General features: G+C 42.5%; 1 protein-coding gene and 1 non-coding gene across 2 annotated transcripts; both read right to left on the reverse strand.

Moving 5' to 3' along the window:
* Window positions 1-22,162: 22,162 nt before the first annotated feature.
* Window positions 22,163-96,763, reverse strand: LOC126473521 (purine nucleoside phosphorylase-like). Its single transcript, XM_050100623.1, has 6 exons — window positions 96,571-96,763; window positions 49,543-49,637; window positions 37,960-38,138; window positions 35,719-35,894; window positions 32,883-33,073; window positions 22,163-24,075 (listed from the first exon to the last, which is right to left on the reverse strand). Exons 1-6 carry the CDS (start codon window positions 96,711-96,713, stop codon window positions 23,858-23,860), a joined length of 1,002 nt encoding a protein of 333 aa, XP_049956580.1. The 5' UTR covers window positions 96,714-96,763; the 3' UTR covers window positions 22,163-23,857.
* Window positions 96,764-131,471: 34,708 nt separating this feature from the next.
* Window positions 131,472-131,553, reverse strand: Trnas-gcu (transfer RNA serine (anticodon GCU)). Its single transcript has one exon. It is a non-coding gene; the product is annotated as a tRNA-Ser (tRNA).
* Between the last annotated feature and the right edge of the window lie 12,626 nt (window positions 131,554-144,179).

The raw sequence follows: 144,179 nt of genomic DNA on the forward strand, positions 1-144,179 counted from the left end.
CGTTCATAATCATCTAAAACTACAAACGAAGTAAAAATACACCGGAAGCTTATTCGAATTGAATATAACGCTTTGCACCTCGATGTCGAATTTGTCCACTTGTAATCTTTTGCAGCATACAAATAGAATGTCATGATTACCACGAGAATGAAGAAATATGTTGGTAAGGATGGAAGAAAGAAGAGACGCAGTCAACAAATATTCTATTCCTCATGGCATTCATTTCATTTGACACGTAAGAAGAGGTAAAGCGGGAATTTACTTTCGTTAACACGAAAGATATGCCGCACATATTGATAACGAGGAAGTCTGCGTCTTCATACGTTTCCTCCTTGAAATCTGTATGCTCTATTATATACTAAGTAGCCCGATCATTGTTTCAGTAATGTTACCCTCTTGTTTGACCCCGTAACGATGAACAGATTCCAAATGCATGTCTCCCTTCCTGGGTTGTTTTTTGTGTTTTATTGCTTGGAATTCCTGAAGCAGACCACTGTGCCTTCCCCCCTCGTGGGTTAGGTCTCAAAACTAAACCGCTTTGTATCCAATGGCATAATTTATTCAGACAGCATCAGCATAAGACTATCAAACAAAGCCTTCCATTTACAGTTGCAGCACTCTAACCAGCACTGACCAAAGTGTAATCCACGGTCATGGTCCTAAATTACCAGCTGTCTGCTACTGTGGCAAAGTCCGTACTACACTTTCGATTCCACAGCACCATTTTATCTGGTAACACTGTGTAGTTGCACAGTTGTGCTATCAGGTCTGTCCTCACACTGTCAACTTTATGTATCTCACTTCTCCTGTAGCGTAGATCACGAGGAGCCGAAGTAAATGAGTGTATTCTGCATGACGTAACATTCAGTATTCCCTTCTTTCATAGCCACTCTTCATGTGCATCGATACCAAATAGGAATGCGAAAACTCTTGCGAGTGAGAGAATGACAATAACAATCGTAACAAGAACAAGCAAATAATGAATGATGTTTATTCCAACGCAGAACGAGAATGGCTTTAAATACAAAAATCTGTATCTATATCTATATCCATATCTATTGATCTTTGAGTTGGCACAATGCAAATATATTCTTAGCATTTAGTTACTGAATTTAGTTCTGGATGTTTGCAGAGAAAAGGAAAAGTCGGTACTTCTCGCTAGTGTAATATAATGTGAACCAGCAACTACCCTTTCCTTAGAACACGACTCAAGCAGGTCCTCAAGTAGGTAGCAAGGCACTGCTGCATTCTGTTCCCTGACATTGCTCTGATGACGGTTAATGCAGATAGTTCCGATTATGAAATACAAAACGTATTGCAGGTTAGTTCCTAGGATAGTAACATTAAATTTGCGTTGTAGACGGCACATGAACGTGACGACTATCCATATTACTCATCAATATAAAAAGACAATATTTTGGGAATTTAGCAGGATTACTCAAAATGAATTCTGAAATTGGGTGACTGACTGCACAGGTGCTAAACGTCGTCAAGAGTATACGATGTCCTAATCGCATTAGGAATATGAAGATCGTCTTCGACAGCTCGCAACTTTCACATTGCTATCGCCATCCTACTCCAGACAGCCCTCGGTGGAGTTGCACTACGTTGCCGATGTTATGGAAGGCCTTCAAACCGACAACAGACCACATATTGAAAAATACAAGCGAATTCTCTTGCAGCGTAAGCTTATTGTAACTAATCTAAAAATTATTGGAGAGGAACATTGTCCTATTCAAAAAAAGTAAAATGTTACACACTGTTGACGTCAAACGGACATTATCTATGTCCTGTCTTGTGTCCTACTCATCTACATGTCGCCAGTCCAGACTTTACTGTGGTTCAACCTACCGTCTACGTGGTAAAGAAGGAATATCATCTTTAATGTGAATTTTCAGACCACGCAGCCATTATATCTCCTTCACTTGGTGTAGCCAGGAGAGAATGGAATCTGTCTCTCCCTATCTAAAATCATTGACGGAAGTGGGAATCGAACCCAGACCATAGGTATAACAACCTACCATCCGTCCAACAGACCACGAAATCCTCTTCTCTGCGAGTCATTTTTCTATCGTAACGCAGTTGCGCCACACTGGATGAGCATTCTGACACACAGGCTCCCTGTAGTAATCTGCAGCATGTTCAGTAAATTCATTTACTTGGTTGACCGAATCACCATGAACTAGCTGCCTCGGCTACCCAGTGCATACATTCGACTATTTTGTAATCACAGAAACTGCCACCTACACACAACTGCCAACAGTGTAGGATGCAGAAGTTTAAATAGGAAGTGTTCCTTTCCACTTGAGCTATTCTATTGCGCTATCTGTTACTAGAAAACGTCGTTCAGTCCAAAAGAAAAGCTGTAACTGTTTGTCTCTCAGAAGTCAAGACCTGGCCATATGCATAATCTCACAGTGCTGTGGAATCCAAAAGTTCTGGAGGAATAGTTGCCGAGCTCTGGAGCTTATGTAGCTACGTGTCAGCTGGTAGCATAGATAAGATGTCGCGAGTTCGAATACATTCAGTGCTACATTTTTTAAAACGCAATTCTGCTCTCTGCTGAAGGTATCAATCTAATGGAACTTTGAACATAATTCCCTTCACTTCTCAACCCACAGTAGTCGCATGTGGAAAAAGGGCTAACTACTGTGACATTTTGTTCTATTCAGGTTTAATAGACAGCAGGCAGCAGATGCATCTCGAAGATGTGCAGGGAGAGCGCATCGTGCCATAATATGTCAGAAAAGTATTTTCTACATTAGCCGTCGTGTGGTAGTGATATTTTATTCTTCTTCAAACTTTGTTTGACAGCTTTAACTCAGAACAAGTTTTCTACATGCATGTAATCAATAAACTGCATGTGCATTGTCAGACTGTCATAGGTAACATCAGAGAATTCGCATATATCGGTGATGATTAATTTCTCTCTCATGTTTACTATTGTTTTAACAACACTAAAGGAAACCTTACGAAAATTGTCCACTGTATTATAAGAAATGAAATAAAACTAACCATGATAACCTTACGACGAAAGTATCTGTACACAAGCATGCCTCTATCGACACGAATTAGTCAAATACTACTCACTTAGATTTTGATTGGGTCTGTGTTTAATTGGTATGCTGTGTCATACTCAAGAGGTATGCAAATGTGGCAATTCATAAATATAGTTACGTATTCCTAGAAACCCAAAATTCGCTTGGCAGCAGCGGAAAGAGGCCTTACCTGTTGTGCAGCAATGTAAGTTTTTCAACATTGCACTATGAGCTGAAAGCATTTTCTTGCGATTTCCTTATTGATGTTTGATCTGACTGCTTGTAGCTCTTTCACAGAAGGGATAAAAAGGATACAGTCGGTGAGACTGGAACTGCGAACCGTAACAGACGCTTTTTCACAGGTCAGCACGTTACCACAGAGCTGGCGAGGTGTTATGGGTCTGAGCTTCCTATTACGACGGCAATAGGAGCTCGAACTCGTAAACCGCTATTTGAAGGTCGAGATTAGTTGCGGTTTCTACCTGCAACGACTTTCCTGGGCTGAAAACCGTAAATTTTCAATCTTTTGTTACCCTTCAAGCGATAATAACTCAGATTATTCAATGGAAATGACAGGTAAAATCAAGTGAACTTTGAGGCTTAATTCCGTGCACACCAGGAAGTAACTCGTCGATCACAGAGTTGCCAAACATACGTTGCCTTGTTGCCAAATCTCAGTTACAGTACCAGCAGGAAGAAGACGAACCGATGTGATCCTACAGCGGTCTGGGAAGTGACCATAGCTGGTGTCTCCATGTCGCGGCTGCTACGGCCTGGAATACGTAATGCGTCTGATTCGCTTTCTGTAACTAGGTTTAGGGACTGGAGCGTAGTTACTAATAATACTCAGAACTGACTGCAAACTGAGCATCATAAATCAGTAACTCTCATTGTTGTTTTTATATTTCTTTCGTAAGTGTACTCAAAACTAAGAAAGTCATTCACACGCGTTTTCGTGCCTCGCCGATAGTCGAGCACAACATACAAATAAAAATAAAAAAGAATGTGTGTGTGTGTGTGTGTGTGTGTGTGTGTGTGTGTGTGTGAGAGAGAGAGAGAGAGAGAGAGAGATAAATAAAAAGCAATGAGAGAGAGTGTAAAAAATTGTTGTAAAGAAATTGAATCATGGTATTTAAAGAAATCTTTCATTAAAATGACACGTTCCACATCATTACGAAATGTCGTATTCATGATCTATGGAACAAGAGTTAATCTAATGTAATCTAATCTAATCTAATCACATCATATTGATGATTAGCCATGAAGAGTCATGAATTACCGAAATTTTGGCCCATACCAGTAACCAAATCTAAACTTGAAAATAAAAGACGACAATTTTTGTAATAAACCGTGACTCCTATTAAGACCCTTTCGTCCCTGTTATCTAACCACGAAAGATGTCTGATATACCTCCATTCTGAAGTAACAAAGTGTGCATGCATTTAAAGATGAAGTGCATGATGTGAAGTTCTGTGACGGAGATACGAACCCAACACGTAATCCGATTGTTAACTAAGAAAAATCAAATGTTACGTATCGGTTTTTCTTACGAGCCGCTAGGTGTCCGAATCTAAAATAAGGATACAAACTTTTGTGCCTAAGCGACAATCGAACTGCACACCTACCGTGCATCCACGAATATAGCTTAAGTATCAGTTGCTTACTCATGAACAGTAAGATGTGTGCGTGTTTGACCAGAAATAACGACACCTGTTGCGATTGTTGGATACACATGAACAGACATTGAAATTGCGCGTTAATTTTCACTAGCAGGTGGGTGTGCACTTGATAAAGCTAGAAATGAAATTATGAATATTTTTGTACTGGATCATGTTTCAGACCCACATACTTACCTTTGGAGGAGACCTAGAGAAGATTGCAGTCTTGGGAAAAGGAACGAAATGACTGAACTATACTGTTCCGAGAGATTCAGATCCTCGAAAGAGGAGATACGAATTCGAATCACAGTCCAGCACCAAATTTTTAAACGTCTCTAGTTCAATCAAGTACAAGTAAAATAAGAGCCCTGTCCCTTTAAATGGCTATCGGTTCATCAAATAAAATAAAATTTTCTAATGTAAGTAAGCTTACTGGCGACTGTATTTCTGTTTACCATGACTTCCGCTGTGTCATTTCCCAACGTAAACCATCTCTGCCCAGTTGGTAATGTAGGAACATGATGTTTAATGCGGATTCTGGATTATAACGTCTTTCTCTTGAGGTTACCACAGGTAAAATAAATCTGTTTGTGCCTCTTAAAAGGAAATGCCTGAACCCACGCATTGCACCTGTGATAGCTCGTTCCACCATACCATTGTGGCCACATTACCCAGCCCCAAGAGTGTGCTGTAACGGATGATGTGCTTAGCTTACAAAATTAGTCACGGTGGAAAAAATGCGAGTCTATTAAATGGTCAAGTAGAAGCAAGCTTCTGACGCAGAGATTATGCTATTCTCATGTCAGCAGGATGTAAAGACTCTTCTAGGCATCATAGGCTGGATGTGAAGCCATTTTGATTTTTCACAAATTCAGTAAATTTCTTAGTTCGAGAAAATCCACTGTGAAGTGTGAAGTTGCCGGATAATTCGATTATTACTGTTATTATTACTATCATTTTATTCATACCGCTGCTGTAACACAAGTGCTTGAACATCATTTAATGCCTTTTGGTCACTATAGATGTAGTTTCCCAAGAACAGGTTCTTTCCCTGTCTACGGTAAAACGCGAGACCAGCTAATATGATATTGTAGATTCGCTTGAATTACACTCATAGCTTCAGCACCGAGAGGAAAGGGGCGATAAATATTTTGTCGATATGTGCTTTCGGTCGCCAGACGTCATATTAGCTGGTCTCGCGTTTTACCTGAAGACTACGGTCGTGTTCCAGCAGCGGTATGAATAAAATGATAGTAATAATAACAGTAATAATCGAATTATCCGGCAACTTCACACTTCACAGTGGATTTTCTCGAACTAAGAAATTTGCTGAATTTGTGAAAAATCAAAATGGCTTCACATCCAGCCTATGATACCTAGAAGAGTCTTTACATCCTGCTGACATGAGAATAGCATAATCTCTGCGTCAGAAGCTTGCTTCTACTTGACCATTTAATAGACTCGCATTTTTTCCACCGTGACTAATTTTGTAAGCTAAGCACATCATCCGTTACAGCACACTCTTGGGGCTGGGTAATGTGGCCACAATGGTATGGTGGAACGAGCTATCACAGGTGCAATGCGTGGGTTCAGGCATTTACTTTTAAGAGGCACAAACAGATTTATTTTACCTGTGGTAACCTCAAGAGAAAGACGTTATAATCCAGAATCCGCATTAAACATCATGTTCCTTCATTACCAACTGGGCAGAGATGGTTTACGTTGGGAAATGACACAGCGGAAGTCATGGTAAACAGAAATACAGTCGCCAGTAAGCTTACTTACATTAGAAAATTTTATTTTATTTGATGAACCGATAGCCATTTAAAGGGACAGGGCTCTTATTTTACTTGTACTTGATTGAACTAGAGACGTTTAAAAATTTGGTGCTGGACTGTGATTCGAATTCGTATCTCCTCTTTCGAGGATCTGAATCTCTCGGAACAGTATAGTTCAGTCATTTCGTTCCTTTTCCCAAGACTGCAATCTTCTCTAGGTCTCCTCCAAAGGTAAGTATGTGGGTCTGAAACATGATCCAGTGCAAAAATATTCATAATTTCATTTCTAGCTTTATCAAGTGCACACCCACCTGCTAGTGAAAATTAACGCGCAATTTCAATGTCTGTTCATGTGTTTCCAACAATCGCAACAGGTGTCGTTATTTCTGGTCAAACACGCACACATCTTACTGTTCATGAGTAAGCAACTGATACTTAAGCTATATTCGTGGATGCACGGTAGGTGTGCAGTTCGATTGTCGCTTAGGCACAAAAGTTTGTATCCTTATTTTAGATTCGGACACCTAGCGGCTCGTAAGAAAAACCGATACGTAACATTTGATTTTTCTTAGTTAACAATCGGATTACGTGTTGGGTTCGTATCTCCGTCACAGAACTTCACATCATGCACTTCATCTTTAAATGCATGCACACTTTGTTACTTCAGAATGGAGGTATATCAGACATCTTTCGTGGTTAGATAACAGGGACGAAAGGGTCTTAATAGGAGTCACGGTTTATTACAAAAATTGTCGTCTTTTATTTTCAAGTTTAGATTTGGTTACTGGTATGGGCCAAAATTTCGGTAATTCATGACTCTTCATGGCTAATCATCAATATGATGTGATTAGATTAGATTAGATTACATTAGATTAACTCTTGTTCCATAGATCATGAATACGACATTTCGTAATGATGTGGAACGTGTCATTTTAATGAAAGATTTCTTTAAATACCATGATTCAATTTCTTTACAACAATTTTTTACACTCTCTCTCATTGCTTTTTATTTATCTCTCTCTCTCTCTCTCTCTCACACACACACACACACACACACACACACACACACACACATTCTTTTTTATTTTTATTTGTATGTTGTGCTCGACTATCGGCGAGGCACGAAAACGCGTGTGAATGACTTTCTTAGTTTTGAGTACACTTACGAAAGAAATATAAAAACAACAATGAGAGTTACTGATTTATGATGCTCAGTTTGCAGTCAGTTCTGAGTATTATTAGTAACTACGCTCCAGTCCCTAAACCTAGTTACAGAAAGCGAATCAGACGCATTACGTATTCCAGGCCGTAGCAGCCGCGACATGGAGACACCAGCTATGGTCACTTCCCAGACCGCTGTAGGATCACATCGGTTCGTCTTCTTCCTGCTGGTACTGTAACTGAGATTTGGCAACAAGGCAACGTATGTTTGGCAACTCTGTGATCGACGAGTTACTTCCTGGTGTGCACGGAATTAAGCCTCAAAGTTCACTTGATTTTACCTGTCATTTCCATTGAATAATCTGAGTTATTATCGCTTGAAGGGTAACAAAAGATTGAAAATTTACGGTTTTCAGCCCAGGAAAGTCGTTGCAGGTAGAAACCGCAACTAATCTCGACCTTCAAATAGCGGTTTACGAGTTCGAGCTCCTATTGCCGTCGTAATAGGAAGCTCAGACCCATAACACCTCGCCAGCTCTGTGGTAACGTGCTGACCTGTGAAAAAGCGTCTGTTACGGTTCGCAGTTCCAGTCTCACCGACTGTATCCTTTTTATCCCTTCTGTGAAAGAGCTACAAGCAGTCAGATCAAACATCAATAAGGAAATCGCAAGAAAATGCTTTCAGCTCATAGTGCAATGTTGAAAAACTTACATTGCTGCACAACAGGTAAGGCCTCTTTCCGCTGCTGCCAAGCGAATTTTGGGTTTCTAGGAATACGTAACTATATTTATGAATTGCCACATTTGCATACCTCTTGAGTATGACACAGCATACCAATTAAACACAGACCCAATCAAAATCTAAGTGAGTAGTATTTGACTAATTCGTGTCGATAGAGGCATGCTTGTGTACAGATACTTTCGTCGTAAGGTTATCATGGTTAGTTTTATTTCATTTCTTATAATACAGTGGACAATTTTCGTAAGGTTTCCTTTAGTGTTGTTAAAACAATAGTAAACATGAGAGAGAAATTAATCATCACCGATATATGCGAATTCTCTGATGTTACCTATGACAGTCTGACAATGCACATGCAGTTTATTGATTACATGCATGTAGAAAACTTGTTCTGAGTTAAAGCTGTCAAACAAAGTTTGAAGAAGAATAAAATATCACTACCACACGACGGCTAATGTAGAAAATACTTTTCTGACATATTATGGCACGATGCGCTCTCCCTGCACATCTTCGAGATGCATCTGCTGCCTGCTGTCTATTAAACCTGAATAGAACAAAATGTCACAGTAGTTAGCCCTTTTTCCACATGCGACTACTGTGGGTTGAGAAGTGAAGGGAATTATGTTCAAAGTTCCATTAGATTGATACCTTCAGCAGAGAGCAGAATTGCGTTTTAAAAAATGTAGCACTGAATGTATTCGAACTCGCGACATCTTATCTATGCTACCAGCTGACACGTAGCTACATAAGCTCCAGAGCTCGGCAACTATTCCTCCAGAACTTTTGGATTCCACAGCACTGTGAGATTATGCATATGGCCAGGTCTTGACTTCTGAGAGACAAACAGTTACAGCTTTTCTTTTGGACTGAACGACGTTTTCTAGTAACAGATAGCGCAATAGAATAGCTCAAGTGGAAAGGAACACTTCCTATTTAAACTTCTGCATCCTACACTGTTGGCAGTTGTGTGTAGGTGGCAGTTTCTGTGATTACAAAATAGTCGAATGTATGCACTGGGTAGCCGAGGCAGCTAGTTCATGGTGATTCGGTCAACCAAGTAAATGAATTTACTGAACATGCTGCAGATTACTACAGGGAGCCTGTGTGTCAGAATGCTCATCCAGTGTGGCGCAACTGCGTTACGATAGAAAAATGACTCGCAGAGAAGAGGATTTCGTGGTCTGTTGGACGGATGGTAGGTTGTTATACCTATGGTCTGGGTTCGATTCCCACTTCCGTCAATGATTTTAGATAGGGAGAGACAGATTCCATTCTCTCCTGGCTACACCAAGTGAAGGAGATATAATGGCTGCGTGGTCTGAAAATTCACATTAAAGATGATATTCCTTCTTTACCACGTAGACGGTAGGTTGAACCACAGTAAAGTCTGGACTGGCGACATGTAGATGAGTAGGACACAAGACAGGACATAGATAATGTCCGTTTGACGTCAACAGTGTGTAACATTTTACTTTTTTTGAATAGGACAATGTTCCTCTCCAATAATTTTTAGATTAGTTACAATAAGCTTACGCTGCAAGAGAATTCGCTTGTATTTTTCAATATGTGGTCTGTTGTCGGTTTGAAGGCCTTCCATAACATCGGCAACGTAGTGCAACTCCACCGAGGGCTGTCTGGAGTAGGATGGCGATAGCAATGTGAAAGTTGCGAGCTGTCGAAGACGATCTTCATATTCCTAATGCGATTAGGACATCGTATACTCTTGACGACGTTTAGCACCTGTGCAGTCAGTCACCCAATTTCAGAATTCATTTTGAGTAATCCTGCTAAATTCCCAAAATATTGTCTTTTTATATTGATGAGTAATATGGATAGTCGTCACGTTCATGTGCCGTCTACAACGCAAATTTAATGTTACTATCCTAGGAACTAACCTGCAATACGTTTTGTATTTCATAATCGGAACTATCTGCATTAACCGTCATCAGAGCAATGTCAGGGAACAGAATGCAGCAGTGCCTTGCTACCTACTTGAGGACCTGCTTGAGTCGTGTTCTAAGGAAAGGGTAGTTGCTGGTTCACATTATATTACACTAGCGAGAAGTACCGACTTTTCCTTTTCTCTGCAAACATCCAGAACTAAATTCAGTAACTAAATGCTAAGAATATATTTGCATTGTGCCAACTCAAAGATCAATAGATATGGATATAGATATAGATACAGATTTTTATATTTAAAGCCATTCTCGTTCTGCGTTGGAATAAACATCATTCATTATTTGCTTGTTCTTGTTACGATTGTTATTGTCATTCTCTCACTCGCAAGAGTTTTCGCATTCCTATTTGGTATCGATGCACATGAAGAGTGGCTATGAAAGAAGGGAATACTGAATGTTACGTCATGCAGAATACACTCATTTACTTCGGCTCCTCGTGATCTACGCTACAGGAGAAGTGAGATACATAAAGTTGACAGTGTGAGGACAGACCTGATAGCACAACTGTGCAACTACACAGTGTTACCAGATAAAATGGTGCTGCGGAATCGAAAGTGTAGTACGGACTTTGCCACAGTAGCAGACAGCTGGTAATTTAGGACCATGACCGTGGATTACACTTTGGTCAGTGCTGGTTAGAGTGCTGCAACTGTAAATGGAAGGCTTTGTTTGATAGTCTTATGCTGATGCTGTCTGAATAAATTATGCCATTGGATACAAAGCGGTTTAGTTTTGAGACCTAACCCACGAGGGGGGAAGGCACAGTGGTCTGCTTCAGGAATTCCAAGCAATAAAACACAAAAAACAACCCAGGAAGGGAGACATGCATTTGGAATCTGTTCATCGTTACGGGGTCAAACAAGAGGGTAACATTACTGAAACAATGATCGGGCTACTTAGTATATAATAGAGCATACAGATTTCAAGGAGGAAACGTATGAAGACGCAGACTTCCTCGTTATCAATATGTGCGGCATATCTTTCGTGTTAACGAAAGTAAATTCCCGCTTTACCTCTTCTTACGTGTCAAATGAAATGAATGCCATGAGGAACAGAATATTTGTTGACTGCGTCTCTTCTTTCTTCCATCCTTACCAACATATTTCTTCATTCTCGTGGTAATCATGACATTCTATGTGTATGCTGCAAAAGATTACAAGTGGACAAATTCGACATCGAGGTGCAAAGCGTTATATTCAATTCGAATAAGCTTCCGGTGTATTTTTACTTCGTTTGTAGTTTTAGATGATTATGAACGTTACGGAAAATTATCTCACATGCTTTATGTTGAATGAGAAACATTGAATGATCCGTTTTGCTTTCCCTACGTTGAAATGATATAATGTCGGCGTCAACAGCCTTCTTCCACGCCGGAAGCTGAAACCTGTATGATTCTGGATTAACGATAATTGAATGTCTCATATGTATACATAGCCCACAAGGCGACGTCAGAAACCATCAGGGGAGAACGCCGCATAAAAACCAAACGTCCGCGCGCGTCTCCACTCTGAAGAACCGTATCGGAGAATCACGGCAAGCATTTCGCTGAAGAGCTGCCTCGTCAGAGAGCCTAGAAATGGCAGCGTCGTAGCAAGTATTTGTCAACACTCCGATAGTGCATTTACTTCCGGGTGTAGGTCGGCGTTACCTCGCTAAATTCACTTGACATTCGTTTTTCACATCGAAGACTCGTACGATATAATCCACTGCAAGATGACACAATTAGAAAGTATATTTAATTTCTGGACTCCAAGAACGGCGTTCTTCACATAAGTAACACCTGTGTGTGTGCATTCGGGAGGAGGACGGTGCAATCCCGCGCCCGGCCATCCTGATTCAGGTTTTCAATGATTTCCCTAAATCGCTTCAGGCAAATGCCGGGATGGTTCCTTAGGAAGGGCACGGCCGATTTCCTTCCCCATCCTTCCCTAATCCGAGCTTGTGCTCCGTCTCTAATGACATCGTTGTCGACGGGACGTTAAAACAGTAATCTCCACCTCCTCTGTTCGTGTGTTTAAGGTTGCGTTTTGAGGCTCAGGCAACATTGCAGTGACTATATTCCGCCTCTGGCAGCCAGTGTGTCGTTAGCTCAGAGGTTCCCTTGTGCGTTGCAGTGCTTGAACTATAAGACATAGCAGTTCGAATCACGGTAGAAGCCGCTGACTACAACCTTTTATTTTCCATTTTAATTAATGGAGTTGCAAACTGCTAGTAAAAATTTCTTATGCGAAATCTGAAGAATGCCTTTAAACATCAATCTTCGTCCGATTTCGACTTAGTAAATTAAGTTAATATCATGGATTTCTGCTTTGCAAATTCCAAGGTGCTTCACTGCAAAATAGACCCTGAAAAGATTCAAACCGGCTGTCAACGATATAAATTTGAGCTTTGTTAGTCATATAGGTCTAACATGTCAGAAGGTTGTTTATGAAGTGCACATGTTCATTAATATAGTTCCCTTCTTCTAAATTTTTGCAATAGCATTTAACTGTAGACGTTTTCTAACACCGGCGTTAGCAGTTCCTTTCCGTTCTCTGAAACCTTCAAAACGACAAATTTTTCTGGTTTAAATCTGATGATCTTAACTATCACTTCCAATCAACAATAAATACTTCATGAACTCCAAATGTGCAGTGTTCCTGCACTGCTACAGAGCATGCATTGCAAGGTATTCACAGTTTATCGCATAGACTTACCATAAGGAATGATACAAGAACTGTAATACACTTTACACCACAGACGCTCACTCTGGCTTGACGAAAACATCCAAACATTGACCAAAAGTTGCACAAATAATTGAGTTTGAAAGGAAAAGAAACGAGGTATGAAGCAGTTATAAATTCATCGAATGTAGTGAGGTGGTTTCATTTCGTCCCAGTCTATAAAATTAATTTCGGGCCATACTCAGCTCTTGCCGATTAATGTAATATAATACCCGCCTACTAATCAGGGCGTCTGTCTCCGTTGCTTTTGAGCGTGAATGGAAATTGTAGAAATTTTCTGTGGAGCAACATTTAATAATAAAGCGTTTTAAATCATCAAAAGCGATGAGCGGTAGCAGGCGCTTTCGATAAAGAACGGGGGAGTGCAGCGCCGCTGCTGTCGCCACGGCCGCTGCCAGTAGCCAGCAAATGGATCCCGGAGCTTTGCCGCATACGGCGTCCAGAGGAGGACAGTCTGCAGGAAATCTGCCGCAAAATCGTTACTGGATAAAATTTTGATATCGGTGTGTCACAAAGCGAAATAGATTGAATCTGCGCTACCATTACATTCACGTCTTCAGCATTCAGACAGAAGAGGCTATAAAAATATTTTATACCAGCTGCTCTCGATCCACTGACATTATGAACAGAAACAACGCACGCTACCGCTAGACCACAGGCGTAGTCAGCCTACAGTTTCTCTATCATGGGACAAGTTTTCCTCCAGGAAGTGCCGCAGTCTACAGTGTTGCCAGATTGTGCAGATAACCGGACTTAGAGAATTAGCGAGTTGGCCAGTTTTTTTGTCCCATGTCGCGATCGGCGCGGACTTAGCCTCTGAAGCGGCCGGCCGCCGGTCAAGTTTTATGTCAAAGAGTGTACCTCAGACGAACCGGTCTCTAGTAGGAGCCTGTGGATGGCAGTAAATGTGTGTGGTTCTGGCACTCAACAATTCGGAAATCACCGAACGTACAAACGTTGGGCAGAAAGAGCATTTATATCCGCCTCCCCGTAAGTCCTTTCCTCCCAAGAATAACACTCCATTTCCTGTCCGACCCGCATAGTAACAAACACAAGAGTTTCCCCGTTTGATGACAAACTGACGCAGGGCGAGCAAGACTCCGCAGCGTGAACAGGTGCTGCCCTTTGTGCAACACGTATGGAACAGGCATCTGCGCAGCCAAAATCAACACGTCCACGTCCCAGCAAAAGGTGGAAAATACGAAGTGTTGTCCCACCTGGTCTCATTTACCTTGATGTCACAAATACACTGAAATCGTTGCCCTGCAGGCCTGCCAACATGACGGCTCGGATGGCACATTGTGTGTCTACCGTCTTGGCGGTGCGCGACGCTGTCCAACAACGTCTAACGCTAAGGGATGCGGACATGGGTTGCTGTGTGAAATATGTTTCTCATCACCCACTCAACCAGCCCTCTTATTTTCTACAGAAATTTCAGATAGATCGTGTATATACACCACTGGCCATTAAAATTGTTACACCAAGAAGAAATGCAGATGATAAACAGGTATTCGTTAAACAAATATATTATACTAGAACTGACATACGATTACATTTTCACGCAATTTGGGTGCATAGATCGTGAGAAATCAGTACCCAGAACAACCACCTCTGGCCGTAATAACGGCCTTGATGCGCCTGGGCTTTGAGTCAAACAGAGCTTGGATGCCGTGTACAGGTACAGCTGCCCATGCAGCTTCAACACGATACCACAGTTCATCAAGAAGAGTGACTGGCGTATTGTGACGAGCCAGTTGCTCAGCCACTATTGACCAGACGTTTTCAATTGGTGAAACGGCAGCAGTCGAATATTTTCTGTATCCAGAAAGCCCCTTACAGGACCTGCAACATGCGGTCGTGCATTATCCTGCTGAAATGTAGGGTTTCGCAGGGATTGAATGAAGGGTAGAGCCACAGGTCGTAGCACATCTGAAATGTAACGTCCACTGTTTGAAGTGCGGTCAATGTGAACAAGAGGTGACCGAGGCGTGTAACTAATGGCACCCCATACCACGCCGGGTGATACGCCAGTATGGCGATGACGAATACACACTTCCAATGTGCGTTCACCGCGATGTCGCCAAACACGGATGCGACCATCATGATCCTGTAAACAGAACCTGGATTCATCCGAAAAAATGACGTTTTGCCATTCGTGCACCCAGGTTCGTCGTTGAGTACACCATCGCAGGTGCCCCTGTCTGTGATGCAACGTCGAGGGTAACCGGAGCCGTAGTCTACGAGCTGATAGTCCGTGCTGTTGCAAACGTCGTCGAACTGTTCGTACAAATGGTTGTTGTCTTGCAAACGTCCCCATCTGTTGACTCAGGGATCGAGACGTGGCTGCACGATCCGTTACAACCATGCGGATCAGACGCCTGTCATCTCGACTGCTAGTGATACGAGGCCGTTGGGATCCAGCACGGCGTCCTGTATTACCCTCCTGAACCCACCGATTCCATATTCTGCTAACAGTCATTGGATCTCGACCAATGCGAGCAGCAATGTCGCGATACGATAAACCGCAATCGCGATAGGCTACAATCCGACCTTTATCAAAGTCGGTAACGTGATGGTACGCATTTCTCCTCCTTACACGAGGCATCACAACAACGTTTCACCAGGCAACGCCGCTCAACTGCTGTTTGTGTATGAGAAATCGGTTGGAAACTTTCCTCATGTCAGCACGTTGCAGGTGTCGCCACCGGCGCCAACCTTGTGTCGATGCTCTGAAAAGCTAATCATTTGCATATCACAGCATCTTCTTTCTGTCCGTTAAATTTCCCGTCTGTAGCACGTCATCTTCGTGGTGTAGCAATTTGAATGGCCAGTAGTGTATAATCAGATGCACATGGCAGATGTTAACGACCATGTGGTTGAAATTCACCCATAGTGACAAATAAAATATTTTATTCAAATAAGACCGCCCATGGAGTCAAGTATAAAGAAGACAATTTCCTCTCTTAACTATATAACTGTATGTATGGGATATCATCACCGAGCTCCTGTAGACACGACATGATGATTCTACGTTTTTGCTTAAAAATCTGTAATGGGAGTAGGCACAAATGATGAAAAATTAGCAAGTGGTCGGCAATATTTGGCGCCTCTAAGATTGATTTTATCCCTTACATAAGTCACGTTTTCTTTATTAATTAGATATGAATTGTCTATACTGCTGATTATTAAAACTGGACCTCTATGAAGATCCTATACAACAAACCTGAAATTTGTGTGAAGTGTACCACAAGCTTGCATATGGTTAGCGTTTCGGCTCACCCACTGGTGTAACTAAAATTGGCGCCTCTTGCAAATTATTCCATTTCTACATTAATCTGTCTCTTTAATAATTAAAGAGACAAATTAATATAGAAATGAGACAGTCTTTGATCATTAAAAAGACAAATTAATGAAGAAATGAAACATTTACAACAGGCGTTTTGTACTTTCATGTGACTTAAGGTTGGCATAATTGAGATGAGGTGTGAAGGCTGACGAATAAAACTTGTTTTGTTGACACTGGTATCCACAATTAAAGCAACAAACGGATATTTTGCAAAGTACCGTTTGTTTTGCCACAAAATACGCACATCAAAAAAAGTCTTGCTTCACCTCGGTTCCGAGAGTTCCGGAAGCGGTACAGAAAATTGGAATAGAGAACATCATTTCCGCCCCTTTTATTGCTCACATTACATGTTGTACCACCGTACAGCGAGACCGTCAAAGGAGGTGGTCCAGATTTCTGTACACACCGGTATCTCTAATTCCAAGTAGCACGTCCTCTTGTATTGATGCATGTCTGTATTCGTCGTGGCATACTATCCACAAGTTTGTCCCACTCCTCAACGGCGATTTGGGGGTTCACGCGTCCATAAACAGCCCTTTTCAATCTATCCCAGGTATGTTCGATAGGGTTCATGTCTGGAGAACATGCTGGCCACTCTAGTCGAGCGATGTTGTTATCCTGAAGGAAGTCATTCACAAGATCTGCACGATGGGGGCGCGAATTGTTGTCTATGGAGACGAATGCCTCACCAATATGCTGCCGATATTGTTGCACTATCGGTCAGAGAATGGCATTAACGTATCGTACAGCCGTTACGGCGCCTTCCATGATCACCAGCAGCGAACGCCGGCCCCACTTAATGCCACCCCGAAACAGCAGGGAACCTCCACCTTGCTGCACTCGCTGGACAGTGTGTCTAAGGCGTTCAGCCTGACCGGATTGCCTCCAAACACGTCTCCGTGGTTGAAGGCATATGCGACACTCATCGGTGAAGAGAACGTGACGCTAATCCTTAGCGGTCCATTCGGCATGTTGTTGGGTCCATCTGTACCGGGCTGCATGGTGTCGTGATTGCAAAGATGGACCTCATCATGGACGTCGGGAGTGAAGATGCGCATCATGCAGCCTATTGCATGTAACTTGAGTCGTAAACGACGTCCTGTGGCCGCACGAAAAGCATTATTCAACATGGTGCCATTTCTTCCAGGGCCGGCCGAAGTGGCCGTGCGGTTAAAGGCGCTGCAGTCTGGAACCGCAGGACCGCTACGGTCGCAGGTTCGAATCCTGCCTCGGGCATGGATGTTTGTGATGTCCTTAGGTTAGTTAGGTTTAACTAGTTCTAAGTTCTAGGGGACTAATGACCTCAGCAGTTGAGTCCCATAGTGCTCAGAGCCGTTTTTTTTTTTCTTTCAGGGTTCCTCCGAGCCGTAATCCGTAGGTAGCGGTCATCCGTTGCAATAATGCCCCTTGGGCGGCCTGAGTGAGGCATGTCATTGACAGTTCCTGTCTCTCTGTATCTCCTCCATGTCCGAACACTATCGCTTTGGTTGACTCCGAGACGCCTGGACACTTCCCTTGTTGAGAGCCCTTCCTGCCACAAAGTAACAATGCGGACGCTTTCGAACCGCGGTATTGGCCCGTCTAGGCATGGTTGAACTACAGACAACTCTAGGCATGTACCTCCTTCCTGGTGGAATGACTGGAACTGATCGGCTGTCGGACCCGCACCGTCTAATAGGCACTCCTCATGCATGGTTGTTTACATCTTTGGGAGGGTTAGTGACATCTCTGAACAGTCAAAGGGACTGTGTCTGTGATACAATATCCAGAGACAACGTCTGTCCTGAGGAATTCTGGGAACTGGGATGATGCAAAACTTTTTTTGTTGTATGTGGTATAGATAGGTGATTGTAAAGTAGAAACCATGTAAATGAAATAGAACGTAAACAACTGCAACATGCGTAACCGTAGACAAATATGTTCTTTGTTTTTTCCAACTGAAGCGGATCTCAACACATTTTGACAACTGGTTAATGTGCTCAGTATGGGTGTGACCAGCTCCGCCATCAGTACCGGCCTGACAACGATGGGGCATTCTTTAAATGATGTCATCAATCTCATGTTGAGCCAATAACGCCCATTCTACTTGCAGAGCTGCTCGTAATTCTTGGAGAGTGGTTGGTGCATGCTAACGTGATGCAACCCGTATCCCTAGTGTATATCAGACATGCTCTATGGGATTCAAAGTGGGAGAGCGAGCAGGCAAAGCCATGCATGCAAATTCTACCGTTTCCAAGAAAATATCAACCACCTGTGCTCTATGAGGTCGAGCATTATCGTCCATCAGTGGGAAATCTGGGCCCACAGCACCTCGCAAAAACCCCACGTGAGGTCTCAAGATCCGGTCTCGATACTTGAAAACTGTTAAACCTTGCTGATTCAACCTTATAAGTTCATGAAGAAGTGTTCGAGTGATCAATATAATCCCTGTCCACATCATTAGGGACCCTCCTCGCTGTCGGTCTGTTTCCTCAGTGTTTAGGTCCTGAAATCGGGTTTCACGTTCCCTCCAGATGCGAAGCCGCCAATAATCACTCTCCAGACCAAATCGGGACTCATCTGTGGAAAGAACATTGGCCCACCATTCGACCGTCCAGATGGCATGTTGACAACTCCGCTCCAGACGTTACCTTCTGTGAAGACGTATCAGAAGTACACATACAGCAAGTCTTCGGCAATAAAGGCCAATCTGCAGAAGCCTTCTGTACACCGTTTGCCTCAAGAAAAATGGTCCGGTGGATGCTGCGAGGTCATGTGCCAGTTGCCAAGCAGTACTAAGGCGGTAGCATCGTTCCTTTACAGCCAAATAACGGTCCTCTCTTTCTGGTGTCACACGTGGTCGGCCCCGTCCTGGTCTTCAGGCTACAGTTCCGGTCTCTATAAACTGTCGCCACATCTGAGAAGCAACAGAAATATTCACATTAACCCATGGGGCCACATGTTTGCGACCGTCCTGCTTCCATTCTTGCTATGGCCCTCCTCCACAGAGAGTCTGTAGGCATTTTCTCTATGCCGCACTGCACCGACTGTGACAGTGTACATAGCGACTGTGGATTTGCATTACCCGGCAAATACCACCCCGTTTGATAGGTGCCCTGACGTCATCATTGGCGTGGTCGTTCGTTGACCGTAATGATATACTCCGTGCAGAACGCGATCGTACGGACGGTTTGAATGATTATATCGTGCATTAGAGACAGGGCGGGGAAACAGTGGCTTGTTGCTTTAATTTTGGACACCAGTGTATATCCTCAGCATTGCATTTAACAATGACATGACATAATTACATACATTAATCTTTGTTCCATAGATCATGAATATGACATTTCATAATGATTTGGAATGTGTCACTTTAACTTAAGTTTTCTTTATACAAAATAACTAATTAATTAATTTTTTTTTACAGTTACTACTTCATATCTAAGAATTCATCTATTGAGTAGGAGTAGTTGTCATTCAGAAATTCTTTTAATTTGCTTTTAAATGTTGGTTGGCTCTCTGTCAGACTTTTAATACTATTTGGTAAATGACCAAAGACTTTTGTGGCAGCATAATTCACCCCTTTCTGTGCCAAAGTGAGATTTAATCCAGAATAGCGGATATCATCCTTTCTTCTAGTGTTGTAGTTATGCACCTCACTGTTATTCTTGAATTGGGATGGGTTATTAATGACAAAATTAAGTGCATGTATGTATTGCAAAGCTACTGTGAATATCCCGAGTTCCTTAAATAAATGTCTGCAAGGTGATCTTGGGTGGGCTCCAGCTATTATTCTGACCACCTGAAGTTTCCAGATTAGTTGAACAACTTGTAGTGATGCATGTTTTTCTTTCTGAAGGCGAAAGACCAGCTAAAATGTTTTGATTTTACAGCATGGTGAAACTTGTATGAACCACGGAAGTTTTTATAAATGGGTAGAACAGTTCAGAAAGGTCGAACCTCTGTGACTGACAAGCAGTGTCTGGACTGGCCAGTTGAAGTGTCAACACCTGATGTTATTCATGAAGATCTGATGTGTTTCAGTTGACCATTTAGCAAAAACAGTCGTAGCAAGAGTTCGACAAGTTCATAACATAATCAGTAACGAAAGTACAGCAAAATGTGCAATGTAGGCCCCAAATGAGATGATGCAACAACACAAGGAATCAAGGTGTGTGTGTGTGTGTGTGTGTGTGTGTGTGTGTTGTTTCTAGTCAAGAAGAGTTTTTATAGCACATCACAAAATTTTTGCACTTTATGATTTTGAGACCATCTAATGGAATGTTTCCTTGATCTTGATTTCCCTAACGGTGGTATTAGGAGTACACCACTGAAACAGTCCAGTTGTCGATCCATAAATTCTGTCTGTTGCTAGGCTTTGTTTTTTTCTTGCTTTTTTTTTCATTGTAGCCATACAGTACCAATGCTACAAGGTTCATGCTATTCAGTACCCTTGAACCTAGACAGCTTATCCCTCCATGGTCTTTGATCCATTGTGTCGAAGATGCTGAAAGAGAAATTTGTTCCAGTGGAGTAACACACAGAGAAGCTGAACTCAATGTATTTCCTACAATGTACAACTCCTGAACTTCTCTTAGTGAATCAACTACACACGCATTACATTCCAGCCAGATGTTTTCATGCATCGACCTCACATGAGATTCGGAACAGTAGTAGAATAAAAACAGTATATCAATGCTGCGATGATTTCTTTATCATCATGAAGGTCATGTGCACTCCACATCTTTCCCTCACAACGCCATGGAGCAAACAACCCAGCAGGTAGAAGCAACAGGCCATGACCCGCATCACCGATAGCATGGGATTGGTACAGTTTTCTCAACAAAGATCCGTACATCCCATTTGTCTGTCAATAATAAACAAATTGTGAACAGACAGCAACCAAATCCTTATGGTTGTGAAGCAATTTAAAATTGAGTATTTGTACTACTACCTCTTTGCTCACTAAAATTCTTCTGCAGTGAGAAAACAGTAAGTAGTGTCTGTCATGCCTATTTTTGTTCTCATCTTAAATATGGGGTCACATTTTCAAAAACTCCAAAGCAGCCATCATCACATTCGAACTACGAAAAATGTCATTATAATCATGACTGGATGCAAACCTAGAGACTCATGTAAAACACTGTTTAAGATCTGTGATACTCCACCTCTATCACATATTTACATGTTGAGCATGATGAAAACTTATAATCATTTAAAAATGTAATAGTTAAAGACAGTACAGCGAAGGGGAAAGAACCTCCTTATATTCATGACCCCTATACCAGACAAAATGAAAACTTAATTTTTACACAGATCATTACTTCTGTGTCAGGAATGTACTTTTCAGTTAATCTTTATAACAATAGCAGATACTAATGTCAAAACTTTTGAACAATAATATTTGGAGCAACACTGCTTTCACTCTATGGAATAATATTTAAATGTATGAAATCTGTCACACAAATGGGAAGGATTTGTGATTGGTAGCAATAAAAATGTGACAACAACAAAGCTTAAGAAAACAGCATAGCAAATATATCCTACGTATAAAGCTGTTTTGTTCATTATTTTCACAGGAACATCATGAAATTGTTTAAAAACAACCTGCTTCTGTTATTTGATTGCTTGTATTTTAGTTAACAATGTGTTGTCGTAGGCTACTACACAAAATGTAACCACACTTTTCAACATGTCAGGGAAAATGTAAAATCTGTTTTAAATTACTCGTGATAATATTCTTAAACAGAGATGAACACATAAAATACATTAAATTAATCCATTACAGTTTAAGAACATTTTATTTCTGGAAATTTGCGATGTTATAAAAATTGGGCAAAGATGATAACACTTTTCTGTATTTGAAATACTGAATAATTTTAATGCACATTGTAATTTTTAGCATAATTTGTACTCTATCACTAATGTTTCAGCATTTCAAACATAGTACATTATCTTCATATAATGAAATAACAGTATAGTCTTCTACCTAGTCTTAAACAACACATTGTATAAAAGAAACATTTAAAATGTTGCCTTAGATACACAGCATAAATATCTTAACCTATCGAAAAACATACAGTTCGGAATTTTTAAAACAAACTGTCTCTGTTTCTAGTATTTTTAGCAATGCTTACAATAGCCTTTCAATTCTTGAAAACAGTAACACTGTCCATGATAAAACAGCAACCATTGATTGTGGCACACACAAGATTGTTGGTGGTCTTGTTCATTTTCTGGAGATTAAACAGCCAGTGATATCAGTCCACTTTATCACCTATGAACACAAGTCAAATTGCAGTTGTATGGTCTGCTTTTTGCTCACCAAATTATCTGAAAGGCCACTGTGTCCATGCAGTTTCAAGAATGGCTGCAAATTCTGTAGGAAGACCGATATTGCTGCCATTGCCACAATCAACAATTTTCCTATAACGTAGTACTGTACAATATTATAAAATAAATACAAGTTACTTTTCCTTCTTTCTCCATATTTATAGCTGCAAACCAGATCATTCAGTCTTATGCAAATTTGTGAAGGAAATACAAAACAAAGATAAGATTACTTTAATACATGTACAAATTATTGATACTGCTAAGAAGAAAAGAACAAAGGAATGATGTAAAAAGTCATACTGACTCAGGTACATATTAATTTTATCCCCAAAAATGTGTAGTAAGATTTTCTCATGCCACAGAGGTAATCTAAATTTCAGAGTATTACAGAACATGTTAAGAAACTTTACTACAATGTAAAATATAGCAGACAAAATAAAACAAGCCATGTTTTGTCTTCTGTAGCGTAAGTGTGGATACAAGTTTGAAGTGTATAAAAAGAGGAATATCAGTTACTGAAACAGTTACAAGCATTTATCTCTTTTTCTGCTGAGCAGTTGTCTAAGAAAGAGCACTGAATCCAATTAAATGAACCATTACATATCTTTACAATATTGGTCTCATGCATAAAACTCTTATAATTTTTCACATGCTTTAAAGCAGAAGTGATAACATTGTAAAAACACTATTAGAAATTTAGTACGAAATTCAAAATAAGGGGAAGACATATTTACATTAAAGCTGGAAAACCATATCAATGGTGCACAACAGGAACTGAATCCTGATCTAGCGGGCACTAACAACTCACAGTTTATTCATAACAAACAAATATATAAAACATGTCTTGCACCCTGAGCTTCCATATGTTCACAAACCGAAAGCAATACTCTGTTCCATACAAAATTTCAAATTTTGTGTAGCTCACATGCTATGTTTATTCCTTCTCATGAACAGCCTCATTTCATACGCTTTATCACTATATATTCTCTGTGGATTGGTCAGAATATAATATGTATTGGATGAAACTCCCAGACACTGAAAAACTAGTCCTCCTTTCCTATCAGGAAGTGCCATACTACAAGGCACCATTTACAACAGTAGCACTCTGCAGAGTAAAGCATTTTCTCAGTTTAGATTCACAACTTCATTTTGAGGCTGTCGCTGCAATCATGAGTGGGACCAGGTTAGAGACAAGCTGCTGTAGGACCTTGGCCCTCACCCTGCCGACCTCGATGACCTCCTCGTGGCACACCTCCTGGTCACCGTCGTAGTTGAGGGCACACTTGTTGGTGATCAGGCTGAGGGCAAACACCTCCATCCCGCAGTGGCGTGCCACAATAACTTCGTGGACTGTGCTCATTCCTAACAAAACAAGAGTATTTTGTTAAATTCATATTATTACACAATGAAGCTACAGAATATTAATAACAGGTTGTATTAAAATGAATATGAAGTTTTCACAACGCAAAAGCAAGTAAATGGTGACAGTCATTAAAATCAATCTTGGAGGTGATCAGCATTTGTTTATTTCATTTTGTTTTCTTTATTTTATTTTGTTTTGTTTTGTTTTTATTAGTCTGTAGACAGCTCTCATGGTGCACAAAACATCATGCATGTTGATAATTAACAGCAAAAACTGTGGATGAAAGTATACAATAAAAGGAAGGAAAAATCCTCCAGTGATCAAGAGTTTGTGGATGAGCTGTTTGTGACATAACCGTGAATGTGTGGTTATGAGTTGCCACACACTTCAGTTAGTACAAATGTATTTGAAACCTAGACTTTTTCCATCACTGGGTTGGTGGTCAAAGATTTTTACAGTTCATTACTTCACTCCTTTATGTACAACACAAAGGCTGAGTCATTAATTACGCAAATAATTTCTGCTTCTAGTATTAAATTCATTAATGTTGCCAATCAGTCGCAGTTTGAAAGCAACATCAACAAACTTCACAACAGAATAATTTTATTGTGAGGCTGTTCTCAGTATGCCCAACTGCTTAAAGATTTTGTAGGAAATTTCTGGTAGAATATAAATATTTCACGAGTAAAGGAGACCAATCACTGGAAAGCAGAAGCATATAGGTGTCAACTGGCGGAAAGTGGCACACTCTAAAGGTGATGTGGGGACACGAATTGGGAGGGAGTGACAGGATCACCCCCTCCCAATTAACATCCCCATGTCAATTCAGCATGTGCTGCTCCCCACTGGCTCTGATACTCATGGGTCACATATCTAGTCTGTGCACCTGCCTCACCTCCCCCTCACATTCCTAGCCAGCAAACCTGCTGCCTCCCTCTGAGCTGCCACCCCCTCCACTCTTCTTCCTGCCTCCCACCTCACACACACACACCCTCTACCCACACAATGACACCTGACAACTCCCACACTGGCTTAGTCCACCTCCCAAAATGCAGAACTGACATACTGTTTCCAGCTGTCTTCGTATACAGGCATAGGTGTGCTTTTCAGTGAGAGGTTTACAAGAAGTTGTAAGAGTGGAGAGCTTGTATTACCCTGCTTCCATGCGAGAAACATATTTCCCAGAACATGATGCCACAAGAAGATGAATTAAAACAAATAAAGCAAGTCTACATTTGACATTTTCAGCTTCAAAGTCTGATACTGTCTCTAACACAAAATCTGCAGTGCTTAGACATTTAAGAAGGTCTGTAACATTATGACTTCCAGTTCCGTAAACACCTAACAATTGAGAGTATTCTGGTTCATTAATTTATTTATCCCCCTGCATTACTTCTAATGGTGTGGCGAGAACTTGCACTGTAGGCCTGCTGAATTTTATGTATTGTGTTTTATCTCAATTCAGTGACTGTCCATTTTCAGAGAACCAGTTATTAATTTTCAAGACAAATTTACATTTTCACATGTTGATGTTACTCCATTAGGCTTGCTTATAAGGCTTGTACCATAAGCAAACAGCACTATTTCTGACTCTTGGATATATGAAGGCATATTATTTATATACAAATGCAGACCCAATATTGATCTGTGACATCCACTTAGTGATTGTTTCCCATGGTGAAGGTGTGTTTCATTGTGTACACTCCCTGGCTTCCTTAATGCAATACCCTACGGCCTTTTAGACAGGCAAGATGAAAACCAGTTCTATTAATATCTCTGATACCACAATATTAGTGTTTCTCTAAGAGAATACTGTGAACTACAAAACGAAGCGATTTTGACAAGTCATAGAGAAAAACAGTTACCAATATTTCATTTAAGTTCTGTATAATTTGATTCGTAGATTGAAAAATGGCATGTTCTGAGGAGAAACCTTTTCGAAATTTAAAGAGATGCTGATATTGATTAAATATCTTATTTTGAGAGGTGAGTTATTGTGCACACATACACAATTTTATGTGGTTACTTGGAGATAGCCATGTGAAGGGAACATTTATTTTGCATTGCCAGGTTTCTAGAAAGGGCTCACAGTACCAGTACTTGTCAAGCTTGCTCAGTGTCCATTATGTGAAAGCCAGAGCCAGTATCACATGCTGCAAGTCATGCTGGAAAACCAGGACCACGTGGTCACATTATCGAGTTAGATATGAATGCATTTTACAGTTAACCAGAGGAAATGCTAAGAGGTCTATCTGACAACACCAAAAAACTATGTTGTCTTTAGCACTAAAACACTCATGAGTACCAAGCCAAGTCGGCTAGCACCTGAGGTACAGAAGTTGCCTTGCAGTGCCCAAGATGTACCCTCACCTGTCACGATACGGCCAGCTCACTACTCTTTTAGAAACATGGGTGGTGATTGCCTCTGCTGATTCTCGTCTTTAATGTAAGATTCTCAGTTTACATCTGTAAGTGGCAATTCTTCAATTATGATGGTTTTATTAGTAATTCTACACCTCATTGGACAGACAGGGTTTTGAGCCACTGTCTAGGCGAATCAAGTCCGGCATCTCGTCACTTTCCCCCATATTCTGCAGAAGAGTTTAAATAAGGAAGCAGAGCACCAAATACGGAAACCTGTGAACCCTCTTTGTGATAAAGACATGAGGTGTATGTTTTGGGATCATGACATGCTGCAAATGTTAGCAAATATATCTCTTCAGTGCTTCATGGTGCTACCCATTGGGTAAAGCACACCAACATCAGTAGTACTAGGGAGACGATCTTTCATGATGTTATGAAAGAACACATCTACCTGTAACAGTAAAAATCTTGTAATTTCTACAGTGAGTGCCTTTTATCTGACCTACAACTGTTCCCTAATACCACCTGAAGTGAGACAAACAATTAAGAGGGCCTCTATTGAATTCTGACAACAGCTTTCGCATCCCGCAACTACCCTCCCGACCTGGTACAGAAGCAAATAACCAGAGCCACTTCCTCATCCCCTCAAACCCAGAATCCCCCACAGAAGAACCACAAAAGTGCCCCACTTGTGACAGGATACTTTCCGGGACTGGACCAGACTCTGAATGTGGCTCTCCAGCGGGGATACGACTGCCTCAAATCCTGCCCTGAAATGAGATCCATCCTTCATGAAATCCTCCCCACTCCACCAAGAGTGTCTTTCCGCCGTCCACCTAACCTTCATAACCTGTTAGTTCATCCCTATGAAATCCCCAAACCACCTTCCCTACCCTCTGGCCCCTATCCTTGTAACCGCCCCCTGGTGTAAAACCTGTCCCATGCACCCTCCCACCACCACCTACTCCAGTCCTGTAACCCTGAAGGTGTACACGATCAAAGGCAGAGCCACATGTGAAAGCACCCACGTGATTTACCAACTGACCTGCCTACACTGTGATGCATTCTATGTGGGAATGACCAGCAACAAACTGTCCATTCGCATGAATGGACACAGGCAGACAGTGTTTGTTGGTAATGAGGATCACCCTGTGGCCAAACATGCCTTGGTGCACGGCCAGCACATCTTGGCACAGTGTTACACCGTCCGGGTTATCTGGATACTTCCCACCAACACCAACCTATCCGAACTCCAGAGATGGGACCTTGCTCTTCAATATACCCTCTCTTCCCGTTACCCACCAGGCCTCAATCTCCGCTAATTTCAAGTTGCCGCCACTCATACCTCACCTGTCATTCAACATCATCTTTGCCTCTGCACTTCCGCCTCGACTGACATCTCTGCCCAAACTCTTTGTCTTTAAATGTGTGTGCTTGTGTCTGTATATGTGTGGATGGACATATGTGTGTGTCTGCACGAGTGTATACCCGTCCTTTTTTCCCCCTAAGGTAAGTCTTTCCACTCCCGGGATTGGAATGACTCCTTGCCCTCTCCCTTGAGGCCCGCTTCCTTTCGTCTTTCCCTCTCGTTCCCTCTTTCCTGATGGGGCGGCGGTTTGTTGCGAGAGCTTGAATTTTGTGTGTGTGTGTGTGTGTGTGTGTGTGTGTGTGTGTGTGTGTGTGTGTTTGTGTTTCTATCGGCCTGCCTCGGCCTGCCAGCGCTTTCGTGTGGTGAGTCACATCATCTTTGTTTTTGGATGTATTTTTCCCGCCTGGAATGTTTCCCTCTATATATATATATATATATATATATATATATATATATATATATATATATATATATATATATATAAACAAAGATGTTTTTAGATATATTTCTCCCACGTGGAATGTTCCCTCTATATATATATGTATATCTATATATCTATATTGGGAAAACATTCCACGCGGGAAAAATGTATTTGGGAGCAAGGATAATGTGACTTGCTGTGCGGGGGTGCTGGCGGGTCGATGGGGGCACGGACGGACACATGCATGCACACGGGGTTCGGGCTTTCGCAGCCAACGGTTGCTTCGTCAGGGGGGGGGGGGGGGGGATGTGGGTTTTGGGGGAGAGGGTGGGGAGTCATTCCAATCCCTAAGGTAAGTCTTTCCGCTCCCGGGATTGGAATGACTCCTTACCCTCTCCTTTAAAACCCACATCCTTTCGTCTTTCCCTCTTCTTCCCTCTTTCCTGACGAAGCAACCTTGGGTTGTGAAAGCTTGAAATTTGTGTGTGTGTGCGTGTGTGTGTGTGTGTGTGTGTGTGTGTGTGTGTGTGTGTGTGTGTTTTTTTTATTGTCTTCTATCAACAGACCAACGCTTTCGTTTGGTAAGTAACAGCATCTTTATTTTTAGATATATGCTTTATTTTTAGATATATTTTCCCATGTGGAATGTTTCCCTCTTTTTATATGGAATAAAGCACAAGTCACATCCTAATGTCCATCTGTTGTAGAATCCCAGGACATATTCTGAGGTCAGACATAATGAGATATCTCTAACAAAATAACCACCCAGCAAGGATTCTGAAAACTTTGGTTGTGGGAACCCCAACTTCCGCTGTTCTCACATGGCGTTCTGAAACCCATGGATCAAGACAAATGATTAAAAACTAAACTTAACTCCATCCGAACAGGACTTGGAAGGCCCAATGGTACTGACTGGCCACTGTGTGATCCTCAGCACACAGGCTTCACTGGACGCAGATATGGAGGGGCATGTGGTCAGTACACGACTCTCCCGGCCATATGTCAGTTTACAAGACTGGAGTCACTACTTCTCAATCAAGTAGCTCATCAGTTTGCCTCACAAATGCTGAGTGCACCCCGCTTGCCAACAGCACTTGGCAGACCGGATGGTCATCCATCCATACCAGCCCAACAGCACTTAACTTGGGCTATGTACGGGAACCTGTGTTACCACTGCGGCAAGACCGTTGGCAAGGTAAATGATTAGATTCAGTATTTCTTGACTCCCAGAATGCATTTGACTCAGTACCATACTAACACTAATTAATGAAAATATGATCATAAGGAGTTTGAAACAAAATTTTTGACTGGTTTAAGGATTTGATGGTATGATGGACATGGCATATACAGATACATGTCATCACTGTTGAAATACAAGTTATATTCTCCAGTATGCAGTTATGTAATTATATCCAGAATGAGATTTTCACTCTGCAGCAGAGTGTGTGCTTCCCATTCAACTCTTCCACCAGGAGGAGCAGCCACTGACTCCGGAACCTTGTGAAAGTTCAATCCTTTTGCATGTGTGTTCCCTTGCTGCCGCTTGGTGGGTAGATTTTTTTATCCGTCCATTTACATTATATTATCAATTATTGATTATTTTCATTGTGATGATACAGTTTGCATTAAAATTGCTGGAATAGGGTGAAAAATCCAGCTCCTTTTGTTACAAGCTCATGGGAATTTTCCTTAAAGAAAATTAGCCTCCTCCTGACCAATGAATCCTTGCACCACCTTGCAGGAACCAAGCTGGTTTGACTGTTACACCTAAGGTATTGAGATAACCTCTGAAACTGGTGCAGACTACCATACAGCAGTGTGAATTCACTTCATCCTGTAGAAAAATGAACTCTGTGATACTCCTAGCAACAAACTACCCATATGCTAGTTTCTAATGCACACAGACCACAAAATGTGCTATGTCCCCTATGTGCTGGAAGACACTGCAGTGTTTCTGATCTTCATGTTATGGACATCAAACAAAACGTGTACCTATCTCATGAGGGCTGTGCACAGTGCCACCTTATGCAGTGTCGGTGGTGCCTTGTGCAGTGTGCCCAGTTCAGCACTCGGGTCCAACACTGTTCTGACTATAGCTGCAGCACTCTAGTGTTAGTCAGGTAGCCTTACAGCCACTGCTGTGGAATGAGAGAGCAACTTCTTTACACTGACAGGCCCAGAAGCAGCACCAGGGTTTACTGCAGCCTGTGTAAAGTTTGTTCTCTTTCTGCATGCTTATAAGTACTCGGTAAACCACTGTTAAGTGGCATAACTGTGTGTTCTTAGCATTGCACCACATGTTATGGTTTTTCTCGTTCTAATTGTGCATGGAGTGGATGAAGTATAGCTGCTTAAATGCCTCAGTGCTCACTGTAATTAGTCCAACATTGTCATCATGGACCCTGAAGCAGTGATTTATAGCAGGTGCAGTATATTCCTAAGTTCTTCATTTGATACTGGTTCTTGATACTTCAAGTAGACTTTTGCAGGATAATTTGTATCTATCCTTGTGTGTCTGCCAGTACTAATTTTTCAAAATTCTTATGGCACTCCTGTTAGTTAAACTTGTGATCATTCGTGGTGACCTTCATCCAATATTTTCAAAATCCCCTGTTAGCCCTACTTGGTATGGTTCTCACACATTTCATCAATATTCTAAGATCAAATACACAAGTCATTTGTGTGCAGTGTACTTTGTAGACTGCATTCTCCCAGTATTCTACCAAGGAACTGACATCTAACCCTAGCCTTCCCCACGACATAACCTGTGCAATAGTGCCATTTTCTCCACAAACTGTTACACCCAGGTATTTGTATGAGTTGCCTGTTTCTAACTGTTACTCATTGTTACTGTAGTTCACAGTACACTAAATTTTCGCATTTTGTTAAGTGAACTGCACAGGTTTACATTTCTGAACATTTTAAGCAAGTCGCCACTCTTCACACCACTTTCAAATCTACTCAGGATCTGACTGATATCTGTAGAGGTGTTTTTTATTTATTTTATTTTATTTCATTCAGATAATAAATCATTATAGATAACTGCATCTGTAAAAAAATATTTGAAGTACAATTACATATGAAACTTCCTGGCAGATTAAAACTGTGTGCCGGACCGGGACCTTTGCCTTTCGCAGGCCAAGTGCTCTACCAACTGAGCTACCAAAGCACAACACACAACCTCTCCTCACAGCTTCAGTTTTGCCAGTACCTCGTCTCCTACCATCCAGACTTCACAGAAGCTCTTCTGCGAACCTTACAGACCTAGCACCACTCCACTGCAGAGTGAAAATCTCATTTTGGAAACATCCCCCCAGGCTGTGGCCTGAGCCATGTCTCCACAATGTCCTTTCGTCCAGGAGTGCTAGTTCTGCAAGGTTCACAGAGGAGCTTCTTCGAAGTTTGGAAGGTAGGAGATGAGGTACTGGCAGAACTGAGGCTGTGAGGACGGGTCATGAGTCATGCTTGGATAGCTCAGTCAGCAGAGCACTTGCCCATGAAAGGCAAAGGTTCCAAGTTCGTCTCATTCTGTCACACAGTTTTAATCTGCCAGGAAGACTAACTGGATGGTATGAGAAAGAAAGACCTTCTCATCCCATCCGCCTCCTCTGACCCAGGGTTCTGGGTGACTTTTCTAAACTGCACCCTTTCCCTAAACCTCTCCAGTCCTTTTCCTTTAACCCTCTTCCTTCCCCTCAACTCTTCCACCAGAAGAAGAGCCACTGGCTACAGAACCTTGTGAAAGTTCAATCCTTTTGCATGCATGTTGCCCTGCTGCCACTTAGTGAGTAGATTTTTTTATCTGTCTATTTAAAATGTAGTATTAGTTTGATGAAATGACTGATGCTTACAGATGCAGAAAATGGTGAACATTTTAAGAACATATAAATTATTGTTTTCATGGCCTATCAATGTAACAAAATATTCTCAGTTTTTCATCTTCTGGCCAGAAGATGGAAGGCATGTATGCCACACAACAAGAAACCCACAAAAATTTTCTGAACATCTTAATGTTATGTCACAATATGTTCCAGTGATCAGTGTCAAATCAGTGTGCAATCCGTTGCTGACATAAGCAGAAGCATATCATGTCATAAGGAAGCCCTGACTTTACAAACTGATCATTAGCAAGAATGACCTGACATTTGCTGTTCATAGCAGCTTTAGATAACAACAAATCCTGAAACTTCCTGGCAGATTGAAACTGTGTGCCGCACCAATACTCTAACTCAGGACCTTTGCCTTTTGCAGGCAAGTCCTCTACCATGTGAGCTACCCAAGCATGACTCGTGGCCTATCCTCACAGCTTCACTTCCGCCAGTACCTGAAGCTGTGAAGACAGGGTGCAAGTCATGCTTGGGTAGCTCAGATGGTAGAGCACTTGCCCACAAAAGGCAAAGGTCCCGAGTTCGAGTCTCGGTCTGGCACGCAGTTTTAATCTGCCAGGAACTTTCATATCAGCGCACACTCGCTGCAGAGTGAAAATCTTATTCTGGAAACAACAAATCCTTTTCAAGCATCTCTTTATGATGTAGTTTCACATTCTATGATTTCTACTATTTACATTTCATCACTCACTGTCATACAGTCCAGAAATTCGCAGAATAAAACTGAGAAAGTCAAGTTTCTGTAAGCTGAATAATATTTCTTACCAATAGCATCCACTCCCATCAATTTGAGGCATCTGTTTTCTGCAACAGTTTCATAGTTTGGCCCACCTATGCAGCAGTAAATCCCTTCCTTCACAACATCTGAAATACCCATCTGTTTGGCCACTTCATGGGCTTTCTTGCGGAGATTTACATTATATGCTTTGTTCATTGACACAAAGCGTGGTCCAAACCTGTGAACATTAAATGGATATTGCTTTATTAAGGATTCATAACTTTTTGTTTTCTGGATTTGTCATCCCATTTGCCCTCCCTACAAAAACAGAAACAAGATCTATGCAGTTCACAAAAAAATTGAGCACAGCTTTCTTAGGAAGATGAACATTATAGCCTGTTCGCAAATATGTATATCCAATGATTTTCAAAGTACTACACTATCCATTAACATTAATGTAACCACCTGTCAGAAGCCTGAATAACCACCTGCAGCACTGCTCCGAGATGTGCAGGGAGACAGTCATGTTCTGAAGGTACTGACAGGGATGTGGAGCCCTGCCGATTCCAGTGCCATGCCCAGCAATGCTAAGTTTCTCTACTGTGGATCCATGGCACAGACTGAGATGTACCCACAGATTCTCGAGTGGGATTAAATCTGGGGAGTTTGATGGCCCGGGGAGCATGATTAACTTATCCGGTGCTCTTCAAACCATACATGTACACTGCGCCTTGTGTGACACATTGCATGCCATCCTGCTCAGGAAAATAAACTACATGCAGGGTTTGACATGGTCCGCAAGGATAAGCACATACTTGTATTGATCCACTGTGCCTTCCAGAATGACAAGATCACCTAGGAAATGCCACAAAAACATTTCCCAGATCATAACATTCCCTCCTCTGGCCTGGACACTTCCGATGTTTGTTGCAGGATTTTTACTTTCAGGCATTCCATGTCAGTGGAGAATGAAATGTGATTCATATGAAAAGGTTAACTGTTGCCCTTAGTAGACATCCAACTGTAGTAATGATGATCAAATTCCAGCCTCTGTTGCCAATGAACAGCAGTCAGCACAGGTGCATGAGCTAGGCGCCTGCTGTGGGGGCCAATTCACAACAACATTCACTGAACAGTCATTGAGGAGACAGTATTGGTAGCCACAGGTTCATCTGAATGGTCAGTGACTCATCAGTTGCACATCTATTTGCTTGTACACATCTCCACAGCTGTCATTCACCCCCTATTATCTATGGCCCATGACGCACAACTGGTTCAGTGCAGTTTTGGACAGTGCCATTTTGCCACACACTGTATACTTTACCCACAGCAGCACGCAAACAGTTAGCAAACTTTTGGAAATGCTTCCACCCTTGGCCAAAAGCCAATGACAATGCCCTTTCAGATAAATTACTCTGGTTCCACTTTACAAGAATGACTGCTCTGTTTTCCACACCTGCAAAACACTTCAATACCCTTCACTGCTAGTGCTGCTATTTGCCATCTGACTAGTTATTGCATATTTATGCCAAGGCGGTGGCCACATGTATGTGCCTGGATAATGTACATAACTTACTCTTAGCAATGTAACAAATTTATCACTCTTCATAAGAACACAAAACATGCCTTTTTGAGAAGAGTATCCACTAGTAGGATACTATTCAATTATGCCTTCAAAATTGTGGTTAGTATTTGTTCTCTTATAGCTGTGCATCTATTGTGATTAGTTAAAATACTGCTGTTACCAACTAAGTTTGCCTCATTGTGTATTAAATGTAAGGATATAACTGCTTGACACTACTAAAGGACAAATGATTGAGAAAGGAAATGGTATTGAGGACTGGCAATGAGCAAAAAGGAGAAAAACAATTACGTGTAAACATACATACGGACATAGTTGACAGAATCATATGAATTAAAATTTATGGTCGAGAAACTAGTAAAAGTGGGAAAGAATACGGGATGAGGATAAATACAAGAAGGACAAAATTGAACAGAATCTGAAAACAAAAAGGCATTTGAAGGCAAGAATGTTGAACAAATAAAATCTTTAAAATACTTAGGAAGGTGAGTGGTAGAAAATGGAAACTGTGGAGAAAATAAGAAATAGTGTAGCTATGGGTGAAAGATCTTTTGAGAAGCTGGGAGATCTGTTAACAACAGAAAGAATTCTGACAGAACTGCCAGAGTTGGCGGTCATGCATGAGTGAAGTGTGCATACTTATATGTATGAATTGTGTGTGTTTCTCTTTTGCTGATAAGGGCTGTGGCCAAAAGCTTAACGTAAGTGTCTTAATTATGCCTGTCTGCAGCTTAATGTGTCTTCTTTATGGTAATTAGCAACCTATCTTTTCCTACATTGTAGAACTAAGAGAGATACATAAAGTGCTTTGTCTGGAGTATGGAATTATATGGCAATGTACAATTTGCAATCAAAAAGATAAAGGGAAAATACTTTTATAGTTCTGAAATGTCATTTTGGACAAAATGCTTTAGGTGAAATGGAAAGTGAGAGAGGAAAGTAGTCATCTTAGAACCAAAGAGGGAAGAAAACTACCGGAAAAGAATAGGGAAAACATAATGTCTGGTTCATATTCCGAAGAAATTGCACACAACAAAGAGATACTGGAAGAAAGATTCCAAAGAAGAGGGAGCAGGAGAGGGAGAGGAATCCCGGATGACATTAAAAATGCACAATATTAGTTGCAGATTCAGGAAGGGGCAACAGACAGAGGAAAGCAAAGGTCAATCTGTACCTGTCGAACTCACCAAGGAATAACTGCTGCAGGTATTGCATACAAGCCAAACTGCATGTATGTCTCTAAAGCATATTCCATAAGAAACAAATAGGCAAAAGGAAACACTCTCCTTGATAGCACTCACCTTTCATCATTTGGACCAATAAGAGGGCCATTTCCAGCAAATCCCATCAGACTGATGTGGTCCTTGATTAGCATGATGTCACCAACCTTCAGGTCATCATTGATGCCTCCAGCAGCATTGGTGGCAATCAGGTGGGTCACCCCTATCAGCTTCATGACCCTCACAGGCATGGCACACTGCGCAGATCAAAATCTGTCTTTAAGCTACCATTCGAGTCATCAATTTCAGCAGTTACACACACGGAATAAAGATCAGCAATCTCTCTAGTTTAGATACAATAACAGAGCATTACAACTGTTAGTTTTGGCCATCTTCAGAATCTACAATATTAAATTTCAAGATTTTGATTTAGCCTATGATTCCTTTTCCTATTGTAGATTCTGAAAGAGCTAATGAATGGCTGAAGATGGTTATGATAGTAATCAGTTTGAAATAGTTTCTAAAACAAAAGGGAGTGTATAAATGTCACTCTTCTCCACTGATAAAATGTAATTTTTTCCAGAAATATTTATCTTATATTTAAACAAAGTGCCGTGGCTTTCATTCAAAGGATGCAACATGGTATCAGCCTTTCTCAGTATCCATATTACTTTCATCCTCCAGAATCAGCCCTTTTCTACTCATCCAACCAAGGCTCTGGTTTTAAGGGGTTTTTCTGCCAGGCTAGTAGCCAAGTCATCAATTTTATGGCTAAACATTTTTCTGTTTTGCATACCAAGTTTTGTTATTCCTGCACACTGCAGGTCGTCGTTTGCTACACTATCACATTTAATTATTTCAGTTTTATTCTTACTGCTATTACGATAGAATTCCACAATCTGTCTAGTTGATTTGGTTGGTTCCATTCTTTTGTATGGTTATAGATTATGGCCTACATTTTTTAATACCTGAATAATGCTTGTACACTTTTTCCTTCAGTTTATGGGCTTTAAGGCCATACCCACTCAACCATCTCAATAGTAATGTTAGTTATGGTGATATGAAAGCAAGAGAAACACAACACCCAGTCCCTGAGCAGAGGAAAAGTCTCTGAGCAACCCCCCATGCTTACCGTATAGCTACCAAGGCAGATGTTGGTATACTTTAATTCCTTAATTATTCTTAGTCTTTCTTCAATATAATTTGAACCTAAAATTTTCCTTGTTACTTTTCATTCTTCTTCTGGATTTCTCTTCACTGTACCTCTGTTTAGAAAGAAGATTCATCTGCACAAGGATGGCTGTGGTGTCATGTCTCATCTGCACAAGGATGGCTGTGGTGTCATGTCTCAATTTTATGTTTTTTGAAGTTTTTTCTTGCTAATTTTTTTAAGTGTACAGGCTGTTTCCATTTTGTGAAACTGAGTTTTGTAACTGGCCTTTCACAGGCCAGTCTTCTGAATGCTTTATTACTTAATCCATACTGGACTGCAACAGAAGGACAATGACCTTTGTGGGTATTTATGAATATAAGCATTTTCTGCACAAGCCACACTGCTTCATCCACTACAGGTTTTACAACATATTTCCCAATACTTCAGCTGATAAGATGCCACAAACAAAATAAATAGGCTATGGCCTCAGCCACATTCCACAATACAATTTTAACTTGTTTGGAACCTGTTTATGTTCACCAGATGTCAAACAAATCAACAAGACCACTGGTGGAACTAGTCTTTGCTGATACTGTAACACTTGCTGTTAACAGATAGGATGAGGCATCTAACTTTTTCATCTCAAATAATTTTTCACTCAAAGATGTTTGTTATCATTTCACCTAGATAGAGAATTGCAGGGACCATAATGAAGACCAATGCATTTTCATATAACTTCAGACATCACTGTGATACAGGTATAAACTTTCTTCAAGTAGAACTTTTTTTTTGTGCCAGACTAGAATACATCAATGAGAAACTGAGTGATATAACTCTCTTCTAGGTCTGACAAGAAATCAGGAAGTAAAAATACAATGAATATGGGAACTTTTTGCTATTATTGAGGCCATTTGAATGATGTGCTGCCAGGAAGTTTACTTTTGTATCCATCACGACTTGCATAAACATTATGTAGTGATATTACTGGCTACAGCTGTGCAGTGAACATCTGGGCAGCATGTCATCCTGAATTCATATACAAGAGTCTTGGTCACTAAAAACCCCATTAAAACAATTGGTAACACCTCAGACACTTGTTTCACTATAGTGAAAACTTTTAGTCTAAAGTTAAGGAAGATATTCTTTACATATATTTTATTATCAATTACCTTCCAAATTGGGTATCCCTCATAGGCATGGAAACGCCCCTGCATGCACATGACTTCGACACCTTCAAGAAATCCAAATACAAGTTGGCCAGCATGGCCAGCAACTGTCGAGTGGGGGAAGCCGGGGATGTCCGAGTAAGGAAACGCCTGCCGCTTTGTAAGTGTGTTTGCCAGTTCACCTGGAGAAAATAACACCAATATTACAGATGTACACAAAATCTTGTTACAGTGAAATACTGCTTCACAGGTGAGTCTGATCCAGCAAAAGAACTGTATCTAACATTTTGGATCATGCTGTGATGAAATGACATGATCTCATATTATAAGAAATGTGGGTTTGGTTGTCATTAAAGATACTCACTCTGCCTTAATTATTCTTGTCTGGAGGTAAAGTCAACACCAAAACTTTCTTTTGAATAAACTGCTCTATGTTGATAAGCTCATTTACCAATAAATTAGTCGCCTCCATTCTAATAGAGTTTAACACTCCCACAAACTTCAGACTTATTGTTTCCATGAAGTATCTAAAACCATGTGGTGCTGCAGGGTTTATAATCAGATTAGCCCATGGAAGCTGTCCAGCCAAAAAACTGATAATCTTACTATGATATAAAGGCACTTCTCACTATCAAAGATTAGAAAAAGGACACCAAAAGTGAAAATTTTAATAGTAAGTTTGCAGCTGATTGAGTAAATATATGTAAAATGATTTGTGTGAAATGAAACATGAAAAGTTGCATGGAAAGTAGTAAGTAGTGTAAATGCGACAAGTTTCTGCCAATGCTGATAAAAAAATCTTCGAAAAGTACATTGCAAACACATAAATATTAACTACCATCAGGAGAAAAACAGTAGCTATTTAACATAACTGATGCGACAGTTTTTTCCACATTAGCAGCTTGCCTTCTAATTTACTTTATCAAATTTAAGTAGCATAACAATGAACAGCATTAAGAAGTGCAATTTTAGTTTACTGTTGTGAAATAATATGTATCCAGTCGTCTGAGCAATCCCACATTACTCTTGTATGATCTTTGTTTCACAATTTGTGCTAAAAGGGCAGAAAAATAGGAAGACCACAGAGAGACGCATTGCTGGATGGCAGAAGGGGAGAGCACAGTACAGATGACAAGGAGAAGTAAGACTTAGCAAACAAACTGTTACTGATCTTTTCTTATTGACTGATTGAGAATGAACTACGTACACACTGTATAAATACATCTTAGAACAGTACTACTTTCAGTAACTTTTCATGGAACGGCCTGGCGTTTCACCCACTTGCCCCATCTCATCCACATCTACATCCACACTCTGAAAATACTGTCAAGTGCATGGCACGGGGTGCATCCTACTGTAGGGATTTTTGTCCATTCTGTTCAGGTACGGAGCACGGGAACAATGACTGCTTAAATGCCTCTGTGCACATTGCAATTAGACTAAGACTGTCTCTACAGTCTCTATGGGAATGACACATAGGAGGTTGTAACCTATTCTTAGATTCATTACTTACGCTCATCGGTTTGTATCTGCATATATCTGCTTTATATTTACTTTGTGGTTAAAAGTTTACTGGCAGTGTGTTGGTTTTAGAAAACTTGCAAAGTAGGTTTTCATGGGACAGTTTGCTTTTATCTTCAAGTGTCTGCCAGTTCAGGTTTTCCAGTATCTCTGTGACACTCTTCCATGAGCTGACAAACCTGTGACCATTCATGCTGCTCTTCTCCGTATCCTTTCAATATCCCGTGTTAGTCCTGTTTTGCACAGTTCCCATATACCTTAGCAATACTCCATGATAGGCCACTCAAGTGTTTTGTACACTGTCTCCTTTGTAGGCTGATTGCTTTCCCTAGCATTCTACCAATAAACCTAAGTCTGCTACCTGCTTCACCCACGACTGTGGTTACATCATAATTCCATTTCATATACCTCCAAATTGTTAGACCTAGGTATTTGCACAGGCACACCTGATTCCAACTATGACCCGCTGATATTATAGTCTTAGGATACAATGTTTCATCCTCTTTTGAAATATACAGATTTAGACAAGAATTTCTGATCATTCAAAGCAACTTGCCTGTCTTCACACTACTTTGAAATCTTATCATTTGTGTCGCTTCTTTCAGACAGTACTTTATTATAGATAACTAGTCCGCCTCCGTAGCATAGTGGTAGCGTTACCGCCTACCACGCATGGGGGGCTGGGTTCAATTCCCGGCAGGGGACTGCGTGTTGTGTGTCCATCATCATTGACACACAAGTCGCCGAAGTGGCATCAACTAAAAAGACTTGCAATACACCGGCTGAACCCCGAAGGAGATATCCCAGCCAATAAATGCCATACGATCATTTAATTTCATTTATAGATAACTGCATCATCTCCACACAGTCTGAGGTTACCACTAATAGTGACAATAAACGAGCGAGGTGGCGCAGTGGTTAGCACACTGGACTCGCATTTGGGAGAACGACGGTTCAATCCTGATTTAGGTTTTCCGTGATTTCCCTAAATTGCTCCAGGCAAATGCCCTTTGAAAGGACACGACTGACTTCCTTCCCCATTCTTCGCAAATACGATGAGACAAATGATCTCGCAGTTTGGTCTCTTCCCGCAGAACAACCCAAACAAACTCCAGTAACAGATTTCGCTTGATACCGCATACTGTCGTAATTTAGTTAATAAGCATTGATGTGGTACCGAGTAAAATGCTTTTCGGTAATCTACCTGAGTGCCTTGCCCCACGGTTTTTGGGACGTCATGCGAGAAAAGTGTGTTTCATACTGATAGATGTTTTCAAAGTCGACGCTGGCTGGCATGGAAGAGGACATTCTATTGCCTGCGGCAACATCACTCAATCGTTATGTGATTACTGACTTTTTTCGTGTTTTGTTGTTACACCAAGCATTGCACTAGAACAATTTCGATTTACACTATGGAAAGAGCACGTAAAATTACACTTGAAGAAGTCATCTCGTTTGTAACAACAAACAAACCAACGTTACCTGTTGACAATGGAATTATATGACACAAGATGGGCAGTTATTGTTAGTGCTGACTCCTAAGATCCGTTCTGGTGCTTCGGCAGATCAATGTAATTTAGTTTTTACGGTGAATATATGGAGTCACCTCATTATGTATGTCATACAATGCCATTGTTAACAGAAAATATCCTGCGTAATTTTCACCTCCTCCGGCTGCAATTTTCATGTGCACTTCTCGAAAATAGAGAAGTCTGCCAGTCCTAGTAAAACAGCAGCTCAGTAAGGAGTGATAAATCGGCGAATTACCATTGGGCGCGTCGAAGGTCAGTGAACGGGCAATCACTTCTTTATTTATCACCATCTCCTACATCGTCCTCGTGACCCATATCGTACTTGGCAAAGAGACCAGCTCAATAAGCGTTACCCCCCCCCCCCCCCTCCACATTCCAACCCATTTACCTCCTTTCCTATAACACACGTGTTCTTCGCACTTCACAGTGGCAAGCGGAGTATGTATGGGTTGTAGATGCACGTAACTAAAGTTTCTACCAAGTTGGCCACGCCAGGTAACTTAACTTTTTGTACTATGCGTAGAGGTCTACGCTGATGGGTTTGTATCTGCAGATATCGGCTTTATAATTACTTTGTGATTAAAAGTTTACTGACAGTGTCGATATTTTCGTCTATTTGCCCCTCAGAGGGGTGACAATTGTTGTTTGAAGGCAGTACGCAGTTTTATCAATCATTTGCGACGCGGTGCCACTATATTAGCTTAAATGCGCAGTGTCCTGAAAAGCGTAGATGCATTGTTGACAACTGCAAGATCCTCCTTCCTGGTTGTGGCCGCACAAACAAATCGCTTCCTCAAGTCTGGTTTGCAGTAACGGAGGTCAATTCTGAGTATTACCGACCGCTGTCACCAAGCTACATGAAACTCTCCTAGGACACTGTCGATTCTCAACATTTCACTTCATGATCCGATTACTATTTGTGTATCAAACAAGTCACATATAATGTTCGGTATGATATTGGTGAATTTACCAACGTTCCTCTTAAATACACACATCAAAAAAAAGTTTTTAATCACCCCAATTCCCAGAACTCCTGAAGATAGACGTTGACTGCGGATATTGTATCAAAGACACAGTCCCATTGACTTTTCTGAGATGTCACTAAACCCGCCCAAAGATGAAACAACCATGCATGAGCAGCGCCTATTAGACGGAGGGGGTCCGACAGCCGATCAGTTCCAGTCATTCCACCAGGAAGGAGGTACATGGCTAGTGTTGTGTGTAGTACAACCATGCCTAAGGTCAATACCGCAGTTCGACCGCGTCCGCATTGTTACTTTGTGTCAGGAAGGGTTCTCAATAAGGGAAGTGTCCAGGCATCTCGGAGTGAACCAAAGCAATGTTCTTCAGACATGGAGGAGATACAGAGAGACAGGAACTGTCGATGAAATGCCTCGCTCAGGCCGCCCAAGAGCTACTACTGCATTGGATGACCGCTACCTACGGTTTATGGCTCGGAGGAACCCTGACAGCGACGCCACCATGTTGAATAATGCTTTTCGTGCAGCCACAGGACGTCGTGTTACGACTCAAATTGTGCGCAATAAGTTGCATGATGAGCAACTTCACTCCCGCCGTCCATGGCGAGGTCCATCTTGCAACCACGGCACCACGCAGCGCGGCACAGATAGGCCCAACAACATGCCGAATGGACTGCTCAAGACTGGCATCACGATCCCTTCACCTACGAGTGTCGCATATTCTTTCAACCAGACAATCGTTGGAGACGTGTTTGGAGGCAACCCGGTCAGGCTGAACGCCTTAGACACACTGTCCAGCGAGTGCACCCCTCCTGTTTTGGGGTGGCATTATGTGGGGCCGACGTACGCCGATGGTGGTCTTGGAAGGCGCCGTAACGGCTGTACGATGCGTGAATGCAATCCTCCGACCGATAGTGCAAGCATATCGGCAGCATATTGGCGAGGTATTCGCCTTCATGAACGACAATTCGTGCCCCCATCGTGCACATCTTGTGAATGACTTCCTTCAGGGTAATGACATCGCTCGACTAGAGTGGCCAGCACGTTCTCCAGACATGAACCTTATCGAACATGCCTGGGATAGATTGAAAAGGGCTGTTTATGGACGACGTGACCCACCAACCACCGTGAGGAATCTATGCCCAATCGCCGTTGACGAGTGAGGGCAATCTGGGCCAACAGTGCCTTGATGAATTTGTTGGTAGTATACCACGACGAATACAGGCATGCATCAATGAAAGAGCACGTGCTACTGGGTATTAGAGGTAACGGTGTGAACAGCAATGTGGACCACCACCTCTGAAGATCTCGCTGTAGTGTAGTACAACATGCAATGTGTGGTTTTCATAAGCAATAATAAATGCGGAAATGATGTTAACGTTGATCTCTATTCCAGTTTTCTGTACAGGTTCCGGAACTGTCGAAACAGAGGTGATGCAAAACCTTTTTTGATGTGTGTGTATATTTACACGTACATAAAGTAACGCTTAGTGCACTGAGAACTGTAGGAATTTAACATTATATAACTTTATGGTCAATTAACGAATATTTGATAAATGGACTGTATAACTAACAGCATGGAATATGTGACAACTTTTAACAAGGTTCCATTTGACTTCCCAATGTTTCGAAAATATTCTGCAAAATAATATCACAAAATCTGTGTCACTGATAAGGATAGAATGTTGTAAGTTGCGAAACGTATCAAGAAAATTCAGGCTATCATGTGCTATAATATGGTCATGATCGTCTTCTACATTCTTAGTCAATGGAATTAAATGCCAAGATTCGGCTACAGCAGACGAAAATTTAGAGCAAGGGCAATCCCATCGTCAAAGCATCAGTATTCCCAATTAATTGTAGTGTAAAATATTAAAGTGAGTATTCGTTTGTTCGTCTTCTATGCGTTCCTACAGCAGTCATCCGATGACGATGAAACTTTAGTAAGTTGTGCGCACGTACGCCAAAGTTCCTGCAGGGGTAAGGGCCACCTAACACCAGTAGGGTGATGGTGAAAGGGGGGGGGGAGGCAAATAGAATCTCAACTCCGTAATATCTGGTGAAATTTCAAGCAAATTCCGTATATACATTATTTGTCACGCAACGGCAACGACATATCAGTGTATATCTCTGAAATAACTGATCGAATATGTACCATAACTAATACACGTATCACATAAAATCTGAACAAATTACTGCGACACTAAGACATCCTTACATGACTTAGCGTTTTGAGATGGAAAGACTTGACATAAAATCATGACTCAGGAATGCCTGGAGCAATTATTTGTATAAAAGATTCTGTGAGAATAAGATAGCCTTACTACCGCTTTGAGTGAGGTTGAGAATGGGAAGGGGTGACATGTAGAAACGTCCAAAATCACCTACTGATATTTTTTCCCAGTGATTAATTCACCTTAAATTGTTTAAAAGCATGGAGCGCTATCTATCTCTTATTTGCGTTGTCAGTGCAATCAATCATATCGTGACAATGAGCACCGCAGCAGCCAATAATTTTGTCAGCGTGTTTCGGGGCCAAAGATCACGTCACACGGCTTAGTAACTTGCACAGGGTGTATATACGCGAACAAAAACCTGGATTTTTTCAGGTTAAAATTTTTTTTTCCGCGTTAAACTACACTTTTTCCGTTCTTAAGTGAAACTTCCAGGCACTTTAGAAAACGAACGTACCCCGCTCCGCGAAAAAAAAAAAAAAAAAACGCGTTTTGGAAAGATCTTCGACGTGCAGCAACATGTACGCTGCGTATTTTCGTGCTACGAAAGTATATATTCGAGTACCATCAAACACAGCACGTTAGTTTCCGAAACACCGAAATCGAGATTGCGATGCGGTTTTAATAAGCCAGTCATAGCTCATGTCACGTGCTCTCGCCAGGCGATTATAGCAGATCTTCAGAGCATAGGACACGTGATGTAATCAACCAATAGCAACATCACTGTTAAGAAGCGTGAACACACAAATAAGGAAAGTTCATGTTAAAATTAATATAGTGTAGCTACAAGAAAAGCTAAGCTTTCACATATAATGTTGGTCTTTTTTCCGTGCGTTACACATTATGATACATCACGCAAATGTGCCAGTAAAATTTTAAATAATGACGTAAATGTCTGGTCTTCTGGGCTTGAAATTCTTCTAAGTGGCTGGCCTTCAAAGTGTTAAGCTTTAAATGAGAGTCAAACGCTCTGTGTTTTAAGAAATTCAAAGGACTTTCTCGCACGTAACATAATTCATCTCACGTAAAATTAAATTTACTTTGAAAATAATGCTTTTCATACCACATTCGCAATATTTTCGCGCGACCTGTTAGAATTCATTTCACCATCTGTCAGAGCACCAGAAAACAGGCGGTACTGCGCGAGCACAACTGCGATGACGTACGAAGCCCATATGTTCGTTCTTTTATAGCATTAGGAGATCTTACATAGCATTAAGAGATTTTACCCTACGTCATAAACGGAGGAGGACATCAGAGAAGATCGGAATTTCGTAAATCATACTAAAACACTTAATGTGGCTCAAAGTGCACATTTGTATGTCCAGATTCACGAAGATGTATGCCCCAACCTGATATTAAGCTTTTCAGTGTGGTATTTGGGATGCAAACTTTCCTGGAGTACCAGTACTGTATTATCTCATGTTTGGTTCCTTATTATGGCATAACGCCATACGTGCCGGAAGATGCAAACGTGCATTTGAAATTCAGCAAACAGTTGAAACTAGTCAATAGAGTGGAATGAAACAGTTTCTAATAAATTAACTGCCTCTGCGGAAAAGACTAATAAAAGGCAAATTTCTTTAGCAAATCGACAGAAATAAATTCATTGTTCCGCAAGGCGATTAATGCTTGATTGCCAAAAACGTGAAAATAAAATAAAATTAGAAAACTGAAACTAACAACATATTTTAGCCTTCTGTAATTATGTGAATGTATTTCAATTCACTTGATAGCTCCCGGTCACAGAATTCTATTTTGTTTTGATTTGACGTGAGAGTTGTAAACGATGAAGAAACAGTAAAATCACTAAAAGTAAAAACTGGTCACGTGGAAACTACTCTCCCTCCCCACTTCGAAAAGACTGCATTATATGCAATTCAGAACCTGTAAGAGGTTTCCACCTAGCATATGCATAAAGTATGGAGAAGAGCAGATAGAAGAGGTTGACCGTCTTAAATTCCTGGGATTACAACTTGATAATAAACTCAGTTGGGAGGAGCACACCACAGAACTGCAGAAACGCCTTAACAAATCTGTATTTGCAATTCGAGTGTTAGCGGACATAGGGGACATAAAAATGAAAAAGCTTGCATACGTTGCCTACTTTCATTCCATAATGTCATATGGCATAATATTTTGGGGTAACTCTTCAAGTCAAACAAAAGTTTTCAGAGTCCAAAAGCGTGTAATACGTATTATTTGTGGAGTAAATTCACGGACGTCCTGTAGAAACCTCTTCAAAGAACTGGGTATACTAACTACTGCCTCTCAGTATATTTACTCTTTAATGAAATTTGTCCTAAATAATATATCTCTTTTTCCAACAAACAGCTCAGTTCACACATACTATACAAGGAACAAAAATTATCTGCAAAAGGACTTAAAAGCACTTACTTTAGTTCAAAAAGGGGTCCACTACTCAGGAACACTCATCTTCAATAATTTGCCAGCAAACACAACAAATTTAGTTACAAATAAAGATCAGTTTAAAAGGAGCCTGAAAGACTTACTAGTGGTCAACTCCTTCTACTCCATTGACGAATTTTTTAATAGAAACAAATGATGTATTGTATATATTCATACTATTAGTATTGTTATTTCAGCTTAAAAAAATATTGACATGTTCCACATCCATGAGGATCTCCTCAGCACGGATCTATGGAACGAAACATTAATCTAATCTAATCTCATCTACTACAACTCAAGAACTGCTCTGCGCATGTGTGAATCTCGCAGCTTCGGCGCGCCAGAAAAAAATTTTCCAGATAGCATCTAGCTGCTTGTTGTCACTGCGGATACAGCTAACAACCACACTTCAAGTAGCCAGAAACGGAAGAAGATACTGCTCATACACGGCTCAACTGTGCATGTGCAAGAGCCCGTTGGCAACTGTTGAAACGAACCTAATTTGAACAGTTGTGACGTCACGCTCATCGGAAGCAGTTCGTTGTTATGAAGAATTACTTAGTCTTCGCCCTAAAACCTTTGACCCGTTTTGCTTTTAGCAGACGCTTGTGTGAGCACTGTGTTTCGCTGTTGTAAATGGACATTTCCTTTGCAACTTACGTTTTATTTTGGTTTTTCTCTCGTTTAAGTTTTATTTTGATTTTTTTGTCTCGTTTATGTTTTATGGCTGCAGTATTTTTCTGCAGTGTGGTAGGATACAGTAACATTCTTTGTCAGAGTATCAGTTCTTTCCAGTCAAAATTACAAAAATTTAAATGAAAACTAAAACGATGAAAAACTACCAGAATTCTAAAAAATCCCCGCGTTTTTCTCGGATTTCCCGGGGCGTATACGCCCTGCGCATACATTAAACGTCTCCTCCAGAGTCGCAAGGTATAACCAAAGTCTAATACATACAGTCCCGAAATATTCTGGTGCGAAAGTTGTTCTCGTTTGACAACTGTAGTGACACTAGCGCTTCAAGGGGGGAGAGAGCAGACTGTTACCTGAGCCGTTAGGGCAGTGTTTCTTGTTAATTATTTCTCTATTTAGTTAATGAAATAGTTGTTATACTTTTGCGTTCCATACATTAATAAAACACCAAGACACAAATTATTGTGAAACAAATGTAAAACCGCCAAATATCACCAACTCAATGACAAACACAACTTATTCATGAGGAGATACTTTCTAATCTCTCTACAATTGCAGCTTACTCCACTGTAAGCAAGATAATATAAACACATATTTCATGCTTAAGCAATATATGTTCTTATTACGATAGGGACTTTCATTGACACACAAAAAATGTTTTATGAAGTCTAATGATTCGCCCATTCATACACTTCTTTCTGCTTTCTAATACGGTAGATGAATATTCCAGTAATTGTAAATAATTTTGCTTCAAAAGCTAATATGCTTAAGATTCTGGTCATTTGTGGTTCTGATGTAGCAACTATTGAGGAATTAAGACATATAGGGATTACAGATATTAGCTGCGAGTGAGTAGTGACTGAAATCACTGGGGAAAGTTGAAAATTTATGCCGGGGCGGGATTCGAACCCAGTCTGCACCTTAGTAACCAGATTCACTGACGACTGCACTGGCTGGACACAGTGGTCATTGCAACTGCACGGGCTATCCTAGGACGCCTCCTGTCAGACCAAAATTCTCATGTTATCTACAGTCCTTATTACTCATGACATTCCGCCGATTCCAGAAGACTTCGAGCCTGGTGTGCATCTGCACTGAAAAGATCATTGGCCGTCCTCGCCTTAGTTATATACATATGGCGTCTGTTGTTTCAGACACGTTCGAAAGAACGTACACATTTACATTGTGGAATTTTGTTTTCTTTATTGGGAAACCGTTTTATTTCCTTTGACGTTTATTGCCACGTCTGTGTGGCGTTCCCTCCAGCTACATGCGTGGTGGCTTATTTTGTACGTTACGTAATGTAGGTATTACATTCCGTACAAGTTTCCTACGTTCCACATTCACTGCTTTGGATGAAAGTGTAGCGAACAAACCTTCGCGTCATTGGGTAGATATATGACGTCTTTCCGCAAAAGGTCAGGTCTTCTGCTGTTTATTGGCAATTTTTTGTTATTAAAGGAGAACGACATTCTTCATTAAATATCTGTACGTTAAAAGATAGTCGGAAATAAACTGTCCTGTATATGCCATTTCATACTTACCAGGATTCCTAGGAAGCTAAAGAAATACAAACGTGCTCATTTTTTTAGCTATTGTCGATATTTGTTGCATTGCATACGTTTCCTACTGTATACACTACCTTACAAATCGATATAAACGATACTATTCGCACTCACGCCATATTGCATTCAGAAGTGTCGATTACTGACAGCTTGGCGCGCTGCAATCGCAGTGCATAATAAAAGACAGTCGCATTTGTTATGTCAGATTGTGGGTATCACAGCGGACAATCATACTGTTCCCAGCGATAGTCTTTTTTTCTCTATACGCCTGTCAACTGCCGATACGCCTATCAACTGCGGTCGAATTTTAAGTTTCTTCAGAATGCAAATGAAATTGCAGCTTGAAATTAGCTAACGATACAGATGAAATATGTGTGAAATACGTTAAATGCATGTGAAATACATACTTCTGTGTGTGTAAAATATAAGTGACATTTCCGTACCCGGACAAAAAGCTAATCGCTTATAAAGTTCCATTATCCGTTAATGCGGATGAGAAAGACCTGGGGATGCGTATTTCACAACGGTACTTTTAACAGCACAAACCTCTGATTATCGAAAATGATTATGATATTTCCAGTGAATACAGGCAGAAACGTTATAATATTTGTTTGAATAAGTTATCAGAAAGAGGGTGCCATCACCGACTTACCAAGTCCCGAACCGCAGATGATGCCAATCTTCGGCCGGATTGTCGTTCTGTTGAGCAGGAACTGCGCTATCTCCATAACGGATTCATAGGTGTAACTGAAAAACAGAAAAATCACAGGTTACGAACAATTCAGAAGGAAAGAGCTCGTACGTGACTAATCTACACTCCTATATAGCAAGCAGACCTTGTGGAAAAGCGGCGGTACACGAAACTACACGCTTGACAAGCGTGCACGACCAAGCAATGTGTGCAAGTGCGCTTGAGCGTCTGAATTATCATTTTGGTTGGCAAGTTTTCAATTATGCAAACTTGCATAAGGCTCCCAGCCATGACCGAGTGCATCAACAATGTACAAGCTTATTAAGCAATCGTCAGTTGTCAAATGGTCTTCGCACCAATCATGGCGACCTGTCTTACGGGCTCCAAACAGGAACGGATAGCAGCTATCCGTCGCCAGCTCGCACAATCTGTTTATAGATTGCACATGTGTGACCAAATCGCAGATCGCAACGACCACTCCTGCATTCCCAACAAATCTGATAAATCGCATGCGATGTGCGATAGTATGGCTAACTAGCTGCGCTTCGCTTGTCATGTTATTGAGCGTAGTTGCGTGGCTTTGTTTCGTATCGCTATGCACACGTGGGGGGTAAGAACTTCAAGTTAGAAATTACGGTTGATCAGGGGCCAGAAAGCACTCTGAGAATTGAAATTGAACCCCGAGTTGCCGCTTAAATTAATACTGAAACTAAAAAATGCAAAACATCGACACCCCCAGATTTTGCAGTGATTAGCATGTTGAAGCTTGTCCTGCGGAAGCACATATTCTCGGGAACTTCTTACCAAGTCAAGAAACATTCTTCCATCTGCTGACTTTTTCGTCATTGATGAAATTACACGTTTTTTAAACTTCTTAACAGAATGAGGTATAATAAGTGGGCATTTTAATTGAAATGTTTAGTGTATACCTATTCTGCAGCACAAGTCTCTTGCCGTATAATATAACCTAATTCTCCCTCAAACAATTTACAAGAATTATGAAAGCCACTGCTGATCCTGATAACATCCCAATTGTCGTTGTTGTGGTCTTAGAGCTAAGACTAGTTTGATGCAGCTCTCTATGCTACTGTATCTCTATACACACATCGAAATCACGAAAACATTGCATAAATTCTTGCGGATAAACTGCAAGACTAATAAATGAAAAAGGAATTGACAACTAAGTTTTTTGCCGGCCGGTGTGGCCGAGCGGTTCTAGGCGCTTCAGTCTGGAACCGCGCGACCGCTACGGTCGCAGATTCGAATCCTGCCTCGGGCATGGATGTGTGTGATGTCCTTAGGTTAGTTAGGTGTAAGTAGTTCTAAGTTCTAGGGGACTGATGACCTCAGATGTTGAGTCCCATAGTGCTCAGAGCCATTTGAACCATTTGACAACTAAGTTTTATTTGCGAAATACACACTACAATGATGCACACAACACATTTAGTGTCAATGAAAAATATAGTGTATTCTGTAACAAAGCCTACTGTTTCCCAGAAAAGCGCTTTGAAAGTATTTTAATAAATTTTAATTACAATTGTTTTAGATTTTTTCCCAACTATTGGTAAACGTACGGAAATGAATTTCCAGTGCTACCGAACACAGTAATTCACTTTCCATAACAAACCTTCGACAAAGTGACGTTAAAAGTACTCGGTAAACCGCTCGTGTGTCCAGAAGTCCAAGCGAGCGACCAATTGCAAATGATAAGTCGCTCGTGGGGCCCTACAAACACATCAAGCGCCAACTGGCGAAAGTTATATTCGCTCTTATGAAAGTCGCCTTGATTTGAAATATCAAAACAAAAGCCTTTTACCCTAATGCGAAAAGGGATCACATGTCTGTGATAGGTATATCTCTGGCAAAATCTCCGACGTTGCGACTTTGCCAGCTGAGCTGTCCCATCTGGAAGTTACGTTTCGTCAAAACGGTTATAGCGATAGACAGACTGAACGTGCGTTGCGCTATCGACCAGCTGTACATCGGGTGATTGATGATAATTCTGAGTCGACACCTAAGTCTACTGCATTTTTGCCTTACTTCCAACAAGATCGGTCGTATTTTACGGAAATACGATGTGAAATGTGTTTTTGACCTCCAGCTAAAATTAGAGTTCGAGTTCTGTTCAGGATGATCTTCGTTTGCGTAAGGCGGGTGTATATCGCATTCCTTGTAGCTGCGGTACGGCATATATTGGTCAAACTATCAGGACCGTGGAGGACCGATGTGCTGAGCATAAACGGCACACACGACTATAGCAGCCAAGTAGATCTGTTATTGCGGAAGATTGCCTGGATACTGGTCACCCCATATTATATTATAACACCGATATATTGGCATGCACGTCCAGCTATTGGGACAGCGTTATTAAGGAGGCAGTTGAGATTAAATTAGCAAGCAACCTCGTTAACAGGGATGGAGGTATTTGTTTAAACTCTGTTTGGAATCCGGCTCTCTCCCTACCTCACCTGCGAATTCGTAGTCTCACTATCGATAGCTATGACTTTGGTCATCTTTGGTGGCACTAGTGTTCAGTGTGTGTGTGTGTGTGTGTGTGTGTGTGTGTGTGTGTGTGTGTGTGTGTTTGTTATCTTCCCTGCATCAGTCCGAAAACCGAGGTTTTAAATTTGCATGTACATCGCCTGTCTGTTGCAGTTCCTTGAAAATGGCGGGGTGTTATATCGGCGGTCGCTGAAAGTGTTACCTGGCTGACATTTGTACATGATACATTGTCTCGCATGCTAGTCAAACATGTTGCATGTGGAGCCTACTCCATATTATGACATAATCGTATGAATTTAATAATTTTCTTAAATAAAAAGTATATTTGTACCATCTTGAACGTTGATTTGAACACTCTAGAAATGGCGTGTTCGTTAGGCTATTGGGGAGGAGAGGGGCGACATAATCACAGTATGCTTCGCATCGTTCACGAACTATTTCTGTTGGTGAAACTCTGATTTAGTGGAAGAAACCAAACTTTCAGAAGAACCAGAATTTAATGTTGCCTTACTTCGAATGATGAGAATTTTAAAATTGTTCGCTTTACAAAATACATAACAATGGTATCTTTTGAAGACAATGAGACTAATATACAAATACCCGCGTGTAATATTCTGTTGAGACACGAAATACGCAATGGAATCTTAAATTGTAAACATCGATGACTGTAGTTAATTAGCTTAGCGCCCGCTGCGTCGCTCGTGCAGACCTATACCGACTTTAATCGAATTTTTATGTTATTCACAAATTGCAACACTTACTAAACTTTTCGCGCTACTTAAAGCCGTACGAGCATTGTCTTTTCCGACTCTGCTTCTGACCAAAAAGCGATTCTAGTAGCTTCAGTCCAACGTTTGTGTTAATCACGGCTTTTGGGATCTTGTAGTGATATTTCCTTAGAAACTTTCATCCACTAACACATAATTCTTTATATTAGAGATGGGCAAACTGAAACACGTAACTGTTTCGAAACAAATGAAACAGTACAATGTAATGTTTCGATACGCTGTTTCGAAACAGTGAAACAGTTTGTGTTTTGTAATCTAATAAACCTAGACATTTTATCATCTTGAATGTCTACTGTATAGGTATGTCCATATAAACACAAATGAGGTGCCAGAGCGCTAATCATATCGCAGAAAGTATGAAACTATCACTTAGGCGTCTTGGCAGTTTCGTATTTCATGCAGCAAATGCGCTGCTTTCGTGTCGTGTGACTTTCATACTTTTCAATTGGCTGAGGACAGCCATAGCTGAAGACAGAAGAACCACCACGAACGGAACTGGAGGTGGAAGCGAACTGCAGAAACAACGGATATGCTACTGGGATTCCCACATTCCGTTAGTATGGGTAATATACCCATCCTGCTAATTCCCATGCACACAAAGGGAATCATTGTGGATAATAGGCACAGTGACTATAGACTCACAAATAATGCCAAATAATTCGAATAAATAACAAAATATAACAGAAAAATTTTTGTCTTTCACGGTGTTTCGAACCGTAACTATAAATTCACCATGCTTCCCAGCCCTTCCCGTTCACCATTTCACTATCAGTGATATGTCAAACAGATTGCTTGCAATTATACCTACATTAAATTTATGTATATGTATAATAACTGTCACTCTACGCCTTTTTTTTTTATTCAAAATGTTCTAGGCTTACTTGCGTTTCTTAATATGATTACTGTACTTGAACAGAGAAACGTATGTTATAAAAAAAAGTGTAATTTAACTGAATGATTTTCACATATTTATGATTTTGAATGTGAATAGTATGCGTTGTTTTATTGTTTGGTTAATGTTTATAAAGCAAATGTTACGCCATTTCGGAATAGGACAGTCATCTAGAAACGAAGCTTTATTTTCGGATATCTTAAGCTTCATGCTACTGCTTGTCAAAACGATTTCGACACTCTTTAAAGTGTTTCACGAAGTGGTATGTTGTGTTTCAGTATCTGTGTCGAGCCCGAATCTCGTCCGACACAGAGCGGAATGAAACATCACTGTTTCGATACAATCAGTCCGTTCCAAGCACAGGTGGACTGAAACAGCTTTATTTTGAAACAACGATACAGTTTCTGTGTCTGGCTCGAGATCGAATCTGGTCCGGATATCCGAGACAGGGGCGGAATGAAACACCACTGTTTCGAAACAGTGAACCACAGCCGTTCCGAAACACTGAAACAGTTCCACGTATCGATACACTGTATCGAAACATAGAAACAGTGGCCAAGTCTACTTTATATGTAACGAGAAGTGAAATACCCGTTTTCATAGATATAGCTTTAAAAATATTTTGGTTGTTCTTTAATAATGATTTATTTTCAAAAAACTTTCACCCTCTGTTTCACCCCAGTAGGGATGAAATTTCCAAAAATAATGAGAACCTTATATCTTTATTTCTGACTGAGAAACCAAATACCAATTTTCGTAATTCTAGCTTCAAAATTGCCCTAATAGATATAAATTTTAACAAAGCCTTTCATCCCCTATCCACTGTAGGAGGAGGATCTACACCATTACAGTACGAAAGTCACGCCGAACAGTTATTACTGACCAGCACTGCGCAAAACGTAGAACACATAACGCTTACCATTGTCCCGACACTATTTTTACTAGAACTCAAGTGGGCGCACACTGCTGCTACCTAGCGGGAACCATTTAAAACTAGGGAGTTTGCTCTTTCCAACGGTACGGTGTTGACGCGTATATCTCAAATAACATGATAGTTATGATTTTTTTAATCGGATGATTCTTTTTGATAAAACCTGCATATTGAGATTTTCTCCTTTTCTTGCTTTGTTATTTCCACTGGTTCCAAAACATACATTTTTATTTCTACTGTGAATGAAGTTTCTTCGCTGGTCGTTGTGGCCGAGTGACTCTAGGCGCTTCAGTCCGGAACCGCGCTGCTGCTACTGTCGCAGGTTCGAATCTTGCCTCGGGAATGGATGTGTCTGATGTCCTTAGGTTAGTTAGGTTTAAGTAGTTCTAAGTTCTAGGGGACTGATGACCTCAGATGTTAAGTCCCATAGTGTTTAGAGCCATTTGAACCATTTTGAAGTTTCTTCCATTGTGTAATTCCGTTAATCATACAATCAAACATTAATGACACAAACCTATTATCATACGTGCTGCCCTTGTTATTATAGATTCAGTATCCTCTGTTATTCCTATCGGGTATGGGTCCCACATCCTTGAGCAGCATTCTGAGATTAGGACGGATCACTGTTATACCTCACTATAGTCACACGGACTACGGATAGTTTAGAATTAATATTTTTCCCGCAGGAAAATACGTTGGGTTAGGGGAGAAAGGTAAGGGGACGGGGTTACAAACCTACAGCGATCAGCTGACCCCGACTAGTAAGTTGTCACCCGCCTCTGCACGGCGCTAGTCCGCGTCAGTCGGCGATCGCAGTTGACAGCTAGCTGGCTTATCAGAACACTTGAACGTCGATGCGAGAGGGACGAACAAGCCGCGTCACTGCACAGCTTGAGAACAATGCCGCGGCGGTTCTTATGGTTTTGCGGCCTCGGGCGAAATGAGTCTGGATAGGCTAGGAGCATTAGGAGTCAGGAAACGGCAGGCGGCGAACACACGCACACGCACACACACACACACACACACACACAGAGCAGCTGATGAGCCTGTCTACTGGGAGCGACAGGGACGCTAGCTGGTCTACCTGATGACGCCGCGTTTTAAAGAGCGTTAATGGAAACAGCCGCGCAGTGTACCAAACTGCGGGAATCCGCGCCGCTGCGAGGTAGGTACGGTAATTTGAAGGGGCGGAAAAAATACGAGAGTTGTGCGTCTGACGGAATGGCAGTGAGTCGGCTTATACGGAGCCAGGCGCCTCCACAGCCGCCGGCGCCGAGTGATGGCTGGGATGGGTGAGGGGGTGGGGCTGGGGGGGGGGGGGGGGGGGAGGTGGAGGGAGCGGAGCGCGCTCTCGCGCAATTAGACGGGGCAGGCGGCGGGGTGACTGCAGCGCCGCCAAACCGCGAGCTGGTCAATTAGAGGCAGGCGGAGCTCTGCGGATGAATCTCGTTCACATCGCCCTCTACCCCTTCCTGCTCAGGCATGCGTATCCTCACTGTGCGCCCCCGGGCCACTGGAAATTCTGCGCCCTCATTAACTGTACACCGTGTCACACAAGGGTGTCTCCTCTGTCACTATCATTATGTAACTTTCACATGTAAGTCAAGCCGTTCGTTACTTTAAAAATACTTAGCTTCTGAAATAATAGATTGAGCTACAAAAGACGAACGTACTATTCCCAGATGACTGATTAATCATATCAGAATCAAAATATTTTTAAGTGAATATACTTTCCTGTAAGAAGCTGCTTTCTATTTTAAATTTGAAATGAACCCTATTTCATTATTAGATAATAGTGAAATCAGCCCCCCAATATACCATGGACCTTGCCATTGGCGGGGTGGCTTGCATGCCTCAGCGATACAGGTAGCAGTACCGTAGGTGCAGGGGAATCTGTAGAGAGGTCAGACCAATGTGTTGTTCCTGAAGCCTTTTCAGCAGTTGCAGGGGCGACGGTCTGTATGATTGACAGATCTGGCCTTTTAAAATCAATCAAAATGGGCTTGCTGTGCTGGTACGCGGAGCGGCTGAAATCAAGGGGAAACTGTACTTTTTTTTTTTTTTTAACCGATGCCATGCAGCTCTACAGTATGGTTGAATGATGATGGCATCCTCTTGAGTAATTTATTGTGGAAATAAAATAGTACCCTATTCGGATCTCCGGACGTGGACTAACTAGGCTGGTTCTGAGCACTATGCGACTTAATTTCTGAGGTCATCAGTCGCTTAAAGCTTAGAACTAATTAAACCTAACTAACCTAAGGACATCACACACATCCATTCCCGAGGCAGGATTCGAACCTGCGACCGTACCGGTCGCTCGGCTCCAGACTGTAGCGCCTAGAACCGCACGGCCACTCTGGCCGGCGAAGATATGTATGATAAGATAAAAAATTATTCAGTTAGTTACAGGAGAAGAAAATTTAATTGTGATGGGGACTATAATTCAATAGTAGGAAAAGGAAGAGAAGGAAAAATAGTAGGTGAATATGTACTGGGGGAAAGAAATGAAAGAGGAAGCGGCCCAGTAGAATTTTGCATAGAACGTAGTTTAATCATTGCTAACACTAGGTTTAAGAATCATAAAAGAAGGTTGGACACATGGCGACACCGGAAGGTTTCTGAATGACTATATAATGGTAAGACAGAGATTTGGGAACAAGACTTTAAATTATGTGAACTCTGGCCACAATTTATTGGTTATGAACTGTAGATTAAAACTGTATAAATTACAAAAAGGTAGGAAATTAAGGAGATGGGACCTGCATAAGTTCAAAGAAATTATGCATTAGGAAATGATTCACTACAAATACAGTAGAAGAAGAATGGGTAGCTTTGAGGGATAAAACAGTGAAGGCAGCAGTAGATCAAATAGGTAAAAAGACAAGACCTAGTAGAAATCCATGGATAACACAAGAGATATTGAATTTAACTGATGAAGGAGAAAATATAAAAATGCAGCAAATGAAGCAGGCGAAAGGGAATGCAAACGTTCAAAAAAATTAGATCGACGGGAACTGCAAAACTGCTAAGCAGGAATGTCTAGAGGACAAAAGTAAGAATTTAGAACCATATATCACTAGGGGGAAGATAGATATTGCCTACATGAAAATTAAAGAGGTCTTTGGAAAAGAAGAGAAATAGCTGTATGAATATAAAAAGCTCATACGGGAAACCAGTCCTAAGCAAAAAAGGGAAAGTTGAAATGTTGGAGGAGTATACAGAGATCTACACAAGGGAGATAAACTTGCAGGTAATATTACGGAAATGAAAGACGACCTGGATGAAGTTGTGATGGGAGACATGATACTGCGCGAATAATTTGACAGAGCTTGAGAGACTTACGTCGAAACACGGAGTAGACGACATTACGCCAGACCTACTGATAGCCTTGGGAGAGAAGGTATCTTATTGTATGTTTATTCCAGTTACGGGTCAGAACATTTGATCCAAAATATTGTGATCCGTAACTGCAACAAATACAAAATAACCATTCGTGGATCACTGTGGTTTTTTTTTGGGGGGGGGGAGGGGGGGGGGGAGACTGCTGCAACTTGTGAATCAGAAGATTTACAAAAAGCAATCCACAAACTACACTAAGAACAGAGCCATCTAGTTCCAAAATATTTGGGCGCAAAATATGCGTTAAGGCTTGAAAAGAGCTAAATTATCGATGTATTATACATTTGCTTAATAGATTTAATCTTTTAAATACCTATGTTATAGTTTAATTTTACGCAATTCCGGACATACTGATTCGAAAATTAAATTTTTATGTAACTTACGTGGCATAACTAAAATGCGCTTAGGGGACAAATCCAGGATTGAGTCGTCTTTAATTTTATAGGACTTTGGCATTTTCTACAATCCTTTTATGTCCCAGTGCTGAACAGTAATCGAAAGGAAAACGCGAACGAAGGATCCAAGTAGCTGGAGTGAGGTTTCTCCGATTGATTTCGGGATAAACGAAAGCTTACTGGATCCAAAATGAAGTTATAAAGTTCTTTTGCGTCCCGTACGTCCCACAGCGTTGAGTGGCTGTTGTGGAAAGGAAACCAAAAAGTATATTTTCTGTAAATGTAACCACAATGAAAGACAAAGTTATGAAATATAAAACTGCTTATGTGAAGGACAATGGAAATAAGGACATCGAAGCAAAAGCGCTTCTTTCTCGTTTCCAATAATTTCTGTACAGGTTTTCATCAACGGAGTCGAAAAGACCATTAAAACAGCCTTCTGTATTTCATTTTTAATTTCCGCTACTCTTCTCCAAGACGTCAAAATGTGATGGCAAGTTTTCGAATACTTGTGTAGATCTGCTCAAGTTATTGACTTGTTTCTTCAAAAATGGTTCATATGGCTCTGAGCACTATGGGACTTAACTTCTGAGGTCATCAGTCCCCTAGGCTTAGAACTACTTAAACCTAAGGACAGCACACCCATCCATTCCCGAGGCAGGATTAGAACCTGCGACCGTAGCAGCAGCGCGGTTCCGGACTGAAGCACCTAGAACCGCTCGGCCACTCTGGCCGGCCCGCAGTAATAAAGTAACAATCAGTTAATAATTATTAAATTTTTAAATTCTGTGAAATTTTGTTTCCAATAAAGTAAGAATTTGAAACCATAGATGCCTAAGTCCATGTTATATTTATCATCATCACGACGCTGCAAACCCCTTCTTTGTAGTACTGACTTTAAAAATCCCTCACAATGTGTGTTTGGCGTGTGAGAACTTTGACCGCAGAAAAACTGATTTGAATTCGACGACCGTCTTTTGAAGCATGTATGTTAGACCGTTGAGATCGGTTGCACCGAAACCATGCACGCATCGGAGTACTGATTTGAGAAGATCGGTCGCCTACGATCTATGTCGGTCGCCGGCGAAAAAAAAAAAAGAAAAGAAAAAAGAAACTATGTCGGTAGCACTGCGACAGCAACCTTACAGGTTATACAAATAGAGGAGACAAATTAGATCCAACGAAGAGAGGCGTTGTGCTTCTTGGAGAGATTTGCTGTTTTCATTCTGCGAGCGTACATCATATTACTTTGTGCCACATTCGTCTTGCGGGAAGACCACGACGGGACAATCAGAGATATTGGAGTTCGTACAGAGCCTTACAGACAGACTTGTTTCCGAATGGAAAAGGAAAAGGGGGGAACAATTAATAGTGTGCTTTCGGGAGTTGAAAAGAGCAACACGGATGAACGCTCGGGAGCACACGGTTAATCAGTCACGCCAAAAACTCGGGAGAAGTAATTGTGGGACCTGTGCTACCCTCCGCCACACGCCGTAAAATTCGTTGAGGCATATAGGAGTAAACATAATGACTTCGGTATCGATGGGCTGTTATATCGCAACTGTCACTTCTAATTAATCGAAGCGCCGTCGGGAGGTGTTGGATAACGCCGAGACTCGGTATCTCGGAATTCGCTGAGAGCGAATCGGCAAGCGCTCGGATGATGGGCGTGTGTGTGGGCTGACGCAATCTCTGGAGCAGAGGGCCCGACCCCTGGGCAGGGCGCTGACTTGTGCCTCTCCTGCTGGCGTATCTTATCGGAGGCGCCCCCTGCGGAGGTGCTGTTGCTGACGAAACGCGGCCATGACGCACTTTGCACAACAAACATTTCCTAAAGGCGCCGCGCGACAGATAACGGTTGCGTAACAATTCACGCCGGCTGGTGTGGCCGTGTGGTTCTAGGCGCTTCAGTCTGGAACCGCGTGACCGCTACGGTCGTAGGTTCGAATCCTGCCTCGGGCATGAATGTGAGTGATGTCCTTAGGTTAGTTAGGTTTAAGTAGATCTAAGTTCTAGGGGACTGATGACCTCAGTTGTGAAGTCCCATAGAGCTCAGAGCCATTTGAACCATTTTGAACAATTCACCGCAGCAGTCATCGACTGTCGTCCGTTCCCCATAATTATAGAGACACTCCCCTGCCAAGCAACTCTTGATAGTTTGATCCAAAGAGATGGACTATCGTTACACGCTAGACCACAAAAGGACAACTCCATTATCCACCCCTACTGTTATAAAATCACTGCCATTTACGCTACTATCAGCTGATTTGGGCCGGTTGCCATTTTCAGGTGCGTACTCTTACAATTGTAATTTTTACACCATCACCCTTTGATGGTGCATACAAGTGCACATCTGTCCCTGTAACGCGTAATCGCTGTTGTAGTAATCAAGAGCGAGAACAACATTCCAAATTCGTCAACGATTTAAAATAACCGTCTGTGCTAAAACAGACAAATTCTCCAGGCTTCTTTTGAATGCTACACAAAAAATCCTTCTGGATTACAATATATGAATACAATTTTATGTTACGCTAATAAGGAGAGGTCCTCAGCAGTGCGATCGACTTTCTGAAAGCATCTCTACAGTAATGTATGTATATCTATCCATACAGTGATGCAGCCGTTAATCCTGGTGGGTACCCGTTTGCGAGAAACTGACTAAAAGATTTCGGAATTTTGTGACACTTGATAATCTTAAAACAATTATTATAATGTATTGGGGTTGCGTGGTGTAATGCATAGGATAACAGCTTCTTGTTCTGGAAGTTATCAGTTCGAAACTTGTCAGGGGCGTGTTTTTTATTTTTAAATCTTTATCGAAATTACTTCGGACATTATTCTTATTCAATTAATTAGTTTAATGTAACTTTTTATTTCCGTTCTTTTGTAACATTTTAATCACCGTATGAACTTTTCCCTTTGTTTCATTTTCCTTTATTTCATTCTTTTTTTAATAGGAATTTTTGTGACTAGAATTATAATGATCTATAATAATATTCAATTACTTGCAAATTCCGATCTATCAGTTGAAAACAAAAGACGAAATAATCTATCTATATTTGTGCAATGGTGCGAAAAATGTATTTTTGTTACCAATGTGTAATTTTTTTTGCATTGTAATCTTCATACAAACATGTAAAACATAACCTATTGCACTATGGACAAAATAAAGCAGATGAAAATTTAAATGAAAGACGGGTTTATAAGTAAAACGAAATTCAAGCAAAATGAGGAATAGATATAATGAACGCAATAATGTGAACGAAAGCACAGGGTGAGAAAGTAAATTAAATCGAAACTAATACATAAAACTAATTAAAAACACAGGAACCAAGGTTTCAAGCGGAGAAAGAATGTTAGAAAGAAAAATGAGAACAAATGAGGAAGTTGATATTATGATTAAAATTATGTGACCAAGGAAGTGAGTTAAAAAATTACATTCAAACCAATTAATTGAATAAAAATGATGATCGAAGTAAAAGCGATAACGATTTAAAAATAAAAACATTGAGTTCCTGACAACATTCGAACTGACAATCTCTTGCATGTCTCCCATTACTCCACGCAACCAGACTACTCAATAGACCTTTTTTAACGCTATTACGCGCCACTCGCGAAATTTCCAATTTTTCTTTCGTCAGTTACTCGCAAACGGGGACTCACCAGGGTGAATGGCTGCAATGTGCTATACCTGGGATCTTAACCTACAACACTGTATAGATAGTTTCCAAAAGTCGATCGCACCGCTAGGTACCTCTCCTTGTAAGTCCACATCCACATCGATACTCTGCAAATCAGACTTAAGTGCCTGGAAGAGGATTCATCGAACTACAGTCACAGTTCTGTATTATTCCAGTCTAGCCCGCATCACGTGGTCGTGCGGTAGCGTTCTCGCTTCCCACGCCCGGGTTCCCGGGTTCGATTCCCGGCGGGGTCGGGGATTTTCTCTGCCTCGTGATGGCTGGGTGTTGTGTGCTGTCCTTAGGTTAGTTAGGTTTAAGTAGTTCTAAGTTCTAGGGGACTGATGACCATAGATGTTAAGTCCCATAGTGCTCAGAGCCATTTGAACCATTCCAGTCTAGGATAATGCGCGTAAACAACGAACACCTATATTTTTCCGTGAGAGCTCTGATTTTCCCTTATTTTGTCATGGTGATCGTTTCTCTCTACGTAGGTCGACGTTAACAAAATATTTTCGCATTCGGAGGAGGAAGTTGGTGATTGGAATTTCATGAGAAGATTCCTCCGCAACGAAAAACACCTTTGTTTTATTTCGCGATAATACAAAACATGCTGCCCTTCTTTGAACTTTTTCGATGTACTCCGTCAGTCCTATCTGATAAGGATATACGGGTTCACAGGTAGATGCCGTGTTTCTTGACTTCCGCAAGGCGTTCGATACAGTTCCCCACAGTCGTTTAATGAACAAAGTAAGAGCATATGGACTATCAGACCAATTGTGTGACTGGATTGAAGAGTTCCTAGATAACAGGACGCAGCATGTCATTCTCAATGGAGAGAAGTCTTCCGAAGTAAGAGTGATTTCAGGTGTGCCGCAGGGGAGTGTCATAGGACCGTTCCTATTGACAATATACATAAATGACCTTGTGGATGACATCGGAAGTTCACTGAGGCTTTTTGCGGATGATGCTGTGGTGTATCGAGAGGTTGTAACAATGGAAAATTGTACTAAAATGCAGGAGGATCTGCAGCAAATTGACGCATGGTGCAGGGAATGGCAATTGAATCTCAATGTAGACAAGTGTAATGTGCTGCGAATACACAGAAAGATAGATCCTTTACCATTTAGCTACAAAATAGCAGGTCAGCAACTGGAAGCAGTTAATACCATAAATTATCTGGGAGTACGCATTAGGAGTGATTTAAAATGGAATGATCATATAATGTTGATCGTCGGTAAAGCAGATGCCAGACTGAGATTCATTGGAAGAATCCTAAGGGGGGGGGGGGGGGGTTGGGTTGTTTGGGAAGGAGACCAGACAGGGAGGTCATCGGTCTCATCGGATTAGGGAAGGACTGGGAAGGAAGTCGGCCGTGCCCTTTCAAAGGAACCATCCCGGCATTTGCCTGGAGCGATTTAGGGAAATCACGGAAAACCTAAATCAGGATGGCCGGACGCGGGATTGAACCGTCGTCCTCCCGAATGCGAGTCCAGTGTTTAACCACTGCGCCACCTCGCTCGGTGAATCCTAAGGAAATGCAATCCGAAAACAAAGGAACTAGGTTACAGTACGCTTGTTCGCCCACTGCTTGAATACTGCTCAGCAGTGTGGGATCCGTACCAGATAGGGTTGATAGAAGATATAGAGAAGATCCAACGGAGAGCAGCGCGCTTCGTTACAGGATCATTTAGTAATCGCGAAAGCGTTACGGAGATGATAGATAAACTCCAATGGAAGAGTCTGCAGGAGAGACGCTCGGTGTGGGCTTTTGTTAAAGTTTCGAGAACATACCTTCACCGAAGAGTCAAGCAGTATATTGCTCCCTCCTACGTATATCTCGCGAAGAGACCATGAGGATAAAAGCAGAGAGATTAGAGCCCACACAGAGGCATACCGACAATCCTTCTTTCCACGAACAATACGAGACTGGAATAGAAGGGAGAACCGATAGAGGTACTCAAGGTACCCTCCGCCACACACCGTCAGGTGGCTTGCGGAGTATGGATGTAGATGTAGATGTAAGGCATTTAGTTGAATTTACGGCCTTTAGATTTGACTGATTTATCGTGTAACCGAAATGTTAAAAAACAGGGAATTAGGAAGTGTTTGTACACTGTAAACAGTGGTAATTTCGCTTCTGGTTTCCATCCTTAAGAATCTACATTTATATCTATAATTCGCAAGCCACTTTGCGGTGTGTGGAGGAGGGTAATTTCTGTACCACTGTAACTTCTTTGCCTGTTCCAGTCGCGAACGGTTCGCGGGAAGAAAGATTCCCGATAAGTCCTACTGTGCGTCCGAATCTCTCTAGTTTTATCAAAAAAAATGGTTCAAATGGCTCTGAGCACTATGGGACTTAACATCTGAGGTCATCAGTCCCCTAGAACTTAGAACTACTTAAACCTAACGAATCTAAGGACATCACACACATCCATGCCCGAGGCAGGATTCGAACCTGCGACCGTAGCGGTCGCGCGGTTCCAGACTGTAGCGCCTAGAATCGCTCGGCCACTCCGGCCGGCTCTAGTTTTATGTTCGCGAGGGATACGCAGGCGGAAATAAGTTTATTGGTTGTCTCTTCTAGGCACGTACAATTTCGAAACTTTAACAATAATCCGCTCGGTGATGCACAACGTCTCTCTCATACCGTCTGCCACTGGAGTTGGTTGATTATCTCTGACGCTTTCGCGCTTACTAAATGAACCTGTAACGAAACGGGCTGCTCTTCTTTGGATATTCCCTATTTCCTCTGTCAGTGAAATCTGGTACGGATCCCATACTGACGAGTAATATTTAAATATTGGTCAAAAGAGGGTTTTGTAATATATTTCCTTTGTTGACGGAGTTCATTTCATCAGGGTTCTTCCACTGAATATCAGTCTGGCATTGCGTTACTCGTGATTAATTTTATGGGGTCATTCCACTTCAAATCGCTCCTCACGCACACAAATATTTTACGGAAGCAGCTGCTTTCAGTCATTGCTGTGCAATTTTGTAATCGTACAGTAAGGGCTCTTTCTGTCTACGTGTTCGCAGTATGTTACATTTGTTTATGTTGGCGGTCAATTTCCACTTCCTGCGCCAGCCGTCGATCGTCTGCAGGTCTTTCCGCATTTTGCTGAAATTTTCTAGCGACACTATTTCTGGGTGCACAACGGTATCATCCACGAAAAGCATCATGGAACCTTCGACCTTATCTACCAGGTGATATATACTATGTGATCAAAAGTATCCGGACACCTGGTTGAAAATGACTTGCAAGTTCGTGGTGACCTCCATCGGTAATGCTGGAATTCAATATGGTGTTGGCCCACCCTTCGCCTTGACGACAGCAGCTACTCTCGCAGGCATGAGTTCAGTCAGGTGCTGGAAGGTTTCGTGGGGAATGGCAGCCCATTCTTCACGGAGTGTTGCACTGAGGAGAGGTATCGATGGCGGTCGGTGAGGCCTGGCACGAAGACGGCGTTGCAAAACATCCCAAAGATGTTCTATAGGATTCACGTCAGGACTCTGTGCAGACCAGTCCATTACAAGGATGTTATTGTCGTATAACCACTCCGCCACAGGCCGTGCATTGTGAACAAGTGTTCGATCGTGTTGAAGGATGCAATCGCCATCCCCGAATTGCTCTTCAACAGTGGGAAACAAGTAGGTGCTTAAAACATCTATGTAGGCCTGTGCAGTGATAGTGCCACGCAAAACAACAAGGGGTGCAAGCCCTCTCCATGAAAAACACGACCACACCGTAATATCACCGCCTCCGAATTTTACTGTTGGCACTACACACGTTGGCAGATGATGTTCACCGGGCATTCGCCATACCCACACCCTGCCATCGGATCGCAGCATTGTGTACCGACATTCGCCACTCCACACAACATTTTGCCACTGCTCAGTCGTCCAATGTTTACGCTCCTTATACCAAGCGAGGCGTCGTTTGGCATTTACCGGTGTGATGTGTGGCTTATGAGCAGCCGCTGGACCATGAAATCCAATTTTTCTCACCTCCCGCCTAAATGTCATAGTACTTGCAGTGGATCGTGATGCAGTTTGAAATTCCTGTTTGATGGTCTGGATAGATGCTGCTTATTACAAATTACGACCCTCTTCATCTGTCGGCGGTCTCTGTCAGTCAACAAACGAGGTAGGCCTATACGCTGTACGTGTCCCTTCACGTTTCCACTTCACTGAAACATCCGAAACCGTGGACTTATGGATGTTTAGGAGTGTGGAAATCTCGCGTACAGACGTATGACACAAGTGACATCCAATTACCTGACACCGTTCCAAGTCCGTGAATTCCGCAGAACGCCTCATTCTGCTCTCTCACGATGTCTAATGGCCAATGAGGTCGCTGATATGGAGTACCTGGCAGTAGGTGGCAGCACAGTGCATCTACTATAAAAAACGTATGTTTTTGGTGGTGTCCGGATACGTTTGACCACATAGTGTATATGGGCTCCTACATCTGAAGACTTCTCTCCGGTCAGCCATGTTTGCTAGGAACTCTTCAGTCCCAACACGCATCTGATCTGGTCATTCCGTATGCTCATATTTCGTTCATTAGATGGCAGTGCAGAACTGTGTCGAATGTCTTCCGTAAGTCAAGGTACACGGCCTCTACCTGGGCACCTATAGCTACTGATTTCTTCGTCTCGCGGAGGAACAGAAAGAGCTGTGTTTCTCATGATCCTTGTTTTCGGAACCCGCGATGGTTCCTACAAAGGGCATTTTCGACCTCCAGAATATAAAACATGTTCCAAAATTCTACAACTGAGCGAAGTCAGAGATACAGGCCTATAGTTCTGTGCGTCTGTTCGACGACCCTTCTTGAAAACAGGAATGACGATCTTTTCTCCAATCATAAGGAACAGTTCACTCCTCAAAAACATCTACAGTACACTGTTGCTAGAAGAGGGAAAAGTACTTTCGCATATTCCATGCTCAATCGTATTCGTCTCCTATACGTTCAGTGGTCTTCCCTCTGTCGAGAGATTTCAGCCATGGTCACTATTTCCACATCCGTCATTATGTCGTTCGTGCGACGATTTAAAGGAGCCAGTACAGGTCTGGAAACAGGCATTCAGTATTTCGGCCTTTTCTCTATCATTCTCAGTTTCGATTCCACTATGGTCACGGCATGGGCTTCGATCCGTTTACTAACTTAACATAACACGAGAATTTCTTAGAACATTCTGTTATGTTGTTGAATGTTGTATGTTGTATGTTAACCGGGGGCCTAGAAACGACGGAGAGGCTCCGTCCCCGCCGCAGCCGCAGTGGTCCACAACTCCACGACGACTACCGCAGTCCACTTCACCCCTCCGCCGCCCCACACCGAACCTAGTGTTATTAGGACATTCTGTTAAGTCGGTAGACAGAATTACACTTTCGTATTAGCTGAACGCTTCACACATGGATCTCCTTGCCGTAATTTTGGTTTCGGTCAGTTTTCGTTTGTCCGTGAAGCTTTGACGACGGTTATATTTGCAGCCAAACTATCTGCTTTCGTAGCAGCTCTCTAACACGGTTGCCGGACCATGGCGGGTCTTCATAACTAACAATTTTTCTCGGTACATACCTGTCTGAAGCATATTGTACGATGCACTTGAACTCTGTCCATTGATGCTCAACATTGTCAACACTGGAGATGAAGTTTTCGTCGTGACCAGTCAGGTAATCTGAAATCTGTCTTGTCGTTATTGCTAAACAGATCTTGCTGCCTTTCTTTCGTTTTACATTTTCCTCGACCACGGTTGTTTAGAGTAAATAAAAGAGGGCGCAGTGTTATTGAGCTTGCTTTACTGCCGCTTCGGTGTAGCGTCCGTTGTATCTGTTGGTTTGATCCAACTAAATCCTGTTGAAGCGTGCGAAACACCGGCGCTGGAATGCATCTACGCAGATAACCAATCCACTCACACAGCACCAAATCGGAACACTGTTTCGTTTTTATTACGACAAAATACTCACCTCATGACATGATTCATCTGCATCCACATCTACATCTACGAGGGTCAGTCAAAAAGTAATGCCTCCTAATTTTTTTTCTACGTTTAATTGTCAGGAAATTTAAATGCAATTACATAGGTTGAAAACCACAACATTGAGGATCATTTTGTCATTTTTCAATGTAATCTCCGCCCATCACTACAGTTTTGGTCCATCTTTGAACAAGGGCATGTATCCCAGCACGGTAAAAATCACAGCTCTGCTTCCTAAGCCATTGACGCACGGATGTTTTGACGGCCTCCTCATCTTCAAAATGAATCCCACGATGAGCTTCTTTTAGTGGCCCGAACAGATGGAAGTCTGATGGTGCCAGGTCAGGGCTGTATGGGGGATGAGGCAAAACTTCCCATCCAATTTTGACAATCTCGTCAGAGGTGTGACGACTGGTGTGTGGTCTTGCATTGTCATGCAAAAGAAGAACATCTGCCATTGATTTTGTTGGGCGAACTCGCTGAAGACGTGCTTTAAGTTTGTTGAGGGTTGTGACGTATTGAACAGAATTTATTGTGCATCCCTGCTCCAAAAAATTAACCAGAATCACACCCTCTGTATCCCAGAAAACTGTTGCCATAACTTTCCCTGTCGATCGCACAGTTTTGAATTTTTTCTTCCTCGGCGAGCTTGTGTGACGCCACTCCATTGACTGCCTCTTTGATTCGGGTTCAAAAAAATGCACCCATGTTTCGTCCCCGGTCACAATTTTTTTCAGAAACTCATCTCCCTCCAAACGGAAGCGCTGCAAGTGTTGGGAGGCTATTGTTTTCCTTGCCTCTTTATTCTGATCGGTTAACATTCTTGGAACCCACCGTGCACAAACTTTTGAGTACCCTAATTGTTTAATAATCGTGATCACACTGCCTTTACTAAGAGAAATAATGCGACACACTTCATCTGCAGTCACCCGACGGTCACCACGAATGATGTCATCAACTTGCTGAATGTTGTGTGGAGTCACTGCACTCACCGGCCTGCCGCTCCGCTTTTCGTCAGTCAACGGTGTTTGCCCTTCAGCTTCCTTACAACGACGAACCCATCGTCTAACAGTGCTGACATCCACTGTCACAACACCATACACCTTCTTCAGTCTTTCATGAATGCGTATGGGCGTTTCACCTTCTGCATTCAAGAATTCAATCACACAACGCTGTCTCAAACGAACATCGATGTCGGCCATCTTACAAACTTCTGCTGTGCTGCCACCTGTTGACACAGAAAGTTACTACTGCAGTGGATTGCAGAAGAAGGTTTGAGGAATGGCGCCAAATTCAAATTTTTCACTTAACTTAATTTCTTTAAGTAGAAAAAAAATGGGAGGCATTACTTTTTGACCGACCCTCGTACATCATACTCCGCAAGCCACCTAATGGTGTTTGGTGGAGGGGGACTCTCGGTACCACTATCTGGTCCCTCCATCCCTGTTCCACTCGTCAATAGTGCGTGGGAACAATGATTGTTGGTAAGCCTCTGTATTGGCACTAATTTCTCGAATTTTCTCCTCGTGGTCAATACGTGAGATGTATGTGGTAGGGCAAGGGGGGAAGTAATATGTTGTTCGACTCCTCCTGAAAAGTTTTGTCCCTAAATTTCAATATTAAATATCTCTGTGATGCACAACGCCTCTCTTGCAACGTCTGCCAGTTAAGTTTGTTTAGCATCTCCGTAACGCTTTCTCGCCAGCTAAACGATCCTGTGACGAAACGCGCCGCTCTTCGTTGTATCTTCTCTATCTCCTCTGCAAGTCCTACCTGATGGGGATCCCACATATATGAACAATACTCAAGAATCGGGAGAACAAGCGCCTTATAAGCCACTTCCTTCGTGGATGAGTTACATTTCCATAAGATTCTTCCGATGAATCTGGGTCTTGCGTCTGCTTTTCACACTATCGGTTTTATATGGTCATTCCACTTAAGGCTGCTCTGGATAGTTACGCCTAGATATTTACGCAGACGCTGTCTCCAGCTGTTTGTCATCAATAGTGTAGCTGCACAGTAATGGATTTCTTTTTCTATGCATGCGCAATATGTTGCATTTATTTACGTTCAGGGTCAACTGCCAGAGACTGCACCATTCATTAAATCTCTGCAGGTCGTTCTGCAAATTCTTACTATCTTCTGGCGTTGCTACTTTGGTATAGACAACTGCATCATCTGCGAATAGCTTTTAAGAGCAGCCGACGGTTTCTACTATATCGTTTGTATATACTGTAAACAGCAACGGTTCTATCATACTTCCCTGTGGTACTCCGGATATTACCTTTACATTTGTCGATTTAGTTCCGTTAAGAGCGACGTGTTGAGTTCTGTCCGCAAGAAAGTCTTGAATCCAATAGCAGGTCTACTCCGATACTCTGTAAACTCGTATTTTTTTTTTATTAAACGGCAATGCGGTGTCAAATGCCTTACTGAAATGAAGGAACCCGGCATCAGGCTGAGCGCCGTTGTCCACTGCGCTGTGGGTCTCATGGAGGAACAGATCGAACTGAGTTTCGCAGGACCTCTGTTTGCGGAATCCATGTTGATTTTTATAGAGGAGATGTTCATTTTCCTAAAACGTCATAATTCTTGAGCATAAAACATGTTCCATAATTCTACAACAGATTGACGTCAACGAAGGTCTATAATTGCGTGGATCTGTCTTACGGCCTTTCTTACGAATAGCAGATAGCTACACTGCTCTTTAAATGGTTTTTAATTTATAAATTATTCACGATGATCCCATTTCGGCATATTGCCACCGTCAGGTGCTCTGTAAATACGCAATTAAGCCGTGGTCTTAATATAATGATCTGTTAACTATCATCAGAAAAGTTATAATACATCGTTAGGTGTTCGTACCTTACATGTAATATCGTTGCTGCCATTTCCTGTCTTCTTTAGAATTATTAGTTTCTCCTTAGATGTACAATGGAGATGTGTATCTGGTTTTAGTTCGCTTTTACTTATGCAATTTTTCTCTTGACAGCTTGGATGACAGTGGATCAGCGATGTTACATGTTTACATAGTTACCATTATAAATAAATGACTTTGTGGAAATTCAGTTGTTTTTCATTATTTGAATAGGTTTGGTTCTAATTTTGTTAGATTTCTAAATATATTTTATTTATTTTTTCGTAATAATTTTGTTAATGCCTATGATTTAGGTTGGTGTTATGTCTGTTTTATCGTCTTCAAGTTGTCATCGCTCTTACTATGGATGTTTTATTTAGCGTCCTGATTTATCACTTCACCCGTTCTCTTGATTTATAATGTGAATAAAGTTTTCTATGTAGTTTTTGTGCTTTAGGTCAGTTTGTTCGTTCAGTAAATTTGTAGGGTTGCTGTACGCAAGTGAATATATCTCTATTTCCTCAAGAACGTTCACGAATGCTCCCTTCTAAGTAATACCGAGGATTTCTGGTCTGGTGTTTCCGTTTTTAGATGTTGAAAAAATGTGGATGTGCAAGTGACAGCACGTCATCACACTCCTCGAGTGTAAACGTAAAAGAATCATTAAAATTACCCTTTGGTTTTCTCCCTTCGCAGTTGCACATTTTTTATTATGATTACTAATTTTGGTGTGTGAACACCATTACATACGCTGACAATAGGCAGCAAATAGTGTAGATATAATTACAACATTTAGCGGTCTAGTTACCTATGCAGCCAGTCCAAAATTGTATACGTGGAGATGGTGACGATAGACCGAAATTAGCAATCACCATTAAATTTTGTGCATCTGAGACGGTGCGAAATAATGAACAATTTTAATATCACATAGCTGATGAGCCTCTCTCGCCGACAAATATGTCGGCAATGGCGTAGCGCCAGAGCATTGCGTGCGTGCGTGCGCGCGGCTTGGAGACAGTCGGTCAGCAGTTAACGACGGGACGAGGAGGGAAGAAAGCAGAGCAGGAGAATACCGGAGAATACCACAACTTTTCCACCGATTCGCCCGCCACAGCTGCCAAACTCTCGTATACTCAGCGTTGTCGTGTTTAAACAGCTGTAGCGAGATAATTGTTCCCTGTTTTCTCTAGGAAAGTACTTACATGTAATCCTGAAACAGATAACTCTCAGCTTCTGTTGTTACTTTCGTAGCGAAGACTAAACAGCTTGCTCACAATACAACACAGTGTGGCATTCGAAGATGTTTGGACAGTAGCTAACTAGTATCTTCCGAGACCTCTAACATCACTCCGTAGCGGACACAATTACAAAATCTGCATCCACCGACTACGGTTCACTGAATTGTTTAGAAGGCGGTATGTTCAACGTCTGTGGTAAACGTTTTTGCTGCATGTGAATGCAACAAGATCCTCTCTCCAGAAAGTGGACACTGGGTAGCCTCTCCGAAACGCTTCGCACCCACTGCCATCCCGTGCAGAATTTATGGTACACTAGTGGCCATTAAAATTGCTACACCACGAATATGACGTGGTACAGACGCGAAATTTAACCGAGAGGAAGAAGATGCTGTGGTATGTAAATGAGTAACTTTCCAAAGCATTCACACAAAGTTGGCACCGGTGGCGACACCTACAACTTGCTGACATGAGGAAAGTTTCAAGCCGATTTCTCATACACAAACAACAGTTGACCGGCGTTGCCTGGTGAAACGTTGTGATGCCTCGTGTAAGGAGGAGAAATGCGTACCATCGCGTTTCCGACTTTGATAAAGGTCGGATTGTAGCCTATCGCGATTGCGGTTTATCGTATCGCGACAATGCTGCTCGCGTTGGTCGAGATCCAATGACTGTTAGCAGAATATGGAATCGGTGGGTTCAGGAGGGTAATACGGAACGCCATGCTGGATCCCAACGGTCTCGTATCACTGGCAGTCGAGATGACAGGCATCTTATCCGCATGGCTGTAACGGATCGTGCAGCCACGTCTCGATCCCTGAGCCAACAGATGGGGACGTTTGCAAGACAACAACCATCTGCACGAACAGTTCGGCGACGTTTGCAGCAGCATGGCCTATCAGCTCGGAGACCATGGCTGCGGTTACCCTTGACGCTGCATCACGGACAGGAGCGCCTGCGATGGTGTACTCAACGACGAACCTGGGTGCACGAATGGCAAAATGTCATTGTTTCGGATGAATCCAGCTTCTGTTTACAGCATCATGATGGTCGCATCCGTGTTTGGCGACATCGTGGTGAACGCACATTGGAAGCATGTATTCGTCATCGCCGTACTCGTGTATCATCCGGCGTGATGGTATGGGGTGCCATTGGTTACGCACCTCGGTCACCTCTTGTTCGCATTGACGGCACTTTGAACAGTGGACGTTACATTTCAGATGTGTTACGACCCGAGGCTCTACCCTTCATTCGATCCCTGCGAAACCATACATTTCAGCAGAATAATGCACGACCGCATGTTGCAGGTCCTGTACGGGCCTTTCTGGATAGAGAAAATGTTCGACTGCTGCCCTGGCCAGCACATTCTCCAGATCTCTCACCAACTGAAAACGTCTGGTCAATGGTGGCCGAGCAACTGGTTCGTCACAATACGCCAGTCACTACTCTTGATGAATTGTGGTATCGTGTTGAAGCTGCATGGGCAGCTGACCTGTACACGCCATACAAGCTCTGTCTGACTCAATGCCCAGGCGTATCAATGCCGTTTTTACGGCCAGAAGTGGTTGTTCTGGGTACTGCTTTCTCAGGATCTATGCACCCAAACTGCGCGATAATGTAATCATATGTCAGTTCTAGTATAATATATTTGTCCAATGAATACTCGTTTATCATCTGCATTTCTTCTTGGTGTAGCAATTTTAATGGCCAGTAGTGTATTTTTACTGTATCGTACGTTAAAGCTGATTTCCGTTCCCTTTGCGAATGGAGCGTTGGAACAATCATTTATTTATCCTGATCAGATTGGACCCTCTAGGCCTTCTCTTACATCGGAGCAGTTTCTGGCACATAAGTACTTTCTTTACATCAGTTATTTAAGAAATAACGATACTAACTAAAACGTACGAAGTTAACAGCCTTACGAACAGTATTTCTGTTGTTACTGGTGTTGCTGCCAATAATAATAATAATAAGTGATACTTTCTGATAAATCGAGTTGTGATGGAGGAAAAATTAGGTAGACTGCACCACGTAAGACCACTGGGAAAAAGAGGGGGATCTGATTGGAAAGAAGAATGCATTGCGGCAACGAGTGCGCACAGGGACAAATTTAAAATTATTGTTGTTTCAGCAAATACGTCATTAACTGTCTTTCGATGCTAGAGATGTTATTGAGTCCACATATGAGGGACAGGCAGGCTGTTGCTCTAATGAGACCAGGTGTTTCTGCCGTGTTGTCCAGAAAGAGTGTTATGGGAGAGGAGACATATGGGGGACAGTGTGTGTTGATAAGACAATAAAGAAGACAGAGGCTATGGAAATCTCTGTGGTAGTCTGCACGCAGCCAGGATAGCTGTGCATATGGTCCAAGAGTCGATCAGAGATATGACTAACACAGGCATTCACAACCAGTCCTACGCGCCGTGAGCTGAGAAAGGTCTTGCAGGATAACATCGTTGAACTCAACTGTTGGAAGTATAAGCGTTTGCACAAGTTGCTTTTTCAGATCGAAAAGGAAGAGCTTTTTATATTTTTATAGGCCATGGGGAGATGCTGCTACTTTGTTGCACATTGCATCTGTGCACGGAGCCCAGGTTAGATTGTCATGTGTTATTACAATCACGCCCGCATCTCGTGGTCGTGCGGTAGCGTTCTCGCTTCCCACGCCCGGGTTCCCGGGTTCGATTCCCGGCGGGGTCAGGGATTTTCTCTGCCTCGTTATGGCTGGGTGTTGTGTGCTGTCCTTAGGTTAGTTAGGTTTAAGTAGTTCTAAGTTCTAGGGGACTGATGACCATAGATGTTAAGTCCCATAGTGCTCACAGCCTTTACAATCAGACTCTTTGCTGACCGAGAAAAATTGATATTTGTCCCATTTAGGATTAAAGATGGCAACGACTCGCAGTATTTCTCGCTAAGGGGCCTACTACGACCAACGAGTACCGCTTGGGTTTTGGATGGGTTGAGCTTTAACACTATATCCGGCGCCCATTTTAATAGTCCACGTACGTCGGAACTGAGATTCTCGTTAACTGTCTCCATATTTATCAGTTTTGCGCTTAGATACAACTGGATGTCCTCAGGACACGTGTATTTACAACAAAACTAAAGACACGTCATTGACATACCGAGTTCTGGAGGACACCTGACACCTTACGTCTCCATTGCGACTTCATGGTGTCGGACATGAGACACTGCTGGCGAAACGCCAGTTACGCCTCTGCGCTGATATTTACCTGATTTTATCTGCACGATCTCTTCTGAGTAATTACGTAGTTTGTTTCCCGAAAATATTCATAGTTTCTACCCCGAAAAACAGCGCTTGATGTTTTGTAACAAGCTTCTGGCGATATGTGGCCAAAAGGGAAAGTTTCTGAACATTTCTGCTACTCACAACCGCCACTGAGACAAGGCTTGGATACAGTATGCAAATTCAAATCGGTGGAGGTTGCAGTTATGCAGAGATGAAGAGGCGTACACAGGATAGGGCACCGTGATCATCTGCATCAAATCGGTCTTTGTTCTAAAGGCGGCAGCAAAGACGACGAAAACGACGACAGAGTCCTTGTGCTGGCTCCACATCGTTCCTCTATACACCGTCAATCCCTGAAACACACATCTGAAATGTAACGTCCACTGTTCAAAGTGCCGTCAATGCGAACAAGAGGTGACCGAGGTGTGTAACCAGTATGGCGATGACGAATACACGCTTCCAATGTGCGTTCACCGCGATGTCGCCAAACACGGATGCGACCATCATGATGCTGTAAACAGAAGCTAGATACATCCGAAACAATGACGTTTTGCCATTCGTGCACCCAGGTTCGTCGTTGAGTACACCATCGCAGGCGCTCCTGTCTGTGATGCAGCGTCAAGAAGAAATCATTTGTGATCAGCGGGAGTTCAGTTTCGCATAACTGGTATTTTTGAGACCAGTACTAATTTCCGTGGAGAAGGTTTTTCTGTTCCAAGTGGGACATAGGTTTTGAATACTCGTATGTCCTAGCATTTTTGTAGTGTGAGAGTACAGAATTTTTGCGGAATTACATTCGGGATTTTTCCCTAAGAAGTTAGCGGTGCGAAGTTTTCTTTACCCTCGTCGTCTGTAAATGAGTAAACGAGTTGTTAATTAACGTTACATTACTGTATACGCATTTTAAATAATATACACTTGAGTTACGCATTTTTCTACCTAATTATATTACGTGGAAGTTTAAACATTTGTTTTAGGTACTCCTTGGGCGGCAGTTGGATATATCCAGCAGAATTCTCTGCGTCACAACAAGTACAGCCCACATTGGGTCAGAATCCCGAAAAAAGTGGCCATAAACATATAAAAAGTCGAGGGTGAAGAATTCTCGTTTAATAGATTGGCTAGAGTAATGATGCGACTCTTGAATCCCGGTCTTGGAATCGGTCAGCTGTTTCTTCCTAAGCACGAATTTCGTTCGGATGAAATATTTTTGCTCATCGAAATTAGGCCGAATTTGTTTTTAAATGGAAGTTATTCCAGAAGGTATGTACTTAATTACGAACACTTATTTCATAATTAAATCCTTAATTAAGAGCTGGTTTTTGTTCATTAATTTCTTACCGGAAAACGAGCAAAAAATTGTAAAACATGAGCGAAAAAAGTTAGATTCCATGGCGTTCTGCTTTATTTATCATTCCGCTCTTAAATATGTACTATTATCTTCGCGAATCAGCGTTAAAATCAGTGAAAAAACAGCCTAGATCGTGATTGGCACTTTATTAAAATGGCCAGTTTCGGATTATACTTGGCCATCTTCAGACAGCAACTTCAGCTGAAGTTTACGTTGCGTAGAACAGTTGACTTCAGTCGCTGCTCACAATTTATTTCAGCTCATATTTTTTCAGTGTCAGAAGTACGAAAGTACAGCTACCGACTGTAATTATCAAATTCCTTGTACGTGCCTTCCCACTGTAACCAACATGTACCTTTTGTTATTGTATTCTGTAAAAATATTAATGTAATAAAAAGAAATAAAACATACCACTGAAAACAGGGAGGGAAATCCGATTCATATGTGTATTGGGAAGGCGACTACAGAGGCTGAAGCGGGTAAGAAAGAGAAGACTGAAAATTGCCATTAGAGGCAATTACTGCAGACAGATCACAGAGGAAAGCACCAACAAATGCACACTGTTTCATTAGCTCCTGGGTACTCACGAAGGAGGTCACTACGATGCGGAATACGGAAATGCTACTACTCAAAGAGTGATAGTGAAGATATCTGCCAGTTACAGCAGAAGAAGTACTTATAAATTTCATTCCATGTTTTTGAAAATTGTAAATAGGTCGTTCTATGACTGCTGCAGGTACCGACTGTAATTATCAAATTCCTTGTACGTGCCTTCCCACTGTAACCAACATGTACCTTTTGTTATTGTATTCTGTAAAAATATTAATGTAATATTATCCAAACAATTACTCATAAGAACAGCCTATAAAAATCGTAACTGCCTTTTTCTAAGACTAGAATTAATAAAGAAGTTTGTCAAAAAATGAAGCTGCCAAGATCACAGCCGGTAAAGGCCGACTTTCCGGCTCAGAAATTTCAGTCAACCAGGTAGTTTCATAGCGTATTCATCTACAGGCGACCTCTGTCTGTTATTAAATTGGAAAATCATTGTCACGAATTTGTTTCCTGTACAGGGGCTTGTCGTGTATGTATGTAGATGAGCCCTGGTGACCGGTACAAAGAGAGCGTAGCTCAACATCTCGTAAAGATTGCTTCTTTGCTTAACAGGCTTCGTATAAAGTTATACGACAACTCTTTTCCTCTAAATTAGAAGTGAGTTGTCGGGTTGTGCAAATGCGCAATATATCTCGCAGCTGCGAGTGGGTTTGCGAGCAATGGAGCGAAGACATGTGACCCGCGCTGACGTCAATGCACCATTGCTCTTGCGACTGACAAATAGAATTTGAAACCGCCAGGCGGGGTCGATGGGAATAGATTGGTGTCACATTCATACCGCCGCGCTGGCTCGGAGATTGAACTGTTTACCATAACGCATGAGCGCAATAAGTCGCACTGAATGTCGCATGTCAAATGGACGAAGACGTGTCGCCAAGGCAGACGCACGAATGACTGTCGGATTTTCTGCAAAGGTTCAACAACAATGGAATTTATTTTGAATCCTAAATTTCACACTTATTTTAGGAAATATAGTAGTGCTGCGGTTGATATGGACTCGAATCCGTAAGGACATGGGTTAAAATCCTCCAGTGCCCATCCGGATTTAGGTTTTCCGTGATTTCCCTGAAATATCTTGATTATTACCGAATACTGTCTCACTCCCCCCTTCCATCCTCCTCCATTTACATCTTTATTCTGTGATAATCTCAAGTGAGCTACCTGAGCTACAATTAAAACTTCTCGCTGTTCTGGTGGTGGTGGTGGTTAGTGTTTAACGTCCCGTCGACAACGAGGTCATTAGAGACGGAGCGCAAGCTCGGGTTAGGGAAGGATTGGGAAGGAAATCGGCCGTGCCCTTTCAAAGGAACCATCCCGGCATTTGCCTGAAACGACTCGCTGTGCTCTTCATGGGTGCAGGGGGGGGGGGGGGGCTGCGTGTACTCATCTAGTGAGCTAATATCAGATCAGTTTCATCCTAACGATGTGTATGAATATTCCATTTGCCGCCTTGAACTAAGGTTCGTAAAATTTTCCAAGGAAGTTCTCATTTTTCGGTTTTCTGCCAGTTAAGATTTGTCAGAGTTTTTGTCATCCAGCAAGTCTATGATTACTCACGCCGCTATTCTAGGTATACTCCGGACGTTTCCTTTTAATCTGGTTTAATCTAGATCCCAGACACAAGAGTCTTATTTCAGAATTGGTCACCTAAGTGTTTTGTACACAGTCATTTTTGGGGATAAACTGCTCATAACCAGCATCCCACCAACGAATCTTAGGCTGCCCTTTGCTTACCTACCGCTGATACTGTGTCCCAGATTGATCCGACAGTGCGTGACTTATTGTAATGCACCACTCCGCTGAAGAAGTCCCTATTCTGACCACCTCTGGGCACGGGACAGTGTGTAGAGGCCATTCGGCTCTCGAGCTTTTCAGCATGGAACTCACAGCCGTCAGGTTGTTGGCTCTGCTAAGAAACAATAAGAGCAGCTATCGTTGACTGATATAAATAAATTCTGGAGTGGGAGCGCAAAACTCGCTCGTGTTTACACGGAGAAGGCCTTATTAGCTGAAACGCGAAACTGGCTGTTTCTGAGCTCCAGCACTAAAAATCCCCACGGCTGGTTAATTATATTAAAGTAATGAATTAAAATCTGTGCCGAGTCTGGGAATTGAACCCAGGTCTCCTGGTTACTGGTCTGATGTGCTAACCACTTCACCACTGCGGCGTTTTGGTTACGAAACCTGCACGGATGATCTAATCCAATTTCCTCCCTAACACAAACTTCAGTTTTCACCTTCGGACGGTTTTCCCAGACTTAAATCTTCAGTACTGCAGAGGCTCTCTTATACTGAAATAGCACCCCACCTAAATGTAAGGCGCAAATCCTGCCTGTACATCAGGCATAGGTGATCTACTGATCTCAGGGAATTACGTTTTCCTGGAGACGTATGAGTCTCGACTGTCTTCGATAAGGATAGAAGCTGAAGCAAGGAATTAAAATTTGTGTCAGGCCAGGAGTTGAACCTAGGTCGTCCGCTTATGAGGCACATGTGCTAACCACCACAATTCCTGGCTTAAATGTTTATTTGACACTACAATAGTGAAGCCATAGTCACAGTACATAAATTGTTCTCAAAAAAAAGAAAAAAAGGTGGGTTTCATTACTTTCGACGAACTATGTCGTCATTTTCAAATGTAAACCATGAGTTGGAGCATATATAATGGGAATATGACCATACATCTTACAAAAATTACGACAAATAATGAGACCAGGCAACCGAGGCAATGGTGGCACAACCAAGTCACTATAAGTTATGTCCATGCTTGCAAAATGTTCATTCCATGTCCTAATGTAGAATAGATAAAAACTACACCAGGGTAAAAATTGCCAAGAATTCTTGCAAAGTGTTCTGCTATGACATAACGGTCGTATGGCTGATATAAATTCACAAGTCCTAAGCGTATCAAGCACAGCAAGTTTCTATATAGAATGCAGCACATAATTTTACTGTGTTTCGAAAAAAGAATCTCGAAACTCACCGAACTTTCATGTAGGACTGACACACTACTAACTTGCTAACATAACATTGCTCCATTTGCCTGGTAACCCATTCTATCACATTAAAGAAAAAAATTTATTTGCTGTGACTCGTTTCACTACTGTAGTGCCAAATAAACATTTAAGTTATATTTTGGTCACACTCCTTATGACAACCGCGCGACTGCTACGGTCGCAGGTTCGAATCCTGCCTCGGGCTTGGATGTGTGTGATGTAAGTGATGTCCTTAGGTTAGTTAGGTTTAAGTAGTTCTAAGTTCTAGGGGACTGATGACCACAGTAGTTAAGTCCCATAGTGCTCAGAGCCATTTGAACCATTTCCTTATGACAGTTATGTCGGAATATAGGAACAAGTCCTGGCCTTTGTACAAATTTTAATGCATTACCGCAGTTTCTATCCGCGTCAAGTGTTTCAAGGGAAATTTAAGTCTGTCAGATATTATATTAAAATTGAGAGTATGGAAGGGAGATAGGTGCTTTGTTAGACCGGATCTGATTGAGCGGCACTCTGAAGAATCACTGTCGTTGGTGGTCAGAGGCATGCATAAGTCACTCTCTTGCAGAAGTAAAACAAAACTTCGGTCTCAGTCTTAGCGTCTGTCTCTGTCTTGTGGGAGCGCTCTGAACGCATTTTCAGTGCCACGATGCGAGAGAGAGGGACTTCGATTCCAGGCTCTGGGTCACAGCCGCTTGCTGCCACTGCTAGCTTCAAGTATGGCGAGCAACCGCAGCGTTCACAGACCGAGCTATGGGATGTACACGAGGATTTCCGACTGATGTTAGGTCTTTCATATTTTAATTCAAGCATGTTTATTAGCAATCGCGACCTCAATATGTGCTCAACCAAGACAGTAGGTGCATACGTATTCCTTCCTGTACTTCCTCCTTTCCTCCTTGATTAACATTCGGCAATACTGTGCAGCTTCCGGAACTTAGCTGTTCCCCTAATGCTGTCTTGACTCAGAGTGTTCACCTCGGACTTATTATCCCATCTTTGCTAAGGTGTCGATATTTTAATTCCATTGCTACCTGTGTTAATATTTAATGAATGTAACGGTTCCCTGTCTGTGTATTTGTGTTTAATCTGAAGTCTACAGGGACTTTTAATAAATAGAGCTCTATATTGTTTTATTCAGTAGTTTGTTGAATTCCGTGTCCTTGTCATCTTTATGAGTTACAGCACCCATGTTAGGACCAACGCTGTTTATTTAACTTGTTTTATTAAGTTACGATTTGCGTCACATCTGTAGTGAAATTCTTGTGATCGTATGTGGAGTGATCAGTTTACAGGTAAAGTTGTAGAAATGCTTATGCAAAGCGTACCCACTATCAACACATCCTTTAAATTATTTACATTAAGCAAGGAATTAATTTAAAAAGAATACGGAAACAGAACAGAAGACAATATCAGTGTAAGCCTACTTTTTACATCCACTAGAATATAATTTCGTTCTCACGGCTTCACCTCGGCAGTATCTCTGGTATTTCCTGTACTTAACTGAAGTTCTCCTGCCATATACCGCTGTGACATCCTCCTTTCTTATTTCCTACACTGTTGTTTTTCTACACCAAAGCTGTTTTGCACACCTTGCTTAGCAAGCTCTCTACCAAGGAAGGATATTAGGTGACATGGCATAGTCACAGCCGAGGGGATCTTCCATGAGTGCTAGTCCATCATATCGTGCAGGAGAACTTCAGTTAAGTACAGGAAATACGAGATATACTGCCGGAAGTGAAGCCGTGAGAATGAAACTATATTCTTGTTGGATGTAAAATGTAGGCGTACTCTGATAGTGTCTTCTGTTCTGTTTCTGTATTCTTTTTTAATTAATTCCTTGCTTAATGTAAATAATTTAAAGGATGTATTGATAGTGGGTACGCTTTGCATAAGCATTTCTACAACGTTTTAGTTCATTGTATTTCACCACGATAGATGAATTTTAGTTAACAAAAATCAGCTCAGTCGATAAGAGCGTTGCCAGCGAAAGGAAAAGGTGCCAGGTTCGAGTCGCAATCCGACACAGAATTTTGATCTGCCAGCAATTTCGAATCAGCGTACACACTGTTGCAGAGATGTGAAATATTCGTTCCGGAAGCGTGGCGGGCACAGAGGCCAGGTTAAGACGTTTGCATAAGAAGGCAGGTCTGTACTGAGCAGTGTATGAAAAATGACCGATTATGATACCGATGAATAAAAATTAGTCTGAACCCAGGAGGTACGCCATCGCGAGTTGTTGCGGAGAAAATTTAAGAGCGTCTTGGATCCAACAACAGCCGACAGGTGAGGTTATTTGCATCACTTAGCACATTAATGGGATGGCGGAGAATTTTTCCGGTGCTCATGCAGGCAGAAGCTGTTCCTATGTGTGGGCAGAGGGGCAGTGGACGGGGTTCAGGAAGCGAGGTTTGTTTTGACAGGAAAATTACTGCCAAGGACGTGGTTTTCAGCGCAATACGATCAAAACTTCAAACTTTTTGTAAATACTCTTTCTTAATATTTAACAGTTTTCCCTGTTGCTACTGTGTATCCATAGCTGTAGTGTGCTAATCTGTTCATCTGTATAAAGGGCAACACCCAAAATTATACACTCGTATAACTATTTCACTCTTCAGTTGAGTGTTCGCTGATGTGGAACTTCCTGGCAGATTAAAACAGAGTACCCCACCGGGACACAGATCTGGAACATCTGTTCTACGTAATTTAGTCTTCGTCTCTATCAATAATATTTCTCCTGTATTGATTCTTCCAGCGTCAAGTTAATTACTCCTTATACACGCAGTGCTTCGCAGCCTCCACGATTGGTAGAACGTCATTTTAAATAAAATATCTACCATGGCTGCTGTACACAACCACATATTTTCTTGTCGAGCCACATCGGGCTAACACCCATCATGAGTAGCACTGACCGCTAAAGATAATCATATTGTGTAGACAACGAGAGTAGTAAGTCGACAAGTCTGGAAATACAAAATTAATAATATAATAAAATGCCAATTAGTGCCACGTATTGTCATGTCAGTACATTCACCTTACTTACAGGGTAACATTATCATATAGTCTAAGCGTTATTTAACAGCCCCAATCCTATGGTATACCAAATTATCGTAAAAAATCTGCGTAAAATAGAAGTCTAAGTTACATCCTCACGCATAGGAACAAAACAAACTTTGTTTTTAGCTTATTGGGGAACGTACGTCACAAGATGCATTACGCATTTGAACGACCAGAATTAAAGACAGAATTCACATCGAAAATGACGTGTCACACCACCACCTTACAGAATCTATCCATAAATATTGAGTGGATAACCTTAAATTCTATAATACGTAATAAATTTTTTGTGTTGCCTATGGAAGCTACTTCTTGTACCATGACATGTTTCGAACTCCTGGTAACTCTTAATTGAAAATGATTCTAGAATCTTGCATCCCTCTCCCTGCTGGGAAAAAATTGTGACTGAGGGGAAGGTACTCGAGACAAAAGGAAGGAAGTAAAATCAGAATTTAACGTCCCGACAACTATGACATCATTAGAGTCGGGTCACAAGCTCGGAATGGGAAAGGAAATCGGCCTTGTCCTTCCAAAGAAACCCTCCCAGGATTCGTCTTGAGAGATTTAGGAAAACCGTGGAACAACTAAAACTGGAGAAGACCGGATAGCAACTTTAACCCCAGCTGTTTCTAATGCAAGAAGCTACCAAACGGTTGAAAACTATCTACATCTTATGATACTAACTGTCTCAAACTAAATCCGAGCAAGGTGCATATGTGTGCCTTCCACTTACACAACAATTGCCAGAATAGAAGAGACTGTCTTAAACCTTTCACAACAACGAAGTACGGTGTCTGGAAGCAACAGAGGAGGGCACACTGAGCTCTAAACAACCGTGCATCAAAAGCAAGGTTAACGTGGGCTTTGCTTACAAACCAACACCGAGCAATCATTTGTTGTCAAAGTGATGATGACTTCGGCACAGCGCGCCACTTTCCTACCAAAGAACCTATGTACAAAAGCACCATTTCCTTCCTACTAAACGCACCTGCCATCTGTTGACACGAGGCAGCAGTATCTTCGCGACGGACGCAGAACTCAATGCGGTCCATGTGACGTCACATGTTGCGTGACTAACCTTTGCCGCCGGATGTGCTTCAAATTGACGTTTCTTGCTAACCTTGGTAACTGCGGCCCAGATAGGTCCTACACGAAATGTCCAGATACTGGCGGCCTGTATAGTGCTACAAAACATAGGAATCTACGTGTTATCAGAGAAACGGAAACATCCAAACGCAACACACGGCTGGAGGCATTTCACTGGTACTGACATGTGCAACGCTTAGTGTAGCTACGCCACTGCTAGCGACTACATTCCACGCTACAAAACACAACTGATCGATAAAGTTTAAATTAGTGATCTGTAGTTGAACTGCATCCATTGGACTGGCCAGGAGTGACGTTAAAGGTTTTCAGAGAGCGCCTCAACATAACTTGCAGCGTAAATACCGCTATTATCATTTTTATGTAAGTTGGAACATTACAGTCTTACTAGAAAAGCTGGACAAAGGTTCATTTCGTAACCAGAAAATAGACAACAGAAAGTTTTCCTCCATTAGCGATTTAACAAGGAACATAACCTGAATCTGAATGGAGTGCTATAAAGTGTGTGTTTGGCAGGGGGGGGGGGGGGGCCTACAATACATATAGGCTCAGATAAGAACCATATATATATATACTACCCACGGTGATTAAGAAAAAGACATTTGCAGATGATAAATGTAGTTGTTAAATATGTGAAATGGAGTTGAAATGGGATAGTGGAAACATTAGCATGTGGACTATAGACACAGTGCATACAGTTTCTGATGCGGAAACACTATTACCACAAGGTCCTTAAATAATCGTTGAAGGTGAACATGATGAATTCTGTGGAAAAGCTGTTTCGAGATATTACGCTCAGGATACTGTGCGGAGACAAAGTCCCAAAGGGCTGGATGGGGCAGGTACCGTAGTGTGAGATGTACACGGCTTTCGATGTTGGAAAATCTTCCTGGGAAGATATTCAGATCTAGTTCTGTTGAATGATTACGGATGTCAATCAGCACTTAGGAAACAATATAATCAAACTGCAGTCACTAGTACATAATCAATTCTCTTCACCAAGGATTACCAATGTACTCAAATATGCCTGACACAAATCAGAATTTTTCGAGGGTCACCCGCAACGATTTGAAATCCTGCTGAATTTTGTTTTGTGTGCTCTCTCGTATATACCGTGTGAAGAAATTCCGTTTATTTTATGGCCACGTTGTAATAAAACATTATGTTTTATGCATTTGTTTACATATGATCATTATTTTAATTATTTTCTATCATAATAATTAGTTACTTTTTTCTATTAACAAAATACACGTATAAATTTTAAACTAAAAAAAACAAAAAGAAAAACAGACTAATGTAAATCACAAAATAATTTAAAGCATAAAACAAATAAATAGAATAAATAATTAGACTAATAATGAATGTTGATAATTTCAATTACGTATGTTGAAAATACTCGGACAGTAGACTGTGTACAGCTTATTTTCCAAAAATGGTATTTCAGAAACCAGCTTTATTACACATGGATGTATGTAGCTTCAAAGTAACAAAAGTTTCATTTTTCGAAAGTAATTAATGGTTGTGGAATGTTTTGCAAAATTTCAAATTATTAGAAAATTCGATTACATTGTTGCCAAGAACTTTATTTACATGTCAACCTTCATATGAGAAACATTTTTTATATCTCATCGTTTCGAAGATATTCCCTCCAAACCTAATATGCCAAATTACCTTTCGGGGTGTGTTTCATCCTTAAAAGTGAAACTGGGCACAAAAATGTATTTCAGTATCTACACTTCCATCAAGTTTCGTCAACATCGTCTCACACTTACGAATGTTCACCTTCAAGTGAACAACAAACAGAAAAAAAAGTCTGTTGCAAAACACTTCTTTAAACACTCGTGTACCCTTGATGACTACGCAACACAAAGCTTTACGCCTCGCCAGAGCCCGTGAATACCGATATTGGACTGTTGATGACTGGAAACATGTTGCCTGGTTGGACGAGTCTTGTTTCGAGTCGTATCGAGCGGACGGACTTGTACGGGTATGGAGACAACCCCATGAATCCATGGACCCTGCATGTCAGCAGGGGACTGTTCAAGACGGTAGATGCTCTGTAATGGTGGGGGGTGTGTGGAGTGATATGTAACTCCTGATATGTCTAGATAGGACTGTGACACGTACGTTAGTATCCTGTCTGATCACCTGCATCTACTCATGTCCATTGTGCATTCCGACGGACTTGGGCAATGCGACACCCCACGCGTTCAGAATTGCTACAGAGTGGCTCCAGGAACATTCTTCTGAATTTACATACTTCTGCTAGCGACCAGACTCCCCAGACATGAACATTATTGATCATATCTGGGATGCCTTGCAACGTGCTCTTCAGAAGAGATCTCCACCCCCTCTTATTCTTACGGATTTATGGACAGCCCTGCAGGATTCATAGTGTCAGTTGCCTCCAGCACTACTTCAGACATTAGTCTCGCGGGGACACTACACGATATAAGACAGGTGTACCAGTTTCTTTGGCTCTTCACTGTATTTACACGATGTAGCATCTCGCTGTTGTTCATCACTAGTAACTAGATACTACCGGACTCTTCCTCTGCGCGAAACCTGTTGTCGAATGACAACAAAACGAAAACAGAAATTTCGCGATAGTTTGCAATGCCCAAATGGCAGTTTTTGCGGAGGCATTAGCCACTCTTACACAATGAATGCTTTTTTTCCGGAGATAAAAGAAAAATCTAGAGTTTTCTTCCACTGTGCTCACCACTGTCACAACTAAGATTACTTTATCAAAGCGACTGAAGGCAGCGTCGTAGCAAAAAGCCCATTCCTGCGTTCCCTGCAGAGAAGGTCAACTGGTGTGTGGAAACCGGCAGCTGACCGCCTCTTTGCAGTATATATTGGGTGAGGAGCGGTTTCTCTCAAGGAGGCCAACATTTACCACTGGCCGGTTGCGAATATTCTACTTGCAACTTATTGGGGGGGGGGGGGGAGAGGGAATGCAGAACATCCACTCCATGCTACCAGAACCGTTTACGGCTGCTATTTCTAGTAATGAAAAAAAAATGTGTCAGAATACACTGCCACATCGTATGTACCGAACAGCACAGTCTAAACGTAATTACTTTCGAACTCTTTATCCATAATCACAAAAAGGTTTATTGAGATCACGTTTACGTTCCTCCATTGGGTACCTCGTAAATGGTAGGTTCAGTCTTCCGATGTAACGAAATATGACCATACAGTGTATCTTCGCAGGTATGATATTGGCTCTCTGAATTTTCACTAATAGAACCTAGTACGTTCTACATGACGGCGAATGTTCAACAAGAACAACGTCTCATCAGCTGTCCTCAAGAAAGCGCAATAGATTCTGTAATTCTTACAGTACCCGTGCACGGAAACTATTTATTAGGAAGGTTTCGTTGGCGATGCTGCTGCTGCTGCCACCGCCTATTCGAAGTATCGTCCCAAGACGATCGTAAGAAAATTCAGAAAGATGTGGACAGAGTTTGTACTTCGTGTAATGAATGATAGATCTGTTTAAATATAGATAAATGCAAGATAATATCTGTAACAGTGAGAAATAGCCAAATAATACCCGATTATAAGACGCAACACGAACGTCTTGAGCACGTCAAAAACTTTAAATATTCTACATCTACATCTACATTTATACTCCGCAAGCCACCCAACGGTGTGTGGCGGAGGGCACTTTACGTGCCACTGTCATTACCTCCCTTTCCTGTTCCAGTCGCGTATGGTTCGCGGGAAGAACGACTGTCTGAAAGCCTCCGTGCGCGCTCTAATCTCTCTAATTTTACATTCGTGATCTCCTCGGGAGGTATAAGTAGGGGGAAGCAATATATTCGATACCTCATCCAGAAACGCACCCTCTCGAAACCTGGCGAGCAAGCTACACCGCGATGCAGAGCGCCTCTCTTGCAGAGTCTGCCACTTGAGTTTATTAAACATCTCCGTAACGCTATCACGGTTACCAAATAACCCTGTGACGAAACGCGCCGCTCTTCTTTGGATCTTCTCTATCTCCTCCGTCAGACCGATCTGGTACGGATCCCACTCTGATGAGCAATACTCAAGTATAGGTCGAACGAGTGTTTTGCAAGCCACCTCCTTTGTTGATGGACTACTAGTGGTAATACAGGAAAATTTGAGTGAAGCTGTAAAGGAAATCTGGTGAAAGACGCTAGATGGCTAGTCCTCGAGTATTGGAGGCCTTATCAGACTGGGACTGATGAGTAACATCGAACGTATACCAGAGGCGTGCTGCAGTATCAGGTAGGTATAGTCCACATTAAAGTGTGACAGAGACGATCGGCGAACTCGAATCGTAATCGCTGGAAGAAAGGCGTCGCAATTCTCCCGAATGCCTGTTACGTGAAATCTGACAACCGGTATTCTAGGAAGATTCCGTGACAATGCCGTCGCCACCAGCGTATACCTCGCAAAAGCATCACGGGAATGAGGCAACAGATATTAGAGCGGAACGGAGGCATTTTTCGCTCGCTCAGTAAACGAATGGGACAGAAAAGGGGTAAGACTGGTACGATGTACGCTCCATAATGTTCTGCACAGTGGATTGCAGAGTACACCTATAGAAGTGGATATAGAGAGACGGGAAAGTACGTTGATCGTTCAGGTGGTTCGTATTTTCTTTAAAAAACAGTGAACATACTGATACGATTGCCATTCCATTTAATGTTATCAAATTTCCAAGCATACAGTTTCTCATTCAGTAACAAGGCGCCATTGTTCCAGACGGACATGATGGTCAGTGTGTAACAGCAAAACACTACTTTAATTTTAGTCTCGTATTTACGTTTGTAAGGGAAAAAAATTAAGAATATTTCTGATTACGCGATTGTGTCTCAAAATTTGGTAGCCTAAAATAACCTTAAGAATCAGAAGAACTTTCACATTATGATATTCTCACGAACAACTGAGCGACGCTTGGAAAATTATGTAATTCGGAATCTCCTTGTAAATGAAAGCTTTGCTCTTGCCTAAAGGGCGTCTAGCCAACCGACAGGTGGGTTAACAATAGTTGTGGATCAGTGCACCAGGTGCTAAATGTTAATGTGTTTACGAGAAGAGAGTGGTGCCCTATGAGCATTTCTAATTTTTTTAGAAACCCGACACATATATTTAAGTCATTTGTAAAACCAGTGCAGCTTGTCTTTTTAAGTTTGATGAGTGAAAAGTTTCTAGCGTGTGCCATGAGGAAATCCAAGTATAGCTGTTACGACACTTTTGTATTTGTCCCTTGTAATGGAGGTGTGATTTCATTTTGGCTACTACGGCCACATGTTACATACATACACTCCTGGAAATTGAAATAAGAACACCGTGAATTCATTGTCCCAGGAAGGGGAAACTTTATTGACACATTCCTGGGGTCAGATACATCACATGATCACACTGACAGAACCACAGGCACATAGACACAGGCAACAGAGCATGCACAATGTCGGCACTAGTACAGTGTATATCCACCTTTCGCAGCAATGTAGGCTGCTATTCTCCCATGGAGACGATCGTAGAGATGCTGGATGTAGTCCTGTGGAACGGCTTGCCATGCCATTTCCACCTGGCGCCTCAGTTGGACCAGCGTTCGTGCTGGACGTGCAGACCGCGTGAGACGACGCTTCATCCAGTCCCAAACATGCTCAATGGGGGACAGATCCGGAGATTTTGCTGGCCAGGGTAGTTGACTTACACCTTCTAGAGCACGTTGGGTGGCACGGGATACATGCGGACGTGCATTGTCCTGTTGGAACAGCAAGTTCCCTTGCCGGTCTAGGAATGGTAGAACGATGGGTTCGATGACGGTTTGGATGTACCGTGCACTATTCAGTGTCCCCTCGACGATCACCAGTGGTGTACGGCCAGTGTAGGAGATCGCTCCCCACACCATGATGCCGGGTGTTGGCCCTGTGTGCCTCGGTCGTATGCAGTCCTGATTGTGGCGCTCACCTGCACGGCGCCAAACACGCATACGACCATCATTGGCACCAAGGCAGAAGCGACTCTCATCGCTGAAGACGACACGTCTCCATTCGTCCCTCCATTCACGCCTGTCGCGACACCACTGGAGGCGGGCTGCACGATGTTGGGGCGTGAGCGGAAGACGGCCTAACGGTGTGCGGGACCGTAGCCCAGCTTCATGGAGACGGTTGCGAATGGTCCTCGCCGATACCCCAGGAGCAACAGTGTCCCCAATTTGCTGGGAAGTGGCGGTGCGGTCCCCTACGGCACTGCGTAGGATCCTACGGTCTTGGCGTGCATCCGTGCGTCGCTGCGGTCTGGTCCCAGGTCGACGGGCACGTGCACCTTCCGCCGACCACTGGCGACAACATCGATGTACTGTGGAGACCTCACGCCCCACGTGTTGAGCAATTCGGCGGTACGTCCACCCGGCCTCCCGCATGCCCACTATACGCCCTCGCTCAAAGTCCGTCAACTGCACATACGGTTCACGTCCACGCTGTCGCGGCATGCTACCAGTGTTAAAGACTGCGATGGAGCTCCGTATGCCACAGCAAACTGGCTGACACTGACGGCGGCGGTGCACAAATGCTGCGCAGCTAGAGCCATTCGATGGCCAACACCGCGTTTCCTGGTGTGTCCGCTGTGCCGTGCGTGTGATCATTGCTTGTACAGCCCTCTCGCAGTGTCCGGAGCAAGTATGGTGGGTCTGACACACCGGTGTCAATGTGTTCTTTTTTCCATTTCCAGGAGTGTATATAAGAAGTGACATGGCTTAAGATCGATCAAGGAACTAACAAATTAAAGGAAACGACACAGGCTCTAAATGCGTGCACGTCGTTGAAACCTACTAATTAAATATATTTTACTGTCGGAATGCACCTTTCATTTTGCTTCGAAGTAAACGTTGTAACGAAGCTAGCTGGCGTTAAATCTGTTTGCCACAATGGCAGTATCGAACGAGGTGGCTAAGGTGGTGGTTAACACACTCGACTCGCATTCTGGAGGAAAGCGGTTCAAATCCTCGTCCGACCATCCAGCTTTAAGTTGTCCGTGATTTCCCCTAATCGCTGCAGGCAAACGCAGGGATGGTCCCTTTGAAAGGATTTAAGTTGGGCCACTGGTTAAATGAGCAGTAAGAGATATATATGAAACCCACTTCTTACTTCATTTTATAACTTTTTTTCTGTTCAACTTCATTCCTTTGAGCAGACAATCATACAAACTTGGATTACTCAACTTTGTCCTGTCATAGTCACTCTTGTGGGAACAACTAATTTGTCAGTTAGCCGACATGGGCTACACCCTAAAGGTTGCTATGCTTGAATAGTTCTAAAGCGTCAACGGTCAACTGCGCGATGTCATGTTGTGTGAAGTGCAGAGCACGAAAATGCGAAACCCGCACGCCAAATATGGAAGTTACCGCTTTTCGGGGAAACGGATGTAGTTCGCGAAATCATACGGCAAGTCTTCGCCAGCCAGTGGTTACGGCTGACGGCAACCGACGATATATTAACCTTAACGCCTATGCACTGGTGTCTCGACGAGGTTACGCTGTATCAGTATAGTTCCCTCTCTACCCCTCCGCACTTTTTTCTGTTACGTTCGCGACTGGTGCTCGGAAAGACCGACAATAAGCTCTCAGTACAGACTCTTACCACGTGCCCGAATTAAATGCAGGCTTTCTCGGCTTGCATTGATGAAACCTTCTCGGATTATCAACGGAATAAAACTGATGACTCAATGCAAGTTTTCTTCTCGTCATCGTCTGTTATTCGGCCCATATTCCGAGACGCTTTCCTCAAGCATGAATCTATCTCTGTTATCGTTATGGTTATTTCGCGAGATTTAATTTAGGGATGGGTGTAACCCCACTAAGTACTGTTGGGCATTTCTGTGAGGCTCCCACACCGACTAAACAAGACACTAATGAATCTTGCAGCTCTTCTCTGAATCTTTTGCATGCACTCTAACGTGATAAGAACCTGTATGAATTACACTGTTGTAGGATTTCTCCAACAAATTTTCGTTTTGAATGTCCCTTTCGTACAGCTAGGTTTATGATATCTGCTACATCTTAAAATGCCCCGTAGGGAAACCTGCAGAATTATATGGTTACGACTGAGCAGTATAGAGATCTGTCTACTCTCCCAAGTCGGAAATTTTCCTTTTATCGTTTCTGTCTTTGATATCATACGCCCCCGAACAAGTCTTTCACGGCTGAGCAATTGCATAATACGTATATACCCGGAAGCTTGTGAAGCAATGAAATTATTTAAAGGGAAAAATGAATAAGTTGTAGCGGAGACGCAAAGGTAGTGTTACCTAATACATATCTGATCGCAGTAAGGCATGGGAACACGCAGAACAAAATACGAACAAGTGACACATCAGTAAATATATTCTAAACTAAAACTTTTCTCCGTTTCAGTATTCCAAATAGAACTGCAACCTTCTAATATATGATTTTTAAAACTTTTATGTGTATTCCAGTAACACAAAGGCTGTTTGACAAACAGCAGAATCTTTAGTTATTTTACTGAGCAGTAGACGTATATACTGGACACACGACGATAACTGTGCGAGAATCGGGGATAATATCGATAAGTGGAGCTAATGTTGGTTAACCAGTAACGGTTCCTGTGCAGGCCCCTGTCCCTAGTTACGCAAGATACCTGTTCCTTATGTAACTTGTTCCCACTGGGAGAAGATCTTATGATGTCCTTCGCAAACAGGTTAAGGACGCAACAGGAGAACCTTAAATGGGTGGGGAATGCCTGTATACAATTGCCAGACAGATATATGCAAAAACTGATTTGAAATTAATTGTAAGAGCATTTTAGTTGGCACGTAATTCGGAACTAAGGGCTTCATTTGCGCTGTAAATTATAAAGGAGGTTACAACACACAATTCTGAAGTCAAACGCGTAAATTTTAATTTACCTCCGTAGGAATAGTTCCGAAGATCTCAGGATGACGACTCGACGAAACGACGTAATGATTAAGGCATCGGTCTCTCTTTCGGCACTGCGAGATCCAGTCCACTCCGCTCCCTTGATTATCCTTATCGTCAAGTGTTGTGTGATTCCTCTAAATCGCTTCGGAAAATGTTGTGACGGTTCTTTGGCCCAGTCTCTTCCCTCTCGTCTTTCTACTGATGTGGAACTCAGTCTCAAATGATATCAGTATGGCAGAATGAATTTTTCATTCTGCAATGGAGTGAAAATGGAAATGAGCGTTTGGGGTCATTGGCGGGAAGCCCCTTGCGGGGCAGGTCAGGTCGCCTTGGTGCAGGTCTTATTACATTCGACGCCACATTGGGCGACCTGCGAGCCGGATGGGGATGAAATGATGACGAAGACCGCACAACACCCAGTCTCTGAGCAGAGAAAATCTCCGACCCAGCCGGGAATCGAACCCGGGCCAGTAGGGCGGCAATTCGTCACGCTGACCGCTCAGCTATCGGGGCGGACTGCAATGGAGTGTGCGCCGATTTGGAATAGGGTGTCGGAGCAGGACTGAGACCTATTGCCTTTGAGTGGTGTACGGACTGAGGTATCCGAGCACGACTCACGACCCGATCTCACAGCCTTACTTCCGCCAGTACCTCGTCTCCTACCTTCCAAACATCACAGGAATTCTCCAACATACTTGTGCGACTAGCATTCCTAGAAGGAACGAAATTGTGCAGAAACGACTCATCCACAACCTAGAGTGCTAGTCCCTCAAGGTGTGCAAGAGGATTTCTGTGGAGTTGGAAGGTAGGAGGAGAGGTACCGGAGAAAGTAAAGTTGCGAGGTCTGTTTCTGAGTCTACTTTGGACACGTCAGTCGGTTAAACACGTTGACGCAAAAAGGCAAAAGCCCGGGGTTTGAGTCCCAGACCTGTAAACCTTTTTAATCTGCCAGGAAGTTTAAATACATATTAATAAGGGCTCTACAACACTCCAGACATTTCAACGCTTTAGTGACGGTCGCGCGTGTTCTTGCGAGGTTGCGACACCTGGCAAAACCAGCCGTCTCTACAGAAAATTACTGCAGCGCCACACTATTTGCTGTCTCTAGTCACAACTTTAGGTGTAACTGCCGACATAGTGTTTAGTTGGCCCTTTCCGTGCACAAAAATGAAGCTGAAATCATCGTGGTATCATATTATTAAGATGTATGACCACGCAACTACTCTTTCTGGTTTGTATAATTTCAAACTTATAGCTAAGTGTCGAGACCGTGTACACTCCAGTTCTGCAAATAATTTTTCCCCCCTGCAGAAACGTGCTGTGATGAAAGCAGTGTAAAGCTTTAACGTCACGTCGACGACGCGAACATTAAGAGGCCGGGCACTAACCCCGATAGGGGACGGATGGTCAAAGAAAGCGAACGTGTCTTTTCGAAAAGGAATCATCCCGGCATTTGCCTTAAGTGATCAAAGGAAATCCCAGAATTTCTATCTGTATAATCAGATGGGAATTTGGACACCAATCCTCTCGAGTACGACTCCAGCGTCTTCCCACTGTGGTCGCGCTCTCTCCTGCCTGTAAGCGTGCGTGTGCGTACATCTCTACTTGCCATTCTAGCCGGAGCCTCTCTACCCGAAAATCGTTGCACACTTTTGTCTCACAGCAGGCATAAAGCGAGTACAGGGAAACAGAATATACAATGGCGTTCCTTGTACGGCGCATTGGTATTTGATTTTCCTAAGGCGTTTCATTGCGTACACCATATTACTTTTAGAGAAAAACTTGTTTTCTGGTTCTCGTATTTGCAACGGACAGGTTTGAAACGTACTTAAAGAAAAAAAAAGCTGTCTTGAATATTTGAAAACAATGTGAGGAGAAAATTTTAGTAACTCGCGAGAAATCAGCGGTCCCAGAAGGTTCAGTTACGGGCCCACTCCTATTCCCTAATACGTGAATGACCTTCCACTTAACATGGATCAAGAAGTATTGGTACTTCTTTGTACACGCTGTTAGAGTTATAATAAATCCCATTACAGAAAATGAGAGACGATTCTTAACGATTTTTTTTGAAAATAGGTATTAAGTGTCTTTCTGAAAATGTACTCTCACTAAATTTTGAGAGAACAGCCTATATTCAGTTCTGCACAACGAACAGTCTTACAAACAGCTGACGCACTACACGAACATGAGTCTGTAGACAGGCAACCTCCTCACATGTTCTGCGTATCCCCACAGATCTATGGAATGATTTTCTGGGATAACTCACCATTTATAAAGGAAGTATTGATTGAAAGAAGGCGAGCAGTAAGGGTAATATATAGGAACCTCTTCAAGAAGTTAGGCATTTTAACTGCACCATCACAATTGACATATTCGCTAATGAAGTTCGTCACAAATAATCCACCCCTAATTGATAGGCGTCTAGCTATAACACTAAAGGGAAAAGAAATTGACCTTTAGTACACATTGTTACAGTTGTCAGTGGTTCAGAAAGGAGTTCAACAGGGAGCAACAAAAATTTATCATGTTTTGCCCAGTACCACAAAATGACAGGTAGCAAAGCAAGTGTTGACTCCAACGCAAGATCATTTCTCTCAGACAACTCCTATACCACGGAAGAATTTTTATTTAAAAACTTTTAGCCCGTAAAAAAGGAAAATAATTTTTAAGGGTAGTTACAAGATTAGGGCTAAAAAATAAGTAGACTGATGTTGACATTTATCACGTGTACATATTCCGTAAGGTGACTTGTTTCACGTATGTCGAAAAAAAAATCGCTTAATTGTTGTACGAAACATCTAACTAACTTGCGTGACGAAGCACTGTGGCATTTCGCTGTATTATATTCGTTTAGGAAGTAAATTTAAAAGATGTTAACTTTCCTGGCTTTTGCGCGAATCAGTATTACGGACGAGTCCTCTAAAACACGTCAGTGTACAGAAAATTGCGGTATTTCTTTGGTAATTGTGCACGTGTTTCCTCGAAGCAGAGAGGTTATGGGGTGGACGGGTACTACGCTACGCTGCTCACCTCTCCCTCTCGTCCGTGTTGTAGGGCCCGCCGTTGATGGCGTCGTGCTTGCCGTGTCCGTTCTGCAGCTGGGTCCGGGCTTTGCTCGCCTTGCACGTGTCGCAGCCGTTGGCGACCACGCCGTTGCTCACCGCGCCGCTCATGTCTGTCTCCTTTTGCTGAAGTGGTACTAGCGGGCTGATCGCAGAGCCAACTGGCCACATGGAGGGCCAGCCGGCGTTTATATATAAACTCGGGCTGACCGCGCCGCAGCGCTGCCAACTACGGAAGCGCGAAGTCCCCAGCGGCTGCCTGCCTATCTGCCTGATAAGTGCGGGCTGTTACGTAATCGGTCTCAGCTGGACGGGAGATACGACCTGGCCTCCCTCCCATCGGGCGGCTGTGCAGTCCCTGAACTCTGCTGTCTACTCTCGTCACCGGGCAGATGGCACGAATTTTACGAGCGTCCCACGTAAACGGCCTAATATAACCATCGGTTATCGTCTCAATTAAGGGGGGCAGGACGTGAAAAATTTTAAAAAATTCGTTTTTTCAAAAATATGCCTATTTTGTAGCGCATATCATCCGGAATAGTTTGATGTATAAAACATAAATATTTGAGAGATTTGCACCAAGATGCAGCGCCACACCACTCTGCACAACATTCTTCTGTCATTAGTAAGTGCGTTTCGCTCTGTAGAATTCGAATGTTTATATTTGCGCCAGAGATTGTCATACGTGAAACAAAGGACTGCTGATGTCAATAATTTATCTGCTGCTATCGACGAAAACCCAAATGAAAGTTTTAACCAATGTACACTGCTGGCCACCGTAAATGCAACACCAAGAAAGACAAGAGGTAGCACAACAAAATTTATTTTGTAGATAACATGTTGACCAAGTATCAAATGATTACGTTTACAGACGTCTGCGACATGTGGTTCCTGCCAGAATCAGTAGCCAGAGTAGCCGCCATTGTTGGAGATCACCGCTGCCACACGTCTCGGCATTGAGTCAAAGAGACGTTGGATGTGTTCCTGGGGTACAGCAGCCCAAGCAGCTTCCACACATTGCCAAAGATCATCTGGTGTGGCAGCTGGGGATGTAATCTGTGTCACTCGTTGAGCAACCATGGACCACATGTTTTCTATCGGCGAAAGATCCGGAGAGCGAGCCGGCCAGGGAAGCAATTCAATCTGGTTATTGACGAAGAACCTTTGGACAATGCGTGCCACGTGTGGTCGCGCATTATCCTGTTGAAATATGGCTGTGGCCGAGCCCTGAAGGTAAGGAAGGACAACTGGCTCCAGCACCTCGGATATGTAGCGCCGGCTATTTAAAGTACCGGCAATGCGTACTAGAGGCGTGCGAGAGTAATATCCAATACCGCCCCATACCATAATACCCGGTGCAAGACCAGTGTAGCGGTGCATAATGCAGCTGTCCAGCATCCTCTCTCCACGGTATCTTCACACTCGAATCCGACCATCGTGGTGCTGCAGACAGAAGCGTGCCTCGTCAGTAAAGACAACGTCATTCCATTCTGCTGTCCACATCCGTCTGTCATCACACCTTTGGCGACGGAGACGTCTGTGGTTCTGCGTCAATGGTAGACGAAGCAATGGACGTCTTGCGGACAGACCACTCTGCTGTAAACGGCGTCGAATGGTACGCGCAGACACTGGATGATTCGTTACAGACGCAATGTGCTGTGCTATGGTTCGGGATGTCACTGAGCGATCCGTCACTGCCATGCGCACAATTTGCCTATCAGCACGTGCAGTGGTGCACCGAGGTGAATGCGATCGACCACGTCGGTCCGTCGTACCCTCCTGCATCCAACGGTCACATATCCGCATTACAGTTGATTGGTTTCGTCCAACACGACTAGCGATTTCTCTGTATGATAATCCACAATTTCGATAAGCCACTATCCTTCCTCTGTCGAACTCGGATACTTGATCAAACGATGTTCGCAGTTGTCTACGAGGCATAACTGATCGTCTTGTGAAACAACCACAAGGTAAACACACGTGCCGAACGTACACTCGTCGAAATCGCCAAGCCTTAAATGGCGCTATGAGGTGGCGCCACAGGCGCGCGTGATTTGCGTCTGCGCTGAAATTCTAATCAGTTGCATATCTCATCGCTGTAAACCAATAGTGTAAATTTCACTTGATTCGGATGCTTCCTTCAGGGTGTTGCATTTACGGTGGCCAGCAGTGTATATGGGAAAGATTGCCAAAAACCATTTTTGTAAGAAGAAATGCACTTGCTATTGGCCTTTATGACGCAGTTTCATGTTTTAATGATGGTGTGCAACGCAGGAAATATGTTTTAGACAAAATGGGAATTAAGCTCAGAATGAACCGCATCAAAGCTTTATATGTGATAGACAGAGAGCGTATAGAGAAAGCAGATAAATCATTTTTGGAGGTGATAAAATCAAGAAGAGTGATCATGGGAATGTGAAAAGAAGAAAACTGATTTAGAAAATGAAAAAGAACCCACTTATGGTGCTGGAGAGTTCTAAGAGCATTCCAAATGCAAGCAGAAACTTTTACGGCAATTTTCCGCAAAACACAAATTTCTGTACTTAGTTACATGTAACACCCAAAGAAAATATCCTATTACTTTCAAACTTGGTATGCTTATCAAACACAACCTCCTTAATGCAAAACTCTACAATTTTCCAAATCTATTATAAACTGTAGTGAAAATTGAATAATTAACTGTAAAATTTGAGTTTTTTCTAAACATGAAGTTTAAAATGTAACAGCTCATTCATTTTTTCATAAATTAAATAAACTCTAGAGTTTCATACACTTGTAAGTATGGCTTGTATGCTGTCCAAAATTCATCGAAGAATCTCTCTTAGTTATGAAGAAAAGTATATCTATAGCAAACAACGCAGCCAATAGTAAGTGAAACAAATGATGGAATTTCACATGTAAAAAATAATTATTTTATTATGTTTTTGTACTTCCATTGCCATGAGTATGAATCCTGAATCCTTCCTGGTCGCGCTGACAAAGTTTTATGAATTTATTTGTAAAAGTATAAACAGTGGAAATTAAAATGTCCTGTGGTGCCTCCCTTTGACATCCTGCCGCCCTTAATGGCGTGCTCATCGTATTCAGGTACTACCGTAGACCATAGCTAACCGACCACATTAACCAAAGTTATTTAAAAGCAGTCTAGATCTCAGCCGACGTTAAGTTCTGACAGGCTTCCGCCTTTCAATTATGGGCCATCATCTGAGTGTACTAACAAAAGTAACAGTGCTATACTACATAGAGAAGCTAATGATGTAAAAGTACACTCTAAAACGATGTACCACTACCCATTGGATGAAGGTGACGACGCCTGAACCCCTGTGGATGCATCAGCCACTGTTAACTGATGCTGATGGCTCTCTCTTTACCTAATTGGATAGTGCCTGGCTATCTCTAGGTTGTGCAAGTTAAGTGCTTTGCACTATTCCTGCGCTTCCTAATGTGTTTTTTTAGGCAGGCCTATTGTTTGTGTTGGTCCTATTGTGTGATGAGCATTTTATGGTGGTTAATAAACATTGCTGTGCCTTAGCATGTCGGGCCATCCTAAGTATTCTACCGTGGAGGCCTTACAATCTTCGGATGTGGCAGTCTGCCGCGCTGCCCCACACTACTGCCGCATATTCCATTACCGGTCTTATAAGGGCGAGAAACAGCGCAATACCGCAGCGTGTGGGTAGGGTTGTTTTCGGGTTCAAGGTTGGGTACAGTGCTCTCAATCTGCCATAGGCTTTACCCCTAATATCCCTTACGTGTGGTCCCCACGTGAGGTGCTGTCCAGGGGGACCCCGAGGTACTTCGCGGTGAGAGTCCATGTAATGGGGCCTCCCATGATCCGCATCGGCTGTGATGGCTAAGCAGCCACGGCATATATATTGGGTAGAGAGAGGGCGCTCCAGAGCCTAAGGCATTAAAGCTCTGTACAAAAGGAAAGTGTGCCCATCCTAGTCCCCTGCGTTTGCCGCCGTCCTCAGTTCAGGAGTGGCTGTAACCGCGTCACGTAACATTAGCAGCCATTGTGGGCCCAAGCGCTACGTGTGAAGCATACGAACTGTTGTAAATTTTAGAAGTTTTAAGTAGAACAATGCCTCAATGCTGTATTTTTGGCTGTTCGTTTCGAGGCGAAAAGGGAGGAAGACGGTACAGCTTAACTGTACAGTATGGTTTAAACTTATATTTAGGATGCTCACAATAATAAATTGTACTTTGTTCCGCACAATATAATGTACAAAAAGAAAAAATTGCACTATTAAAGTACCGAATCTACGACCTCTCATTCAGTAACCATAAATGTTACCAGCAAACTATTATTACTGTTGCAACCTATCCGCTTATCCACAGTATAGTAATATCAGTACAGTTGTTACTGTTTCCTACGGCCTACATTTGATCGTAGGCCTAGTTTCATTAGAACACATTTCAAAAATATTGTATTCTTTTGTACTTTCGTAATCATTCTTCTAATGTCATAGAACAATTTGCAGACAAACTTTTATGGAATAGAAAAAAAAATGTTCAAATGTGTGTGAAGTCTTATGGGACTTAACTGCTAAGGTTACTTACACACTACGTAACCTAAATTATCCTAAGGACAAGCACACAACCATGCCCGAGAGAGGACTCGAACCTCCGCCGAGACCAGCCGCACAGTCCGTGACTGCAGCGCCACAGCTATGAAATAAATCTGACAAAAAGATAAAGCATGTGTAACCATATACGCACTTTTATCAGTTCTATTTGTCCGCCCCTCGTGGTCTCGCGGTAGCGTTCTCGTTTCCCGAGCACGGGATCCCGGGTTCGATTCCAGGCGGGGGCCGGAATTTTTCCTGCCTCGAGATGACTGGGTGTTATTGTGTAGTCTTCATCATTATCATTCATCCTCATTACGGTCGGAGGAAGGCAATGGCAAACCACCTCCGCTAGGACCTTGCCTGGTAAGGCGGCGCGGTTCTCCCGCGTCGCTCCCCTACGCTCTGTAAAGAAGTATGGGACTCATCATCATCATCATCAATTCTGTTTACTAAGGTACCGCCCATATATATTTGATTGCAATGCTTTATTTCGAATAACAAAAGAGCCATTGGGGTAATTTTCGTAATACCGAGTAGCAGGAAGAAGAAGTAAGCCGATATAGAGCTTTAAATTAGTGATGTATTTTTCCTTGCACTTGTTAACTAATATTGGTTCCCTCTTGTCCTACTGAAAATTGAACAATCCAGTTCAACGCTAATTACAACAACAGGTGTTAAAACTTGATACCGCAACAAGAACTGCGAAATCTGCTTTCGCTATTGATAAAGGATAGCAGGGCTAACCTAACCTAACCTATCCTAAGAAACTGTGTTTCATGCTCACCACAACAAGTGCTTTTCAACTCGTTTACCGTAAATTTGTTGAGATTTTTTGTTGTTAAGTACCCGACATGTTCCGTTTGAAGCCACTGATCAGTTTTAGCAGTGCATTAGACGGCTGAGTGCACTTCTTTAATAATGCTGCAGAAGTCAGCGTATCACCAGCGGCGCAGAGCCCCAACATGGCGGCCATTGGCAAGTTGGCTGTACTTTCCCTATATAAGGCATCAAATAGACAACAAATCTTTCAAATTTACCTCGTTTTTTTAATAGTTGTGAATACCTCCTTGTATAAAACACGGGACAGTCGCAGAAATGTTAATTTATAATACCAGTAACGTCAACGATTTCGCAAATGAAATGTGTACATAATTTCCACATTTTTACTGCTCTTCTTAAGACATATTTTTATTCTAAGCTCCAAGTGTTTCTAAATTACTTGTAACAAATCGTTTCCTCTTGTCAACAGTGATGCATCGCAGATTATCCACAATAACATTATGTGGCTAAACTGGCGCCACTTCCGTAAACAACGCCCCTTTTATCTTTGGTGAGTGATAGACCACCGACCTCCAGAGTTATACAAGCGTCAAGTATATCTTTGATAACTGACAGACATATCAACCTGTATGTCTCCATGGAAACGGCGTCCTAATACGTTATTACAGGAACGAAGAGATGGCTCACATAAACAATGATGAGTTTAGTTTTTTCTAGTGTATTTTAAGACTTTAAATAACTGACTACTAATACAAATAAGTCAATATGTATAATTTTGATATTAATACGCCATACATTTGGTTTCATTACGAATAAATAGCAGCAGCTATAGAACTAAAGATCTTATAGTGCTACTTATTTCATGCAAACGACGCTCTGGACCTCAGTTAACGATTTACACCAGATTGTCATGCATTTTATGAGGCTGGCTGTAATAAAAGTTATGAACCATAAATGAATATAAACTCGTTTCTTGATTAGTTAAATTTAAAAGATAAATGTTTAAGAATGAAAACTCAAAACGATATGTAAGTCGTTCCGCATTGGCTGACGGCGATGCCTTATGCTCTAGAGTGCCCTCTCTCTACCCTATATATAACTCGCGGCTGGTAAGCTATTAGCATCAGTTACAGTGACTTAGGCATCCAGAGCGGTCAGGCGCCATCGCCGTCATCCAGATGGATAGTGATGCATTGTTTTAGAGTATACTTTCACTTAATTGGCTTCTCTATGTAGTATAGCACTGTTACTTTTAATATGACAGTGCAAACTCTGATGATAGCCCGTAATTAAAAGGCGGAAACTGGTCAGACATTAACATCGGCCGCGATCAAGACTTCTTTTAAATAATTTTATCACAATCAGATAGCTGTTCTCCAACAATGTTATGCAAAATTATTAACGAAAGTCCCTGAGACGCTGGTAAAAAACATATTGACAGAATTAAATGAAAATTCTGATTCTGCTTTTTCGATACTGAAGTTTTCAATATATCGCTTACTAGGAAGGAACAAGCAGAATTTGTCAGACAGTACAATGCCATCATTAGGTAGCTACCTTGAAAACAGATATCAATGCATTTATCTGTGGATCAGAGAAGCCGTCAAGGAAACATGTGCGCTGTCGAGTCCCTCACGGATCCGTTCTCGGTCCGCTGCTTTTCTCCCTACCCCGTCAACGATACTGCACACTAAGGTGACAAAAGTGCTGGAATACCTCCTAATACCCTGTCGGACCTCTTGTTGCCCGGCCTAGTGCAACAACTCGACGTGACACGCACTCACCAAGTCATTGGAAATCCCCTGCAGAAATACTGAGCCATTCCGTTTCCATATCCATCAATAACTGCAAAAGTGTTGCCGGTGAAGGAGTATGTGCACGAACTGACCTCTCGATTATGTCGAATAAATGTTCGATGGGATTCAAGTTGGGCGATCATTCGTTCGAATTGTCCAGAATGTTCTTCAGACCAATTGCAAACGACTGTGGGCCGGTGACATGGTGCATTGTCGTGGAAACATTAAGTCCATGAATGGCTGCCAGCAAATCGTCTCCAAGTAGCCGAACATAACCATTTCCAGTCAATCATCGGCACCGTTGGACCAGAGGACCCAGTCCATTTCATGTAAACACAGCCCTCACCACTACGTGACAACTTCGTTTCGGGAGGGGGGAGGGTGGGGGGGGGGGTATGCGCCACACTTCCATCAGCTTTTACCAGCTGAAATGGGGGCGCATCTGTCCAGGCCTCCGTTTTCCAGTAGTCTAGGGTCCAACCGATATGGTCAAGAGTCCTGGTCAGGCGATACAGGCGATGTCCTGCTGACAGCAAAGGCACTAGCATCGGTCGTCTGCTGCCATAGCCCATTAATCCCAAATTTCGCCGCACCGTCCTAACGGATACGTTCTTTGACGTGTGGTTATTTCACCGCAGTGTTGCTTGTCTGTTAGCACTGACAACTCCAAGCAAACGCAGCTGCTGTCGGTCATTAAGTTAAGTCCGTTGGACACTGCATAGTCCGTGGCGGGAGTAATAACTGAAATTCGGTATTCTCTGCACATTCTTGATATAGTGCATCTCGGAATATTGAATTCCTTAAAGATCTCCCAAGTGAAATGTCCCATGCGTCTAGCTGCAACTACCATTCCGCGTTCAGAGTCTGTTAATTTTCGTCGTGCGGCCTTAATCACGTCGGAAACCTATTCACGTGAGTCACCTGAATACAAATGACAGTTTTACCAACGCACCGACCATTTATAACTTGTGTACGCGATACTGCCGCCATCTGTATATGTGCCTATCGCTATCGCATGACCTCTGTCACCTCAGTTTATTCCCTCTGTATTACGTTCCCATAACTATCACTTTTAAATTCTGAAGGTAGCAGGGGTAAAGAACAGGGAGCAAAAGGCCATTTACAGATTGTAGAGAAACCAGACGGCAGTTATTAAGTCGAGGAGCAAAAAAGGGAAGCCAAACTAAACAAAAATTTGGTGAAGAAATTAAAGCTCAGGGAGAAGAAATAAAAAATTTGAGGTTTGTCGATGACATTGTAATTCTGTCAGAGACGGCAGAGGATTTGGATGAAGTGTTGAACGGAATTAACAGCGTCTAGAAAGAGGACGTAAGATGAACATCGACACAAGCAAAACAATTGTAACGTTACGTGGTCTAATTAAATCAGGTGATGCTGAGGAAATTAGATTAGGAAACGAGACACTAAAAGTAGTAGACGAATTTTGCTCTTTGGCTAGTAAAATAAATGATGATGGCCAAAGTGGAGAGAATGTAAAATGTAGACTGGCAACGGCAAGAAAAGCGTTGCTGAAGAAGAGAATTCTGTTAGCATCGAATATAGATTTAAGTGCTAGGAAGTCTTTTCAGAAGGTGTTTTTCCGAAGTGTAGCGGTGTACTGAAGCGGAATGTGGATGATAAGCAGTTCACACAATAAGAGAATACAAGGCTTTTAAGTGGTTCAAATGGCCCTGAGCACTATGGGACTTTACATCTCAGGTTATTAGTCCCCTAGAACTTAGAACTATTTAAACCTAACTAACCTAAGGGCATCACACACATCCATGCCCGAAGCAGGATTCGAACCTGCGACCGTAGCGGGCGCGTGGTTCCAGACTGAAGCGCCTAGAACCGCTCGGCCACTGCGGCCGGCTACAAGGCTTTGAAATACAATATGGTGCTGTAGAGGAATGCTGAAGATTAGAGGGATAGATTGCGTAACAAACCAAGAAGTACTGAATAGAATTGGGAAGAAAAGAAGTTTGTGGTATAACTTGACTAAAAGGGGGCAGTGGTTGACAAGACACGTTCAGAGACGTCAAGGGATCATCAACTTAGTGGTGGAGAGAGGTGTGTGGAGGTAAAAATTGTAGATCAAGAGATGATTACAGTAAGCGGGTTTGGAAAGGTGTAGGTTGTAATAGTTATTCGGAGATGGAGAGGATGGAGTAACTTGGAGAGCTGCATCAGAACAGTCTTGGATTGAAGACCACAGCGACGATAACTATCACTTATATTCTGAAGGCATTTAGCTGCAGTTCCAGGCCTAAGGACATTGCCTCGGCGGTACAGGTATGAATGACGAACTCTGTTCAGTATCATGACTGGCACAAAACTTGTGTGGTAGACATAGCCGTAAGAATTCGCAGGTTATCCTGATACAACACCGAACGTTGATCAGCGAACAGTTTTGTGAAACATTTCCTTGTGTAGGAAGAACCAAAACTCCACCGATAAGCGTCCAGAAGTGGTAGTATGGACCAAAACCTGAAAAAAATATGCTCAGTAACACCAAGCTCTAAAATGAATGAGCACTTCTTCAGAATAAGACATGCGTTTCACAATGGCAAAGACGTACAACCGGTTCATAGCACTAAGGGCATGCAGTTTAGAGCCGACGTTTACCTTTTTTTGTCCCATAGTACCATGTCCCAAAATATGATGTCTCTCAGAGTAGCAAAAATGAACAAGTGCTGATAGTATAGCTCTCAAGATGAGCATTTTAGAGTCCGTGTTTACTACACTTTTTTCCTGTTTTGGTCCGTTACAGCACCTCTGAAAGTTGGTCGGTATAGTTCTGACGCACTCTGTATAACTCTTTATGGTATCTAGTAACCCAATCAAGAAAAAAAATGTTAATAACGTTCCATGAACACCAAAACGGGAACGAACAAACTGCCACAGCATGCAGGAGATCTGTCTGTTGCCTGCATGGTATTAAAAACTAGTCTAGTTTTTAGTACTGCCGATTGTTCACTGATGGGATGTAGTTCAAAATGATATAGCAAGTGAAAACTCCACATGAATCGAGGTAGCCACGAACCCTACCGTAAGATTTGCGGGTAACGCTTCGTTGTTCGACCACGCCAGCTGCTGCGCTCTAGTAAGAGTGGAAGTGACTGGACAGGCAACGTGATTTTCACACACTCTGTTTACCTCACCAGCTTCTCACTCACTGGTGTATTCAGTATCTTTAATCGCAACTGAAGTACCTGCCATAGTTTCAAAAACACAATAAAAGTCAGATGCACCCAGCATTTTGGCTGTATCTCTGTTGTATGAGCAGATGACGGCCGAAAGCGGTAATTTCTTGTGTGTAATCGTGCCGGAAATTACCTACTCTCAAAACAAGCGTTAACCATCACTTACGTCTTCAATAAGACGGAAATTTGTAAAAGTGTTTCATCCAAATTACTCAGATCGAGGTTCCATTTGTGAATACCAAAATCGTACCGTCTGTAATTCACATTTTTTAGTTTGGCTGCTCGCATTACGAAAACATCTACATCTGTCTTATACTCTGCAAGCCACTTAACGGTGTGTGGCAGAGGGTGCTTTATGTACAACTAACAGACTCCACTCACCCCCTCCCCCCTAATTCCCACCCTGTTCCGCTCGCGAATGGCACGTGGGAAGAATGATAGTCGGTAAGCCTTTGTATTGGTTCTGATTTCTCGAATTTTCTCTCCGTGGTCATTACGCGAGACGTAAGTGGGGGAAAGTACACTACTGGCCATTAAAATTGCTACACCACGAAGATGACGTGCTACAGACGCGAAATTTAACCGACAGGAAGAAGATGCTGTGATATGCAAATGATTAGCTTAGCTTTTCAGAGCATTCACACAAGGTCGGATTGTAGCCTATCGCGATTGCGGTTTATGGTATCACGACATTGGTGCTTGCGTTGGTCGAGATGCAATGACTGTTAGCAGAATATGGAATTGGTGGGTTCAGGAGGGTAATCCGGAACACCATGCTGGATCCCAACAGCCTCGTATCAATAGCAGTCGAGATGACAGGCATCTTATCCGCATGGCTGTAACGAATCGTGCAGCCACGTCTCGATCCCTGAGTCAACAGATGGGGACGTTTGCAAGACAACAACCAACTGCACGAACAGTTCGACGACGTTTGCAGCAGCATGGACTATCAGCTCGGAGACCATGGCTGCGCTTACCCTTGACGCTGCATCACAGACAGGAGCGTCTGCGATGGTGTACTCGACGACGAACGTCATTTTTTCGGATGAATGCAGGTTTTGTTTACAGCGTCATGATGGTCGCATCCGTGTTTGGTGACATCGCGGTGAACGCACATTGGAAGCGTGTATTCGTCATTGCCATACTGGCGTATCACCCGGCGTGATGGTATGGGGTGCCATTGGTTACACGTCTCGGTCACCTCTTGTTCACATTGACATCACTTTCAACAGTGGACGTTATATTTCAGATGTGTTACGACACGTGGGTCTACCCTTTAATCGATCTCTGCGAAACCCTACATTGCAGCAGGATAATGCACGACCGCATGTTGCAGGTCCTGTACGGGCCTTTCTGGATACAGAAAATGTTCGACTGCTGCCCCGGCCAGCACATTCTCCAGATCTCTCACCAATTGAAAACGTCTGATCAATGGTGGTCGAGCAAGTGGCTCGTCACAATACGGCAGTCAGTACCGTTGATGAACTGTGGTAACGTGTTGAAGCTGCATGGGCAGCTGTACGTACACGCCATCCAAGCTCTGTTTGACTCAATGCCCAGGCGTATCAAGGCCGTTATTACGGCCAGAGGTGGTTGTTCTGGGTACTGATTTCTCAAGACGTATGCACCCAAATTGCGCGAAAATGTAACCACATGTCAGTTCTAATATAATATATTTGTCCAATGAATACCCGTTTATCATCTGCATTTCTTCTTGGTGTAGCAACTTTAATGGCCAGTAGTGTATTACGTTGTCCAACTTTTCCCGGGAAGTGCTCTGTCGAAATTTCACTAGTAAATGGCTCTATGATGCACGACGCCTCTTTTGTAACGTCTGCCACTGGAGTTTGTTGATCATTTTTATAACGATCTTTCGCTAGCTAAACGATCCTGTAACGAAACGCGCTGCTCTTCGTTGGATCTTCTCTATCTCTTCTGTTAGTCCTACCTGGCAGGGATCCCAGAAAGAAGAACGATACTCGGAATCGGACAACCAAGCGCCCTTGGTAAGCCACTTCCTTTGTGGACGAGTTACATTTCCTTAATATTCTTCCTATGAATCTGTCTGGCATCTGCTTTTCCTGCTATTTTCTTTGTGTGGTCAGTCCGTTGAACATCGCTCTGGACAATCAATCCTAGATATTTTGGGGTAGATATAATTTTCAGCAATTTTTCATCCATCGCACTGAAGAGCCAAAGAAGCTGGTATACCTGCTTAATATTGTGTAGGGCCCCAGCGAGCACGAAGAAGTGCCGCAGTACGACGTGGCACGGACTCGACTGATGTCTGAAGTAGTGCTGGAGGCAAATGACGCCACGAATCCTGCAGGGCTGTCCAAAAATCCGTAAGAAAACGAGGGAGTGGCGATCTCTTCTGAACAGCACGTTGCAAGGCATCCCAGATTTGCTCAATAATGTTCATGTATGGGGAGTTTGGAGGCCAACGGAAGTCTTTAAACTCAGGAGAATGTTCCTGGACCATTCTGTAGCGATTCTGGACATGTGGGGTGTCGCATAGTCCTGCTTAAATTCTCCAAGTCCGTCGAAATGCACAGTGGACATGAATGGATGCAGATGATCACACAGGATGCTTACGTACGTGTCACCTGTCAGTCGTATCTCGATGTATCAGTGGTCCCATATCACTCCAACTGCACAGAGCCTCCACCAGCTTGAACAGTCCCCTGCTGACATGCAGGGTCCATGGATTCATGAGGTCGTCTTCATACCCGTACACGTCCATCCACTCGATTCAATTTGAAACGAGACTCGTCCGACCAGGCAACATGTTTCCAGCCATCAACAGTCCAATGTCGGTGTTGACGGGTCCAGGCGAAGCGTAAAGCATTGTGTCGTGCAGTCACCGAGGGTACACGAGTGAGCCTTCGGCTCCGAAAGCGCATATCGATGATGTTTCGTTGAATGCTTAGTACGCTGTCACTTGTTGATGGCCCTGCATTGAAATCTGCAGCAATTTGCGGAAGGGTTGCACTTCTGTCACGTTGAACGATTCTCTTCAGTCGTCGTTGGTCCCGTTGTTGGAAAATCTTTTTCCGGCCGCAGCGATGTGGGAGATTTGATGTTTTACCAGATTCCTGATATTCACGGTACACTCGTGAAATGGTAGTACGGGAAAATCCCTACTCCATCGCTACCTCGGCAATGCCGTGTCCCATCTGTCGTGCGCCGGTTGTAACATCACGTTCAAACTCACTTAAATCTTGATAACCTGCCATTGTAGCAGCAGTAACCGATCTAATAACTGCGCCAGAGACTTGTCTTATATACTGTAGGTGTTGCTTACCGCAGCGCCGTATTCTGCCTCTTTACATATTTTTGTATTTGAATACGCATGCCTATAATAGTTTTTTTTTTGCACTTCAGTGTATTTTCCTATTTAGGTGCAATGTGTTACGTTTAAGTACTTTCAGGGTCAACTGTCAGAGCCTGCACCATTCATCAGTTTTCTGTAGGTCACTCTGCAAAGCGATACTGTCTTCTGGTGTTGCTACTTTGTTATAAATCGCATAATAAATAGCTTCTGACACTTCCTACTATATCATTTATGTACATAGTAAACAGTAAGGGTCCTACTGCACATCCTTGGGATACTCCGGTAATTACCTTTACGTCTATCGACTTTGTTCCGTTGAGAGCGACATGTTGAGCTCTATCTGCAAGGAAGTGGAATCCAGTCACAAATCTGATTCGATGATCGATAAGCTGGTATTTCTTTTTTTCGCTACACGGCAGCGCGGGACGGTGTCAAATGCCCTCCTGAAGTCAAGGAACACGGCTTCAACCTGAGCGCCGTTGGCTACAGCGCTACGAATCTGATGGAGGATCAGAGCGAGGCTGAGTTTTGCAGGATCTCTGTTTGCACGTGCACAATTGAATGAGGAAGATAGCCTCGACTGGTGGCGAAGTACTAGCGCAACAAGGCGCTTCACCTTCTGGCATGACGGTTTGGCTAGGGAAATTACATGGCTTTATCGTGCTGCTTGACTCTTTGTGCAATTTTTTTTTTCCATATAGATAAAAGAAAGATTAAAGGATAGTGAGAGGGACAGTGAGAGAAAGGGAAAACGAACGGCCTAAGTGACTGGCCGGTGGTTATAGTAGGAGTCTCCGCTACGCCTGGTGGTTGCCTAGTGTGTGTTCATTTCTGAACTTGGCTCACTGATTTCATTTTTTTCCTGACAAATATGTCATCGGGAATCTTCTTCTCTCTCCTACCCGACCGGGCCTCTTCCCACACCCGCGCTTCAATGACGTCGACCAGGTTGTCCCATTGGGAAGGCGTGAATATTGGGTAAGAGTTGATGATGGCTAACTCTTTGTCCGTGGCCGCTTCCGCTAGTATAGTACGCCATCTATATGTCCGTAGGTCGAGCGGTTGGTGGGGGAGGGGAGGCTTAGGCTGGTCGGGTGGGGTGTAGGGGTATGGGAGGTGTGAGTGGGGGTACGACCCGCTCTTCAGTGACGCGGCAGTGTACTTGAGGATTTCCTGCACATCGTCCACTCTTGGAAATGGTAGCCGCACCTTCCTCTTCTTCTTTGGTTGCTCGACTTGCGAGCAGTCAGGAGGCGCGGTAGCACCCTTGCTTGTGGCTGCCACCTTGGAGGGGGGCAGCCCAGGCGGCACTTCCTCTGTTTCCATGGGCGCCACCTCCTGCATTGCTGCAGGAGGGGGAGCGGTGGTTTGCGTGGCCGCGTCGACCCCCATCGGACGACTCACGGCGGGGCTGGCGGCGGGAACTGGCGGCTTCTTCTTGATAGCCCGCAGCTCGTCGCGCAGCTGCTGGAGCTGGCGATGCACAGCTGCGAGCTCGTCCTTCAGTGCGGCCCTTTCGGCCGCGAAGGCGGCTTGGAAGCCGGCCATAGCTTCATCGGTGGTGGCCTCAAGGCGGCGCGGCTCGCACCCCTCGCCGGAGCGGGGGGGCGGGGCGGCCGTCGAGCCGCTTGACGTCGCCGCAGGGCGTGGTGCGGCGGGTAGACGGCGTGACTCGCGGAGGTAGCTGCAGCTACGCGAGTTGGCGGCGTGTGGCCCGCCACAGTTCGCGCAGCTGCAGGCCACGCCACGAGGTTTCGTGCAGCTGCGGGTGTCGTGAGACGCCGCGCACTTCAAGCACGCGACGGCGTTCTTACACCCGCGCGCAGTATGCCCCAGCCGCTGGCAGTTGTAGCACTGGAGCATCGTCCTCTTCCGCTGTGTTCGCTTGCGCCTTGGCTGCCGTTGACGGCCGCCGGTGAACCCCATCGCATTGATGAGGGCTTCCAATGCGGCGGCAATCTGCTTCCCAGCCATGGCGTTGCGCGGTGACGATGTGAGTCGCAGCGAGTCGAGCAGCGGAATCGAGGTGGATCTCTGTTTGCGGAATCCATGTTGCTTATTATAGAGGAATTGGTGGTATCTTTGGTCAGAGAGCTAATCATGAGAGCATATAATCTAAACCAATGAGACAGAAAATTTTGACCACCTGCAAAAAACCAGCTGCAAGTGGTGGCTCATGTCGGTACCAGCGACGTGTGTCGATTAGTTTGTACAGAGCCAGGGTAGAGGGTTACACTCGACAACCGGAATAAATTAACAGTTGGTTCCTTTTCCCGACTCCCGACCCAGACGATAGAATTTCTGAAAGATTCACGAAAAATTCGAGTCTAATTTCGAACAGGTAGTCCACCTGACTTATACAACTGTAGTCGGAAGTGTCTTGAATCTGCCCTCGCTATGTTAGCGAAAACACGTGGTTACAGTTGCTGGTACACATAAACTGTAAGTAGGCTGTTTAGGTTTTTATGTTGGTAACGTCACGTAGCGTTCGGTATGAAAATCACTGGCTGTGCTGTGTGCAGTCTGTGGCTGGTTGGCATTGTTGGAATATTCGCTATTGTAGTGTTGGGCAGATGGAAGTGAACAGCGCGTAGCGTTGCGCAGTTTGAGGTGAGCCACCAGCAGTGGTGGATGTGGGGAGAGAAATGGCAGAATTTTGAGAGCGGACGATCTGGATGTGTGCCCATCAGAAAGAGTAAATTTGTAAGACTGGATGTCATGAACTGATATACATATTATGACTTTTGAACACTATAAGGTAAATACATTGTTTGTTCTCTATCAAAATTTTTCATTTTCTAACTATGCCTATCACTATCGTAGCCGGCCGAAGTGGCCGAGCGGTTCTAGCAGCAGGTTCTAGGCGCTTCAGTCTGGAACCGCGCGACCGCTACGGTCGCAGGTTCGAATCCTGCCTCGGGCATGGATGTGTGTGAGGTCCTTAGGTTAGTTAGGTTTAAGTAGTTCTAAGTTCTAGGGGACTGATGACGTCAGAAGTTAAGTCCCATAGTGCTCAGAGCCATTTGAGCGTATCACTAGTTAGTGCCTTCAGTAGTTAGAATCTTTTATTTAGCTAGTAGTATTGGCGCTCGCTGTATTGCAGTAGTTCGAGTAACGAAGATTTTTTTTAGGTAAGTGATTCATGAAAGGTATAGGTTATTGTTAGGGAGGGCCATGCATTTGTAGGGATTATTGAAAGTCAGATTGCGTTGCGCTAAAAATGTTGTGTGTCAGTTTAGTGTTGATCAGAATAAGTAAAGAGAGAAATGTCTGAGTACATTCAGTTCTGCTCAACTGTTTGAAAATCAAATAACGTAAGAGGTTTATCAGCACAGTAATTGATTAATTTTTCTAAGGGGACATTTCAAAACCATCGTCCAAAACTGTACTAAATGTTTTCTCCATAAACTATTTTCAGCAGTTAATTCAGGAGCACACACGAAGCGAGGAAGGTCGCGTTAACATACTAGATCTATTAGCAAGAAACAGTTCTGAGCAAACAGAGAGTGTCATCGCGTGTACAGGGATTAGTGATCACAAGGTTGTTGCAGAGAGGCTAAACACTGTAACATCTAAATCCATTTAAATGAACGCAAAATATATCTACTAAAATATCAGATACAAAATTTGCTTGACGCCTCCACGAGATACAATCTCCATTCTTAGCAAACTATGAAAGGGAGTTCAGAGAAATTCTATTTATGGGAATTGACAGACTCAATCAAGTAAATTCGTAAGAGGCGGAACAGATCCCCCATGGTAGGCACGAGCAGATGCCCCCATGGTACACAAAACAGGTCACTAGAATGTAACAGAAACAACGAAGTAGCATGCCAGATTTAAAAGAATGTAGAATCTCTGAGAGTGAAGAAATTTTACAGAACATCGAAATTTAGCGAGGACTTCAATGCGAGATCCTCTTTAAGTTTCCAGTATAAAACTCTATCTCGAAATGTGGTAGAAAATCAAAAGAGAGTCTGATGGCATATAAAGTATACCAGTGGTGAGACGTAATGAATACAATTGCACAATAGCTACGGCACTGTTACTGATGATGGCGTCGGTAAAGCGGAGTTACTGAACACGTATTACCGAAATTCCTTCAACAAACAAGATGCAGTAAATGCTGCAGAATTCGTATTCAGAACAGCTGCCATCTGAGTAACTTAGAAGTAGATACTCTTGGTGAACCGAAGCAGCTTATGTCACTCAATAAAGGCAAGTCTTCCTGTCTAGACGTCCGCCTCTGTAGCGCAGCGATAGCGTTACAGCCTACCACGCAAGGGGGCCCGGGTTCGATTCCCGGCAGGGGACAGGGTGTTGTGTGTCCTTCATCATCATTGTCATAATCATTGACACGCAAGTCGCCGAAGTGGCGTCTGTTGTTGTTGTTGTTGTTGTTGTTGTTGTTGTGGTCTTCAGTCCTGAGACTGGTTTGATGCAGCTCTCCATGCTACTCTATCCTGTGCAAACTTCTTCATCTCCCAGTACCTACTGCAACCTACATCCTTCTGAATCTGCTTAGTGTATTCATCTCTTGGTCTCCCTCTACGATTTTTACCCTCCACGCTGCCCTCCAGTGCAATATTTGTGATCCCTTGATGCCTCAAAACATGTCCTACCAACCGATCCCTTCTTCTAGTCACGTTGTGCCACAAACTTCTCTTCTCCCCAATCCTATTCAGTACCTCCTCATTAGTTACGTGATCTACCCACCTTATCTTCAGCATTCTTCTGTAGCACCACATTTCGAAAGCTTCTATTCTCTTCTTGTCCAAACTAGTTATCGTCCATGTTTCACTTCCATACATGGCTACACTCCATACAAATACTTTCAGAAACGACTTCCTGACACTTAAATCTATACTCGATGTTAACAAATTTCTCTTCTTCAGAAACGATTTCCGTGCCATTGCCAGTCTACATTTTATATCCTCTCTACTTCGACCATCATCAGTTATTTTACTCCCTAAATAGCAAAACTCCCTTACTACTTTAAGTGTCTCATTTCCTAATCTAATTCCCTCAGCATCACCAGATTTAATTTGACTACATTCCATTATCCTCGTTTTGCTTTTGTTGATGTTCATCTTATATCCTCCTTTCAAGACACTGTCCATTCCGTTCAACTGCTCTTCCAAGTCCTTTGCTGTCTCTGATAGAATTACAATGTCATCGGCAAACCTCAAAGTTTTTACTTCTTCTCCATGAATATTAATACCTACTCCGAATTTTTCTTTTGTTTCCTTTACTGCTTGCTCAATATACAGATTGAATAACATCGGGGAGAGGCTACAACCCTGTCTCACTCCTTTCCCAACCACTGCTTCCCTTTCATGTCACTCGACTCTTATAACTGCCATCTGATTTCTGTACAAATTGTAAATAGCCTTTCGCTCCCTGTATTTTATACCTGCCACCTTTAGAATTTGAAAGAGAGTATTCCAGTTAACATTGTCAAAAGCTTTCTCTAGGTTTACAAATGCTAGAAACGTAGGTTTGCCTTTTCTTAATCTTTCTTCTAAGATAAGTCGTAAGGTTAGTATTGCCTCACGTGTTCCAACATTTCTACGGAATCCAAACTGATCTTCCCCGAGGTCCGCTTCTACCAGTTTTTCCATTCGTCTGTAAAGAATTCGCGTTAGTATTTTGCAACTGTGACTTATTAAACTGATAGTTCGGTAATTTTCACATCTGTCAACACCTGCTTTCTTTGGGATTGGAATTATTATATTCTTCTTGAATTCTGAGGGTATTTCGCCTGTCTCATACATCTTGCTCACCAGATGGTAGAGTTTTGTCATGACTGGCTCTCCCAAGGCCATCAGTAGTTCTAATGGAATGTTGTCTACTCCCGGGGCCTTGTTTCGACTCAGGTCTTTCAGTGCTCTGTCAAACTCTTCACGCAGTATCTTATCTCCCATTTCGTCTTCATCTACATCCTCTTCCATTTCCATAATATTGTCCTCAAGTACATCACCCTTGTATAGACCCTCTATATACTCCTTCCACCTTTCTGCTTTCCCTTCTTTGCTTAGAACTGGGTTTCCATCTGAGCTCTTGATGTTCATACAAGTGGTTCTCTTATCTCCAAAGGTCTCTCTAATTTTCCTGTAGGCAGTATCTATCTTACCCCTAGTGAGACAGGCCTCTACATCCTTACATTTGTCCTCTAGCCATCCCTGCTTAGCCATTTTGCACTTCCTGTCGATCTCATTTTTGAGACGTTTGTATTCCTTTTTACCTGCTTCATTTACTGCATTTTTATATTTTCTCCTTTCATCAATTAAATTCAGTATTTCTTCTGTTACCCAAGGATTTCTAGTAGCCCTCGTCTTTTTACCTACTTGATCCTCTGCTGCCTTCACTGCTTCATCCCTCAGAGCTACCCATTCTTCTTCTACTGTATTTCTTTCCCCCATTCCTGTCAACTGTTCCCTTATGCTCTCCCTGAAACTCTGTACAACCTCTGGTTCTTTCAGTTTATCCAGGTCCCATCTCCTTAAATTCCCGCCATTTTGCAGTTTCTTCAGTTTCAATCTGCAGTTCATAACCAATAGATTGTGGTCAGAATCCACATCTGCCCCTGGAAATGTCTTACAATTTACAACCTGGTTCCTAAATCTCTGTCTTACCATTATGTAATCTATCTGATACCTTTTAGTATCTCCAGGATTCTTCCAGGTATACAACCTTCTTTCATGATTCTTGAACCAAGTGTTAGCTATGATTAAGTTATGCTCTGTGCAAAATTCTACAAGGCGGCTTCCTCTTTCATTTCTTCCCCCCAATCCATATTCACCTACTATGTTTCCTTCTCTCCCTTTTCCTACTGACGAATTCCAGTCACCCATGACTATTAAATTTTCGTCTCCCTTCACTACCTGAATAATTTCTTTTATCTCGTCATACATTTCATCAATTTCTTCATCGTCTGCAGAGCTAGTTGGCATATAAACTTGTACTAGTGTAGTAGGCATGGGCTTCGTATCTATCTTGGCCACAATAATGCGTTCACTATGCTGTTTGTAGTAGCTAACCCGCACTCCTATTTTTTATTCATTATTAAACCTACTCCTGCATTACCCCTATTTGATTTTGTATTTATAACCCTGTAATCACCTGACCAAAAGTCTTGTTCCTCCTGCCACCGAACTTCACTAATTCCCACTATATCTAACTTTAACCTATCCATTTCCCTTTTTAAATTTTCTAACCTACCTGCCCGATTAAGGGATCTGACATTGCACGCTCCGATCCGTAGAATGCCAGTTTTCTTGCTCCTGATAACGACGTCCTCTTGAGTAGTCCCCGCCCGGAGATCCGAATGGGGGACTATTTTACCTCCGGAATATTTTACCCAAGAGGACGCCATCATCCTTTAATCATACAGTAAAGCTGCATGTCCTCGGGAGAAATTACGGCTGTAGTTTCCCCTTGCTTTCAGCCGTTCGCAGTACCAGCACAGCAAGGCCGTTTTGGTTAATCTTACAAGGCCAGATCAGTCAATCATCCAGACTGTTGCCCCTGCAACTACTGAAAAGGCTGCTGCCCCTCTTCAGGAACCACACGTTTGTCTGGCCTCTCAACAGATACCCCTCCGTTGTGGTTGCACCTACGGTACGGCCATCTGTATCGCTGAGGCACGCAAGCCTCCCCACCAACGGCAAGGTCCATGGTTCCCATTCGATCATTTCATTTCCTGTCTAGACTATATAATAATCAGCTTTCTTTCGGAGTATGCTGATGAAGTAGCTCTAGTTTTAACAAACATATACAATACTACCCCTAGCACGACGGAAGGTCTGTTTCTGGAGACTGGAGAGAAGCACAGGTTACCTCTATATACAAGAAAGGAAATAGAAGAAACCCACTGAATTACATCTACACCTACATCCATACTCCGCAAGCCACCTGACGGTGTGTGGCGGAGGTTACCTTGAGTACCTCTATCGGTTCTCCCTTCTATTCCAGTCTCGCATTGTTCGTGTAAAGAAGGATTGTCGGTATGCTTCTGTGTGGGCTCTAATCTCTCTGATTTTATCCTCATGGTCTCTTCGCGAGATATACGTAGGAGGGAGCAATATACTGCTTGACTCCTCGGTGAAGGTGTGTTCTCGAAACTTCAACAAAAGCCCGTACCGAGCTACTGAGCGTCTCTCCTGCAGAGTCTTCCACTGGAGTTAATCTATCATCTCCGTAACGCTTTCGCGATTACTAAATGATCCTGAAACGAAGCGCACTTCTCTCCGCTGCATCTCCTCTCTCTCTTCTATCAACCCTATCTGGTACGGATCCCATACTGCTGAGCAGTAGTCAAGCAGTAGGCGAACAAGCGTACTGTAACCTGCTTCCTTTGTTTTCGGATTGCATTTCCTTAGGATTCTTCCAATGAATCTCAGTCTGGCATCTGATTTACCGACGATTAGTTTTATATGATCATTCCATTTTAAATCACTCCTAATGCGTACTCCCAGATAATTTATGGAATTAACTGCTTCCAGTTGCTGACCTGCTATATTGTAGCTAAATGATAAGGGATCTTTCTTCCTGTGTATTAATTATATATTAGTTATGTATGTATTAATTATGAATTAATTCTTTATTATTATGCATTCTTTATTATTATGTATTAATTCTTTCTATGTATTCATTACATATTCATATCACTTACATCAGTCAGCAGTGGGATTCTGGAACATATACTGTGTTCGAAAATCATGAAATGTCTCAAAGAAAACGATCTATTGATACATAATCAGCCTGAATTCAAAAACGTCGTTCTTGCGAAACACAGCTGGCTCTTTATTCACAGGCCGGCCGGAGTGGCCGAGCGGTTCTAGGCGCTTCAGTCTGGAACCGCGCGACCGCTACGGTCGCAGGTTGGAATCCTGCCTCGGGCATGGCTGTGTGTAATGTGCTTAGATTAGTTAGGTTTAAGTAGTTCTAAGTTCTAGGGGACTGATGACCACAGAAGTTAAGTCCCATAGTGCTCAGAGCCATTTTTTCTTTATTCACGGGAAGTACCGAGTGCCATCGACGAGGGCCTCAAACGACAGCCGTTTGATGCGTAGTTTACAATGGTTGCTCCACAACAGTTCACTGTTACGCCATCGCCGATGTCAACAACATGTGGAGTTTCATAACTGCACGTTTCTGTCTTAGTGTTGTACGTCATATCCAGCACCCTCTTCCGGGTTGTGAGGTTGGCAGCCTTTCCTGGCAGTATGCCCTCATAAATTGCGGAGTAAGTTGTGCCTCATTACCCATCGGCGCCTCCACTGTGTTCTGATCACTCCGCGAAACACCTGCTCAAACGATACCTATTCTGCTTGCTAGAATACTCTTTAATGTCGTAATATTATACCGCTTCCACAATAAAATATAAATAAGTCTCCCTTACAAAACTAGCGATAATGTCTCTGACCGCGGAAAGATACCTGCTAAGTTTGTAAAGGAAACAATTTCTTTCATGCCAAATAGAAATTATCTTTTAGCTCATAATATCTTGTGCTAATCTTTTCGTTTGTTCATTTTGACAATTTTCGTTTCCCATCTCATTTTTCCCCTCCACCGCTTTTGCCATAGACAAGCTAATCCATTAGCATATGTGTCACAAATCTGCATAGACATCCACAAGGGTGGGGGGGGGGGGGGCTGGAGGAAATTGGGGGGGGGGGGGGGGTCTTACCACTTCTTGAATCACGGGACTCGTCACGAAATTCTCACGCACTTGTATGAATGATTCTCTGCGAATTTGCTGAACCGCAGGTACTATAATGCTGCCGAGCGCTACGATAAATGCTGTGCTAATTTCATCCCAAGGATGTTAACAGTCAAGTGTAGCCGGCGAATTTTAGGGTTGGTTTCGAAGATTTTCTGCCTTCATCTAATCGCATTCTGGTCTTGGCTTACCCTTTATACAGCTTTCTAAACACGTTTTGTTGTATATTAGTAATGCCAGTCAATATTAAACAATAGAAAGTCTGAAATCAATCCAATAAATGCATTAGCATGATCACAATGTAAAGTTCTTCAGGCAAACAAACTGTTCGCATCAAAGCTAAATAAGCTTTTTTTTAAGTTTATTCCCTGTTTCTCCTCTTAGGCGAGTACTAACGTGGCATTTTTTTTTCTTCATACCCAACAGAATTTTCTCAATCGTTTGATTCTTTCTTCTGTGTAATATTTTTAATTTTCGGTTTCAACCTAACGCAATTAGGCTATGAGTATGTTTCTTTTGCGAAAATTTTCTAGCAATATTTCTTAATTTGTTGGATACTCTGAATTTAATCATAGTAGGATGTAATTTTAAATCTTTGAATTAAAAACTGAGCCGTGTGTCGGCTCTCAACATATATCGCGCTGTTAAGATTGTTCTGAGTTCTTCCATTCCATCGTTAATTGATTCATTCATATTTATCGTTATGCTGCGTACGATTCTATTGAGATTCCCCTCAGGCGGCGTGTCTGGTCTTATCGATCTTCGAGTCGTTGCTTCCTGTTCGCCTCGTGTAAGAGAATAAGATCTTTGGAGGAGGAAGGCCGGTTGGTTGCCTAGCGGTGACGAGTCGGTCGGTCGCCCTTGAAAATCGGGAAGGAGAGACTGCCGTACGATGAGACCGCGGCGTGGCGTGGCGGTGTACAGTTGGAAGCGTTGGCTGTTATTCCGAGAAGCCGCGTGGTCTATCCTGGCGGCGCGAGACGTGTGGGACGAGTTGACGGGACGAGGCTGTAAGCTCTTGCTGTGAACACCCGGGGGCCACGGGTGTGGTTCCGAGTCACTACTTGGTGGGAGCGGCAACGGATGTCTTTAAATTTTCCGTCTGGAGGCGGGAATGATGGACTAGTAACTCGCCTACCCTGGGGAGTGGTATTTCGCCGCCGTGGGTGCAGAGAAGACGAGGACTCCGGTTACAGAGCGCGTGGCTGCGTGACTGTGCCCAGTTGGTTACGCTGGCGGTGTGGTTGGGTGTGAGGAACCTTTGCATCGGCGTTAACCTGCTGTTTCTCTGATAAACTGCAAGTTAAATTGGTTAAAGGTTTAGATGTTAATTGAAGAATTTTGGTTTGTGCAACCAGCGTCTTTTCTGCCTTGTGGCTTCCCGCGTTCGGGTTTCCTGTCCCTGTCGCCGATGTAATTATAGACAGTGATCTTTTGACTTCTTATTAATACTGCCTGGGAGGAAGTGTATTTTTGGGCAGGGATTATGGTTCCTGATTTGATTCCTTCTCCTCCCCTGGCCTCGCGTGAGGTCGATGTGATTGCTGAAAGTGAGGCGTTGTGGGTCTGTTAGTCCGCTTCTAGCCTGAGCATCCTTCGGGAGACAATTGTGGCCGCCCTTACACCCGGTCGGTTAATTATTTCTATCCCAGGACAGTTTGGTGGCAGGACATGGTATTAAAGTTGTTAGTTATTGTAAAATGTTAAATGGTTGTATTTTACTCTGATTGTTTTTGGGCACTGTTTAAAAGGTTAAGTTTGCCTTTCATTGGTAGTTTTTTTAAAATTACGTGGCTTTAAAATTGTTAGTTACTGTGAAAGGTGAATGACTGTATATTTACTTTGATTGTTTCGATCTACTTGGCATCCTTTGAAAATGCCAGTTCTGCCTCCCTGTTAGCGAACCCTTGTAATTTAATATCTTGTTGTGCCAAAATTTAAAAGAAGTGGCTCCCTACATGTTCGGTAGCGAAATTGTATGCAAATTGGTGTTTTTCTTTCATTACTTGGAAAGTTTTAATTTTGTTATTAAATGATTTATCAAAGTCTGTTTTAAGTAAAATGACTTGGCTATTAACGGTAAAGTAAAGTTTCTAATTTCATTACTTGGAAAATTTTGATTTGTTATCAAATGTTTTATCAAAGCCGGTTTTAAGTAAACTGGCTTGGCCATTAACTGTAAAGTAAATTGTTTTGAAAAGGCACTCATGCCTGCTAGCTTTTTTGGATCTGTTCCTGGTCAAGTGGTAAAGAAATGAATTTTAATGGTTGAAGTAATCAATAAAGAAATTGTAAATTGCAACTCGACAGTAACCAACTAATTTTGGCCCCATTTCCCAGCTGGGGGTTTTCCTTGATTAATCGTAACACCCGTCTCAAAAACGTAGCATCTTTCTTCTTATTAGTAACACATAAAGCTGTACTTTGCCTATAATGTTGGAATTTGTTTAACATGTACGTAGCAAATAACACATCTTACAAATTCTAAGGTGATGAGTATCAATCATTTGGGACACAATAAGTTTTATGCACCTCTTGTCAAATTTAGTTAAAGCAGCATGATGCGCTGAATCAGTTATATCAGGAATGGCAGCTCTAGAGTCATGTCCCCTCTTGGATAAACTTCTACGAACGCCCATACAATTTTGTCGACTCTTAGAGTTTGCCTCAGTACAGTATCTGCATCTCTACACCGTGAGATGCATGGTGGAAGTTACTTTTTATTCTGCCATATATTAAGATTCTAATCGGTTGCATTCACAGACGGAGAGTGGGGAGAATGTCTGCTTGTACGCTTCTCTACGAGCTGTATTTCAGTAATATTGTCTGCGCAGTCTCTACAGGATAGATACATATCGGGCTGAAAGATATATGTGGTTTACAATGAGGTGACAAAAGTAACTGTGTGTCGGACAGTGCAGCAACTCGACGTTGCATGGACTCAATAAGTCGTTAAACGTCCTGTGTAGAAATATTGAGCCACGCTGTCTCCACAACCGTCCATGACTGCTAAAGGATTGTCGGTGCAGGATTTCGTGCGCGAACTAACCTCACGATTTTGTCTCATAAATGTTCGATGGGATTCATATCGGGCGATTTGGGTGGTCAAATCGTTTGCTCGAATTGTCCAGAATGTTCTTGAAACCAATCGCGAACAGCTGTGGCTTGGTGACGTGGCGTATTTTCATCCACAAAAATTCCACCGTTGTTTGGGAACAGTAAGTCCTTGAATTATGATTTCCAGTCAATGATCAGTTAAACTGAACCAGAGGCTCCTGTCCATTCCAAGTAAATGCAACCCACACCAGTTTGCACAGTGCCTTAGTGACAGTTTGGGTACATGGCTTCGTGCAATCTGCATCACAAGTATTGGGGGAAGGCAGGTCCTGCACAACTTTCCATTGTTGGCGATGTATACAAGATGGCGGCGATGACGTCATCCAAGATGGCGATGTGTAGACTTGGCAACAGTGCATGACGTCATCCAAGATGGCGGCCATGACGTCAGCTAATGACACAAGTACCGTTATCCAAATTGACGGCTTTTGTCAGGAAATTGTCATGCCCCCTCCCCTCCTCCAGAAAAGTGGCACGAAGCTCAAATTCGAACAGACTAATGCATCACACCTCTACCAACTTAAGAAAAACCGCAGGAAGATAGGTCACTTGGGCTACCTCCACTAACCTAACTCACCCAACTGCCACCTCCTCCTAAGGATTCATGGGAAAAGGACTTGACCAGTGCTGGATATAAGTCTTTATTTAAACAATTTCATGCAGTATGGCCATCCAGTGTGTTCACCATGAGGTCCAGACTCCAACTGACTTAGTACACAGTACCACCAACAGAGGGCACTCTCATCTGTAACACAATCCAAGATAGCGGGAAATAGTGTGTTCACCACGAGGTTCAGACTCAAACTAACTAGTACACATTGCCACCAATGGAGGGTGCTGTCGACCATGATGGCAGCCACAACGTCAGGTGATGATGCAAGTACCATTAGACCTGTGATGTCGACACACTGATATGGTTCCCACCCCAAATCCAAGATGGCGGCGGCGTAAAATTCAAAAAGTGTCATGCCCCCCTTCCCAGGTGGGAAATTCAAATTTTGTCAGATTTTCACGAGTGCCACGCCCACCTGGACTTAGCTAAAGTCTCCACCACGATTCTCAACCGACCACCACATCCCCTTACCAACACATATTGGCGGGCTAACGTGTACTAACGTGCATAGCACAGGACGTCGTCCAAGATGGCGGCCGTGACGTCAGTTGATGACGCAAGTGCCATACTCCCCTGGTGGGAAGTTTGAATTTTGGCAGCAAGACGGGTCAGTTGGGCTACCTCCACTAACCTAACCCCCTCCCCTCCCGTCAGAAAAACGATGGGAAGTTGAAATTCCAACAGGATAATGCATTACACCACAGTTATCTCTACTAACCTAAGAAAATCGAGGGAAAATATGTCACTTAGGCTACCCCCACTAACCTAAGTCATCCGGCCGCCACCTCTTCCTAGAAACTAGCTCCAAGTTTGAATTTAGGTAGTAAAGAAAGGTCAATTCGCGTATCTCTACTAAGCTAAAGGACACACCCGCACGGTAAAATTCTGGACCAACCTGTTAGAGCCACTGTTTGGCAGTGTGCACAAGGGAGTCATCATCTTCAAACCTTGTTCCACAAAGAGAGTCTTTCAGTTGCCAAAGAGATGATTGACACATGGAGCCAGGTCAGGACTGTAAGGCAGTTGATTCAGTGTTGTCCATCCGAGTTTTGTGATCGCTTCCATGGTTTTTTGACTGACATGTGGCCGTGCATTGTCGTGCAACAGCAAAACTTCCTGCTTTTTCCGATGTGGTCGAACATGACTCAGTCGAGCTTGAAGTTTCTTCAGTGTCATCACATATGCATCAAAATTTATGGTGGTTCCACTTGGCATGATGTCCACAGGCAAGAGTACTTCAGAATCGAAAAACACCGTAGCCATAACTTTTCCAACAGAAGGTGTGGTTTTGAATTCTTTTTTCTTTGGTGAATTTGCATGATGCCACTCCATTGATTGCCTCTTCGTCTCTGGTGAAAAATGATTGAGCCATGTTTCATCACCTGTCACAATTCTTCCAAAAAATTCATCTCCACCATTCTCGTACTGTTCCAAAAGTTTGCTGCATACCGTTTTTCTTGTTTCTTTGTGAGCCACTGTCAACTTCCTGGGAACCCAACTGGCACAAACCTTTTTTAACGCCAACACTTTCTCTATTCTGCAAACACTTCCTTCCCCTGTCTCAACGTAGTGTGACAATTCGTTCACTGTGATGCGTCTGTCAGCAGTCACCAATTCGTTAACTCTGTGCACATTGTCTGGACTGTGTGCAGTACGGGGCCTGCCGCTGCGAGGACAATCCCCAATATTGCATGCTCGCTTTCATCACGTAACCTGCTTGCCCACCGATTAACTGTACTGCGATCGACAGCAGCATCTCCATACACCTTTTTCAACCTATTGTGGATGTTTCCTACTGTCTCGTTTTCACAGTACAGGAATTCTATGACAGCATGTTGCTTCTGACGAACGTCAAGTGTAGCAGCCATCTTGAAGACGTGCTGTGACGGCGCCGCTCACGGGAACAGGTTGTACTAAGTTTGAAAACAAGCAGGGAGGATGTATCTGCGTACTGTAATACTTTCACATATGCAGAATGAAAACTGTATTTTTACAAAAATAGGGTGCGTTTCTTTTGGAGTGACCCTCATACTTGACCAACAAATGATTCCACACGATGCAAAATAATACTGTCCGAAAACTAACGATTGGTGAGCGTGTCTCTTAGGTTTTTTTTTGCAAGTGCTACCACTGTGCCTTAGAAAGAGAGACGTAATCGGCCAGATGTTAAAAAAAGCCGATAGCAACAACTACTGTATGTTACTGTCACAAGCTATCATGGTTCTACAGGTGCACACAAGTATCCATGTTAAAAGCTATACCCGCTTTACGAATCGAGGTACGACATTACCTCTGAATGAGGCGGTTTTTTCCAGACAAATACCATGACAATGATTGTAGGAATGTGTATTATCAGACCAACACCTTTCCCACAATGCAAACTCGCGATAAAATTACTGCATTTTGAAAGTGATTCGGCTAAGGAACGTGGTATGTAAACTGTATTTGCGATTCCCTGACACCGCCCCAGCTAGATAATTCTATAGTATTTGTAGCGCATTCTGTCTCGATACCATATCAGAGGTTCTGTGATATAGGCGATGACTGATTCATAAGAAACACAAACAGTGGTGGTAGATGATGTGTTGATTGAGGTCGCAAGAAAATGTACACTAGCTTCTCAGATCTCTTACGCTATCCTCTAGAACTGATGTCTGGGATTTGGAAACAGGTCTTTCCATTCAGGCACATACCTGCATCGTTTCACACCCACAAGTGAATCATATTTCTGGCACTGTCATATCTCGCGACGAGTCACCTTCCTCGAACCTGTCTGCTACAGTAAAATTACTACCTCGTTTTAGCCAGTCCGTACGCATCTTGCAGCTGCGCCCATTTCTACAGCTTCGGGCATGTGACTGTTCAATTTTAAGTCGGAACTGAGCAGAAGTCAGAGATAACCATACCCACAACCTTCTGCAAACAGATCGAATTGAATTAGTGCGACAGGAGCATGTTTTGACCATTCGATGACAATGCGCGCATTGTGGTGCATCCCCAAACTACGAGAACATACAAGTACTACAGATCCGCGTCCAATTAAATCTATCACCCCAACATGCTATCATCGTTATTCTCTACCCCCCAACAGAGAAAAATTAAGAACTATAGAAGTTCCACTAACTTCCTCCGATATAGAACTCACCTAGGCACCATTGCTCGCGGGACGTCGCAAAGCTGCGATGCGACTCCATCGCGGAGAGGGAGATTTCGCAATGCTTCCCCAGAATAGCGCAGCGTGCAACCCTCCAAGCATTCCTAAAAGGTATACCTCATCCCTCACCGAATTTGCACCTCAAACTGCCGCTGATACTGCTGTATGTGCGGCACGATCGTATTAAATATACAGGCACTGCAGAGACCACTTTAAAGTTTGATAACCTATACTCTACGCGAATGATGGTATCCCACAGACTACACTAAGTCGCAAAAGACGCTCCCTCTGGTCCTGTTTAGTTGTTTGAAACACGCTTTGTACAAGACCAAACATTTCGTTTTTCTGCTACGTCTTAGAGACCTGTGCAAGGTTCTAAACTGACATTAAAAAGTTCTAATCCACAGACTTTCGCAGGAAACTAGACGTTGCACGGTGTAAATCATGTTCTTATGGCGGATACCATAACACGCCACACATCGGCTGATTTTAAATAAAAGACAGTTACAACGTAAGGAAACCGGAAGAGTTTGGTAGCGTTGTGCAGAGTCTCCAAACTACAGTCCGAAGGTGATTCACGAGCTCTACATTTAGACTCGTCTCTCACACTGACGGAATAGCTGATAACTCTATGTTCCGTTTCGACTGATTCCTCATATTGCAGTCATGCACACGAGCACTGTTTCGGTGCTAGCAACCCCCAGAAGGTGTCACCCATCCACAAAACTCATTCCCCAACTCAAACAATCGCTTTCAGTCAATCATTATGTGGTAACCAATAGCGCGCCAATGCACGGATGGGATGGAAAAGACACCGCCGATGTACTGTAATAATAAGCATCACAGTTGATAGCGCGATCAATTTGAGCAATTATACATTAACTTCAACGCCGGCCAATGATGTGACAGCATGTTTCCCCTATTTCAGTATCATAGCTAAGCCACCGCTTCTCCACTTTGCGAGTATCATTGCGAACGTGGATAGATGACTGTGCAGTACATCCGTTCAGTGTTAATTCTCGAACACATAAGTCATCGAAGTATACCAAACAGCGGTCCACATATTTCTAACACCTCGAGCATAGAGATTAATTTACGATCTATCTCTAGGCGTATGGGAGTCACAGAGCATTCTCGCTGTCTTAGGGTAAAAGTCCCTCCTCACACTGTCATTTACCAACATGCCATGCAGGACCGTTACCGAATTAATCTGCAACTGTCCAGAAGAAGACCGCTACACTCCACGTCCCGAGAATGAATGGAGCTTTCCGAGTCCTCGCTCATCCACGAACATGAGATTTGTCGAGATGCGCCCCTGTTGTGGAAAAAAAAAGAAAAAAAAACAGACGCCGCAATCGTATTCATTGGAGGAATCACACGGAAACGTAATCCATTCGCGAAAGCAGTGGCTTACAGTACACTAGTTCAACCAGCTCTTGAGTATTCCTTGTTGTTCTAGGACCTTTACTAGGTATAATCAGTACAAGAGATGCAGACGATCCGAAGAAAAGTCATGCAATCCGTTACGTGTTCTTTTACAGAGATGGTTATCGATCTCCAGTGGCAGACTCTACGATCGAGCTGTTGAACATTACGGCAAGTGAAAGAAAGAGAAAACGACAGCGATTTTTGTGTCTATGATAAATCCCTTCCTTCAAAAATTTCCTCGCTTCGTACCTCCTCTGTGTTACCACGGATGACGTGTCACGGTTCTCCTTGGTCCTAAGATTGCAGTTTACGCGAGGTGCCTAGTTGCTTCCACCGCCCTGAGTGGAATGCACGAGTTCTGGATAATGTTTACCAAGCTGCACTCGTCTACAGTAGTTGTCCTCTGCGCAGAAAATATCACGTGGGTCGTGAATCCGTTATCTTGGGCCTGTAATGAAGTATTAGCGAAGGACTAGTAATGTGTAAATAATAAAATTGTTGAACTGATTTGTTATACGGAATGCCACTCGCTTTTATTGGCAGAATACGAGATCTGCACACGAGAACTGTGCAAGCCTCTTCATCTCCGAGTAACTACTGCAACGTACATCCTTCTGAATCTGCTTAGCTGATCCCAGCGGAGTTTAGAGTAATCCCTCGGGCATGGGTGTATGTGTGTTTGTCCTTAGGATAATTTACGTTAAGTAGTGTGTAAGCTTGGGGACTGATGACCTCAGCAGTTAAGTCCCATAAGATTTCACACACATTTTTTTTTAATCTGCTTAGTGTATCCATCTCCTGGACTTGCTGTACGATTTTTACCTCCCCCCCCCCCCCCCCAGCTTCCCTCCAATACTAAATTGGTGATCCCTTGAGGCCTCAGAACGTGTCCTACCAACCGATGCCTTCTTCTAGTCAAGTTGTGCCACAAATTCCTCTTCTCCCCAATTCTGTTCAGTACCCCCTCATTAGTTACGTGATCTACCCATGTAATCTTCAGCATTCTTCTGTACCACCACATGTCGAAAGCAGTTGTTCTCTTCTTGTCTACGCTGTTTATCGTCATGTTTCACTTCCATACACGACTACACACACACTCCATCTTTTCTGAAGGTATTTGTGTGGAGTGTAGTCATGTATGGAAGTGAAACATGGACGATAAACAGTGTAGACAAGAAGAGAACAGAAGCTTTCAACATGTACAGACGAATGCTGAAGATTACATGGGTAGATCACGTAACTAATGAGAGGGTATTGAACAGAATTGGGGAGAAGAGGAACACACTTGACTAGAAGAAGGGATCGGTTGGCAGGACACGTTCTGGGGCCCCAAGGGATCACCAGTTTATTATTGGAGGGAAGGTGGGGGGTAAAAATCGTACAGAAAGTCCAAGAGATGGATACACTAAGCAGATTCAGAAGGATGTACGTTGCAGCAGTTACTCGGAGATGAAGAGGCTTGCTCAGTTCTCGTGTGCAGATCTCGTATTCTGCTAATGAAAGTGAGTAACATCCCGTTTAAACAAATCAGTTCAAAAATTTTATTATTTACACAATACGAGTCCTTCGCTAACAATTCATTACAGCCTCAAGATAACGGATTCACGACCCACGTGCTATTTTCTGCTCGGAGGACAACTGTAGACGAGTGCAGCTTAGTAAACATTATCCAGAACTCGTTCATTCCACTCAGGGCGGTGGAAGCAACTAGGCACCTCGCGTGCATTGCAATCTTAGGACCAAGGAGAAACGTCACACGTCATCTGTGGTAACTCAGAGGAGGTATGAAGCGAGGAAATTTTCGAAGGAAGGGATTTATCATAGACACAAAAATTGCTATCGTTATCTCTCTCTTTCACTTGCCGTAATGGTCAACAGCTCGTTCGTAGGGTCTGCCACTGGAGATCGATAACCATCTCTGTAAATTAACACGTGACGAATTGCATGACTTTTCTTCGGATCGTCTGCATCTTCTGTAGCGATTCTACTCGGTAAAATCCCTATAACAACAAGGAATACTCAAGACGCGGTTGATCTAGTGTACTGTAAGCCACTTCTTTCGCGAATGAATTTCATTTCCGGATGATTCCTACAATGAATAGGATTGCAGCGTCTGTTTTTTTCCACAACTTGTTTTATTTGTTCATTCCAATTTAGGTTGTTCCGGACAGATACGTCTAGTACTTCTACAGGTGGCTCCGTTTCCAGTGCTTGGTTACAAGTAGTGTAGTCGAACAGTGTTGGGTCTTTTCGCCTGTTTATGCACAGCAGTATGTTACATGTGTTAAAGTTGCGGGTCAACTTGTAGTCATTGTACCACTGCTAGACCCTCTTCAGCGCTTCCTGTACTCATCTGGCACTGTAACTTCTCTACGGACAACAGAACCGTCTCCCGGAGCTTCCAGGTTGTTGCTACACTTGCTGAATCCAGGGCATCGTTTTCAGTCTTTCCTTTTTGCCGTCATTCTTGTTGTTGAGAGTCTGTGTACTTGTTGTTGAGAGTCTGTGTACTTATCGAAAAAAATTATAACTTCCCCACCACAAGGCGGTGTCGGATCCAACACGTTTGTTTTCGTTTGCACTGGAAACAGCGCCAGTGTGTGTTACATATGGAAACCAAATGACCCTGATTTATAAGGGGGGAAAGTTTTTTAGCCAAGTGTCTTGGACGACACAGTCTTGTGGCACGTGTCCTGATATTTCACCTTGAGACAGACAAGTTAACCATCTTTCTCCGATGTTTGCCACAAGGTGGATAATTTTTCTGTTGCTGCCGGGATTTATTATTTCGATCGATATTACATTATGACGACTTCATTGTGGTGGTTGCCATGTGTAAGATGCTGAGCATTGTTTTCCAAGGTAAACTCGCAACTGAAGCGGCTTCTCCCCAGATCAATACAATCGTAAGAGCTACCACGTAATTGATTCAGATCATCTGATGACTTGATATGTTGAGACAGGTAATCATATCATTTGAGTAACTTTGAGCAGAAACGCAGAACACGAAAATTCATTATGTCCATAGTTACAGTAACAACAGAAAAACTTTTCATAGGTACCATTATGTTTCCACACTGCCTCATACGTTTCTAATGTAATTACACATTTGTAGTATTTAATTTAGCATCCGAATGATTTAAAATATTCGACGAGGATGGGATTCGAACCCACGCGTGCAGAGCACATTGGATTAGCAGTCCAACGCCTTAACCACTCGGCCACCTCGTCGTTATGTCCACGGGTCTTTACTAAGAATTATCATCAGAACGACTCTTCTGTTACGTGAATAAACCATGTACGTAGTAACTGGTCTGTTACGTACCGTTCTTGAACTCTTTCCTTGTCTAATCATACACGTCTCTCGTCATTAAAAGCGATGCTGTGTCTCTTAAGCACTTCTAGAGTTTGGCCACGTGTTTTGCTGGATGCCCCAGAAGAAGACGGTTATCAGTCTATTGCTGACGGACTGAATTTGCTGTTAGGAAGGACACGGGCCAGTCGGTCTTGCGCGTGCGCAGGTTGGCAGCCCTGACCGTCAGCTGACGGCGCTTTGGCGGGAGGGGGCCGGCCACGCGTCCGCAGCCAATCAGAGCGCGCCGGCCGTGGGCCGCGGTCCGCAGCACGCAGGATGCGTCAGGCGGAAGCGCGAACGCACGCACCAAGGTCAGCCGCGCGTTCGTTGACGGCTTGCCCCCCACGGCTCTGGAAAGACATTCCTACGCGTGCTGTGGCTTCACCGAAACTTGAAACAAAGCTCTGTTAGACCTGTTCTTAATAGTTCGTTCTTACTTGCGTTCACCCAGTATTAAAGGAAGTCATAGTTCTGTTGAGGCGGTACATCATTCGGCATGAAATGCCGTCCTTGGCCAGTTCCAACCTAACGAACATTTCAGGTTTATGTACTTCCGACCATACGAACAGTAGAAATCAAATTGCTTTTTTTTACCACCTGGTCAAAATAAAGCTTCGAATGAATTTTTTTGTCTGCTTGCGGGTACATGTCTTCGGTCCTGGCACACATTTAAATCCCCGCGCTACAAGAACTGCGGCAAGCTGCTAAAGCGCCGAAATAAAGCGGACCAGAAGACGGGCTGCCGCATTCTATTTTGGGTCCGCTAAACGACGTGCTACGCTACTGCGGTACAAAGACTTCATTGTGCGCCAGCAACGAGCATGTACCCGCAAGCAGACAAAAAATTAATTACGTGACTTTATTTTTCCGCGGTGATAATAAAAATTTCATATCTACCCTCTGAATATAACTTACGCTGTTGGCAGATCGCTGAATATAGCTTACGCTGTTGGCAGATCGCACATGTCGCGAAAAATTAAGAGGACATTTATGTTTTAAATGTATTATCGAACCAACTGAATGTAAATGACGTTACCGGGTAAGTGCGCTGACCCCCGTTTTCAAACAAACTGGACTGTACAGTAAGCGACAACGTATTTGCCTAGTATCATTTTCTGGAATGTTACACTTTCACTTATTTCGACGATGTATTTAAAACATGCCTTGACATCATCTCTTCATTTTTGATCTCTTGTTCGAACTGCTACAAATGTGTCAGATCACACTGCACCCCGGTAAGAACAGTGACACATCTCAAAAACACAATGCTTGAGAGAAATCGCTGTGAAGAATTCTTTGAAACTTATATTGAAATGGTATAAGCGTCCTTTGAATATCAAGTAAGTAATCTTGACAGTAAATTTCATAATAGTCTGTGTTGTGTTGTGGTCATCGGTCCAGAGATTGGTTTCATGCAGCCCTCCATGCTACTCTATCCTGCGCAAGCTTCTTCATCTCCAAGCAACCTACAGTCTAAACAACAGTAATACGGGTATGTAATCCTGTACTTGCCGATTTATTTTTTGTAATATAATACGATTTCGAACCTCGATCTGGAAAAATTAGTACTCACGTTAAAATAAAAAATGAAAAACAAAATCAAATTTTTGTTTTAGAAAAATACAGACTACAATATTGAAGACTTAATGGAACCTGAAAAAATGTTAATGCAGCCAAACGCTGAACATAAAGACACAACGGATACCTTTCATAATGCTAATGTACGAGTTTCGACACGAAAATGCTTTCAGGTCACACATGTAAAATACCGGCACAGAAAAATTCAGGTTACATAAAATGTATAGATAACAGCCTCATAATAATTCATACAATGAAGAAGAGGAACTTTATGTCATTATATGAAGATATAAAAATTTATACCGACGTGAAAAAATGCAGGAAAAAGACACTTAACGACCACTGCATACAAATTTACGCCATTTCCTTGGACATATGCTACCCCGTTACGGATAGTTTCATTTAAAGGAACTCAGCAATTTCGTAGCTACGTTAAGATGTTAGTAAACACATCCCCATCTTGCAAGCAGCCCACGTTACGTCAAGCGGGCTCTACACTCACTGTGTTGTAACTTTTACCCCCCACGCTAGAGGACGTAACTTTATACGTGACCTAGACGAACCGTCCTCTGTAACTATTTTAGAATTTCATTTAATCTAAATTACTGCCTTAGGCTTTTCATTGATAAAGTATGCTATTTAAAATTTCGAACATATCCAAATTATAATACTTTTCCATGCTAAAGCATGCTAATAGTTTTAATGTACTCGTGTCAAAATGTACAGTTTATGTAATCTGACAAGCACCTTTTTCCTACGATATTATTAAACACGTCACTTTTAAATATACCTGATTTCTAATTTCGTAATCATTTGACCTGGAAGAGCAGTGGAACGGAATGGACAGTATCTTGAAAGGAGGATATAAGATGAACGTCAACAAAAGCAAAACCAAGATAATGGAATGTAGTCGAATTAAATCATGTGATGCTGAGGTAATTAGATTAGGAAATGAGACACTTAAAGTAGTAGATGAGTTTTGCTATTTGGGGAGCGAAACAATTGATGATGGTCGAAGTAGAGAGGATATAAAATGAACACTCGCTATGGCAAGGAAAGCATTTCTGAAGAAGAGAAATTTGTTAACATCGAGTATAGATTTAAATGTCAGGAAGCCTTTTCTGATAGTGTTTGTATGGAGTGTAGCCATGTGTGGAAGTGAAACATGGGCGATAAATAGTTTGGACAGAAAGAGAATAGAAGCCTTCGAAATGTGGTGCTACAGAAGAATTCTGAAGATTAGATGGGTAGATCACGTAACTCATGAGGAGATACTGAATAGAATTGGGAAGAAGAGGAATTTGTGGCACAATCTGACTAAAAGAAGGGATCGGTTGGTAGGTCACATTCAGAGCCATCAAGGGATCACCAATTTAGTATCGGAGGGAAGCGTGGATGGTAAAAATCTTAGAGTGTAATACCACAGCCCCTTGGGATCCAGTATCCTATTCCAGCCTCATCTCCACCCTCCCGAAGAGGGCATTGCTTTGACATTGTTTACATTGCGTCTCATCAGTATATGGAATGAAGGAAACATGTTGGATTAAAAACAAATGTACCATCATAATTTACACACAGTACTACCTACAAGCACATGGTAGGATTGATTTTGCTGTTGTAAATATGGAGTAATTAAAGATTAAAGTTCCGATATTTCCAAGTCATAGAGAGACAGCAATTTTTTGTTTTGAAATATGACACGATGATTTTTCAATCAGAATCAAGCATACTCATGTTTTAATTGGTGTTAGTTAATACAACTGTAATTACGACCATATAGAAACGTAAAATTTTACTCGTACAAAAATTAATTAGTTGCATCTAGGCCTTTCGTTCAATAAAACTAACCACTCTGTTCACCTGAAAATGATAGCATGGTTTTTCTCTAAGTCAGTTAAATACTATATGCAAATTAAGGAAATATATTGTGCAATGATAAAACATGTAATTTATGGTCTTAATAGAAACAGATTCTTTCCTCTCTTTGTATGAAATTATTCACTTTTATTCCATGTACATTTGAATGTAATTTGGGAATATATACGTAAAAATTTTAATTATATAAATGCAAAATTCAGTATGTAATAATGACAGCAGTTGTTTAAATGCATATAAATAGAGGCGATTTGTACGCTGCCATCCTTCTCTCTTAGACCGAATTTTGTATCAACAGCACGAAGTCAGACTTCGTAAGTTCCACGATGTACGTTCGCCGTCGAACATTGTAGTGTAATGACGTATAGATTTGTTTAAATGATTTTCATTTGACATATGACCGTGTGTAGACTTCGTCACCTACGTCAGTTACAACCCACTTCAAAATTATTTGTCTCAGAATGGTTCTTGAACGAAACTGTAAAACATCATTTGAGTCGTATGCACAGAATTACGTCACTCGGGCCAATTGGTTTGCGTAAACTTTTTCAATTTAGATGTCGTTTGTTTCTCCTCAGAAATTATATTGATACACGTTATCTGATTTAATCGATATTAGGACCACATTGAATAAACTTTTGAGATTCAAAGTCGCGATGAACGCTGTCAAAATTCAAAAATCTTGTCAAATATACTATTAATCCATTCACATAATTCTTCATAAATAAATCCTCGGAACACGTATTCCAACTTTAGTAGCATCCACTAATTTATTATCTTCCTACATACAGACGTGAACCTGAGCCTTGACAAGACAAAACTAACATTATCAATAAGATTAAACTCTCTACGACGTCATTGTTGTACAAAACATTACAAATTATTCATTTTCAATTTTTAGAAGCACGACGCAACAAATCGGTTTCAGAATCTTCTGTCGCTCTTTGGCTGTCGGCCCGCGACGTATAGTGGCCAGCAATTTTCCCTCTGGTCCCGGCAGCGAAGATGCTGTCTCCGTTCGTTGCGCCGCCGTCTCCGTACATGAAACATAAAAAATAAATACAAAACTTTAGACAATTCACAAATATTACAAAAATTACATAAACAAAACTAAATTAAACTTATATTCACCTGCAAACTGGGCTGACACTGGTGGATGGGTCACACGCATCTTGGCCCAACCAGCGCGCAACAACATCCGACAAGCTAGTACAGCAGAAATCAAATGGGCCATCATGCATACCACCGCTAGGAAGGCCCCTGGTCACGATGGCATTCAAAACCGTGTCCTCCAGGAGTTCACGGACAAAGCTGTAGACTACCTAGCACACATTACGAATGCCATACTCAAACACCAACGCTTCCCCGCCTTTTGGAAGACGGCCAAGGTCCTGATGTTCAGGAAGCTGGGGAAAGACCACTCCCTCCCACAAAATTACCGACCCATCAGTCTGCTGAGCGCGCTCAGCAAGATCGTTGAGAAGGTAATATTAAAACGACTCACCAGGCACTGCATCACAAACGACACCCTGAGACCGGAGCAATTCGGTTTCAGGAATCACCACTCAACAACACAACAACTCCTCCGCGTCGTTGAATACATAACACACGGATACAACACAAGCAAGGCAACTGGGGCGGTGTTCCTGGACATCGAAAAGGCTTTCGATCGTCTATGGCACAACGGCCTAATACGCAAACTCAGTGACGCAGGGTTCCCCGACGGGCTCGTACGTCTCATACACTCATATCTCACGGACAGGAGTTTCAACACTGACGTGCAGGGCAAACAATCGACACGACATGGTATACAGGCAGGAGTACCCCAAGGAAGTATCCTAGGGCCCTTACTGTTTAACCTCTACATCAACGACCTCCCAGCTACACATAACACGACGGTAGCAATCTACGCGGATGACACTGCCATCCTTGCGCAAGATTGGAAGCCGTCTAACATTAACTCACGACTACAGACCGCACTCAGAACGGCGGAGCCTTGGCTGGTGAAATGGCGTGTTAGAGTAAACGTCGACAAGTGCGAGGCCGTTCTGTTCACTAGAAGACCGAAGCAACTGCGCAAACATCAGCACTGCAACCCAATAACACTACACACACGCCCAATACGTTTCCGCGAGAAGGTCAAATACCTCGGTGTCTGGCTGGACAGGAAACTACTCTGGGGGGACCACATTCAACACGTGACCAACAAAGCTAACGCGAGGCTCAAACAACTCTACCCTATGCTTAACAGGCGTAGCACACTAAACAGGAGGGTGTCTAGGTCCATGTACGTGACACTTATTAGACCCCTGATGACGTACGCAGCCCCTGTCTGGGGATACGCTGCGCCAACTCGCCTGCGCCGTCTGCAGCTCATACAGAACAAAGTACTCAAAATCATAAGCAACGCTCCGCGCTACACACGCATCGCGGACCTTCACCGGGAATACCGGCAAGATACCATCTTGCAGGAATTCCAAAAACTCTCCACACGACTGTACAATAACACGAGACACTCGCGCAACCCGTTTATCCTTTCTCTGGGTAACTACGACCACAACCATAGATGGAAGCATAACAGACCAAAGACATTACTGGCTAGGAACTGAACATCTATGGTCTATAGAACGCTAACACGACAGTACTGGCGAGCCCCTGCAACACAGTTATTACTGGAAACCCAGATGTGCGACTAGCCGAAAAACAGGCAACCGCAGGGAAACCGTACTGTACACAGCACGCAAACCAGCCACACACACCCCCCTACACAGTCCGTGAGCCGATCTATGACCGATCGCCCACTAATCCACAACGACCTTGAACTGTTGCAGGGACGCAGCAACTGCAGCAAGCGCCGCAACAAGCTCCAACAACGACAAAGGTAACGATGCACGATACCTCGAACTAACACAACCACACCTTGCATGCACTGTCGCAGATAGCAAGCCGCTACTGCCCTTACTACCCGTCCTACTGTCGCAGAGGTTTTTTTCCCTTGGCGCTGGCCTTGGCACTTTTTTTCCTCTGCTCTTACAACCGCTACCCTTCGATCGCTTTCGACCACTTCTATCTCCTGATGGACCATGTTAATGAGTAGTCTTACCCAGACGCATGGATAACATCACAGCCTGCATCCTGTGACGCCTTGATTCAAAACTAACATGCATACGGAGGTGACAGTAGAACTTTTGTGTTGGTCACCACGTTGGTGCGGGCGTGGAGGGGCCCCATCCTTTGTTGTATCCGTTCGTTGCGCCGCCCTCTCCGTACATGAAACATAAAAAATAAATACAAAACTTTAGACAATTCACAAATATTACAAAAATTACATAAACAAAACTAAATTAAACTTATATTCACTTGCAAACTGGGCTGACACTGGTGGATGGGTGACGCTTCAATTTCGCGTCCCACTACATACCCCACCCACAAGCTCAGTTTGTCAGGTTTTAACCGAAAATAAAACTTTTTCTATCTACAACATTTAACTGTTAATACATTTTCCTCACATTTTACGTAATCTAGAGTTCTTGCTCTTAGATAGATTTAATCCTTTTACTACGATATTGTTGTGACTATTTGTCATTTACTCTTAATTGTGCTATTATGGTAATTGGCTCAAATGGCTCTGAGCACTATGGGACTCAACTGCTGAGGTCATTAGTCCCCTAGAACTTAGAACTAGTTAAACCTAACTAACCTAAGGACATCACAAACATCCATGCCCGAGGCAGGATTCGAACCTGCGACCGTAGCGGTCTTGCGGTTCCAGACTGCAGCGCCTTTAACCGCACGGCCACTTCGGCCGGCTATTATGGTAATTCATAACCGAATATATGGTGATTACTCCTTTTCATTTAATAGTTGCTAGTAAATACTAATTTAGAACGCTCTTTAACGTTGTTACATTAGGACAGAGCGTTCAAATTGTGATAGATTAGTTTCAGTTTTATTCATTTACTAGAGTTATTCTTTCCAAAAATGTATATTACTAATAAGTTTCTCACAATAACTAATAGTACTATTTACTTTACGTCATTCTTTTCCCTAGTGCCCTATTTATGCCTGAGGTCAAGAAGAAATCAAGCAAAACTTTCTTTTAGAATCTCTGCACGGCTTTCTTTACCTTCGGACACCTTGTTGGGTAATGGCAATTTATTTAGGAGAACCAAGCGAGAGAGCCCCGTTTGGTGTGTTCTATATTAACACTATTACAAATCTCTATTAAAGGCACTCTGCTATGTTCTCGTGAGCCATATAGCTCAGGACGCCCATGGTCCCTAAAATTATTAACCATCCCCTTTGGTTCCTACTATCCGAGTAAATATAAAATATACAAAATTCCTTCTGACCTAATAACAAAATTTCTTCCATATAAATCCCCTTTTAGTTATCTTTCTCTTTTTGGAGTACCGGTAGATTATTGTAGAACACTTGTTTAAGCTTCCTGTCATTTCTTTAAAATAACACGTAACTATCACGAAAACTTCACATGAGTAAACTATGAACGCTCTTCCATATGTAACATATACTAAATATTAACTTATTTAGGAATGAAGGATTTCATTTCATCAACACTATATAATCCTTTAATTACACCTGATGAAGGTTCCATAAGAAGTAACGCTTTGGGATGTACAATCTTATGTACAACATATGGACCTTCAAAGATAAAGAAGAATTTTCTACATTCCTTATTGATCTTCGAACTTTTAGGATGAGATCGTACTAATACAAGGTCTTCTACCTGAAATGAGGGTTCTATAGCATGTTGATTATAACTTTTAATTCTCCGTTCAGCATTTTTAACAATCTGTTCGCAAACTTTTTCGTCTGGATAGACAATTCGTAGAATAACATTTTTTTTTTCCTTTATGTAATACGGTAACCTACTAATTAGGACTCGTATTAGATGACTTTCAATAATTGGTTCTTCAATTAATTTAGCACGGTTTAAATGCCATTCGAAATAATTCCTGTAACCTCTCCACCGTTTAGAATACGGAGGAGGGTCTAACAACTCTAAAGTTAAGTGTTGTTGTTTTCCTCTTGACCAATAATTTTGTTTAAACTGCTTAACAAAATCATCCCAGTCCCTAAATTCAGTTCTATGCAGTACTGCCCATTCCGCAGCTTCTGCTTCTAAATGTCCTATTACAAATTGAATCCGTTTTTCATTACTCCATTTAGGAGATAATGAAGTTTCAAAAGCTTTTATAAAGATTATAGGGTGAATTTCGCCTCCTGGTTTGAATACAGGAAATCGACTTGCTACATTTGAATTTGTCGTTATTTCATCCCAACATTCTGCGAGAGACATTGTTGGATTTTGTTTAGATTGCAGAGACGGAGTTGCATCAGATTGGCTTGCCGTGATTTCTTTATTCGTATTGTTGTCGTCCGAGCTAGCAAACTCGACGCGAGTGTTGTGTCTGATTACGTTATTGCTTCTACTACTTGAAATGTTTTCACTATTATCTAATTCCGATAACCGTTTAGTAATTTCCTGTATTCGCATTTCTGTATTGGATACACGATTAGCTAATATCGATTCTTCACTGTGTTCACGATGTGAACGCTCTGTACCTTCATCAATGTTATTATCTTTGGAAGTCTCAAGGTTACTGCATATTTCTGTAATTAAATATTTCATGTTTTCTATTTCAGTATGATCTTTTTCTACTCGATGAGTTAGTATCTCTAATTCTACATTATCTATTGAAGAAATCTCTACAGGTTTGGTAGAAACCTCTTTAATAGATTCTAATAATTCTCTTCGAACAGTTTCTGTTTGCATAGAAAATTCATCTCGTAACTTATCGTTATTTTTCTCTATTTCATTTACAACTAAGACATTGACATTATCTAGTCTCTTGGTTAAGTCAGTAATATCATTTCGCATGCGAGCTTTTTCCTCACGCGATTCCTGGATATGTTCTTCTAACCTTTTACAATTATCAGCAGTCTTATTACTAAGTCCTACTAGTTTTTCCTGCATTTCAACTTTAGAAGCCTCTATTTTATCACTTAATTCTCGACTGGTTTCATTAAGATATTCCTGTAACCTGTCTGTAGATTTTTAGCTCCCCTTTTAATCTAGCAGTAGATTCCTCGTTAGACTGTTTTAATTCCTGTTTTAGTTCCTCTTTTAATCTAGCAGTAGATTCTTCGTTAGACTGTTTTAATTCCTGTTTTAATCTAGCGGTAGATTCTTCGTTAGACTGTTTTAATTCCTGTTTTAGTTCCTGTTTTAATCTAGCAGTAGATTCTTCGTTAGACTGTTTTAATTCCTCTTTTAATCTGGCATTACATTCTTCGTTAGATTGTTTCAATTTAGCGATCGCCCTAAAAAGGGATCTCATGCTCCTATCGGACATAGAGTGCTCTTCGTCTGACATTTCACTTCCCGACATTATTGTAAGAAATTAACTAGTTACACACGCAGACTTGTAATCAACAATCCTATTAAAAGCACACTCCGTATGTACAACACTCCACTTCCAACTTAAAACAGACTCACCGGACACTAATATTTTAGTTTGTAGTTCTCGATGATCGGTGTGTTGCTATGGGCTGCAGAAGTAACAGCCGTCGATGCAGCCGCTGAGATGCTGCGACCCCGCTTCCGCAACCGGCAGGACGCCGAGTCGAACACCGGAGACGTCACTGGCTGCAACCACGCCCGGCCCCACCGTCGACAGGCGAAGCCCTCAGCAACACCTCTAATACCAGCCGGAGGAAGGCCCCCCAGCTGACGTACTGGGCCTGTTGGTTTAGGGAGGAAAAGGTTGTCGGGGTTTGCAGCGTTCAGCTGCTGCCCAACAGATGCGCCTTCTCGTGGAATAACTGCGTGACCGTACTGCTGGCTGCGCTCCGTCAGCTGCCCACACCCGCAAAGTCGCCGCTGGCTGGTGAAGGCTCCACGAAACTCGCGTTGACTTCCGAAGGACTCTTGATGTTTTGTTTCGTACCTGTATGCCTTAGTTGCACACAAGTCCTGTTTATAAGGTCGCCACGGTGTAGTGTAACGACGTATAGATTTGTTTAAATGATTTTCATTTGACATATGACCATGTGTAGACTTCGTCACCTACGTCAGTTACAACCCACTTCAAAATTATTTATATTCTTTTTAAATTGTCTCAGAATGATTCTTGAACGAAACTGTAAAACATCATTTGAGTCGTATGCACAGAATTACGTCACTCGAGCCAATTGGTTTGCGTAAACTTTTTCAATTTAGATGTCGTTTGTTTCTCCTCAGAAATTATATTGATACACGTTATCTGATTTAATAGATATTAGAACCACATTGAATAAACTTTTGTGATTCAAAGTCGCGATGAACGCTGTCAAAATTCAATAATCTTGTCAAATATACTATTAATCCATTCACATAATTCTTCATAAATAAATCCTCGGAACACGTATTTCAACTTTAGTAGCATCCACTAATTTATTATCTTCCTACATACAGACGTGAACCTGAGCCTTGACAAGACAAAACTAACATTATCAATAAGATTAAACTCTCTACGACGTCATTGTTGTACAAAACATTACAAATTATTCATTTTCAATTTTTAGAAGCACGACGCAACAAATCGGTTTCAGAATCTTCTGTCGCTCTTTGGCTGTCGGCCCGCGACGTATAGTGGCCAGCAATTTTCTCTCTGGTCCCGGCAGCGAAGATGCTGTCTCCGTTCGTTGCGCCGCCCTCTCCGTAAATGAAACATAAAAAATAAATACAAAACTTTAGACAATTCACAAATATTACAAAAATTACATAAACGAAACTAAATCAAACTTATATTCAGCTGCAAACTGGGCTGACACTGGTGGATGGGTGACGCTTCAATTTCGCGTCCCACTACAACATCCAGCGTGCGAAATAAAATCATATGTAAACTAGAAGCACAAAAACTTATTTACACCATTACATAATTTCTATGTGACGGTGCAGAAACATCAAAATGAAGCTACGGCCGCATCAAGAAGCAGCACCCCGGATTACAGAAGATACGTATAAAAGCTGTGGAAGATGAATTTTCCTTTATGTTGGTAATGTGTGGTAAAACGTGGTATACTAAACATTGCTTTTCTTGTCTTTAACTACGATACTCATCCCAAACTTCACCACAAAACAAGTTTTATTACAAGAGGGAGACCAAGAGATGAAGACACTAAGCAGATTCAGAAGGATGTGGGTTGCAGTAGTTACTCAGAGATGAAGCTTGCACAGAATAGAATGGCATGGAGACCTGCAACAAACCAGTCTCTGGACCGAAGACCACAACAACTATAATCATATGAATATGCTTTATTTTTAAAAATTTTTCCTTCTTATGTGCTTATACTGTACAAGTGTAATCTAACAGTTTTTCATATTGAAACTCGTACATTCCTTTTACTTGAAGTATTTAAATATTAGTTATATCTTCGTGTACAACGTTCAGTTGCAGATTCCATTAGAAAATGGCTCCAATATAAAAGCTGAGACCAGTCATGCAGTAAATTAAAAAAATCTGCTCTTCAGTTCTTTTGCCAAGTACTGATTTTATTTACTACGATTGTTAATTTCTATTAAACAGGCATTGGTTTTTGGAGTTCAGTTTCAATCTTTGACTGTTTTGTTCCCCTTGTACTGATCTACTGCTTCACTTCAACGTTTTTAATTGCGTTACCACTGCACTGTCAAAGATGAATTATTACCATCTGTTCCTACCATTGAGGTAAATAAAGAGGGGAGATGTTATTACAACACAAACTTGAAGCCAATGTCCGTCATCTTAAGTAGCCCAGAACATTAGGTTCACCGCATTCATACCTGCACGGTTCACCGCGATAACACTTCCCTGTGTCGTCACTGACGAGCCCGTGCCCAGTTTCGATTGTGTCTGGTGCTTCGATTTTGCGGAGACGTAGTCGTTTCAGCAAAAATGCCAGCTTGCGTTGTTCACAGATGCACTTCTCAGTCCGATCGTAGTCCAAAAGTTTAAAGGTACCACATTTCATTCGTAAGTGGAGCCGTTCAAGAAATATTTTCTTT

The sequence above is a fragment of the Schistocerca serialis genome, chromosome 4 (assembly GCF_023864345.2).
Source record: "Schistocerca serialis cubense isolate TAMUIC-IGC-003099 chromosome 4, iqSchSeri2.2, whole genome shotgun sequence".
NCBI classification, from domain to species: Eukaryota; Metazoa; Arthropoda; class Insecta; order Orthoptera; family Acrididae; genus Schistocerca; species Schistocerca serialis.

Excerpts from the sequence above, each read along its gene's own strand:
- LOC126473521 (XM_050100623.1), bottom strand. The coding sequence starts at position 96,713 with ATGAGCGGCGCGGTGAGCAACGGCGTGGTCGCCAACGGCTGCGACACG. Across the intron at positions 38,139-49,542 it reads CATCTGCGGTTCGGGACTTG|GTGAACTGGCAAACACACTT; the intron begins GTAAGTCGGTGA and ends TATTTTCTCCAG. Across the intron at positions 33,074-35,718 it reads ATTGGTCCAAATGATGAAAG|GTTTGGACCACGCTTTGTGT; the intron begins GTGAGTGCTATC and ends TAATGTTCACAG.